This window comes from Narcine bancroftii, chromosome 7 (assembly GCF_036971445.1).
Source record: "Narcine bancroftii isolate sNarBan1 chromosome 7, sNarBan1.hap1, whole genome shotgun sequence".
NCBI lineage: Eukaryota > Metazoa > Chordata > Chondrichthyes > Torpediniformes > Narcinidae > Narcine > Narcine bancroftii.
The window spans coordinates 15,331,359-15,453,254 of NC_091475.1; the positions used below are offsets into that span (position 1 = coordinate 15,331,359).

The 121,896-nt window shown below is 42.1% G+C and overlaps 1 protein-coding gene across 3 annotated transcripts; it reads right to left on the reverse strand.

The window, feature by feature from the left end:
* Positions 1-60,871: 60,871 nt before the first annotated feature.
* On the reverse strand, positions 60,872-121,139 carry chaf1b (chromatin assembly factor 1, subunit B). Of its 3 annotated transcripts, none has more exons than XM_069888956.1 (18): positions 120,874-121,139; positions 116,777-116,911; positions 112,894-113,026; positions 111,101-111,221; positions 103,411-103,514; positions 100,396-100,492; positions 96,679-96,754; positions 94,843-94,936; positions 83,427-83,496; positions 83,249-83,340; positions 81,936-82,092; positions 74,680-75,117; positions 69,402-69,478; positions 67,638-67,773; positions 65,338-65,414; positions 64,122-64,232; positions 63,774-63,924; positions 60,872-62,356 (listed from the first exon to the last, which is right to left on the reverse strand). In XM_069888956.1, exons 2-18 carry the CDS (start codon positions 116,900-116,902, stop codon positions 62,302-62,304), a joined length of 2,115 nt encoding a protein of 704 aa, XP_069745057.1. In that variant the 5' UTR covers positions 116,903-116,911; positions 120,874-121,139; the 3' UTR covers positions 60,872-62,301. The 3 variants fall into 3 exon arrangements, with proteins under 3 accessions (XP_069745057.1, XP_069745056.1, XP_069745055.1); XM_069888955.1 differs by having other exon boundaries at positions 60,872-62,504; XM_069888954.1 differs by having other exon boundaries at positions 60,872-62,513.
* Positions 121,140-121,896: the final 757 nt, after the last annotated feature.

A 121,896-nucleotide genomic window follows, 5' to 3' on the forward strand; every position in this document is an offset into this window, starting at 1 on the left:
TAAGTTTGAAGAGGATCTCAACAACACTGACTCTTTTTGCATCACTTGAGCTTTCTGTCCATTGGAATGTTTAATGTCAATGCTTTTTTCTAAGTTTTCTTAGGAATTTTACCACAACCAAGCAGACACTGGCATGACAATTTCTTCACCGGGCAACCTTGGAATTAATTACCAATAAGTCGCTTTAGGCTGAAAGGGGAAAGGTTTAGGGGGAACATTTGGGGGAACTTCTTCACTCAGAGAGTGGTGGGAGTGGGGAACGAGCTGCCATCTGATGTATTGAATCTGGGCTCACTCTTCAGTTATAAGAATAAATTGGATAGGTACATGGATGGGAGAGGTCTGGAGGGTTATGGACTGGGTGTAGGGCAATAGGACTATGTTTCAGCATAGACTAGAAGGGCTGAATGATATGTTTTGTGTGCTGCAGTGTCCTATGGTTCTATTTGCTCTGGTAACCTGGCCGACATTAATTGGGAAATCCGCTGTATTAAAGACGGAAGTAACATTAGAAGTCGTAAGGACAGAGAACATACAATATAGTATAGGAAATGTCCATCATTAAGAATGCCTTGGTTCCACCAGTAAAGGCCGAGCTGACCAAATCACGGTACATAACTTTCCAGACTGAATCTGCGGGTGACAGTGAATGAACTAAAATGGCATAAATCCACTTAGTTCCTTCTTCATCTATCGATATGTGACAGTGGCATTGCTAGGGGGTGCAGGGGAGCACAATTTTCAAAAGTGGCGCCTCCCCCTCCCCCCCCCACCCCCACCACCATGGTCCGCAGCTGCCACCATGCCCCACGCACCTCCTGCACTGAGGACACCAAACCCCCGCTCCAACACCACTGCCCCCCCCACTCCAATGCTGTCGCTCCCCCCCTCCCCCATTGCTGAAAAACCATTGCGGCCCATCATTCTACCCCTGCTCACCATCTGGTATGTGTCACAGTGCCTTTTTTATGTGCTCACTCCCCCTAACTTTAGAACCTGGACGTGCCCCTGGTGAATGTGTCCATCATGGCATTGGTGGATAGCACCATCATGTAATCTTTTGGGAGGTAAAGTCATGCCTTCATGATGAAGACATCCTCTACTTCTCTTGTATTCTTTAACCCATGCCTTAATTTGTAAGTTACAACCAAAATATAATACACATCGAGTATCTCGGCGTACAAGATGGAATTTAACCTTAAAATTGTCACCTCAAAACCAAGTATAAAATCTAAACCTAATATCCTGTGGTTTATAGTTGTCCCCATGGCGACGGAGAACAGCTTAACTCCTACAGTCCGAACACTTTTTTTTTACTGAAAACTTGCATTTGGGAATCTGGATTCATAATAATGTTTTTATGTTTTCATTTAAAATGTTTTTCACCAAGTGAAAAATTCCACCCTCAGGTTCCCCCCAATGCCTTTGACTGCAGGCTGTAAGGCCATGCTTCTGGCTTTAGACTCCTCAAGCACAGAGAAAGATTTCACGCTCTCCCGCCTATCTATGTCCTTCATAATTCTGGATACTTTGAAAAAGGCAGCTAAGTTGAGTTTATCTTTTCTGTTTTAGGTCAATAATAAAAAGAAAGAAAATCAAGTTTCAAAAAGCTTCTTATTCACTGTTATACTACTTTGTTTTTCATCTTACCTTTTGCTGATTGGTAAAGTTAAATATTTAGCCAGTCAAATTTTGATGGCCAATCACACGTATACAAGTTGCATTATTACGTGGAACTACAAGTATGCCTCGTGAGATGGAACAGGTTTGGCTCGCAGTGGCCCACATAAACGTAGCATATCCTATAGTCATGCAATCCTATCCAGGGTAAATGTTCCATGAAAAATTTTGCAGAATAATCTGTTTCCAATTTTAGACGAGAAATGTATATATTCTTTTCTTTTTCTTCTTTGGCTTGGCTTCGCGGACGAAGATTTATGGAGGGGTATGTCCACATCTGCTGCAGGCTCGTTGATGACTGACAAGTCCGATGCGGGACAGGCAGGCCCGGTTGCAGCGGTTGCAAGGGAAAATTGGTGGGTTGGGGTTGGGTGTTGGGTTTTTCCTCCTTTGTCTTTTATCAGTGAGGTGGGCTCTGCGGTCTTCTTCAAAGGAGGTTGCAGCCCGCCGAACTGTGAGGCGCCAAGATGCACGGTTGGAGGCAAGATCAGCCCACTGGCGGTCAATGTGGCAGGCACCAAGAGATTTCTTTAAGCAGTCCTTGTACCTCTTCTTTGGTGCACCTCTGTCACAGTGGTCAGAAGAGAGCTCGCCATATAACACGATCTTGGGAAGGCGAAGGTCCTCCATTCTGGAGACGTGACCCACCCAGCGCAGTTGGGTCTTCAGCAGCGTGGATTCGATGCTTATGGATTCTGCCAGCTCGAGTACTTCGATGTTGGTCATGAAGTCATTCCAATGAATGTTGAGGATGGAGCAGAGACAGCGCTGATGGAAGTGTTCTAGGAGCTGTAGGTGATGCCGGTAGAGGACCCATGATTCATAGCTGAACAGGAGCGTGGGTATGACAACGGCTCTGTACACACTGATCTTTGTGTGTTTCTTCAGGCGATTGTTTTTCCAGACTTTTGTGTAGTCTTCCAAAGGCACTATTTGCCTTGGCAAGTCTGTTGTCTATCTCCTTGTCGATCCTTGCATCAGATGAAATGGTGCAGAGAACAAAACAAAGGACTCTACATCACCTTTGTTGACCTCACCAAAGCCTTTGGCACTGTGAGCAGGAAAGGGCTTTGGCAAATACTAGAGCACCTCGGATGCCCCCCCAAGTTCTTCAACATGGTTATCCAACTGCACAAAAACCAACAAGGTCGGGTCAGATACAGAAATGAACTCTCCGAACCCTTCTTCATTGACAATGGCTTGAAGCAAGGCTGCGTCCTCGCACCAACCCTCTTTACTATCTTCTTCAGCATGATGCTGAAACAAGCCATGAAAGAACTCAACAATGAAGACGCTGTTTACATCCGGTACCACACGGATGGCAGTCTCTTCAATCTGAGGCACCTGCAAGCTCACACCAAGACACAAGAGCAACTTGTCCGTGAACTACCCTTTGCAGATGATGCCGCTTTAGTTGCCCATTCAGAGCCAGCTCTCCAGCGCATGACGTCCTGTTTTGCGGAAACTGCCAAAATGTTTGGCCTGGAAGTCAGCCTGAAGAAAACTGAGGTCCTCCATCAGCCAGCTCCCCACCATGACTACCAACTACCAGCCCCCCCACATCTCCATCGGGCACACAGAACTCAAAACAGTCAACCAGTATATACATTTATTTATTTATTTATTTATTTATTTTTTTAAATTTTTAAAATTTAGACATACAGTATGATAACAGGCCATTTCGGCCCACGAGTCTGTGCCACCCAATTAACCTGCACCCCCGGTACATTTCGAATGGTGGGAGAAAAGCGGAGTCCACAGGGAAACCCATGCAGACATGGGGAGAATGTACAATCTTCATACAGACTGCGCGGTACTCAAACCCCAGACCCAATCACTGGTGTTGTAACAGCATTGCACTAACCAATATGCTAACCGTGCTACACTCATGTGACTTACATTATAAACCAGAGCCTTTTGAGTCTTGACTGAAGTGAAGAACAACAAACAGTAAGAAGACAGAAAATGCACACTTCTGAATCAGTCTGAATGTATCTTGTGTGGAGGTCTGATAGAATCCGTGACTGAGTGCTGAACGCCAAGCTGATTATATTGAGAGATGGCCTCACTGATCTTGGTGGCAGATTGCTCACCACCCCACCAAGGTCACCCAGGAGGATCAAGACTTGACTTCAGACCTACCCTGACCTCAGCAGGTTGAGAAGTCTCTGTGGCCCACTTGGAAAAACGCTGGCCCACTGGTTGGAAACCATTGGTCAATGAGAAAACACTTTGGTGGTTGGGGTCGTATCTCACACAAACGAAAATGTGTGTGGAGGTTGGAGGTCAGTCATTTCTGCCTCATGACATCACTGCAGGGGTTCCTCAGGGTAACATCTGGGACCAGCCATCATCAGCTGTCCCATTGATAGCCTGCTGCCAATCAAGCTTGAGGTGGAGGTGCTAGCTGATAAGTGCACACTGCTCAGTTCCAATTCACAACTCCTTAGATAATGAAGCAGCCACTTTATACATGCAACAAGGCCTCGATGCCTTTCAGGTATAGTGATACTGGCACCACAGAAATATCTATCAATGGTCATTTCCAACAATAGTGAGTGCAATAACTTACCCTTGACATTCAATGGCATCAAGTTCCTCAATAACCTGAAGGTCACAATTGACCATCAATTCAAATGGACCAGCACTGTAACTGCCTTAGGTGAAAGAACAGGTCAGAGGCTGGGCATCCTCTACTGAGTGTCTCACTTCCTGATGCCCCAAGGAAAATTTCACCGTCTCAAGCCAGAAGTCAGGATTATGATTCCACCTCCCTGGATGAGTGAAATGTCAACAACATGAGAGCACTCAGAGCAAAGCCTCCCTCTTGATTAGCCTGCTGTGTCCTCATCAAGCACCCGAAACTTTCATTGCCCTAGCACTGGACTGCAGTATGTTCCACCCACAAAATCTGTTGCACTTACTCATTCTGTCATTTCAAGTGTTGAAAGACATGGACAGTGTAAATTAATAAAGAGGGAACAATAGAAGTGAAAACAAATAAAAGCACAATGCTGGAGAAACTCAGCAGGTCAAACAGTGTTCTTTATATAGCAAAGATAAAGACACATAATCAACATTTTGGGTTTGAGTTCTTCATCAAGGTATGACAAACTGTGCAGGTCCAAACTAGAGGCCTGAATCCCGAGTTGGAAACCACAAGGCACAAGATGGCAGTGGCAACAAGTTGCGAGGAAGGCAACGTGGCTGTGGAAGGAAGTATGGATTACGGTGTCTACCTTACTACCAATAATACAAGTGAGTTCACACCAGAGGGAAAAGATTCATGTAATGCATTTATCTCGAGTTTTTTCAGGCAATCTGAGATCAAGCACATGGGATGCTTTTGGAATTTGACAATAACATTACAAATAACATTACTGCTTGACTCTTAATAACTCCCATGCACTGTAAATACTCAGTGGGAAGATCAATAACTGAGTAGCAAGGTTGGCATAGCGGTTAGCACCACGCCTTTACAGAACTAGCGATCAGGACAGGGGTTCAAATCGCACACTGTCTGTAAGGAGTTTGTACGTTCTCCTCATGCCTGCATGGGTTTTCCCCAGGGGCTCCACTTTCCTCCCACTGTTTAAAACATACCAGGGGGGGTTGTAGTTTAGTTGGGTGTAATAAAGCGACACGGACTTGTGGGCTAAAATGGCCTGTTACTGTGCTGTATGTCTAAATTTAACATTTTTAAAAAATTTTTAATTAAAATTTTAAAATTTAACATTTAAAATTTTGAACACCCACTGTTTGGGTGTAGGTTAAATGGGTGTAAATTGGGTGGCATGGACTTGGGGCCAAATTAGCCTGTTATCATGTTGTATGTCTAAATTTTTTAAATTATTTTTTATTTATTTAGAGAATCAAGGGATTAAGGCTTAATTCAGGTGCCAAGGCAGAAAGTCAGCCATGGAGGGAATGAAGTACCAACTGGAGGGGCTGAATGGCCTACACCTACTTCTATTTCTTGGGCTTTTACATATAGAAAAAGAGCACCATGACAGGAAAGGGCTCCATCATATGCATCAAGTTCAACAACCTAAAAATTTAGAGACAACAGATCTTGCTGTATTTGTTCTTGGATCCTATCTGGGACTTCAGCAATCAGTGGAAACCTGACAGAAAAATAAACCTTTATTGACATTTTGGATGATACAATGCAGATCATCTCCATGGCAGCCTCTGCATATGTGCATGGCATAGGAAGAATTAGAGCAACTTGTTTTACAGCCACATCAGTAGCACCTCTACCTTCCTCCCCTCAGCTCGCCACATGCCCTGCCAGCTACTCCATCCAGGCATTGATGGAAGACCCATGCATGTAAGAGCAATTATTGATGAAAGAGATCAAGGAAAACTGTCGCTGTTTCACACTGATTCTGTTTGTAATTTAATGAGCAACACAGTGAAGCAATGCACAAGTAATTTCAGACTTGTTGTCAGAGTGCAGATGTGGCATCACATTCAACCCTGAGAATCCTTTCTCCTGCAGGAGTGGCAGAATTACCACTAATTGGTAGTGCAAAAAATGAACTGCACACAGTGTAGACAAACAAAGAACTGTAAACAGATAACGAATATAAACAAGCTGACTTGTGTGAGTCTCGTGACATTTATACCTCTTTCCTGATAGCAGCAGCGAGAACAGAGCGTGTGCTGGCTGGTGAAGGTTTTTGATGATAGCTGCTGCTCTGAGATATGCTGGGATGTCCTGGGCTGTGTCCACTACATTTTGGAGGGTTTTATGCTCAGGGGTGTTGGTGTTTCCATTTGAGATCTTGATGCAGCTGGTCAGCACACTTTCTATCACATCTCTGTAGAAATTTGCCAGGGTTTCTGATGTCATATCAAACCTTTGCAAACTCCTGAGGAAGTAGAGGCACTGACATGCTTTCTTCACGATGCCATTGGCGTTGGGTCCAGGAAAGATCCTCCGAGATAGTGAATCTCAAAAACCTAAATTTGCTTACTCTCTCCATCTCTGATCCCCCAATGATCACTGGATTGTGTACCTCTGGCTTTCCTTTCCTGAAGTCAACAATCAGCTCCTTAGTTTTGGGGACATTGAATGCAAGTTTGCTATTGGTGCACCATTCCGCCAAGTTTTCAATCTCCATCCTGTATGATGACTCATCCCCTTCCTTTATACAACCCACTGCCATGGTATTGCCCGCAAATTTATAGATGATGTTATTGTCATACTGACCCACACAGTCATAGGTGCAAAGTGAGGCGAAGAACACAGCCCTGTGGTGCTCTGGTACTGATGGCGATTGTGGAGAAGAAGGTCTTACCAATCTTCACTCATTGTGGTCTGGAGGTAAGGAAATCCATGATCCAATCACACAGTGGGCTGTTAACTCGCAGGAGTTTGCTGATCAGTTTTGAGAAGATGATGGTGTTGAATGCTGAACTGTAGTTGATAAAGAGCATCTGGATGTCCAGGTGTTCCAGGGCTTTGTGAAGGGCCAGTGAGATGGCATCCACTTTAGACCTGTTGCTACGTTAGGCGAACTGGAATGTATCCATGTCGCCACTCAGACAGGAGCTGATTTACTTCATCAACAGCCTTTCAAAACACTTCATCACTGTTGATGTAAGTCCTACTGGTCAATAGTCAATAAGGCAGGTTCCTACATTCTTCTTGGTTGAGGTCTGTTTCAAACAGGTGGGCATCATGCCTTGTTGGAGTGAGATATTGTAGATATCTGTGAATACCTTGTTAAGTTAGTCAGCACTGATTTTTAATTTTTACTCCATCTGAGCCGGATGCTTTCCTCAGATTCACTCTCCTGAAGGCAACACGCATGTCACCCTTAGATGGGATCATCAGGAGACATGGGGGTGCTGAAGTGTGGTTCTTCACCGGTGCCGAAGTGTGGTTCTTTACCGGTGCCGAAGTGTGGTTCTTCACCGGTGCCGAAGTGTGGTTCTTCACCGGTGCCGAAGTGTGGTTCTTCACCGGTGCCGAAGTGTGGTTCTTCACCGGTGCCGAAGAGTGGTTCTTCACCGGTGCCGAAGTGTAGTTCTTCACCGGTGCCGAAGTGTGGTTCTTCACCGGTGCCGAAGTGTGGTTCTTCACCGGTACTGTCATCAAATCGGGCATAGAAGATACTGACTTCCGCTGGGAACAAGTGACTAGGACCCAGGACAGGGGTCACAAGCAACCCCAGAGGTTAACAGCACACAAATATTCTGCTGCTATGTATTCAGTTGAGGAGCATCAGCCTGCAGCAGATGGCTAATGGCTTACACAGGGTTTTGCTCAGAGTTTGGAGGCTGTAATTGTTAACATGGGCATGGTGGGAAATCTCATGAACCAAGGTGGAACTGACTTCACTGCAACTCACAGATACATCAGGTATAATTTTTGGAACTAAAACAGCACATGCAATACCCAAACAAAATGCATCACAGAACTAATTCTTGATTCAGATAATCTTAGATACAACTCTGGATAAAACTGGTGAATGTGTCAATCAAAGTGGAGGCAAACATCATTCTTTTACTCCGAACAGCTGGAGACACCTTTTTAGGACTCCTCCTTCTCTGGGAATCCGGCATGGACTAGTAGGGCCAAACTGGCCTGTTCTGTGCTGTATATGGTTATATTCTTTACTCCATGCCTCATCGTAAATTTTAATGTATAGGTTACACCAGAATAGAATACTTTCTTCACACCTCCATCCCTACCAGTCCACACTTTGAGTTATAGAGTTATCCAGCGTAGAAGCAGGCCCATCAACCTCCTTCCGACTATCTTTACCATCTATACTTATCCCATTCACCAGCTCTTACTCTATTACCTTCCACGTACTAGTGAGTCATGTATTCTGTTAGATGCTTCTTCAATACTGTGAGAGTTCTTGCCCTCTCTATATATTCAGATAATGTGTTCCTGATTCCATTCCTTCCTCAGATCCCCCTATACCTCTTCCTGCACACCTTAAGGCCATGCCCACTAGGTTTAGAGCAGTGGTTCTAAACCTTTTCCTTTCCTCTCACATACCACTTTAAGTATTCCCTATGACATAGGTGCTCTGTGATTAGTAAGGAATTGCCTAAGGTGGTATGTGGGTGGAAAGAAAACGTTTGAAAACCAGTTTTAATCATACGTAATTGACTTGTCATGTGAATAGTTTCATAACTCAAAGAAAATGGGCCAATGACAATTTTTCTCAAGCAAAATAATTTCAGTAACAATTGGGTCCAGAGCAGTGATTCTCAAACTTCCCTTCCCACTCACATCCCACCTTAAGCAACCTCTTACTAATCACAGAGCTCCGATGGCATAGAGATTACTTAAAGTGGTATGTGAATGAAAAGAAAAAGGTTGAGAACTATTACTTTAGACTCTTCTAGTATGAAGGAAAATTATCAATAAAATTGAAAAAGTGCAGAGAAGATTTACCAGGATGTTGCTGGGACAAGAACTGATTTACAGGGAAATTTTAAACAGGTTAGGGCTTTATTCCCTGGAGTGTAGAAAATTGAGAGAAGATTTGATAGAGGTATACAAAATTATGAGAGCTGTAGACAGAGTAAATGTAAATAGACCTTTTCCATTGAGATTAGGTGAGATACAAATCAGAGGACATGGGTTAAGGAAGAAAGGGGAGAAGTTTAGTGGGAACATTAGGGGGAAACACAGTGAGTGATGGGAGTATGGAATGAGCTGCCAGCTGAAGAGGTGAATGTGGGCTCAATTTTAACGTTTAGGAAAAATTTGGACAAGTACTTGGATGAAAGAGGTATGGAGGGACTTGGACTGGATGCAGGTCAGTGGGTCTAAGCAGAATTAAAGTTTGGCACATACTAGAAGAGCCGAGGGGCCCATTTTCTGTGCTGTAATATTCTATGGTTCTATTTCTCACCCACATCTATCTTTGCCCTTCCCATTTCTGGATAATTTATCTTGAAGAAATCAGCTAAGTTGGGTTTATAATGCACTTAAGCCAATAATAAAGAGAAGGAAAATCAGCACCAAGTTGCAAAACCCTTCTTTTTCACTGTTTTACAAGTATGTTTGCATTTGACCCTTTATTGATTGGTAAAGTAAAATATTTAGCCAGTCTAATTTTAATAGTTGATCACACATATATACAAGTTGCATTGGTATAGCAGTCCCTCTCACACCCCACCCCACTTTTGGCCTCTCTGTAAGTACACAGGAAGTCTACTTGTTCACTGGTTTTTATGGCAAACTGCCTATTGATTAGACAAATATCTCACAACATCTAAGTACCACTCATGAGTAAGATGTACAAGCAGCATTTAACCTTACTTCATTAATGCACAATATGATTAAATAGGCTCATTTATGCCATTCATCACTAGCTGTGTTCAAGATGCATCACTGCATGTGATTTATTAACTGGGAATTAATTACAGCAATCCTGAATTAACAATGAATTAACCATACCATCATGAACACGGAGAATAATTAATTACACTGGGCAACAAAGATATTCCTTCCTATCACTTTTGAGTGTATTTTATGAATTTTGGTCTGCTGATCATGAAATTCACCTTTAAAATTTCCTATCATGTACTGTTGTTTAGATAGTATCAGTTTTTAGGATTTCCTGTCATATATTACGTCCTCTTTAAGCGACAAAACCTCGAAATGCAACATGTTATTGAAAATTCATTTTCTGCATTTGCACTTGGCCCCGACCACCTCCTCGCCCATCCAAGTTCCCGATGCCCCAGACATGGACTTACCACCTGATTCCCAACCATCTGCTCGCCCATCCGAGCTCCCAGTGCCTCGAATGATGCAGGTATTTATTACAGTCAAAGATAATATGTAATGAAGAGGTAATAGTCGACCCCCAAAATTTTACCCTAAAAATTGTTCCACAGAGTTCAAATATTGCACATGTATATACAGTATTTATAATAAGATTTGTTATTTTATGCATTCTGCAAATGTTTTGCACTGTGTTGGACAAACAAGTCAATCGTCCAATATCTCGTGATTTACTTATTTGCATCTTCAAGGCACTATAACAGGAAGGAGCAAAGACATAGAGAAACGAGTGTCACATAAATCTGTCCACGGAGCTGACTGAAAGCAGCCACTGTATGGAAAGGATCATTAGCCATAAAGGATGTGGGGAAGATCCTAACTTCTCATGCTTCCCATTGCCAGTGGGTTTGTGGTGGCAGTAAATTACAGAAATTCTGGCACTTCCGAGTGTCAGATGCCGTCACAGGTTATCGCTCAGTTGTGCTGCTGGACATCCCCACTTTCTCCAGTCTATCCACACAACCTGAGTTCCTCATCTCAACGTTGGCTGTGTATCTTTACCTTCTTTGGACCCTGCGAGACCTGCTTATCTCCTCCAGCGTTTACTACAATCACAGCATCTGCAGACTTTCCTGTTTCACTTCTTGCTTTTTTAGTCTATGTATAAAGCCCAAGGTCCCCTATGTTTTGATTTAACCATTTTATTAACCTGCCCTACATACAACCCCCAAATCTCTCAATTCCTTTAGGTTTGTTATCTCTATTTATGAAGCTGCTTTCCATTTAAAATGTGACACTTCACATTACTCTGCATTACATCTACCACCAATCCTTCGCCCTACCTATATTTTCCTGAAGCTTATTACTGTCCTCGTTGCAGTTTTGTGAAACTTGCAAATTTAGGAATTGAGTACTGTGTATAAGCCATCAATATATGTTATGAAAAACATTGGTTCTCGCACCCACAATCAAAGAGGAACTCCACTGTGAGACAGAGTATTTAGATAACTGGGAAAGGTCATATACAAACACTTTAAATCAGATCTTATTTGAAGTACTGGAGCTCTGCCCCATCCTAGACATATCAGGGCCTCAGACCTTTTGCAAGAGCTTTGAAGAGTACTTAAGAGGCTTCAATAAAGTATTGTTCTTTACAAAAGGCAACAAATGAAAGAGCATTTCGGAGCCGCTACTGTCTGGAAGAGAGCTTGCTGTTGTAAGAGGGCCATGTGGTTTTGTAAGCAGAGAGAGTCAAACAGGCTTTCTCTCAGAGTGAGAGAGTGAGAGAGATCCCTTGTATAGTGTTACAGCCAGCAGAAGCAGCTGGGACTAGAACAGGACAAGCTCGCAAGCTTGTAGAATGCCCCATTTTGGAAGACAGCCTTCTCAAAGCCCCTGTGGTTCATGCAAGAGGAGAGGACTGGCTGTCTAATGTTTCACTTGGAATAAGAGAAACAAAAACAAACTCTGTAGTGACCTGAAAGAAAGAGGTTATCATCTGAAGAACCCTGAGGGGAAAAGTTTTGTCAGCAAGACACTGGAGTGGCTGATGGAAGTAAATCAGTTGTGGATGTCCTGGAATAACAAATCTCTCTCTGAAAACTTACAAGAACCTTCTTGAACAGTAACCATTTACCTTTCAAGTACCAAAGCCTGGTGAACTTTATAAATGTTAAATTCTCTGCACAGTCTAAAGATTGCCTGCAGCCAGTGAACTTAGAGGAATGAGAAGTGAGATTAGACTGTGAACCAAAGAACTTTTCTGAACTTACACACACATTACATATATATGCGCTCAGAATTAGAAGGGGGTTAAGTTAGGTTAAGAAAGTCAATAAACATGTTAAAGTTTGAATCTGTTTTCATCTTTAAAGATAATAAAAGCAACTTTTGTTTAAGTAACCATTTGTCTTGGTAAATATCTATTGCTGCTGGGTTTTGGGGTCCTCTGGGCTTGTAACACCATTCAGCAGGAAAAATATGGCGGTACTGCTGGAACTGCTGTAACAGCACACTGCCACTGATGCGGAGCTGAGGAGGGGGGGAGCAGAGACACAGAGCACCTGCAGGGTCCAACCGCCCAGTATGACTGCCATCAGTTCTGAACAGGATTTAATGGCCCGTTGAAGGTAGTTTTATTTAAAATCCGTGGGGTCTGGACCCAAGATGGTGGCATCTATGATTGGCAGCAGCCACGAGGGGCTGCAGACTCCAGGGAAGTAGAGGGCTGGTGCAGGGCACCAGAAAACAGGGAGGCCAACCCCATGTCTGAGAAGGAAAAGCAAAGGAGATGACCCCAGGGGATGGTGACCACAGCGGCGGACCCAGTGAGGGGTACTGCACCTGAAGGAACCACACAAGCGACGGGGGCTGCTGGTGACTCGAGGTGTGGAACCCTGTGGGCTGCCAGAGACTGCAGTCGAGGGACTTGCACTGAGCTATGAACTGCTGGAGACTGGCTCAAAAATTGGCTGAAGGGGTACCAGGTACCAGAGCCATGATGCGAGAGGGTGCCCATGGCACTGACGGATTCTGAATCGTATCGGAAGTTCAGATCTGGAGCTCGGGCCACCAATGGTTTGGACTGGACTTTGTGTGGCTCTGGAGGCTGTGGGAGCGCTGGGGTGAAATCACAGCCACTCGACGACTCTGGGGGGACTCTCTTACGCTTCTCTTTCTCATTCTACAAGAGGCGCTTCGTGCAATTTCTGCCGATGGCTAATCTGACTGCTTTACAGCAGTCAAAAGCAATTTTGTGTAATATGGCCCTGTTTTTATGACATGACAATAAATTTAATCTTGAATATTGAATCTTGAAAGCTTTCACCATATTTTTTCAATTTCTTGTTGCTTGGCCAATATTGTATCCATCATGTCCTTGACGTTTTATTTAATGGTGTTTAAATCTGATGACAATCATATTATTTGGTGTCATATGAAATGTCTCATCAATTACATCTCCCTCATGAACCCTGGTCTTACCAGGTCCCCACAATATTAAGTGGTCATTTATCATTATTTTTTTAAAAAAAGCAGACTGTGTGGTCTCATCGAGAATCCCTGCTAGATCTTGGAAAGGTGTCCAAAGTATAATAGGAGTGCCCTTATTTCAGGAGATCATCTGGCCCCATTACCAAAACATTATCAAAAATCTATCAAGTTAGTTGGACATGATTTGCTTTGAAAAAAATCATTGCGGGAAGTCTTTGATCGATTCACACTTGCCCAGGGGACTGCTAAATCTGCCCATCACTGTTGTTCCTCAAACTCTGGGCACTCCAAACTTAAAGTGGCTCATCTAGGTTTCTTCCTCCACCACTTTTTGAACTAGAATGTTACGTATGCAGCGTTCCAGTCTCCAGACACTATCGCCGAATCTACGAGGTTTATAAGATTAAGGCCAGGGCCACCGCAAATTCCTCCCCACTTCACCCTCCGATTAATGCATCCTATCTGAACAATGGGTGATTTTTCAGCCAGCCTTTCTAATCTCCTGCTCCAGATCAGTTTTTAGCTCATCTCAAATCTTAACCACCATTTGCTGAAACTCTTGCACCTTCTTCCTTGGTGATGCACTATGCTTATGCTCTCCGCTTCCATGAGCCCATTTCCCTTTTGATCTCAGCTTAGCCCTACCTTTCCTTTACAATCCTCTTTTGGTCACACTGCTGTAAAATATTTTTGGATTTCCTTTTATTTTGCTGCTGGTCTTCCCTCATGCTCTTTGTGTCTCTCGTTCCCTTTATTTACCTCCCCTCTAAACTATCTGTCATTGACATCCTGACATGTGTCATATACATCTTTCTGATTTCTTTTCCTCAATATTTATGGACATACAAAGAGCTCCGGCTTTAATTTCCCCAGCCTTCCCTTTCCCTAGATGGTAGCTGAAACATGTCCAATTTAAAGGCCTCAATCACAGTTTTACCTGTCAAGTTTACCCGACCAGATCTGTTCTCTTGCCATTGAAACTGGCACTTCTCCAATTGACTATGTTTATCTTTCCCATAGCTATTCTAAACTTTTTGAAAGTCTTACTTCATTGCATCACTGCTATTGAACATCTTGAAAATTTCCAGCATTTTCTAACCTTTGTTTTGATATTAAACAGCATCCTAGTTTCAAAAGTACACATTCAGGGAAAGAAAGAAGTAAAACACAGAAGTCTGTGGACGCCGTGGTTGAAGGAAAAACTCAAAATGCTGGAGTAACTCGGCAGGTCAAACAGCGTCCTTTATATAAAGATACATAACCAAAGTTTTGGGTTTCATCGGGGTTTTTTTTCTCCATTCAGGGTAAGTGCATGCTGAAGGTCTCCACACACACAGTAGAAATAACAAGGGGAAGTGGCAACAAAGAAGCAGGAAGCTGTGGTTCAAAGGACACCTTTGCCTTTTCTCCCAACATATGCGTGCTGACCAAGTTTGCATTCTGGGCTAACCCCACTTGCCTGTATTTGGTCCATAACTTTTCAAAGTCAATTCTATCCTTAGATCCATCTAAATATCCTTTGAACCCCTCAGGTCCCTTTTAAATCTCTCCCCTCCCATCTATCCCTCTAGTTCTAGAATTGTCTGTTCTGTAAAAAAAGACTGTGACGTCTATTTGGCCTCCCTTCAGCCTCCTACTCTCTAGAGAATAAAGACCCAGCCTATCTATCCTCTCCCTATAACTCAAGCCCTATAAGTTATTGAAGAGTTTAAATATCCCCATCACACATGCCCTCCCACACATTTTCATTTCCTTGGGTAGGTCCCATAACAGATTGTACTAAGAATCAATCCTCATCCACAGTTTGGGGCCATAGGACAACACAGTTAGCATAGCGGTTAGCACATTGCAGTTACAGCGTCCGGAACTGTCCGCAAGGAGTTTATACGTTCTCTCCGTGTCCGGGTGGGTTTCCTCTGGGCACTCCAATTTTCTCCCACGCTTCAAAACATGCAGGGGTTGGAGGTTAATTGCATCTCATTGGGCGGCTCAGACTTGTGGGCCTGCAGAATTGTCTAAATTATAAACTTAAACTAAGGTCAATCAGGAAAGGGAATCAACCATCCTGGTCTGTTTGAAGATCACCTGACTCCTACTCTTAACAATATTATTGTTTAATTAATTGAGCTATGCACTAACATTGTTTCAGCGTAAAAGCAGTGTTATTACAGTGATCAGGGAATAACCATACAAGTAGGAGATACAAAGATGAAAGCTGATACTGTCTATAAAGATTTGAGAAACAATCTATGACAGAACTTTTGACTTCATTACACCGAAGGGAAAGAAATAGGGTTACATCAATGACATCACCCTCCTCTTGTTTCTGTGTATAGAAGGTGTGAGCATGCTAAACCAATCCCCAGCCACAAATTTACACTTGATGCATTGTATATTTGAATGCATTTCTCATATGTGCATCTTTACAATGGGAACACTACTGGACCTAGCCAGAAATTAAAGCACAAATCACTATCACGTGTAAGAAAAAAACTGTGATTAACAAAGGTGATTTTAGTCTGCATATTGATTGGACATATCAAGCTGGCATGAATACCAGAGGAAAAGAACCTATGGAGGGTGGTAAACCACTGTTGCATATAATAGTCTGGTCAATGCCATCATTCGTAAATGAATAAAAGCCTATTGGTTTTTCAACAACAGTCTTTCGAGTAATGGTGTATCATGGTGGACATGAGGATTGATTCTTAGAACAGCATGTTATGGGACTTATCCAAGAAGATGAAAATATGTGGGAGGGCATTGCAATGGAGACTTATAGGGCTCGAGATATAGGGAGAGGTTAGATAGGCTGGGTCTTCGCCACAAGACTTTCATAGCAGTGTATAACAAAGCATTTACTATATAAAGATACAATGATATATAGAGATACAAAAGCTTAAGGAGATACAAAAAGTATATAAAGATACAAAATTTAAAGAGAGAGAAAAAAATCCTTCACATCTTGTAGAAAAAAGAGGCAATTGGTTAGCCTGGGCGGATATTACAACATATTGCATTATAGTCCCTATGGTAACACTACAAACAATAGTTCTCTTAAAGAGACAGGCAAAAATTAACTAAGAATCAAAACACAAGGTTTTAACCTTTACAGGACCTGAAGGGTACCTTTTCATTCAGAGGGTGATCCCTATGTAGAACGAACTGCCAGAGGAAGCTGTAGAAGCGAGAATATCTTCCATGTTCAAAAGACATTTAGATAGATCTAAGGATAGGATCGACTTTGAAGGTTATGGACCAAATGCAGGCAAATAGGGTTAGCCCAGAATACAAACTTAGTCAGCATGCATATGTTGGACAAAAGGGCCTGTTCCATGCTATATGACTCTGTGACTCCATCAATCTATATAGGTAGGATGAGTGAGTGGACGAATCGTGGCAAATGCAATTTATGTGGAAAAGTGTGAGGTCTTGCATTTCTGTAAAAGGAAGCTAAAGGGCAAATGAGTGAAGTATTGAAGGGATCCAGGTGTTCTTGTGTGGTTAAGAAGGCAAATGGTGTATTGGACTTTATTGCAAGAGGGTTTCAGTTTCAAAAGAAGGAAGTACTGTTACAATTGCATAGGACAGCAGAGGCTGTGATTGTAGTCAAAGTACAGAAATGCTGGAGGAACTCATCCGGTCTCGCAGCATCCATAGGAGGTAAAGATGTATGACTGACATTTCGGGAGTGAGCCTGTCTTGACTTCACAATAACATTGTAAAATGGCCCAATCAACTTCAGGTTCAAGTTTATTATCATCTGAATGTTCAAGCACATCCTGATGAAACAGCGTTCACCATTCCCTAGTACAAAGTCATACAAACATGCATTCAGATATAGGACACGATACAGATATAAAAATACATAAATATTGTTAAATAAATAATAGAATTTTGGAGAGTTTGTATGAGCAAAGTCCTGCTAGAAAAAACAAATGGTACTGAGCCACACAAAGAACTAAAGATGTTCCCAACTTACGACATAATTCGGACTGAAGGATCAGTCATATCTCGGAATGGAAATAAGTCAGAATTGCTTACATTTGTTTAAAAAAAGGAAAAATATAAAATTTACGTGGTTTATGTTGTATTTGACAAATTATAACAGGGATACAGGCCATGTAAGAGCCAAAATGTTTGTACTTACCTTGTTAGTCACCGTTCCTGGGTCTTTAGGCTGAGTGCGGCCATCTTGATTCCTGTGCTCATACGCGAGTCTTCGGTTGGCACATGCATGGTGGGTTCGCATATTGGCATTCAGTTGGAGCATGTGCAAGAGTTAAGTGCCCTAACAATATTGAACACCTTAACTCTGTCCGCCACAATAGCGTTGATCTCCCAGTGGCCACCCATTTCAATCCCCTGTCCCATTCCCTTGCTGGCATTTCTGTCCATGGTCTCATGCACTGCCAGACTGAGACCACCCACAAATTGGAAGAACAACATCCCATCTTCTGTCTGGGCACTCTCCAACCGAATGGCATTAACATCAATGTCCTGAGCATCTGTTAAACTCCCTGATGCGGTATCAATAACTCGATAGACTGGAGTTACAAAATAATAGGCTTTTATTTACAATAAACTTGAAGGTCATCTGGTGCTGTGAGCCAGGCTTTCTGGGGAGGGATTATGATGTTGGAGCCTTTATACTGGTACATAAATTGGAGGAGTACAGTCACAGAACAAGGCAGAGCCAGATAAATGAGTTCACCACATTGCCACCCCCTTCTTTTTCCCCAATGCCTTTCCCCCAGCTCTCTCCTTCTCTTCCCTTTTCCCTCTGTCAGAGCCAAAGTCATTTCTCACCTCTGAACGCAAGGCTGAGTTCCTCCAGCGTCTCTGTGTATTTTTACTACAATCACAGCATCTGCAAACTTCTGTGTTTCACTCCATTATAGGTGGCATCTGTAACTTTTTACTTCAATACGCAAAAGGGCTGGAGAAACTCAGCAGGTCACACAGCATCCATAGGAGGTAAAGGGAAACTAACGTTTCAGCCCACTACACCCAATCATTTTCCTTGGCTCATGTGCAAGGTCTTCTTTCATTCGTTCTTGGATTTGGATATTGCTGGCAAGGGTGACAAGCACCTATCATCCTGGTGAGGTCACGATGAGCACTCTTGAACTCTTGCAATCACTGTGGCAGGACAATATCAATTATTATTTCAGTAAACCAATTTGCTTCCTGAGTGTAGCTGTATTTATGGCAAATGATACTGGAGCAACAAATTCCCTTTCACTGAAGGTCAAGAGCGAAGTATTTGATTTTTCTAGCAATCAGACCATTTTATTTTTGATTCAGTTCCACAGACATTGAGAGTGAAACACAGATGCCTGCTGACTCAGTGATTAAAGTAAAAACCCAATGCTGGAGGAACTGAGCAGTCACACATTGTACTTTATATAGCACAGATAAAGGTACATTAACAACATTTCGGGCTTGAGCTCTTCAAGATATGAGCATAATGTAAAAAGGTGCCTGAATAAAATTTTATGGGGAGGAGGGAGGATCTAATAGGTGGATAAGGGAGCAGGGGCACAAGAGAAAACAGGGGGTGGGGGGGAGAAAGGGGGATGGCTCTATGAATGGAGAGGGAAGGGGATGGAGAGCTGGAGGAAAGGAGACAAGAGAGAAGGGGACGAGCAGGAGAACAGGGAGTGGTCTAGCAGAAAACAGAGAAGTCAATGTTAATGCCATCCAGTTGGAGAGCACTCAGACGGAATATTAGATGTTACTCCTCCAATTTATGGGTGGCAACACACGAGGCCATGGACAAATGTGTCAGGGCGGGAGTGGGCTGCAGAATTGAAATGGCAGATCCCCATGTCTTAATCTCTTTACTGAAAATGGTTGAAAGAAGTTTAATTGACTGATACCTGGGACAGTTAGACAGGCCAAGACTGATGAAGCATGTGATCCGAAGGGTTCTTGACCAGGTGGATGGAGAGAGGCCATTTCCCTCTCTACATAGATAATATAGAATGCGGGGTGACTCTTTAAGGGATTGCCCTTTTAAGTCAAAAGCGTGGCAGGATTTTTTCCACCTGAATTTTGGAAATCTCCTCCTTAAAGTACAGTGGAAGCAGAGTCTTTGAACAAATTTAAGACTGAGGTTGGTTGTTTCTCCATGACCAAGTGGAGATTGGAATGCAGATTTGAGGTTACAATCACATCAATTATCTTATTGAATGAGGAAGCAAGTCTGAGCAATGAAGATGGTCCATTCCTGCTCCTATGGTCAAAGTCAGCAATTTCTGAATTCATTGAAAGCTGAATCTAATTTCCCTTAGAGGGATTTAAATCTCTGGATTACTGATCAGGTAATATCATAATAATACCTCCTTTAATGCAAATCACAACACCAGGATATATAAAGTTGAAAGGCTCTTATGTAGGGGAAGTCCAATAGAAATTAAGCAGTTGGTGAGAAGTATCAGTGGACCTAGATCAGTGGTTCTCAACTCTTTTTTCCCCCCACTCACATACCACCTTAAGTATTCTCTTACTAACCACAGGTGCTCTGTGCCTAGTAAAGGATTACTTAAAGTAGTATGTGAGTGGGAAAAAAAGTCGAGAACCACAGACCTAGATGTTCAGAAAATTAAGATCATGTTGCCATTCACAAACTACTACAAAAGAGCTGTCATTATATTTAATATGGAAGCTAAGTGGAGAAGTCATTGGGCTGGCAAACACCACAAATGTAATGTCTCTCATTTGTAGAAGCCTGACTATGCCAGAAATGGTCTGATCTCAGAAGCTAAGCAGGTTCAGGCCTGACCAGTACTTCAAGAGGAGACTGCCGAGGAACACTGCATTTCTATGAGGGGCGCTGGACAAAGTGTCAATTCTCTGACTGCCTTAAGGTAGACAAAAGTTAAAGAATTTCATGCACGTTACATTCCAAATGTAGTATTATGTGACAATAATGAAACCTTTACCTTTCAGAAGATTTTGTCTATTGTACATTGTGTTTACCATAAAGTACAGCTCAATCTTGAGATTAGTGAACAATATCTCAGAGCCAAAAGGTATAGTTTAGGACTTACATAAGAGGAAAAAAAAATTTAATTAATTCTTGCTTATATGAAAAATAAAGTTAGTGATAAAATTAAAAATTAATTGTAAGATTTACCTGACATCTTTGGCTGGAATAAGAGAGGCAAAATGCAATGAATGCCAATGGCTAAATTAAACAATTGATGTCCAAGTTTTATAAATGTGAAAACAAAATAAATATTTCCTGAGAACAAACTAAACACATTTGGCCACTAACTGAAACAGACTGTAGAGGATAAAGCAGCATAAGGCACCATTAATATTGTGGTGCTACCACGACTGTGTATAGATGAGCTGGGCTGGCCCGCCCCTGAACCTGTGACTCCTCCCTCCTAGATATCCCCATAAAGGCTGTCATGCCCAAACCCCTCCCTCAGTACCTGCCTTGGAACCGGGCCAGCAACATGCAAACTGTGCTGATACTTTAATGTGATTAAAGCCTATTAATCACAACTCTCTATCTCATTGTGGTTGATTGGTCATACAAATACACTGGACTATAATCAGACACCTGCATTATGAAGGAGGAATATGTTCACAGCAATATATGAAATAAAAGTAAGCGTAGGCCATTTGCACTCTTGTTTGGTGCTATCTGTCTGAATTATTCCTCAATTCCCTGAATAACCAAAAATCAATTGATTTCTGCCTTTAACATACTGACCAAAGAATTCCAAAGATTCTCTTCCTTCTCAGTGAAGAAATTTCTCTCTATCCAAATTCCACCCAGGCAACCCTTTAATGTGCTCCCTGGTTCTAGACACTATAAAGGTTTTACATGTTTTAATGAAGTCATTCTTCTAAACTACAGGTATTCCTGTTGAATTCTGAATTAAGCTTTGAACCGTCTTATCCCACAAAGGCAGCTATGGAAATTAAGTTCAAGTGATTTAAAGTAATCTGCAATAAAATGAGAATCCTTTGTCATAAATTGTGACTGTGGTGTCGTTAAAGACCCATTGGGCCACGTATGAACTTCAGAGAACAATACAGTAAAACCAGAATTCAAGCAACCAGCAGCTCAAACAGCTGGCAAAAAAATTGGGATGTCTTTCTTAAAGTGTCTCCTTCTCCCCCTTTAGTAAGAGTCACCCCAGTCAGAGGCTTTTTGAGGAGGGTGGTCAATTATCTATAATGTAATTGTTCGTCCTTTGTGCAGCTCTTTGGACAGTGAGGAACCTGTACTTGAAGCAATGGTTAAATGTTTTCAAAGAATGTGACTGAAAATAAAGTAAATAAAGTAAGGCTTTTATATTCATGCAAATGAAATTTATTCAGTGTAAGTACAGTACAGTATTTTCATATTTTAAACTGTTTATTCTTATTGCGGGTGTATTAGGCATTGTAAATCTCAAGCAACCGGAAAATAGACTTATCCAGAATCTACCAATCCCCATAGGTACTGGATACTAGGGATTTTACTGTATTTGCTGCTCTCAGTTTCTGGGCTCACTTGTTTTGCAACTTTATTGTGTTCTTCAGCCCACTGTTCACACTGACTATTAACCACACATTTGCACTTTTCCTACATTAATCCCATTCTTTATCGTAGAGTCGTATAGCATAGAACAGACCCTTCGATCCAACTTGTCGACACTGACCAGGTTAGCATTTTGGGCTACTCCCATTTGGCTCATATCCTTCTAAATCCTTCCAATTCAACATGGAGTGTCTCATCACCAGTCGGATGATAAATAAGTCGAAGGCCACTTTTATGAAGCAGCGACCCATGTTTGATCACAGCACTGTCTGTAAGGAGTTTCTACCTTCTCTTTGTGTCTGTGTGGGTTTCCACGGGGTGCCCCGGTTTCCTCCCACCCTCCAAAATCGTTCGGTGATTAATTGGGTGTTACTAGGTGGTACACTTTTCAATGGCCAAAATTGGAGCAAAATAGAAATAGCGCCCAGAATTGATGTTCGAATCAATGGCTGCTTTATTAAAAGTGATACACATCAGTTGACCAGTCTAAGCTGATCTCCTGAGTATGATTTTGGTGCAGATTTTATGCTCTCAATGGACACAATTACAGAAATTTGATTAACTTAGTTTTACTGTTTTGAATACAGATGGGAATAACTAAGACCTAGTAACTGGCAAGATAAAGGTTGATTACAGAATAAGATGCTTATTTATCTATAAGTTTAACTTAATTAAGAAGTTTCTGTTTGCAATGTTGCATGTCATGATTGTAACTTACTTAATTAACAATAAATCCAATTTCCTATTAACAGCAATAGGTGCATCTAATTAATTGTGTTCCTGAAACTTGGATGCCCCATCAGTACTGTATTCCACGGATCTATTCTTGGGCATGGCTTCAGTTTCCTGTTACTACATATAGTGATATGTATATATGTATATACTGCTGCTGCTCTGTACATAAGTGGCCGGCCCGCCCACTGATAACTCGACCCCATGTAACCCCTTCCCCTGTGACCTGGCCGTAAAGGTCGACCTCCCTGCCCTCTTCCATTCATTCGAGTGTATGGAGTTGGGCCAGCCGAAATCTAATGTGTATTAAAGCCTATCATTCCTCACTCAGTGTTTGGAGTCATCGATAGATCTCATCAATGACTACATTAGCACAATCCGCATCCCTCTTTACTAGGTATACCTCTTACAATTCTTTCCCCTTCCACAGGCTTTTACCGTGTAAATACATTTAAATTTAAATTTCCCCTGCATCCATGAATATCAGATCTGCTCACAACTTCTAATTGGTGATTCTCCCCACCTGAAGTCACGTGATACGATACCTGGGCTGGCCTCGAGCTCCCAGGAGTATTAAAAAAGAGCCCATGTCCTTTTATTGAGGATACTCTGAGCCAACTCCTGGCTATGATTCAGACAGTACTGGAGGGCCAGTTGAGAGGTGTGTGCCATAACAGGGGTTGGGTCTCAGTCTGGCCACGCACCCGGGTGAATCATTGTGGTTCACCCAATTTGACATGCGTATGTCAGCTGGATAGCTTCTTTAATCGGTGAGCCGTGCCTGTACATCAGAGGAGGGGTGGCAAGTATTGTTTGTCTCACCCCTCAATGGTTGTGGATACTTCCGTAGGTATCTGCAGCTCAGCTAACCTGCACACCAGCGAGATCAATTTGCACATTGATGCAGTCTCATTTGTCTCCAGTCTACAAATAAATTCCATATTTTTACTACCAGGAGTGTCCAGGGTTGTCACTCCTCAACCCCTTTGAATCTGTTACCAAGTATCTGTCCAAAGAAAAACAGTGGAATTTCGATTCTGCAGGCAGGTCTTTTTGTGGTGTTGAAGTAGTTTATGTTTAGTTGAAGAAGGTTTAGGAGCCTGGGAGCATTTGGAACATAAAATTTCTATCTACGTATCTCATCAATTAAAGTTATTTCTTGCCATTTACCTCTGTTTTAACAGCAGATTGGAGTGTGAAAGAGTACATTTTTAATTTACCCCTCTTCAGAATGATGTGTTTTTAATTAATTGATCTTGGCCAAGGTGGAAGATGATTTGCTTTTTTAAGTAGTTTTTTAAAAAATGGGCTGCAGTTGCAAATGAAATTCCTCTGATTGATTGACATCCGGCTGGAAGCTGATCAGAGTTTCACTTTCACTTTTGATTTTCATAGATGCTCCAGATTTGTGTTCTCTGCCAGCTTCCATTTTAAAGTATTTAGGAGCAAAATAGCTGACAGCCATTTTGTGGAAAGCTACAACTATTTTGAGATTGCAACCATAGTAGTTCTGATTGCCTGTTTCATTCAGATCAAGTTGATAACCTTGTTACTGGATTATAAACTGCAAGTTACTTATGATATTGTTGAGCAGATATTTTTCTTGTGCTGAATTAATGAGTGCTTTATTTTTGTGGTGCGCTGTTAGCCAGAATCAGGCACACACAAGGTAAATACTGAACAGCAGGCTTTAATCCACAAAGACCTCCACGGAGCCAGGGTGGCTGTGGCTGCAGCAACTCTGAGTGAGGCCTCGGGCGGCCGGCGCAGGCTTATATCCCGGAGGGTGATTGACACCCGACCGGGTGGTGCTTGATCCATTCAGGCCGACTGATTGATAGCCGGCCAGGTGTTGTCCTGTCCCCTTACACTCCTGCAGGTACAGAGGTTGCCCCCTGCAGTAGGCCGGTGGTGGACCACCACAAATTTCTTAATGAATACTTTCACAGTGCTAGATGTTTAAATTTTGCTTTATTGTAAGCCTCTCCTTCAGGTGTGGCACATTCCACTGTATGATGCATTCTTTTTATCTGAGATGAATCAGGAAAGAGAATCAATTTTATTGAATAGGATTGAAGAACCAGAAGGATTGCTTTTTTTTCTTTTTTTTTTGCCTGCTCAAAGAATGCTCAATAGTTGCCCAAGGAGATATTGAATCCCTTGACCAACTTCACAAAACAGGTTAACTGATCATTTTCAGTTTCCTTTTTGTGGAAGTTTGCTCTGCACCCAGTGGTTGGAGAGCTTCCTACATGAGAGAAGTGGCAATTCTCCAAAACCACGACATTTTGTTTGTGCACCTGCCTACATTTTGCTCAAACCTTGAGGTGCCATTGAGGTTAGAAACAGGAGGATAATGCAGCTTTACACGTGGCTAAAAATGTGTTGCAGAAGTGAGGGCTTCAGGTGTCTGGATCATTGGCATTATGTCTCTGAGTTACTTGGGAGCCTTCCTAAATAACTTAGAGATGCAAGGTTCAAATAACAAAACAGACTTTACTTACTGATGCCTTCCACCATCTCACGAAACTGCTCTCGCTCTCTCACACACACACACATATATATATATATATATATATATATATGCCCTACAGTGGTGCACTACAGTACTACAGTGAGAAGGATGTATTCTTATGCGGTTACAAAATAGTTCACATTATCCTGACTATATAACATCCCTCCTTCCCAAGATAAAGAAAAATTTTGTGTTCTTTATCACTTTCTTTCCAGTGCACCTTAAGTAACTGAACTTGTACACTAATTTATTTACACAATATTTTTAAAATAGTTCTTATCGATATTGCACTGGCGGCAATATATTTCTTCGCCATTTGGTGGATTTGCTGGGACCATTGGGCTCTGTGTTGCTGGTCCACGCGGAGGTGATGTAACTTGTGCTTCACCTGACAACATATTAGTGGTTGTGGTCTCTTCACTTGATATCACTTAATATTGGTGTTGCAGGCTATGCTGGTATTAAAGCTTTCTGCTTCATCACATCTTGTGTCGGCCGGATGTGATTTCTGTTCCTCCATAGCTGATTGCCAGAGTCTGTCTTGAGAATGTATGATCTTGGGGTCTCAGCTTCTCTGACGACCTTTGCTGGGGTTCATGTTTTCAACATTGGCTCGTGAATATGCACATTCTGCCCTCTGAAGGGTTCTGGCAATGTTTGTTAAAAATGCTGGCGCCCTTCTTCTTGCGTGACAGCCAGTCTTCTTCTGGTTTCCGCCTGGTCTTCTGGAGGGGGTATTTTGCTTGGCAGAGTTGTAATCCTTCCCTATAAGAGACTTTTGTACTTCAGGATGGGCACTCCCCCATATTAGTTGATATTACTGAGAGATCCCCATCATTGCTGTAAGCAGAGCGAAGGTGTTCAGTGAAGTGATTTCCTAGTCTGCATCCAATCTCTTCAATGTTGAGAAGGCCACAACGGGAGCACCAGATGTCCTGCATAGATTCACAAGCAAAGTGTTGCTTCACTTGGAAGGATGTTTGGGGCCCAGAATGGTGGTGAGGGAGAAGATGTGGATGCATGTATTGCACTTCCTGTAGTCTCAGGAGGTGATTAGTGGGAAGGGATGAGTTGACAACGGAGTCACGGAAGAAGTGGTCCCTGTTGAAGGTGGAGAGGGGAGGAGTGGGGAAGATGTGTCTGGTGGTGGGATCATGATGTAGGTGATGGAAATTGTGGAGGATAATATATTGGATGCGGAGGCTGGCAGGATGGTGGGTGAAGACAAAGGGAATCCTGCTTTTGTGGCATCTAAGGGAGAGAGGGCCAAGGTGGATGTGTGTGAAATGGAGGAGATGCAGGTGAAGACTGAGTTGATAGTGGTAGAGGGGATGCCTCATTTTTTGAAGGAGGAGGACATCTTGGATGATCCGACATGGATAACCTTGTCCTGGGAGCAGATGCAAGTAGAGATAGAAGAATTGAGAGAAAGGAATAGAATCCTTACAGAGAACAGGGTGTGAAAAAGTGTAGTGAATGTAATTGTAGGAGTTGGTGGGTTTGCAGAAAATGTCCAGAGACACAGATTGAGAAAGGGGAGAGTGTTGTCAGAGATATACTAAGTTAATTTAGGTCAGTTTGGAGGTCGGGAGTCAAGTGGATAAAGCTGTCAAGCTCATCATGAGTGCATGAGGTAGCACTAATGTAGTTGTCAATGTAGCAGAGGAAGAGTTGAGGAGCTTTGCCTGTGTAGGCTTGCAGCATGGATTGATCCACAAAGCCCACAAAAAGGCAGGCATAGCTGGGACGCATGGGGTTAATTCTCCATCCTGTGTTGTTTCCCAACTCTATTTCTGTAAGGCCTGACTAGCTGTGACCCATAATTCCAGATTCCTCAACATTTTCTCCCCACTTAATGTGTCATTTCCCCTTATTATCATGAACACCATGAAACAATCACATTCTAACTGTGTAGTTTCTCTACTCTATTTAATACTATTTAACAAAGATAACTTTCAGGATGTCTCCTGACACCCACCAAGATGCCCTTGCTAAGGTGGCGAACGAACGAAAGGTTGATTTTCATGTACATAAGTATAATGCATAAATACCATGAATGTCTTATTGGCTGCAGCTTCCCAGATACATAGCATAGGAACAATTTAAGTGTAATTAACACATAAGAAGAGAAAATAGATAATTGATATAAAAGGAACAGAAAAAAAATCCAGAACTGTTCACAGTATTCCATGATATGTCTTTATCAGTGTCTTTACAAATGCAATTCCATCTCCTTGTCAACAACTCTAAACCCTTACTTCTCCACCCCCCCCCCCCCCCGCCCCATCCTATCAACTGCTCCTCCTTGTCAGGGCTACCCAAAAATGCCATGTCCCCTAGTTCTAGTCTCCCCCACCAATGGGAACAACGTACCTACCTTTCATAATTTTATACGTAACGCCACCCATGAGATTCATTCCCCTTGAAGTGGCATGCTGTCCTCATTGGCATCCCTTCACTCTTGCTGGGTTGAAGTACTGGAAAACCCCGACACATTAATGGTGTCAGAACATTTTCACCAGAAGGACTCTGCAAAGGTTCGAGAAAACAGCTCACTCCCATGTCCAAGAAACTATTAGAGGCAAGTATTAATTGTTGTCCCATTCAGCCAAATTGACATTCTGTAAATTAATTTAAAAACTCCCACATTTCATCTGAAGGCCAGCTTTTCACTGGCAGGCCTGTTATTTTATATGTGTCAATAGCATTTAAAGACTTTTAATACATCTTGCTTATTTATTCATGGATGCTGTATGTATTGATGACCTTTTGTTCTATGTTTATCCCTCACTCTCCAACTGAATTGTTCAAGTGCTCATTCAACAGAGCACGTGTTACACATTCGCCAGCACTGCGTTTGTATGCCTTCTTCCTCTGTCGTTCCTTGTGTCAACTGTGGGGCAGTGGCTAATACATGAAAGAGTAATCTGTTCTTTTCAGATAAATAGCATTGAGTGGCACAGCAAAAATGAACCCCACCCACAGCCACAAAGAATTAGAGGGGAAGTGAAAACTAAAATAAGAGAAGCAAAGATTATATGAGATAAGGTTAGTAGGAAATCCAATGCTGCTCTAAAAAATAGTGAAAGGATAGTACACGAAGGAGTGGAGACTATTACAGGAACTTGCTCATGGATGCTGAAGGCAATGTTAATGTATGAAATGAGTATTTTGTATCTGTCTCCACCAGGAAAATGAAAATGGTTTTGATATGCTCTGTTCTGACTGAGCTCTCTCTGCACCTCCTGCATTCTTGCTGGACGAGTTGAATGGATGGAACGCACACAAAATGAACTTCTTACTTTAGAATAGTGGTTTCAACCTATGGTATTGGTGCTCTGTGGTTAGTAGGGGAATACTTAAGGCAGTGTATGAGTGCAGAAAAAAGTTTGAGAACCATTGCTTTTAGAACATAGGACAGAAATCTTCAGCACATTACAGGCCCTTCTGCCCACAGTGTCATACTGACCCAATAGCCTACTATAAAACTGCCTAGGATTTCCCTATTGCATAACCATCCATTTTTCTCAGTTCCATCTAGCTAATAGTCTCTTCAAAAGTACCATTGCTACCAGTGCATTCCATGCACCCACCACCTCTGTGTGAAGAACTTGCCTCTTACATCCTCCCTGAAATTACTCCCAGGCACCTTAAAACGATGCCCCCTCATATTACCCATTTCAGGTCTGGAAAAAAGCCTCTGGTCATCCACACAATCAATGCCTCTTATTCACTTCTATCAGCCCACCCCTCATCCTCCATCACTGCAAGGAGAAAAGACCAAGTTCACTCAAACTATCCTTGTAAACTGCCTCTGTACCCTTTCTATCACATTGACATCCTTCCAGAACTGAAAAGAATATTCCAAATGGGGTCTTAGGTCTTCCGTGGCAGTGGCATTACCTCACAGCTCTTGAACTCAGTCCCACGGATAATGAAGGACAACACTCCATACCTCTTTTTATCAACACTATCAACCTGTGCAGCAGCTTTGAATGTCCTACAAACACAAATCCCCAAATTTCTCAGTTCCTCCACACTACTGTGTCCTATATTAACATTATATTCTGCATTCAAATTTGACTGACTGAAATGAACTGTTTCACACTCCCCTGGGTTAAACCTCAGCCGCCACTTCTCAGCCCAGCTCTGCATCCCAACAATGTCCCTTTGTAACCTCTTGCAACCCTCTAGGCTATCTAGAATACCACCAACTTTCATGTTATCTGCAGACTTACTACCTTACCCTTCCACTTCCTCATCCAGGTCATTTATAAAAATCACAAAGAGGAGGGGTCCCGAAACATATCCTTGTGGAACACCATTGGTTACCAGCCTCCATGAAGAATATGAACCATTTACAACCACCCTCTGCATTCTATGGACAAGCCAATTCTGCATCCACAATGCATGCCTCCTTAGTTTCTAAATGAGCCTTGCACGGGGAACCTTACAAAATGTCTCATATATACACTACATCCACAGGTCTACCTTTATTAATGTACTTTGTCACATCCTCAAAATAAGTTAATCAAGCATGTGAGATACAATCTTCCTCCTGACGAAGCTATGCTGACTATTCCAAATCAGATTATGCCTCTCTAAATGCTTGTTTCTATGGTCTCTCAGGATCTTCTCCAACAGGTTTCCCACCACTCACTGGTCCATAATTTCCTGGGTTATCTCTACTCCTTGAACAGGAGAGCCACATTTGTAACCCTCCAAATCCTTCGGTACTTCTCCTGTCCCTGGTAATAATGCCAATATGGAGCAGCGCAGTTAGGATAGCAGGCGGCACGGTTAATGTAGTGGTTAGTCCAACGCTATTACAATGCCAATGACCCAGGTCTGGATCCAGCGCTCTCTGTAAGGAGTTCTCCCTATGACTGCTTGCCTGCATGGGCTTTCTCCAGGTGGTCCAGTTTCCTCCCACCCTTCAGTACATATGGGGGTTTTAGGTCAATTGGGTGGTACTGGCTCACGGGCCAGAAGAGCCTGTTAACATGCTACTTGTGTAAATGTTTTTAATGCACACGCAAACACACACAGTATAAATATATACACATATACACATATATTTATAAATACACACTCACTGGTCCATAATTTCCTGGGTTATCTCTACTCCTAAACAAATAATATACATTTTATTTACTGGTGTATATTCTTTGGCTTGGCTTCGCGGACGAAGATTTATGGAGGGGGTAAAAAGTCCACGTCAGCTGCAGGCTCGTTTGTGGCTGACAAGTCCGATGCGGGACAGGCAGACACGGTTGCAGCGGTTGCAGGGGAAAATTGGTGGGTTGGGGTTGGGTGTTGGGTTTTTCCTCCTTTGCCTTTTGTCAGTGAGGTGGGCTCTGCGGTCTTCTTCAAAGGAGGTTGCTGCCCGCTAAACTGTGAGGCGCCAAGATGCATATATATATATATACACACACACACATATTACAGGTGAATACACACACATATATAGATAGCTAGCTATAGATATATATTATATATTACAGGTATATAATATACATACACACACACGCATATATATGTATACATACATATACTGTATGTATACATATATATGTATGTATACATATATATGTATACATACATATATATGTATACATACATATACTGTACACACACATACATATATATTGGTAGTACTAAAAACTCTACTCAAGAAGATATGTATACATGTAAACAAATAAAGAAATGTAAACAATATGCAATACAGAGGGAGAAAAATCAATAAGGTGCAAAAGTAAGAATTCTTACATGAGTCTCTAATAATGTTTGATACTCAAACCAAAAAAGATCCAATGCATTCTTTTTATTGCTGTTAATATGCTGAAGCATTTCAGTCCGCTTTAAGTTATTATCATAATTTCCAAGGTCCTTCTATTCATTAAGGACCTCAACCACTTCCTCCAACTCGATGAACACTTTTCCACTATTATCCCTACATTGACTCATTCTCTTGCTCTTCACATTATCTCAGTACATGTCATGAAACAAACTTGAATGTGAAGGGTGCTCTCAAGGTAATAATGAAATAATAGCCTTCATTGGACGTGCCAGTCAGTTAAGGCATGCATCTGGAGTCAATCGACTGTCAAACTTGTCAATCAATTGAACCTCTGTGAGCAATCATGGCTTTTGTTAATATTCAAAAGTAAAGTAAAACATAATGACACAATTAAAAAATAAATATTGTTGAATAAATAGTAGAGTCTTGGATGGTCAGTGTGAGCAATTCATTCAGTCATTTAACAGTCTCACTGCTCATGGGAAGAAGCTGTTCCTCAGCCTGGTGGCGCTGGCTCTGATCCTCCCTGACGGGAGCAGCTGAAAGATGCTGTGTGTAGGGTAGTAGGGATCCTCAACAATTATGTATGCCCTCCTCAAACAATGATCCCGGAAGATCATGCCGATGTTGGGGGGGGGAAGGGAGACCACTGTGACCCTCTCCGCCACTCTATGGGTCTGTGGATTGACCTCTGATCTAATTCTCTTCAGCAACTGCACCACACTGTGATGCAGCTGCCAGGGCACTCTCAATGGAGCTCCGAAAGAAGGATGACGTGATGGTGGCTGGTAGTCCTGCCCACCTCAGCCTTCTCAGGAATGCAATTGCTGTTATGCCTTCCTGACAAGTGGGGAGATCTGAGGAACAAGTTGGCAGCATGTAATCTGGCGCAGTAGCTACAGGTGACCTGAAGGAGTCACATCCCACTGTGACCTATACTAAGAGCTGCCAAATGTTTCAATGGTAATGACTCGCAAAGATTTCTTACGCTCAAGAACTCTGAGATCTATTAACCTTCCTAACAGGAAGGAAGCTTTGAGGAAGCCAAAAGTAGTATGTCTGGAAGTAATGGCTGAACGCCACCATAAATTTAAATTTAGACATACAGCACGGTAACAGGCCCTTTTGGCCCATGAGCCCATTCCGCCCAATTGCGCCCAATTAAGCTACAACCCCAGAATGTTTTGAACAGTGGGAAGAAACCGGAGCACCCGGAGGAAACGCACGAGGAGAACTACGAACCCCAGTCTTAATCGCTGGCACTGCAACAGCATTGCACTAACCGTGTGTTCCTATTCTATCAATGAAGTTCTTCTCTTAATGATTTTGTTCAACTTAGAACAATTGCTACTTTGCACCTCCTGCATTGAGAGACTCAAAGTCAATGAAACATTGTCACTCCTCTTATAGAAGCCTTTGACCAGTACATACAGTTCTCCACAGTCCACGTCTTCTAAGGTACTGCTGGAAACTTCATCCTGATTCAAGATTCTTTTATTGTCATGTATTAAAACAAAAAAAATTACACAAAATGACCTTCGGTCTACTGTGAGGCAGACAAAGATTTATCAGCACAAATTTCTCGTCGCCTTAGAAAGGGAAGCAAAAGAGAATCGTCCCCCCCCCACCCGCCGCCGCCCCCATAAACACTGAGGGTCCATGGATATGCCTCCAGCGCTCCCACAGCCACACAGCCTTCATTCCAAACCGTCAGCAACCCAAGCTCCAGATCCAAACCTCTGACACAATCAGAAGCCCTCAGCCTCAAAAACATATTTTCTTTTCACTCACTCCTTCAAGCCATTTTGTCAGGGGGATTGCTTTTCAATCTTGTGACATGACAGTCCATTGGACGTAGCTAGTGTTTACTATACCATTGCATTTACACACTCATATCCAAACTAGGTGTGGATATGAGTGTGTAAGAGCACACTAGCACAATAGTCAGTTGATTAGTGAAACAGATGACCTACATATATTCCACGCAGCCTTAGCAGTTGAGCTCAGAGCTGATAAACATGTCATATTTATAAGTATTTACTAGTCTTATCAACAGGATTATTTAAATATAAATGTTTTTTTTTGGCAAGCTGTCATGATCTGACCCTTGGCCAAGCTTTTTCCACCTTTATGCCCATACGACATATGTTTCCCACTTACTTGGTTGATACCAAGGGTTCCTCAAGGCACAACTTCCCACAGTTGAGAGCTCTGGTCTTAAAGTGGCCCAGAAATTCCTCTACACTTTGAACTTTTATGCTAAGCTGAAGCTTCACTAGAGATGCACGCTAGTTTTGTGTGAAACTCTGGGAGATTGATTTGCGAATTTGCCCAGCATGCAACATGTGCCAAGTATAGTACACAAATGTCTTCACTGTTATCTGATCACTCACCCCTGTTATTAGCAATAGAACTGGAGGACATCCCACCTAGAACATATAGATGGAGATTAAACTCCATGCTACTTAAAAGACAGGAATTTAGAGAATTTATTGAACGCCAAATTAAAATGTACTTTGAAATAAATACGGAATCAGTGAAAGACAAATTTATATTATGGGACGCAATGAAAGCCTCATTAAAGGGCAGATAATAAGTTATGTAACTAAGATGAAAAGACTACGATCGGGAAATAAAACAGTTGGAAAGGGAGATAGTAAATACAGAAAAAGAATTAGCAACCAGGGATGATATAACAAAAAGAAGAGAATTGGCAGACAAAAAAATAAAATAAGAAACATTACAAACGTATAAGGTGGAGAAGAACATAATGAAAATAAAGCAAAAGTATTATGAGCTAGGAGAAAAAACACACAAAATATTGGCCTGGCAACTTGAAACAGAACAAGCTAAAAGAATTGTATTGGCATCAAGGAAAAACGACAAAAAAATTACATATAACCCAACACAGATCAATGAAAACTTTAAGGAATTCTATGAACAATTATACCGAACTGAGAACGAAGGGAAAGAGGACAAAATAGATGAGTTTTTAGCTAAAATTGAACTACTGAAATTGCAAGAAGAGGAGCAAAACAAACTGATAAAACCATTTGAAATAGAGGAAATACAGGATATATTAAAAAAGCTGCTGAACAATAGAACGCCTGGAGAGGATGGATTCCCAATAGAATTCTATAAAACATTTAAAGAGTTATTAATTCCTCCTCTCCTGGAAGTAATGAACCAGATAGAAGAAACACAAAATTTGCCAGATTCATGTAAGACAGCAATAATTACAGTAATACTAAAGACGGTGATGGATCCACTAACACCAGCATCATATAGACCAATATCTCTACTTAATTCAGATTATAAGATAATAGCAAAATTATTAGCAAACAGATTGGCCGACTGCGTACCAAAAATAGTAAAACAAGATCAAACTGGATTTATTAAGAAAAGATGAACAGCGAATAATGTCTGTAAATTTATTAATTTAATTCATGCAGTTCAAGGATATAAGATGCCAACAGTGGCTGTTGCTTTAGACGCAAAAAAAAGCCTTTGACAGGGTAGAATAGAATTATTTATTCAAAGTATTACAGAGGTTCAATCTACCAGAAAAATATATTAATTGGATTAAAGCATTATATAATGGAACATTGGTGAAGGTGACAGTAAATGGATATATATCAAACCAATTTAAATTAAGTAGGTCAACTAGGCAGAGATGTCCACTATCTCCCTCACTGTTCGCTTTACAATAGAACCATTGGCAGAACTGATAAGAACAGAAACTAAAATAAAAGGGATAAAAATAAAGGAGAAGGAGTATAAAATCAGTTTATTTGCAGATGACATCATAGTATACCTAATAGAACCAGAAATATCAATAAAAGAACTACATAAGAAATTAAAGGAATATGGAGAAATATTGGGGTACAAGATCAACGCAAATAAAAATGAAGCGATGCCAATGAGTAATGCAGATTATACAGAATTTTAAAAATTATCATTTAAATGGCAAACACAAGCAATCTGATACCTAGGTATTAGATTAGATAATAATTTAAGTCACCTGTACAAATTAAATTATCAGCCATTAATGAAGAAATTACAGGAAGACTTAAAACATTGGAAAGAATTACCACTAACGTTGATAGGGAGGGTAAATTGCATTAAAATGAATGTCTTCCCAAGGATACAATACTTATTTCAATTGTTACCAATTCCCTTAACAGATAAATTCTTTAATGAACTAAAGAGAATAATAAGGAAATTTTTATGGAAAGGGGGAAACCGAGAATAGCATTAGATAAATTAACAGAGAGGTACAACCAAGGTGGTTTGCAGTTATCAAACTTTAGAAATTATTATAGAGCAGCACAATTAAGGTATTTATCAGATTTTTATCAGACAAGGGAAAAACCAGATTGGACTAAGATAGAGCTAGATAAAATAGGGGAGAAGGTACCGGAACATATACTTTATAAGTGGGATGAAAAGCTGGTGCAATATAAAAGCTCACCAGTATTGCATCATTTACTCAATATATGGAAGAAGATTCATTTAGAAAGGAAAAAAAAACAAATTACCAACTACCAAAATTATTATTGACGCAAAATCAGCTAATCCCTTTCACAATAGATAACCTTTCCTTTAGAGAATGGGAGAGAAAAGGAATTAAAATAATAGAAAATTGTTTTTTTGGGAAATAATTTATTAACATTTGAACAAATGAAGTACAAATATGGAATAACTCATGGTACAATGTTTGCATACCACCAGCTGAAAACCTACTTAAAGGACAAATTGGGAAGCAGACTGAGATTACCAGAAGGAAGCAGCTTTGAATATGTGATTACAGACACAATGATAATTAAAAGATTTAAAACGAACATGTACATCAAGCTGCAAGAGAAGGAAAATGATGAAATAAGCTATAAACCCAAACAAAAGTGGAAAAAGGATTTAAACATAAAGATAAAAAATTAAACATGGGAAAAGTTATGCTCTGGAACTATGAAGAATATAACACAAGGTTACGCATGATACAGTATAATTGGTTACACAGGTTATATATCACGCCCCAAAAGTTAAATAAATGAGATCCAACAGTATCAGATAGATGTTTTCACTGTCAGAAGGAAATGGGAACAACAGTACATGCAATTTGGGCATGTGAGAAAGTGAAAAAGTTTTGGGAAGATCTAAATCAGATATTAAATAAAATCACAAAAAGCAACATACCAAAAAATCCAGAGATCTTTCTTCTAAGTAATATAAGAAGTAAAGAATTAGGCCTCAAAGTGGATGAAGCGTAAAAAAGATTTATTATGATAGCCTTAGCTGTAGCAAAAAAATGTATAATGTATAATGTCAACTTGGAGCCTGAGAGTACAGCAATGGTACATGGAAATGAATAAATGTATTCCACTGGAAAAAATAACATATAATTTAAAAAATAAAGTCACATTATTTGAACAAATTTGGGAACATACATGGAACATAACAGAGAGGGCTCTACCGTGGACCTCCACCTCCTAAAATTATAAAATGATAAGAAGACTAAATGACTTGATCCAGTGTGTAAAAGTAGATGACACATTTTTCTTGTTTATTTTCATTGTGTGATGACATTGTTTAATGGGTTTATTGTATTGTATATGTTGAACATTTAATGGGTTTGGAGGAGGGAGGGAAGGTAGGGGGGAAAAAAGGGGAGAAAATGCCACTGTGTATATTTAAGAGGGAAATGTTTGTATGTATTTTGATTGATATGTGAAAAATAAAAAAAAATTTTTTAAAAACATTGGGAGTCAGAATGTGGATGGGTTGGAGCTGGGACTAAGAACTGTCTATTTCAGTTTGTTTTGATAAGTGGAAACTTACATGAAAGTTATTATGTCCATGGTGGGGTCATCCATGCTGTGGGCACAATGTTTTCTTGCCTTTGGACGAGGCACTGGGATAAATGATCAATACTAAACTCTAGGAACAGAAGACGGCACCCTGCCAGGTGGAAGACACTGGGGCCATTCAAGACCTTGTTCCACTGGTGCCTCCCTCCATAGATAGAATTAACCTGTTCTTCAAATAAAGTCCATTCACTCATTCCACAGGGCTAAGGCCCGAATCGTCAGAATATATCTTTACCTTCTACGAATGCTGCAAGACTGGCTGAATTTCTCAAGCAACTCTATTTTGACGACAATCACAATATCTGCAGACTTTTGTGGTTCTTTGCACACCCATGCATCCTGCATGCCTATTGACCTCACGGTCACATGTCCTTGTGTTTCCTAGAAGAGCATTACACAACACAGGTTGATGACTTGAAATATTTTGTGTCATGTTCTGCTCTGGGACACTGACATGTCCCACAGCAGGATATGTAAACAAAGTGTTGCTGGTTGCGTTGACATATTTTCTGAAAATCTACGCAAAGAAAATTGGGATTGCTTATGCATGAATCATAAGATTTTGTTTGCAGGTGCAACAGGTAAGCAAGAAGGCAAATGGAATTGTGGCCTTCATTGTCATAGAGTTTGAATTTAAAAGCAGGGAAATCCTGCTGCAATTATATGGGGTACTAGTTTGGCTGGATTTGGAGTACTGTGTACAGTTCTGGTCTCCTTTCTTGGAGGTGGTGCAGAGGAGGTTCACCAGGTTGATTCCAGAGATGAGTGGGTTAGGTTATGAGGAGAGATTGAATTGTCAGGGATTGTACTTGCTGGAATTTACAAGAATGAAAGGGCACCACCCCGTCTACACCTAGCGAGGTTAAAGGGTTGCTTTGACTGGGAAGCATACCCACATTTATTCCAAGAATGTACTCTGTACTCCAAGGTGAAAGCCCCAAGCAGGGACTACACAGATCAAGAGAGAGATGGGTGGACCTATTTTGGCAGGATTTGGGCGATATACTAACGAGGATAATGAAAGTTACCTTTCCGCTGGATCTCCTGGGGAACCTCATGGATGTAAGCTACAAATTAACCAAATTCCAAATTCAATTTGTATTAATTGCTTCGTCCATAGCAAAAAAATGCATTGCGGTTACCTGGAAGTCTGACTCCCCTCTTCTTATTAGTAGGTGGACTTCATAGCTGTATTCTCATGGGAAAAAAAATCACGTGCAACCTTAGAAACCGACATGGCATGCTTGTTAAATTACGGAAGCCCAGCTAGAGCCACACCCTGACAAAAATGACCAATTGGGGGATTAATAAAAGAAATAACATAAGGAGCTTCCCCCTTATGTTATTTCTTTTATTAATCCCCCAATTGGTCATTTTTGTCTGGGTGTGGCTCCAGCTGGCCTCCTGGATATTCACCGGAAACCTCACGGTGCACCCAGAGTTCTCTTTCTTTCTTTTCTCTCTTCCTTTATTCCTTTTTTTAAGAGGGTGAGAGAGGGAGGGGGAGAAACATCACATGTACGTAGATTGTTGGGGGGTATCTGTACATTTTGAAGCAGTTTCCTTGTTCACTGATGAAAAACGAAAAAAAAATTCAAAAAAAATGAGAAGGATCTTATAAAAACATATAAAATGATGAAATAAGATAGAAGCAGGAAAGTTGTTTCCACTGGTAGGCAAGACAAGAACATGGGGACATGGCCTTGATTCAGATTATTAAATATAAGGCAGAAAAAAGAGGGAAGCTGCATCTCTCAGAGACTAGCGAATCTGTGGAATTCTTGGCCAAAGGAAGCAGTAGAGTCTGCCTCATTACATAAATGGATTTTGGATGGTAGAGGAAATAAATGGTTATGGGGAAAAACCAGGAAAGTGGAACAGACTCGACAGACCAGATGGCCGACTCCTGTCCCTATTTTCTTCATTGAAATATTTAAAGATATGGTAAGTTGTGATAGATTTTTCATTCCATTGAAGCTTCAGCAGAGCCAACAAACAAAAATTCAAAGTAAAGGGGCTCCTTTTTAGAGAAGAATAACAAATAAACAAGCAAAATGTGCCAACGGAAAAAGGAAACGGTTTAAATTAAAAAATAATATTGCTTCTACTGCATGTTATTTTACCACATTCTCTACTCCCTGACATTAACAGCAGAAGCTGTTAAAAGATTGTGTACACTGTACATAGAGTGCCCGTACAATCTCTTCTCCAGGATGATATACAATTTTTTTAATGAATTAATTGAAAACTTTTGACCATACATGCAGTCAATTACAAAATTAAAAATTCAAGTACAAAAGGATGATTATACGTTCATTTGCAGTTCTCAGCACAATGGCAGAACTAGTCACGGCGCTGGTGACTTGGGTTCAGTCCTGGCCTTGGGTCCTGGATTTGCACGTTTTTCCTGTAACCATATATTGTTTCTTTGAGTGCCCCTTTTCTCTCCCATATGCCAGGCGGCAGATTAATTTGTCACCCAAGTGTGGAGGTGAGCTCTAGAATTTTTGATGGGCAGTAATGGGTTTAAAGATTCCTTTAATGTCATACAGAAAATATAATTTTATACAAAATTTCCTTCTGCTAGTATTGCCAGGTGCCCTTTACATTCGGAGAGAAAGAAAAGTAAAAGAGAGCCCCTTCAGAGTAATTGAGTGTCCCTAGATTCACCTCCAGTGCTCCCACAGCCTCTGCAACTGCACAGATCCCTGTTCGATCCATTGGCAGCCCGAGCTCCAGATCCAAACTACCGGCTCAATCAGGAAGCCTTCAGCGCCCAAGGCCCTTCAGGAACCCTTCTTGCCTTCATGTGAGTCCTTCAACCAAAAGGTGGCGACAGCCCACAGCCTGTGGCGGTTCTTCAGCCACTGACCTCCAAACTGATCTGCTGCCATGATCATGATCCTGTAGGGTCCTTCAGCCACTGATGCCCTTGATGGTCTGCCATCGTGGTCACCATCCTTGTGGGTTGTCTGCTCTGCCTCTCTTTCTTAATGCCTGCACGGTGCCACCAGTATTAGGACTGGGCAGTTGGATACTTCAGAGCAGCACTGGGACTCCGCTTCCCACTCTCCCGAGTACACCCCAGCAGCAGTGCTGCTGTTACTGCAGCTCTGGTAGCACCACCATTTTATTTCGAGGAGGATAAATGTACGGTGAGTGCAAATGGGTATTTCTTGGTCAGCAGGAACTCAACAGGCCAGGGGGGACTGTTTCCATGCAGTCAAACGATATGACTCTATCTAATGAATCTCCACTTTAGTCAACACAAAACCAAGGAATGTCACTGGACAATCCGATTGTGTTTCCCGGAAACTGGCTCAGGTCAATGGTCTCTCTCCTCAGAGTTCCACAAGAAGTCTGCAGATGCAAGAAGTGCTGGAAGAGCTCAGCAGATCATGTGCATAGGAAATCAATAAAGCGGACGGCGTTTCAGGCCCTTCCTCAGATGTGCCAAAAAATCAGGCAAACACTCAAATAAGAAGGTGGGTTAGGTGAAGGGGGAGGACGGGCTAGCAGGCGATCGATCGGTGTTTATAGGTGGGGGGGGAAGAAGTGAAAGGAGCAGAGAGGTGGTGGGGTGGGGAGAGGGGGGCGGAATCACAGTTATTGAGCTGAAATGTTACCTTGGTTTCTCTCTCCACAGATTCTGAGTGTTCAAAATCAGATCTGCCAGGCTGGGAAAGTGCTTCTTCCCACAGGCTGTGAAATTGATGTATCCTATAACCAAGTAAGTCATTCTAAAACATTTATTTTAAATTATATTTACTTTAAATTATACCTTTATACATATATGTGATTATTCTGTGTGTATACACCAAACCCCAACCAACCAATTTTCCCCTGCAACCGCTGCAACCATGACTGCCTGTCCCGCATCGGACTTGTCAGCCACAAACGAGCCTGCAGCTGACGTGGACATTTACCCCTCCATAAATCTTCGTCCACGAAGCCAAGCCAAAGAAGAAGAAAAAAAAAGAAAAGAAGATATGTGTGCACTGAGAAATTGTTTTATCTGGTTGTATATGTCCAGATGATAATAAACTTGAATTTGAGAATACCAGGGCACAAGATTTTTAATGCTCTGTAGGATCATTACCAGAAAAAGGTAAGATTTTTCTGAGATTAAAAAAAACATCGTGTACTGAGGCAAGGACCTCACATATGATAGGAAATGTTACCCAGGAAAACCCTGGAGTACATGGCAGGGTAAAGAAAGGGAAACCGACTAGTGGAATTCTTGGGAGCTCCCAGTATGGCTCAGCTCATCCCTTGGACTTTTCATGGTGGAAGTGTGGAGCCAGCTGGAAATCCAGATGTTTCCCGTGATGGGAGAGTCGAGGAAAAGAGGACACAACTTCAGGATTGAAGAGCGTCCGTTTCAAACAAGGATGAAGAGGAATTTCTTCAGCCGGAGGGTGATAATTCTGTGGAACTTGTCACAGACAACAGGTCATTGGGTGCATTTAAGACACAGATTGATAGGTTCTCGATTAACTTGGGCTTCAAAGGTTATGGGGAGTAGGCCAGGCAGTGGGGCTAAGTGGGAAAATGGATCAGCTCATGATTAAATGGCAGGACAGACATGATGGGCTGAATGGCCTGTTTCTGCTCCTATATCTTAAGGTCTGATCGCAGCACAGCCGATCTCCTAAAGTGCATCAAGTAACAGAGGAGTGACTTTCAGGGATAAAAGACACCAGATACAAACAAGAGGATTTTTTTAACAATTTCTAATTGTTTGATATGATCTCAACTATTTGGCAAGCTTTTAAGTGTCTCCACCAAAACCAATTTTAAAGAAGATTGTTGAAGTTGTGAAAGGCTCGGTGGGAATACCTGCAGAACTGCACCAACAGTGGGGGCTCTTGGGAAAGGGAGTTGACGTCAGTTCATTCCACTCGGAAGAGCAGGTGTATAGATGCTGCAGCACTGAGTTGAGGGCAACTAGCTCATTAACATGGCTTGACGGGTAGGGTAGGAGAGTGACATCCAAATGTGTGCTTAAGGTACATGGACAGAAAAAGTAACCAAATGGCTGTCAACAGCCCTGGTAACAGGGCTTCAAGCTGAGAAAAAAAAACTCAATAAAAGGAAACCCCCTTCTCTTTGAAAATCAAAACACTGCAGATGCTGGAAATGTGAAATGAAAACAGCAGATGCTGAAAATACTCCTGGGATATGCAACGGAAACCCTAGCAAATTTCTACAGATGTGTGGTGGGATGTGCGTTGACTGGCTGCATTGCAGTCTGGTATGGAGGCATCAATACTCCTAAGCGTACAGCCCTACAAAAGGTAGTGGACACAACCCAGGACATCACAGGCAAAACCCTCTCCACCATCGAGAACATCTTCAGGAAACGCTGCCGTTGGAGAGCAGCAGGATCCACACCACTCAGCACACACGCTATTCTTGCTGCTGCCATCAGGTATAGGTGCCACAGGACTCACACTACCAGGTTCAGGAACAGCTGCTTCCCCTCCTCCATCAGAGTCCTCAACAACAAACTCAATCATGGACTCATTTAAGGACTCTTACTTCTGCACATTATTGTGGAATTGTAGCAAGGAGACTTGAACTATTGGTGAAGATACAAATGGTCCTAGTGAACACACTAACAGCCCACAATAAAAGGGAAGAAAAGACAATTGGGAAGGATACACAATAGTATATCTTGTGTCAAAACTGTTACTAAGAAGGACTTTAAAATACAGTGCTCTCCATAATGTTTGGGACAAAGTCACTTTTTTCCTTTATTTCCCCCTGTGCTCCATAGTTTTACATTTACAATCAAACAATTCACATGTGATAAAAGAGCACATTCCAGATTTTTTTTTCAAGGTTATTTGTATACATTTTGGGTTAACCATGTAGAAATTACAGCACTTTTTATATATAGTCTCCTCAATTTGGGACATTTGGCTTCACAGGTATTTATGAGTACTCAGGTATGTTTAATTGCTTCATTGGGGCAGAGATAAAAGAGCTTGGCTTGCTTCTCAACTTTTCATCACCTCTGGAGTCTGAAGTTGATTAAGCTGGATGGATAAGATGATCGAGCAAGGTCTTCATTTTTATACATGTCGTCCAGAGTTGTGCCCAATGAAAATAAAATAAGCCATTAAGAGGCTGTAAAACAAGAATATATCAGTAAGAGACATCACCCAAAACTGAGGATTACCAAAATCAACAGTTTGGAACATCGTTAAAAAGAAAGAGCGTACTGGTGAGCTCAGTAATCGCAAAGGGACTGGCGTTCCAAGAAAGACCTCCACTAATGATGACAGAAGAATTCTCATCATAATGAAGAAAAATCCCCAAACACCTGTCACGCAGATCAGAAACAGTCTTCAGGACGAAGGTGTGGATGTGTCAATGACTACTGTCCACAGAAGTCTTCATGAACTGAAAGACAGAGGCTACACTGCAAGATGCTAACAAAGTTAGCCACAGAAGCAGGATGACCAGATTGCAGTTTGCCAAGAAGTATTTTTAAAGAGCCTGCTGAATGCTGGAAACAGGTCTTATGGACAGATGAGGCCAAGATTAATCTGTATTAGAGTGACAGAAAGAGCAAAGTGTGGAGGAATAAAGGAACTGCCCAAGATCCAAAACATATCACCTCATCGATGAAAGATGGAGGTGCAGATGTTATGGCCTGGGCATGTCTAGGGGCCACAGGTACTGGCGCACTTATCTTTACTGATGACATAACTGCTAATGGCAGTTGCAAAATGACATGTATGGATGCATCTTATCTAATGTTCAACCAAATACCTCCATACTCATTGGACAGCACTTCATCCTGAAGCAAGACAATGATCCCAAACATACAGCTAAAGCAAAAGAGGAGCTTTTTTGAAGTTAAAAATTGGAAAATTCTTGAATGGCTAAGTCAGTCACCTGATCTAAATTCAACTGATCTTGCTTTCCATACGCTGAAGAGAAAACCTTAGGGGACAAGCCCCAGAAACAAGCAAGAGCTGAAGATGGCTGTAGTAGAGGCCTGGCAAAGTATCATCACAGAAGATACTCAGCACCTGGTGATGTCTATGAATCACAGACTTCAAGCCGCCATTGCATGCAAGGGATATGCAAAGAACTAAACATGACAACTTTAATATATATACCATTGCTATGACCCAAAAATTATGGAGCCCTGAAATGGGGGAATTATATATAAAAAGTGCTGTAATTTCTACATGGTCAAACCATTATGTACACAAATACCCTTTAATAAAATCTGGAATGCACACTTTAATCACATGTCAATTGTTTGATTACAAATTTAAAACTGTGGAGCACAGGGGCAAATAAAGGAAAAAAGTGTCTTTGTCCCAAATACTATGTCGTGATTATTTTTTAAAAAGACCATTCTGGAGAGCATGGATGTTATGAGTTGCATTATCAAAATATTTGAACATAACATTTACAACCAGAGACCTGTGCATATATATAAACATTAATTCTCAGTGAACGGAGAGCGCGGACAGTACAAACAAGCTCGTAGTTCACTGGTGCCTATGTTGCAGCTACCAGTCCCAGACGCTTCACCCTGCTGTAGAAAAGCCTGAAGTTGATTAAGCTGGATGGATAAGATGATAGAGCAAGGTCTTCAGCAACTGTTCAGAGCTTAGAAGGAAAGAGAGCAGAGAGCTTTTCGAAGGGAATTGATATATGTAAAGTAGTTTTAAAAAATGTCGTGGAATGAGCACATTCACCTTATTTCTGCTTCTTCACGTTATCTGATAGGGCTATTGGGAGATAGGCTGGGGTGAGCTCAGACAGGTTTTGAAAGGGTTTGAATCTGGCACTGTCTGTAAGGTGTTTGTATGTTCTCCCTGTGTCTGTGTGGGTTTCTTCCAGGTGCTCCGGCTTCCCCCCACCGTTCAAAACATACTGGGTGTAATTGGGCAGCATGCGCTCGGGGGCTGAAAGAGCCTGTTATTGTGCTGTTTGTATAAATTTAAAATTTAAGATCATTAAGTGTGCAGGAGACTAAACTGCCTGCCAATCCCTTGAAGCCAAGGGGAGACTGTCATCCATGTAGCTTGGTATAAGCTGCACGATCATTTTATCCAGAGAGTACTCAGCATGGGGAAGGGAAACCCAATGCAACAATAACAACTAGCCAGGACCACTCCTACTCCACAACAAGTCAGCCTTGGCTATCATGCCTGCTTGAAGCAAACTCACCAAGGGGGAGATTAACTTTTATTATTCCTTCAAAACTTGTCAAGGGAATAGTAACAAATTTGTCAGAAAATGGGATGGTTGCAATCTCTCCTAAAGGTTGGAACGTGCTGGGCATAACTGGGGTATCAAAGCAGGGATGTTGGCCTGGGACAGAAAGATGTTGGGTTGATATACTAGATGAAGGGCTCAAGCTTGAAATATTGGTTATGTATCTTTATCTTTGCTATCTTTTGCAGGGAGATAGATCAGGTAGTTGAGTGGTGTCACACCAACAACCTTGAACTCAACATTAAAAAAACCAAGAAGATGATTATGTAAGTCAGGAGAACATGAACCAGTTCTCATCAAGGGCTCAGCAGTGGAGAGGGTAAAGAACTTCAAATTCCTGAGTGTCAACAATGCAGAGGATCTGTCCTGGAGCCTCCTTGTCGATGCAATCATGAAGAAGGCTCACCAGCGGCTATATTGAGGAGTTTGAGTAGAAAACTCTTTGAAACCTCTATAGGTGCACCATGTGGAGCATTCTGGCTGTTTGCATCACTGCCTGGTACAGAGATGCCAATGCTCAGGACAAGAAAAAACTTCAGAAGTTTGTTAACTCAGTCTGTGACATCACAGACACCAGTCTTCACTCCATCGAGAACATTTACAAGAGGTGGTTTCTTAAGAAAGCAGCCTCTATCCTCAAAGACCTCCACTACCCAGGCCATGCTACCATTGGGAAAAAGGTACAGGAAGACAAGCACTCTGCAGCACAAGGACATCTTCTTTCCCTCTGCCATCAGATTCCTGAATGAACTATGAACCACAGGCACTGCCTTACTCTAACTTTCTTTTATTGCATTACTTTTTAATTTATTTTGTAAAGTGGCTTATATAAATGTTTGCATTGTGATGCTACCAAAATGTTTTCTGTGACATGTTCATGACAATAAATTCTGATTCTGAATCTGTTTCTCAAGTCCACTGTTTGACCTATTGACCAGCATTCTGTGTTTACTTCAACCACGGTGTCTGCAGACTTTTGTGTTTTACCTCCTGTCGACTCGGACAATTTTGTGGACAATTTTCAGTGCCTCAAGATTGGAAGGCTGCGAGCATTTTGGAAGTTATAGACTTGGGGGAGATTACACTGATAGAGATGGTTGAAGACATCAAACGACTTAAAGCAAAGATGAGAAATGAGATCTTGCTGAACCAAGAATTGATGTAGGTCAGTGACCATAAAGCATGATGTGTGAACAGAATGTGATTCAGTTCAATTTAAGGGAAGTCCAACAGGGAGCCAGCTGGATGTGAAAAATGGATGAAGATATCCTGAAAAATTCCAGCATGTGTGTCTTTCCTCCTGCATATTGGGATAACACCCAGCAATATCAAATCAAAGAAGGAGAAAATGTGAAAGCTTCAGCACAAAGGCAGGAATAGCCATTTGTTATAGGATCCATCAGGAAAGAAGTACAAGAGCCTGAAGATAAACACCCAACAGGACAACGAAAGTTTCTTCCCTTCGCCATCAGATTTCTGAATGGACAATGAACCACAGACATGACCTTTTTCTCTTCTTTTGCACTTATTTTTTTTAAGTAATTTATTGCATTTTTGTAGCTATCGTGGTACCACAAAATGCTGCAGGAGAACTTGAAGAGTCAGGAACTTTACTCCCTGGAATTTACATGATAGGGGATTTTATAGAAAGGTATAAAATTATGAAAGGCAAAGATAAGATAGAGGTAGGTAAGTTATTTCCATTGGTGGGGGGGGGGGGGGGAACTAGAACTAGGGCACATAGCCTCAGATTTAAGACTAGTGGTGTGCCTCAGGGTTCAGTATGGGGTCCATTACTATTTGTCATATACATTAATGATCTGGATGATGGGGTGGTAAATTGGATTAGTATTGTAAGTATGTGGATGATACTAAGATAGGTCGAGGTGTGGATAATGAAGGATTTCATAGCTTGCAGAGGGATTTAGGCCAGTTCAAAGAGTGGGCTAAAAGATGGCAGTTGGAGCTTAATGTAGATAAATGTGAGGTGTTACATTTTGGTAAGGGTAATCAAAATAGGACATACATGGTGAATGGTAGGGCACTGAAGAGTGCAGTAGAACAGAGGGATCTAGGAATTATGGTTCATAGTTCCATGAAGGTGAAGTCACATGTGGATAGGGTGGTGAAAAAAAGCTTATGGTATGTTGGCCTTTGTAAATCAGAGCATTGAGTATAGGAGCTGGGATGTTATGTCAAAATTGTGCAAGGCATTGGTGAGGCCAAATTTGGAGTATTGTATACAGTTTTGGTCACCAAAGGATAGCAAAGATATGAACAAATTGGAAGAGGGCAGAGAAGATTGACTTGAATGTTGCCAGGGTTAGAGTCTAAGTTATAGGGAAAGATAAATAAGTTAGGTCTTTATTCTTTGGAGCATAGAAAGTTGAAAGGTATTTGATTGAGGTATTTAAAATTATTAGAGGTATAGATAGAGTTGACGTGGAGAGGCTTTTTCCTTTAAGAAAGGGGTAGATTCAAAAAAGAGGACATGAGTTGAGAGTTAGGGGGAAAAAGTTTAGAGGAAACATGAGGGGGGGGGGTCTTCTTTACTCAGAGAGTGGTGGGTGTGTGGAACAAGCTTCCAAAGTGGCGGAGGCAGGCTCGATACTAGCATTTAAGAGAAGTTGAATATGTATATGGATGGGAAAAGAATGGAGGGTTATGGATTGAGTGTAGGTTAGCGGGGTTAGATGGGAGAAAGTGTTTGGTATGGACTAGAAGGGCCAAGTTAGTGTTATATGGTTTTAGGACAGAAATGAGGAGGAAGTGCTTTTCCCAAACAACGGTGAATGTGTGGAATTCACTGCCCATTGAAGGAGTGAAGATTACCTCAGTAAATATATTTAAGACAACTATGGATAGATGTTTACATAGTAGGGGAATAAAGGGATATGGGAAAAAGGCAGGTCAGGTTCGGGTTAGGGTTATATCACCTGATCAGCCATAGTCTCATTGAATGGCGGAGCAGGCTCAACGGGCCGGATGGCTGACTGCTGCTCCTATTTCTTATGCTCTTATGTTCAAAACAAGGACTCTCGTAACACAAGTTCATGACAATAAATTTTGATTCTGTTTCAATCATCTCTCACTCCTGGGGATTGCAATTGAGTTCAAAAAGTGCCCAAGACCCTCAGCAGGCCATTTCAGGTCAAAGACCCTTCACCAGAACAGTTCTTCAACATGAAGCACTAACTCTGTTTCTCCTTCCACAGATGCTGCCTGGCCAGCTGGTTTTAAAGGCTATTTCTGTTCTTATTTCCAATCTGTGCATCTCCAGGTTTTTTGATTTTCATTCTGACTGACGAGGGCTGTAAGGTTTGAGTGTGGCTAAACCAGGCTGTTGCTGGATGGTCTGTTGGACAGCTCTCCCATTTAACACACACGTCACCAGATCCACTCAGGGAAGCAGTGAGCAGACTGGCAGCCCTAAACCATGCTAATGTTTTACTCTGGATTTATTCTCAGTTCAACAAAATGCAGTCACTTGACACAGACTTTGTCGGACACTTCTGAATAAAGCACTTTGATGTTAGTGTGATATCAGGCCAGGAAAGAGAGGAAGATATCATTTCATAATTCTTAAGGGAACAATCAACCTTTTTAATTTTACAGATTATTTATTTAGCTGAATTCTTCATATGCCCTCCATCTCTATATGTGTGGATTATTAGTCCAGACGTTAGATTCACATTCCTGTTAAGTCGCAGATGTGTGTAGTTGTCAGGTTGGCATATATGCTGTGATCATCATTATGTATCAGGAAATAGATGCAGATTCTTGGAACTCATTGACTAGGTTCCTGGCAATCACATTGGTGACTCAGGTCCTTACATCTTTCTCAATAAATGCAGCATTTGGCTGTTGCTAAGAGACTTTACCTAGTGACTGGACTTTGTTTGCAAAGAATATTCCTCCTACTAAAGCACTCAGGGTTGGAATATTTGAAGGAACGAATCTCCAGAATGTTCTTTTCTCGATGTTGGAGTGGATTAGATATCAATAAGTTAAATATGGCAGCATATTGCAGTAAGCAGCTGTGAGGTTAATTGTGAAGTTGAACAAGTTTCAACGGAAAGGTTGCATGTCTGGAGATTCACTGATTGTGGAATTCAGGAGGGAGTCAGGGGAACACGACCCATCAAGGGCTCAGTAGTGGAGAGGGTCAAGAACCTCAAATTCCTGGGTGTCAACATCTCTGAGGATCTGTCCTGGAGCCTCCATGTTGATGCAATCACAGAAAAGACTCGCCACTGGCTCTACTTTGTAAGGTGTCTGAGGAGGTTCAGTAGGTCACTGAAGACCCTTGTAAATTTCTACAGGTGTACTACGGAAAGCATTCTGGATAGTTGGATTATTGCCTGCCAACTCTCAGAACAAGAATAAACTCCAAAGGGTTGTTCACTCATCCTGCAACATCACAGGCACCAGAATTCACTCCATCGAGAACATCTACACGAGACAGTGCATTTAAAAAGCAACCTCTATGCTCAAAGATCCCCACCACCATGCCCTCCCTCTTCACTCTGCTACCATCGGGGAAAAGGTATAGGAACCTAAAGCTGAACACTCAGCGGCACATGGACAGCTTCTTCCCCACTGCCATCAGATTCCTGAATGATCAATGAGCCAGACACTGTTCATGCCCTGTTATTGTTGCTATTTTATTTTTTTATAGTCATGTCGTAAGATGGTTCTAATATGAATGTTTCCACTCTGACGCTGCTGCAAAAGCACCGAGTTTCATGACTCGTTCACGACAATAAATCCCGATTCTGATGTTACGCTGGTGTTCCTCAGGAGGACCACAGGGTGGCTGGGAGACACAGAAGCTGATCCCAGGTGACATTGAGTAGCAGATTAGGGACCACACATGTTGGAGACTGTGAGGCCCTCTTTAGCTCCCTGTTGCACTGGTGGGAGGCCACCAAGGAGATCAACAAGGTGTTCAGAAAGCAAGACAGGGTCAGAGGGAATTGTGCTAACTGCAGACAGAACTTGTGACAGCTTCCCTTTCTGAACTGGAAGAGGCAGCAACTTTCAAAAGATGAAGAGTTGACAAGCCTCACTCTTCACCTCAGACTCCTCCAAGGCCACCTTCTGATCCAGAGTTGTTCTGTGGAGCAGGATGAGACGTCCATATTTCTTCTTTCAAAAGATTCACAGGGTTACTCTGTGTTCCACCACCTTGGAGGATGGCTCAGTAACATCTTCACAGATGCAGATGGGCACATGTAGACTCTCCGTATTGGATTTTATGACCGAAAATCCACAGAGAGCATAGCCCCCCAGAACTTATGACTCTATTATGGAGGTCTCAGACAAGAGTGAGTGGGAGGATCTGGACCAGCCACTGACAAGTCTGCATCTGTTCCTTTGACTCAAATAAGACTTCTGGGAGGATATCACACATGTATGTGATGGAAACATTCTCCAAAGGTATGGGGAGGGAAACAAGAATTGAATACAACTGCTCTCCACGGACATCCATGGCGCAGTTCAAATCAGTAGGTGCAAAATAGATAGCTTCTCCATCAAATCTGGAGTCAGGCATGGTTGCCCACTCTCCCCTGCCTTGTTTGATGCACATTGAAATCTTTGACGTATCCATCAGGAAGGGCGAGAGCATACGAGGGATGACATTGACAGACATTGGGGTCTCTCAGATCAAGGCCTTTCTGCATGTGGACAATGTCACCATCTTCTGCTCAGATCCATAGCTGGTCTCATTCCATCACCGTATCTGGCATTAAACTTGCCCTGCACATCTCCTTTAAACCCACCCCCCCACCCCACCCCACACTATCAAACGTATCCTTTCTCCTGCATTTCTTAGCTCATGAAAAAGGACTCACCTTCCAATCTACAACCCTTTCACACTATCCCATCCTTTATTATCAAGGTTACCTCTTCTTGCAAAAACTGCTGGAAGAAAACAGCAAATCAGACAGCATCGGTGGAGACAAAAGGATAATCCACATATTTGCATCGGGAATGAAAGAGTAGAGAAGTAGTCCTACATCGTGCGCGCGTGTGTATGTATGTGGAGGGGGTGTGTGTGTGTGTGTGTGTGTGTGTGTGTGTAGGGTGTTTGTGTTGGGTATGTGGGGGTATGTATGCGGGGTGGGTGTGGGGTGTGTGGGTTTTGGTGGGGTGTGTGGGGGGAGTGGAAGGGTATGTGGGGATGGGGTGATTGTGTTGTGTGTGGGGAGGTGTAGGGAGGTGGAGTTGGAGGGTGTGTAGAGGTGTGTGGATGTGGATGGGGGTGTGGGGGTGTTATGGACCATGGACTGAACTTTTGGACTGTGGACTGTCATCATAAAGGATGGAATTCTGCTGGGAATTCTGTGTAATTTGTGGTGCAACTGAGTCGAGCTGTGCAGACAGAGAATGGAATGTGTGAAAGGCACAATTTGAGAGCTGAGGGAAGTCATCGAAGGAAGCCTTCAAAAAGGATTTGTAAGCTTATGGCAATGTAAAATCAGTCATTTATCTCTCCAACATTCAAAACGTTGTCCTTTTGTAATTCAGTTAATTGAGCTTTGAGATTGAATTCTGTGGACTGTGTTTTTTGGACTGATTGACTTGACTGAGTGACCTGGGGTTTGGGGATTTTCCTTTTGGAATATTGGGCACAGACTGTAATGGTTTGGGGTTTTTCACATACACACTGTTTATAAAGATATGACATCTGTATATTTTCTATAGATACTTAAAGTGGGGTTAATTGTTAAGACATTATGTTGTTAATAGTCATTAATAAATATAGTTAAAATTTAACCATTTTGAATTGCATCTACCGTTGTTGCTGGTTTTAGGGATAACAGGGTGTGGGGTGTGTAGTGGATGGGGGGGGGGAGGTATGTGGTGTGTGTGGGTATGTGATTGGGGTGTGTGGGGAGGTTTGGGGAGTGTGTGTGGGGGATGGGAGATGTGTGTGGGGGGGCTAAGTGTGAGGGATGGGGGGTGTGGGAGATGTGTATTTATTTGAATCATTAATTATTTTGTCTTGTTGCAAATACTCATAACATCTTTGCTCTTATATTCTATCCCTGTTGAAGTGAACATATAGATATGCAACGCTGCAGTTACCCACAGCCAGACTAGAAATGTTGGGTAGAAGTAAATGAGGTGAAGCCGGAGATAAAAAGTGGGAAAAGCGGATGTGACTTCAATGTTTAGATTTTATATTTTCAGATTTATTGTCAAAGTACATACATTACATCACATATAACCCTGAGATTCTTTTTTTCCTCCAGGTGAGGCAGAATTACCACTAATTGGCAGTGCAAAAAAAAACTGACTCAACCTACACGTATAAACAAATAAAGAAATGTAAACAAACTGACTGTGCAACAGAGAGAAAAGAAAAATCAATAATGTACAAAAGTAAGAGTCCTTACATAAGTCCCTATTGAGCTTGTCGTTGAGAAGTCTGATGGTAGAGGGGCAAAACCTGGAGGTGTGAGTCCTGTGGCACCCATACCCCTTTCCTGATGGCAACAGTGAGAACAGATCGTGTGCTGAATGATGTGGATTTTTGATGATTGCTGCTGCTCTCCGATGGCACCTTTCCCTGTAAATGTTCTTGACAGTGGGGAGGGTTTTACCTGTGAAGTTCTGGGCTGCATCCACTACCTTTTCTAGGGCTGTATGCTCAGGGGTATTGGTGTCCCCATACCAGACCGGGATACAGCCATCAGCACACTTTCCACCACACAACTGTAGAAATTTACCAAGGTTTCCGATGTTGAATGTATTGTGAACATTACAGCTAGAGAAATAGTAGTCTTAAATGCGTTCACCAAGGACCTGTGACTTAGACAGACATGGCCAAGAGAGTTTGAGGAACTAGGTTTTAAAGTGCGGCTACATGGGAAATCCTCTCTAGCCTGCTCCAATTTGAATTGTGTACAATCCTAGAGAATTTATTGGACTACACCCACAGCACCAGTACAACTCACTCATTGACATTAAAAGACTCTGCACCTGAGCTGTTCTTATCTTAATGAAACACAAGTCATTCCAGCAGTGATCACCAGAAAGTAACCAAGAAAAGGAGAGACAAAAAATGTGCGTTCATCTCAGCCAGTGCAGACAGAGGCTACGGTGGCATGATCAGAATCACCTGAAACGTCCTCGATTTCTCAAGCAAGAGGATGAAATGCCGAAAATTTGGATGTTGTAGTTCCTATTCCTGATTAAACATTCACATTGCTACTCAGTAAAATTGCAACATAGCTTTTTCATCACAGTCTCACCTCAGATGCTATAGGTGTTCCAACCAATATAGTCTTCTCAAGTAAAGTGCAAATTACAAAACAACACCACTCTACTCACATCATTGCCCAGATCTCCAGGTTCTGCTTCCTTTCCCCATGACAAAAGCAGTAATATGGGAGTTGCTGCAGAAGTTAAAATGGAGGAGCTGGAAAGTATGGTGCAGGTCAGGCAAGAAAACAGAGCTTAGCATTTTGCATCAATGACCTACTCTTAACTGCAAACTTGCAGATTATGTGCATCATCTAAATAGAAACAGACACGGGTAAAGAATGAACATATAGGAACAAAAAAAAAGGAAAAGGAGCCGGCATCTGGTCTGTCAAGCCTGCTCCACCATTCAATAAGATCATGGCTGATCTGGCCATGGACTCAGCTCCACCCACGTGACTTTTCCCCATAATTCCATACTATGCAAAAATCTATCTAACTGTGTCTTAAATATATTTACTGAGGCAGTCTCTACTGCTTCCCTGGGCAGAGAATTCCACAGAAACACTACTGTAGTTCCTCCTCTTCTCCATCCTAAATCTACCCCCTAGAATCTTGAGGCTGTGTCCCCTAGTTCTAGACTCACCTACCAATGGAAACAACTTTCCTTTGCTAGTTTTTATCTATCCTTTCATAATTTTATACGTTTCTATAAGATTCCCTCTCATTTTTCTAAATTCCACAAGTAGTCCCAGGCAACGCAATCTCTCCTCACAGCTAACTCTCTCATCTCTGAATCAACCTGGTGAACCTTCTCTGCACCGCTGGATATATTTTTGAGACCTTAAATTCAGCTCAAAATCCAATCCACATTGATCTGGCATACGTCAACCCTGGAAAAACCGATTCGACTGCAACAGATTTTTATTGGAAACAACACTGTTAGCACCCTTCAAATTAATTCTCGCTATTGTCGTCTGAAGCAAAGATGGTGGCAAGCACATCATACTCTCACTATTTAAACAGTCATCACATGGGTCCCGGGTCTGTATCTGATGTGGTTTCAGCTTTATCGTCAGTGTCCCACAATAAATCATCTTCCGTGCTATCAATTGCACAAGAGATACCGCACTTTTTAAACAATTTTATCACAGTCTCTCCTTTAACTTTGCCCATGCCTTGAGCACGAAGTTACCTCATGTCAAGTGATGCAGAATGTATTGCCCCGCCTTTTGTAAACGATTTTACTGCACTCGACATCCTTTTATTCCATTCCTCACACACATGGTCTTTAAATGGCTTGTTCAAGCAGACATCGAGAGGTTGCAATATAGACGTCAAACCACCCAGGATAATCACCATGTATTATGTAGTGCTAATCTACTTTTAGTCTTCTCAGTTAAGTGGCTACAAAACATATCCCAGACCAGCAAACTCCGTTGTTTGAGTAAACCACCTGTTCCACACATTGTCTATCCATAGGTTTATACCATTTTCATCCATCCATCCTTTTTCATTAAAATGTACAAAAATACCTGCAGGGAATTTCATTTTTGATTTAATTTTACGTTTGAAGATTACTATGGGTCTTAACTTTATCCCGTCGGCCATGCACGATACCACTGTAAACCTGGTCCTTTTGTGGCCTGTACTTCTGGGTTTGCACAGTTTTAACACCTTTCCATTCCACTATTTTATTGCCTATCATGTTGAAATTCATGGGGGTTTCATCCATGTTTCCATTATTTGCCAATGCAAACTGATGTTTCTGCCAGTTCAGTATAATAAACTGGTGAAAACTTGGAACTTTATGATCAAGATCATTTAGCAATTTCTGTGCAATATTTGTTTTTTTGGGTGTAATACTAGATTTTTCCTGTTCATGAAATGATTGCACCATCCAACTGCAGCCTCAAATTCACTGAGGTCTGGGTGCGACTTAGCCCACAGCAGTGCAAATGTTCCTATTTTATTTCGGTGACTATGTAGAATTCTTGCCTCTGTTCACGTTCCCATTCTCCAATGTGATTTTCCAACTCTGGTCAATGAGTGATTCCTTTTTTCCCAAGGTCCGTACGGTGGCTGCGCTTGTTGGCCATTTTTTGGTATTTTTCTTGAAGTTTCTTCTTTCTTCCTCCAATCCCTTTCCAACTTCTCTTGCACATCAAATTTTCTTGCAGCAACCCAGTTGTTGGTTTTCTTGGCCTCTTCTATCACTTTCAACTTAAAATTCACTTCATACTTTAATTATGTGCTACATTGTGAGGATGGACCCTCCTTGTTAGCAATCACCTCCAGCCAATGCCCAGCAGATCAATCCACGCGATCTATGGGAGTTGTCGTATATAGCAGTCAATGGCCTATTTCGGGCAACGTGAGCTTTGGGGGTTGACTTAAATGCTGGTCAACAGGGAACATCAGGTAGCCAGAAAACTGGGGACGACTTATGCACTGGATATACCATAAAACCTTTAAAATGAGGCTGAAAGGAGGTGTCAACTGGTCGACTTGTACACCGAGATATACAGTAACTGAACCTATCAATAATTACAACCATCATCTCATTCAATACCTTCACTGGAACTGTCTTCTGACTTTCTTTTTAGCTTTGATTCAATTTGGGTTAAAAAAAATTAGTAATGAATTTAAAATTAAGACAGGGTGCATGGTCATAAAGTTCCATTTTAATATGATAAGCAATTGAAGAATGAGCAAATATGATATCTTAAACAAACATAATAAACATCCAATTAAAGATGTTTTCCAGGCATTGAGAAGCTGCTTCCTCTGTCCTCTCGGACTTTATTCAGTTAGACCTTACTTTTAAACCTTGCCGAATCTGTTAAATAGGAGTATTTGGATCACCCAGAAATTAGTTTTTTTCACTGACTGTAACAATTAAAACCTGCATTTAAATATTTGGGATATTCTAGATCACCTTACATGGAGTCACTGTTTGAAATATACGAGCCATGTTACACACTCACATCCATAAACACACGTCACAAATACACTTCCCTATACATGCACAGAACCACAAATTACACAAACAAAATGCAAATACGAGCACACATATGCAGTCTCGTATCCTGACACACACTTACATGTAGACCCACACTCTGCAAATGTGATCATGCCTGAATAATCTTTTAATGAAATGGGTTAAGGAAGAACATTGTCTGGGATGTAGTTGACAATTGTTTGTTTTACATCATTAACAAAAGATTAAAAGAATTAAAAGGTTGTATTGAGTCACCAGAGTAAAATGAAATTCTCCTCAAAGAGAATGGGGGAAACATTGCCTCATATAGGAACCCAATGTAGCGTCGCACTACGCGGACATGGAGAAGAACAACCTGCACACAAAGCCTTGAAGTCAAGACTGGTTTATTGCACTGGCCGTCGCATTTATATGGGCCCTAGGCGATGACATCAGGCCCCGCGTCATCAGAGTGCTGGTCTGGGATTGGTTGGCATTCTAACCAGTTCCCACCTTCCGGAGGTCACCTGAGACGACGGCTGGTGTCACCCCCCCCCCCCCCCCCCAAGGTCCGTACGTTGACTGCGCTTGTTGGCCATTTTGTGGGCCAGTCCATGTTTCTGTGAGCGGGCTGCTACATGACAACACACACCCCCACCCCCCCGAACCAGCCATTGGGCCATTGTCTTTTGACTTGGGCAGTCTGCCCTTGAGTTACAGGGGAGGAGTGGAGACCAGCTGGTCATAGTCAAGATATGCCAGTCTCAGCTGGTCGACTGTAAAGGTCTCCTCCTTACCACCTATGTCAAGAACCAAAGTGGAGCCGTTGATCCTGATGATCATGTATGTTCCCTCGTAGGGTCATTGTAGACATACTGATAAGTCTTTAAGTCCCTGAAGATGTTATGTTGGGGCTGGCCGTGTGGTGGGGTTATTGTGGGACCAGGGACACCAGTTTCTGTCGCAAGTTCTCAAGGGTAGCCGCAGGGTCTTCTGGGCTTTTGTTGGGGACCAGGAACTCCCCTGGAATAATTAAGAGTGTGCCGTAGACCATCTCTGCCGCCGAGGCATTGAAGTTTTCCTTCAACACAGTGTGAATCCCCAGAAGGACCCTTGGCAGTTAATCCACCTAGTTGGATCTCGAGCTGGGCCATCAAGGCTGCCTTCAGGTGTCTATGAAACTGCTCCACCAACCCATTAACCTGAGGGTGGTACGCCGTGGTGTGGTGGAGCTGTGTACCCAGTAAGTTAGCCAGCGCTGCCAAGACTGCAGAGATAAATTATGCCCGGCTGTCTGAGGTTAGGTGCTCTGGGACCCCAAATCTGGACACCCATGTGTTAATGAGTATCTTGGCACAGGTTTCTGTGGTGCCTCAGGCCACCTCAAGGAGCAGTTGACCATGATGAAGAGGTATCTCACCCCACTGGAAACTGGTATCAATGTGTATGTGGTTGAACCTTCACTGCGCTGGTTCAGAAGTCTGCATGGGTGCTTTTGTGAGTCTGCACTTTTGAGGACTGGCAGTTCTTGCAGGTCTTGGCTCACAGGCTGACCTGCTTATGGAGGCTGTGTCAGATAAACCTGTTAGCCCCCATTTTAACCATAGCCCAGATTGTGAGATGCATCAGGTTGTGTATGGCGTAGAAAACCTGGCACCTTCATGCAGCCAGGGTGATGGAGCAAGGGCTGCCCGTGGAGAAATCGCACAGCAGTGTCAGGTTACCTGGGCCAAAGGGGACGTCTTCTACCCTGAGGCCAGAGACGGCTGACCTATATACAGGTATCTCAGGATCCTGCTGCTGCGCTTTGGCGAGGGCTGCATTACACCCTGGAACAGCATGTACCGACTCATGCATTGGGCGTGACAGAGCATCAGATACTGTTGCTAGATGTCCATGGTAAATTCAGACACTTAGGATAACTGCCTCTGTTGTCAGGCTAACTAACCATGGGTCCGATACCTTATGGAAGGCGAAAGTCTGCGGCTTGTGATCAGAGAAAACCTTGAATTGCCGACCCTCCAAAACGTAACAGTAATGTCTTACTGCCAGGTACAGCGCCAATAGCTTTTGGTCGAAAGCACTGTATTTGAGCTCTAGGGGAAAGGCGAATGGCAGAGGTGCCTGCTGAAAAAGGCCAGAGGTTGCCACTGGCCTTCAATAAGCTGTTCCAGTACACCTCCTACCGCTGTGCTGGAGATATTGACTGTCAGAGCAAAGAGGGCTTCTGGTCTGGGGTGTACCAGGAGGGTGGCATTGGTCAGCACATCTTTGGCACTCTGGAACGCTCTCGAAGTCTCAACGTCCCAGGTAATGTCCTTTGACTTGCCCGCCATTAGCACAAAGAGGAGTGCATGATGCGGGCCACTGCCAGTATGAATCTGTGGTAAACGTTTATCGTACTGGCAAATTCCTGTGGCCCTTTTACAGTCCATCTTTTGGCAAAGTGCTCTACCTTTTAGGGGAGGAGTGTTGCCCCGTGTTTATTTATTCTGCACCCCAGGAAGCCGATAGTGTCCAGGCCAAATTGGCACCTCGCAAGGTTAACTGTCAGCCCGAACTCACTCAAACGGGTCCACAGTTGTCTCAGGTGGGCGGCGTGGTCTTTGCAGCTGGGGCTAGTAATGAGGTTATCATCCAAATAGATAAATGCAAAATGGGAGGTCATGGACCATTGCATCCATCAGCCACTTGAAAGTATGTACCACGTTTTTCAGAGAAAAGGGCATGGGAACAAACCAAAAGGGGTTATAATTGCGGTCTTGGGGATGACCAGGGTCTGAACTGGGATTTGGTGGTAAGCCTGGATGTGGTCCACCTTGAAAAACACCCATGCCCCATGCAGTTTGGTAACGAAGTCTTGGATGTGAGCATGGGATATCTGTCAGGCATGGTGGTCTATGGAGGGGGGAGGCCCAGGGACTGTCGGAGGACCACACAATCCCCAGCTCCTCCATTTTCTTGAACTCCTCCTTCACTAGGCTGAGCTTTTCGGGAAGGAGCTGGCATGCCCTAGTGTAGAGGTGGACCCTTGATCAGAATGTGGTACCTTACCCCGTGCTTTGGCTCAGCCACAGAGAATTGTGGCACCACTATTGAGGGGATCTTCGCCAGGATGCGGGCGAATTTGTTATCTGAAAGTGTTATAGAATTAAGGTGGGGGGGGTTTGGCTTCCCCCAGAGGTAGAGTCTGAAAAGTTCTGGCGTGACCTTGAGGTCTACAAGCAAGCAGTGGGCACAATGGAAGTCGGCCCCCAAGGAGTGGTTATGCTACTGCTGTGAGGGTAAAGGTCCATGTAAGCCGGCTGTTGCCGAATCGAAGGGAGTTGGTGCGAGTCCCAAAAGTCCAAATGAAAGAACTGTTGGCTGCCCTCAGTGCTGGGTGCTGCTTGCCATTGTGGATTTTGAGGGCTGTGGAGTGCAGGATGCTTATCTTGGCGCTTGTGTCGACAAGGAAATGCCTGCCCGACAACGAGACCCAAACATAGAGGAGGCTATCACCTGGGCCAATGACGGTTGGCCAGGGCATTTCCCAGAAACCCACAGGGTGGGCGGCATCAACGGGTCTCCGCACCCTTTCACTGATGATAGTAGCAGAATTGTTCCAGGGTATTAACTTACCTCTCTGCTGGTCTTGGTCTCACAGTCGGCTGTTTGTGGGGATTGCTATGAGGTCTACGACAGCGCTGGTGTCCTTCTTCGCTCTCCAGAGCGTGTCCACCTGGCCTGCAACCTTCCAAGGGTCGCTGAAGTCCTCATCTGTGAGCAAGAATCAGATATCCTCAGGCAGCTGCTCCAGAGAGATCTGTTCAAAGAGCAGGCAAGGTTTGTGGCCCTCAGTCAAAGCAAACATTTTGCTCTTTAGGGCAGATGGGGCCCTGTCCTCCAATCAGTCCATCCATATACAGCAAGCAGGCGACATGCTCGCGCCAGAAGAGTCCGAAAGTGTGGGTTCTCAGCTCTTTGAGGGCCGCGTATTTGCCTTGTTCCAGAGGCTGGTGTAGGAAGTCTACGACTATTGCTGCTGCGTCTTGATCGAGGGCCCACACGATGTACAAGTAGCGGGTTTTGGCAGTGGCTATGTGCCAAAGCTGAAACTGAGCCTCAGCCTGCTTGAACCATTCGTGTGGCTGCAATACCCAAAACGTTGGGAGCCTGAGAGAGACAGCGTAGATGGTCACTGAACCCACCTGGTCCGTCATCTTCAGGTCCAACTGCTGGTTTTGAAGTGTGGTAAGGAGTGGCACAAGTTCCATTTTTATCTTCCAGTAACACACTGCACAGAGGCAATGATGTGGTTTGTCATTAATTAGCAACATCAACTGGTAATGGTGGTGGTGATGGTACTTGAGTTTGCATTCCATGGGTAACAAACAGGCAAGTTTTGCCAAAATTTTGTTGGCTTGACAGCATTAACAATGTTCCAGCATAGACTGATTATGTGGTATTCTGATCCCAATAAATCCTGGACCTTCCCCCTCTTGGCACAGCAATGTTTGATGGACAATTTGGACAGAATGAAGCATGCAATCTTCCACCATCCCATTACAAATCAAAGTTCAAATTTATTGTCAAAGTAAATACATGAATGACATCACATGCAACACTGAGATCCTTTTTCTTGCAGGTGCAGCACAATTTCTACTTATTGGTAGTGCAAAACACTGTACTCAAGATACATATACAAAAGAGGGAAATGTAAACAAACTGACTGCAATACAGAAAATATTGTCATGCAGTATCTGTTGTATGGAGTCACACAATATTAGATGTAAAGTGAGTAGAACAGGGGGCTAAGCATGCAACCGAGTGATGCTCCCGTGTTGATGGAGATTATGGAGGAGGCGTTGTGACCAATCCTCACTGATTGTGGTCTGGAGGTGAGGAAAACTAGGATCCACTTACACAGTGGGACTTTGAGGCCAAGGTTTTGGGAGTTTTCTGATCAGTTTTGAGGGGATGATGGTGTTGAATGGCAAACTGTAGTCAATAAAGAGCATCCTGATGTATGTGCCTTTGCTGTCCAGGTGTTCCAGCGCTTTGTGCAGACCCAGTGAGAGGGCATCTGTTGTGGACCTGGTGCTGAGATAGGCAAATTGAAATGGATCCATGCCACCACTCAGACAGGAGCTGATATGCCTCAACACCAGCGTCTCAAAACACTTCATCACTGTGGATGTGAGTGCCGCTGGTTGGTAGTCATTTCAGCAGGTTACCACACTCTTCTTAGGTACAAGTACGATGGAGGCCTGTTTGAAACAGGTGGGTACCACGCCCTGCCGGAGTGAAATGTTGAAGATATCCGTGAATACACTGGCAAGTTGGTCAGCAGAGGTTTTCATTACTCAGCCAGTACTCCGTCCAGACCGGATGCTTTCCTTGGATTCCCTCTCCTGAAGGCAACCTGCATGTCATCCTCAGATACTGATGCTAGAGGATCATCAGGGCACACGGGGTGCATAGTGGTTCTTCCTTGTTCTGATGGTCAAATTGTGTGCAGAAGGCATTGAGTTCATCTGGGAGTGAAGCTTTGCTGCCTTCTATCGCACTGGATTTGGTTTTGCAACAGATCATAATGGAATGGCAGAACAGACTCAATGGGCCAATTGGCCTATTTCAGCTTCTATACCTTATGGTCTTATAGTTATGTCATTTAGCCAAATGTTGCTGATTTTCAATCCATTTTGCACTTGTTGATCAAAAGTATGTACAATGGGTGATGGCGATCATCAAAGCCAAAACTACCTGCTGTGGATACTTGAAGCCAGTGCAGGAAGTAAATCTGACATATCCATTCAGTCTTATTGAAAGTGAATCTACAATCTGCACTGAGAACGATCACTTTTTTTTTTGCTTGGACATGGCAGAAAAGGTGCATGTTTGGTTTATGTTCTGTGTGTTCTCAGCATCGATTCCATATTCCAAGTTCCTTCATCTGTTTACATTCAAGCTCGCATCTTCCTCATTTCAAATATTCAATTATCCTCTGTCGCTGTGTCCGGATTTCCCCTTCCCCACAACTCTTTCTCCCTTCAAATTTCAGAGCATGTACAATAATTAATGAGATATCCTCGCTGATATCTTCAACCACTGCCTTTATTTGCCAAATTTCAACCAATGGGATTCCTTCCTGGCTTTCTCCTCTTCTGTCCCTGGACAAATGTTTGGTAATTCCCTCCTAAATAATCTTGCAAAACAGTTTAGATTATTTTACATGAAAGACACTAAAGGAATTTATACTGTTGAATCAAATCATATCAGAATGTTGCATTACAAAAAAAATAAAAAATAAAAAAATAATTAAAAAAAAATAAATAAAAAAATTTAAAAAAAAAGAATGTTGCATCAGCAGTCAAGTTGTCTCCTGGTAGAGGGATCCAATTTTAGCCTCATCGCCAACCCCCCCCCCCCGCCCTTTTATCATGATGGGATGAAGTGAACTGATAATCGTGCGTAGCAAACAATTAAGAGTTTAATCGGAGTCAGAATAGGCCAAAGAGCCTCGACGTCCATTCACGAAGAGTATGGCTCATCTAATTTTCATCAACATATCCAAATATGAGGTTGCATCATAGGCTGGGGGAAGAATACAGGGAAGATAATATGATGAGGTCAACTAATTGGGTGAGGGGATCAGACACAGAACATAATGTGGGGAAAAAATACAAAGTCCACCACGGGTAGAATTTTCTAAAAAAAAGAGATCGAAGCACTGGTGCTTGGAGGTACAATGACTCACTGAAAGTAAACAAAGACCACATCTGGAACAATGAGTCCAGGTTGCAAGAAAGGACAAGCTCAACAAAAAAATGATTGCTAGGATGGCCACCTTGCCATATGAGGAAATATTAAGCAGACTGGATTTATAGTTTAAAAGAATGAGGCTCAACCTCCCTGATTTCTAAAAGGGAGTGACAGACCAGACGTGAGGATGTTTTCTCTGGCTGAGGGGTCTACAACCAGAATCAATTCAAAATTTGGCACCAGCTAATCAAGAACAGATGAGAATCAGTTGCGGAGTGCAACTGAAGATGAGGGTTGATGGATATTTTAGATATTGTGGGGATCAAGGGAAAGATCAGCTGTGATCTTCCTAACTGGAAGAAACTCGGGTCCATTCCTATCCTTGAACCAGTGAAACCTTTTCTTTTATAAAATGAGAATTTCAAATTAATATTGCTATTAGCATATTAACAGCAAAAGATTTTATTTTTTTCTAGAATAATTAATTCTTTTACAATGATTAAAAGTGGACTGTTCACTTTCAGAGCCAGACTATTACCAGTCACACTGAAAGGACAATTAGATATATTTAAACCTACAAGTAGCAGAAAATTAATATGCAATTTCCTGTTTGTTATGTACATTGAAATGCCACACAAAAGCAGATCACATTACAAAGTTTTATAAAAATACATTTAAAAAAAATTATAAGAGCAATATTCACTTTTTATCTGATTGTGCACTGTTCTTGGCGCAGATGTCATCCACTTTCAAGTCATCAAAAATGATGGGACCTTGATCCAAATTGTCCTCTGTTCTGGGGTCTTCTGCATCTGGAGACTTGCATGAAGGAATGCTTGATAGAGAGGGTCTCTCTGAAGCATTTAAAAACATTCTTTGATGTTTTAATTGTCAAGTGCAAGTTTGACCAACTGGCCATAGGCAGGTGTCAGATTAAGGCCAGAACACAATTTGGTTACAATGCCTCTGTAGTAATTAACTCAACCCCATATAAAAATGCAACTGAACCATTTTAGGAAACAAATGGAAATTAGTACTAATGAAGCCTTACCTGGAGAGAGAAAGGCTTCAGTGCCAGATAAGTTGCAAGGTTGAAGTTTATTGTCACCAAGATGCAGTGGGGATGTTTGTTTTGCAAGAAGTCCAGTTGGACATCCCATATCTAGCACAGCAAGTAAGACAATTTAGAAGTGCAGAGTTATTGATTGATCAGTTGGTAGGGAGCACAGGTGACATCATTTTAATAGCATGTGGTTAATTCAGGATATTTTTACTTGAATCCACACAGAGATTCTTGACTCACATATTTTATTAACTTTTTTTGGATGTTTATCCAATCCTTCTGGACAACTATATTGCAACAGAAGCCTTGCCTGTGTCACATCATTTTATAATTTTATTTAAGAATTAAAGTAGCAAATCTTTTAAATAAACATGTGCTTTAACTTTTAATTCTTTGAGTCATTCTTCTTAATGTTTCTGAATGTTAAAAGCGTTGTTTTGCGATGATTAATAGATTAGCTGGCAATTGTTTTCCTTAATTTCTGTGAAGGGGATTAGCCTGATTCTACCACATGACTGGATTCTTCAATATGGAGGCCAGTACCAGAGGAATCCACACAAGTGCACCATCAAGAGCCCAGAAACACAAAAGGTTGCAGAAAGTGGCAAACATAACCAAGTCCATTACACTGCATGACCTCCCATACAGTGATGACATTCACATAAGGCATTGACTTAAGGCGGCAACCAACATCCTAAAGGACCCCCATCACCCTGGTCACAACCACTTCTCGCTGTTACCTTCGGGTAAAAGGTACAGAAACCTGATCTCCAGCCCTTCTAGATTCGAGAAGATTTTTTTCTCCAAGTTACCTGGCTCTTGAACCTCCTCATACCTGGATCACCATGAGATCTGTCTGTACTATTAAAACAAAATCTCTTTTTTCTTGTAACTGCACCTGCCAATATTTACCTAATCTACCCTTTTATATTTATTGTCCCTTTTTCTTTCTTGGATATTGTGGCAATTTAATTCATAAATTAAATATCTGTTTGGTTGCAGAAAGCAAAAATTTTGGAGGATCTACCCTGTACAATAACTTCTCATATCATCTCAGCCTTGATAAGTAGTTGAGTGCTGAGAACAGGTGCCTCTCCATTGCCAGGAATTCCTGGAGCAGTCACCCCTAACTTTATTTAGGAACACTTGTCAAACTTCAACTGATGAACACTCAAGTTCAATCTGATGCAAATCAAATACTCACTGTGTTCTGCCTGGGTTACTCCTGGAATTGAGGTCTCTTGGGAACAGCTGGGGTTCACAGGGGTGAGTGAGATTCGCCTAGAAAAACAGGAAAGGGTTTACACTAGGCATCTCCAGAATGACAGATCAGGATATACACAGAAAACACACAACTTCTAGAGCAATATTTGCTGTTGCTCACTGCAGAGATGAGTGTGCACAAAGAAGGTGGCGTAAATACTCAGCAATACAGGCTGCGTCTGTGGAAAGAGAATCAGAGACAATGTGTCAGGTCAAATGAGCTTTTTCATCAGAATCTGGAATGTGAGAAAACAAATTGGTTTTAAGTTGCAGAGGGGGTTGGAAAAGGATGGACAAGCTAGAAAGTGAGGTCAGTATTTACAACCACTCTCATTTTCATAGTCCTGATGAAAGGACTACAACATGGAATGGTAACTCTCTACATTTCCATAGATGCTGCTTGAACTGCCGAGTATTTCTGGTTTTCATTTCAGATTTCTGGCATCTGCAGATTTTATATTTTCATTCTCATAGACAGGACAGAGATGAAATTCACAAAATAGTGCCCCAGTGACTTCATTTCCCACCAGCTAAGAGGACCAGAAAACATGGGGCAAGTTGTCACTGCACTGTGGCCTGCTCTGTACTGTCAAAGGTGTTTCTCCCCATCACACAGTTAGCATGGTGCTTAACGCAACACAATTACAGTGCCAGCGAACCAGGTTTGAATTTGCTGCTGAGGGTAAGGAGCTTTAAGGTTCTCGTTTGCATGGGTTTACTCCCTCATTCCAAATACACATGGGTGTATTTGGGAGGCGTGGGTTCATGAGATAGAAGGGCCTGTTGCTAAGCTGAATCTCTAAATTAAAAAGCAAAACTTAAAAATTTAATTGACTGTCTAGTACAATCAATTTTGTGGATGGATTTTCATACATAAATCTCATCAAGTAATCAATTATGATCTCTGATATCACTATAACTTCAAAAACAAGTAAGCCAATGTAAATTAGGGTGACTTTTTAATATCCTGTTTTTAAATTAAATCACAAAAACTAATAATTCTTTGAATATAAAGTTGCAAATAATGTGAATATGAAGTTAAACAAAAATATCTGCATAAATGCAATGCACAAAAGTACTGGAGTAACTCAGGTCACTCAGCATCCATAGGAAGTAAAAGGTAACCAATTTTTTTTTAATTTTAAATTTCGACATACAGCACAGTAACAGGAGCTCTCAAGTTCGTGCCGCCCGATTTACACCCAATTAACCTGCAACTCCCAATATGTTTTGAACGGTGGTAAGAAACAGAAATCTCCAGGTAAGACACAGGGAGAACGTATAAACTCCTTAAAGACAGCACAGGATTCGAGCCCCAGTCCGAATTGCTGGCGCTGTAAAGGTGTTGTGCTAACTGCTTCGTCAACCATGCCACCCTTTTTGGGTCTGAATCCTTCATCAGGAATCAGGCCTAAAATGGTTGCCTTTTACTTCCTATGGATGCTACGTGACCTATTGATTTTCTTCAGCCTATTTGTGCATTGCATTACTGTATTGTTTAAGATTTTAAAGGTAATAACTATCCGATAACACCTCCACTGACTTTTTTTACGATTGGCAAAAGTTATTCAGTAGCTTGTGCAGAATCTGACAGGATGGTAAGTGGACAAGTGGAGCCAGGATTCGAGAGGGCACTGAGACAAGAATGGCTCCCAAAGGGCCTCGGGCATTGAGGCTTCCTGGTTGAATTAGAGGTTTGGATCTGGAACTCGGGTTGCCAATGGATTGAACAGGAAACTGCGGCTACAAAGGCTGCAGGAGCGCTAGAAGCGAATCCACGGGCATTTAGTATCTCTGAAGGGACTCTTCTGCCTCCCTTTCTCTTATTGTTCGGGGCGATGGCCAATTCTTTGTCTGATGGCAGACAAAAGTTGAAGTATGTCATGTATATTACATTTCTAACGTGACTATAAAAGGAATCTTGAAAGTCACTTTTTCTTTTTGAGAATGGGAATTTCAAGTAGGTCTTTCTATCTGCATATTAACAGCACAAGATTTTAATTCTCTCCAGCATAATTTAATACTTTGCATAGTGAGTAAAATTGGTCTGTTCACTCTTCAAAGCCAGCCCATTACCACTTACACTAAAAGGACAGTTAGACATATTCAAACCCATAACTACCAGAAAATTAATATGCACTTTCCTATTTGTTATGTATATTAAAAGCCACAGCAAAATGGATCACATTGCAAAGTTTTATAAAAATACAGGTTTGAAAAAATTATCAGAGCAACGTTCACTTTTTATCTGATTGTGCACTGTTCATTTTGCAGACATCATCCACAGTGGTGGGACTTTGATCCAGATTGTCCTCAATTCTGGGACGTTTTGCATCTGGTGTCTTGCATGAAGGATCGCTTGATGGAGAGGGTCTCTCTGAAGCACATAAAAACATTATCTGGTGTTTAATTTTCAAGTGCAGGTTTGACCAACTAACCAACAACTTGGTTACAATGCCTCCATAGCAAATTAACTCAACTCCAGACAAAAATGCAATTGCACCATCTTAGGAAACAAATCTAGAGAACTCAGCACTAATGAAGCCTTATCTGCAGATACAAAGTTTTCAGTGCCTGAGAAGTTGAAAGGTTCAAGTTTATTGTCAGTGGGGATATTTGTTTTGCAAGCAGTCCAGCTGGACGTCCCATACCTAGTACACCAAGTATCAGTATAAAAGTCCAGAGTTATAGATAGATCAGTTGGTAGGGAGCAGAGATGACATCATTTTACTAGTATATGGTTCATTCAGAATATTTTTACTTGAATCCATTCAGAGATTCTTGACTCACATGTTTTATTGACATTTTTGGTGGAAACATCCAATCCTTCAGGACAGGTATATTGCAATAGACAGAAGCCTTGCCTGTGTCAGGTCATTTCTATAATTGTATTTAAGAATTAATTAAATGAGCAAATATTTTTAATTAAACATGATTCTTTATTCATAATTTTCTGAATTGTTTTGTGATGGTTTCAAAAGGCACTAGGTATAGTTTAGCTGGCAATGTTTTTCCTGCATTTATGTGAAGGGACATCCTGGCTCTACCACATGACTGGATTCTTCGATATGGAGGCTGGTGCCAGAGAAATCCACAGGATCAAGACCCCAGGAATGCAAAAGGCTGAAGAAAGTGGCAAATGTAACCGAGTCCAGTATACTGTACGACCTGACATCCATATGAGGTGACAGCCAACATCATAACGGACCTCCGTCACCCTGGTCACAACCACTTCTCAATGCTATCTTCAGGTAAAAGGTACAGAAACCTGATGTCCAACACTTCTAGATTCAAGGTTTTTTTTCTGCAATTTATTTGGCTCATGGTACCCTTACCATGATATAAACTACTCTGGGACCACAATGAGATCTGTTTGTACTACTAAAAAAAACTTTTTCTCTTGTAATAACTGCATATGCAAATGTTTAGTTATCTATTTTTTAATATATAGGGTGGCGCAGTTAGAATAGCGGTTAGCGAAACGCTGTTACAGCACCAGCGACTGGCACCAGGGTTAAAATCCTGCACTATCTGTAAGGAATTTGTACATTGTCCCCTTGTCTGCATGGGTTTCCTCCAAGTGCTCCAGTTTCCTGCCACTGTTCAAAAACGTACTGGGGGTGTAAGACAAGTGGGTGTAAAAGGGTGGCATGGCGCATGGGCTGAAAGGGCCTGTTACCGTGCTGTGTTTCTAAATTTAAATTTTATATTTATTGTCCCTTTCTCTTTCTTGGATATTGTGGCAATTTAATTTATACTATAGTTGCATATTTTAAATAAATGTTTGGGTGCAGCACATTTTGGTAGATCTATACACTGTACTTGTGTACTGTACTGTAAATTCTCCTATCTTCTCAGCCTTGATGAGTAGTTGAATGCTGAGAACAGGTGCCTCTCCACTGCCAGGAAATCCTGGAGCAGTCACCCTTAACTTTATTTAGGAACACTTGTCAAACTTCAACTGATGAACACTCAAGTTCAATCTGATGCAAATCAAATACTCACTGTGTTCTGCCTGGGTTACTGCTGGAATTGAGGTCTCTTGGGAACAGCTGGGGTTCACAGGGGTGAGTGAGATTCGCCTAGAAAAACATAAAAGACTTTACACTGAGCAGACACACAACTTCTGGTGTATTATTGCTGATACTCACAGCTTACTCGTAGAGTTGAGTGTGCACAAAGAAGGTGGCATAAATATTCAGCAATTCAGGCAGCATTTGTGGAAGGAGAATCAGGTCAAATAACCTTTTTCATCAGAATCGGGAACATGAGAAAACAAAATGTCTTGAAGTGGCATTGAGGGTGGGAAAAGGATGAACAGGATAGAAGGTGAGGGCAGGATTTACACCACTTTCTCATTTTCATAGTCCTGATGAAAGGACCACAACATGGAATGGTAACTCTCTACATTTCCATAGATGCTGCTTGAACTCCCGAGCATTTCTGGTCTTCATTTCTGCAGTTTTTATATTTTCATTCTCACATACAGGAGAGATGAAATTCACAAAATGGTGCACCAGTGGCTTCATTTCCCACCAGCTAAGAGGACCAGAATGTGGGGCAAGTTGTCACTGCACTGCGGCCTGCTCTGCACTGTCCAAGGTGTTTCTCCCCACCACACAGTTAGCATGCAATTACAAGGCTGGTGACCCAGGTTTGAATCTGTCGCTGTCAGTAGGGAGCTTCAACATTCTCCCCTTATCTGTGTGGGTTTACTCCCACATTCCAAAGATATAAGGTTAATTTGTCACATGGGTGTATTTGGGAGGCAAAGGATCATGAGATGGAATGCCCATTGCTGTACTGTATCTCCAAATTAAAATGCAAAACTTAAAATAAAATTTTAATTGACTGTCCAGTATGATCAATTCTGTGGATGGATAAAGTTTTTTCATACACAAATCTCATCAACTAATTAATAGTTCTGATCTCACTGTAACATTAAAAGCATAAACTGATAGTAAATTAAGGTAACATTTTAATATCCTTTTTTAAAATTAATCCACCAGAACTACCAATTCTTTGAACACTAAAACTGAAAATAATGTTTATGTGGTTAAATGTAAAAAAAAAACTGCAGATGTTGGAATCAAGTGCCACACACAAAAGTGCTGGAGAAACCCAGCGGGTCATGCAGCATCCAGAGGAAGCAAAGTTTTGGGTCTGAACCTTTCATCAGGAATCAGGCCCAAAATGGTCATCTTTTACTTCCTCTGGATGCTGCGTGACCTGCTGATATCCCCCAGAATATTTGTGCATTGTTTAAGATTTTAAAGTTAATAACTATCTGATAACATTTCCACTGACTTTTTTTGATGATTGGCAAAAGTTATTCAGTAGCTTAGGATGGCAAGTGGAGTCAAGATTCGAGAGGGTGCTGAGGGCAAGGAGGGCTCCCGAAGGGCCTCGGTCACTTAAGGCTTCCAGATCATATCGGAGATTTGGATCTGGAGCTCAGGGTGCCAATGGATCAAACAGGAGTCTGTGCGGCTGCAGAGGATGCGGCAGTGCTGGAGGCGAATTCACAGGCACTCAGTGACTCCGAAGGGACTCTCTTTTGATTCTCTTTCTCTCTTACTGCAAGGTGTGCCATTGACTCTAATGGTGAGTCTTTGCTTTACCACAGGAAGAAGGAGATTTTGTTTAATATTGCATGACAATAAAGCAATCTTGAATCACTGGTTACATGAAAAAACTTACTTTACTGCAAGACAGTTGGTTAAAGAGATAATGGTATCAGGTTGCAGAGAAGGAACCCAGATGTTTCTGTGACATAAGGTATATATAATGAAGGCTTAGCACTTTTCCAACCAACTAAAAAGCACAAGATACCCCGGAGTCGATCATTAAATGCACATAATAACCCTGAACTTGAAACAGTTGTTCTTTACAGCTGTCACCCTTCAATCTATTATTTGTGAAACACATTCATGATAATAAGATTTCACAGTGCCTTTGCTACATCCTATTTATGCCAATATACAGTGCCCTCCATAATGTTCAGGACAAAGACACTTTTTTCCTTTATTTGCCCCTGTGCTCCACAGTTTTAAATTTGTAATCAAGCAATTCACATGTCATTAAAGTGCACATTCCGGATTTTATTTAGTTAGTTGTAAACATTTTGGTTTGACCATGTAGAAATTACAGCACTTTTTATACATCGTCCCCTCATTTCAGGGCGCCATGTTTGAGACATTTGGCTTCACAGGTGTTTGCGATTACTCAGGTATGTTTAATTGCCTCATTGGTGCAGGTCCAAGAGAACTTTTGATTACCTTTGGAGTCTGCAGTTGCCATTTTTCAACATGAGGACCAGAGTTTGTGCCAGTGAAAGTCATGGAAGCCATTAAGAAGTTGATAAACAAGAATAAAACAGTAAGAGACATTGCCCATTCCTTAGAATTACCAAAATAATATTTGGAACCTCATTAAGAAGAAAGATTAAAACAAGAGGACATGAGTTAAGAATTAAGGGGCAGAGGCTTAGAGGTAACATGAGGGGGAACTTCTTTACTCAGAGAGTGGTAGCCGGGTGGAATGAGCTTCCGGGAGAAATAGTGGCGGCGGAGTCAATTGTATTATTTAAGAAAAGGTTGGACGGGTATATGGATGAGAAGAAGATGGAGGGTTATGGGCATTGTGCAGGGAGGTGGGACTAGAAAGGGGTGTTTGGTTCGGTGCGGACTGGAAGGGCCTAATGGCCTGTTTCCGTGCTGTAATTGTTATGTTATGTTATGTTATGATGAGCACAGTAATGACAAAGGGTCTGGTATTCCAAGGAAGACCTCCACTAATGATAGAATTCTCATCATAATGAAGAAAAATCCTCAAACGCATGTCCAACAGATCAGAAACACTCTTCAGGAGACAGGTGCGGCTATGTTAATGACTACTGTCCGTGGATAACTTCATTGAAAGAAATACTGAGGCTACACTGCAAGATGCAAACTATGGCTTTGGATCTTGGGCAGTTCCTTTAAGCCTCCACACTTGGCTCTTGCCATCACTCTGATACAGGTTAATCTTGGTTTCATCTGCCCACAAGACTTTTTTTTTACAGAAGTCTGCTGCTCTGCAAAATAGTTCTTAGCCAAATATAATCTGGCCATCCATTCTGTGGCTAACAAGTGGTTTGCATCTTGCAATGCAGCCTCTGTATGTCTTTCCATGAAGTCTTTTGCAGAGAGTAGTCATTCACATATCCACACTGGTCTCCTGAAGAGTGTTTCTGACTTGTAGGATAGTTTGGGGATTTTTCTTCATCAGCAGTGAAGATCTTCTTTGGCATTCCAGTCTCTTTGAGATTACTGAGCTCACCAGTACGCTCTTTCTTCCTAATGATGTTCCAACTGTTGATTTTGGTAATCCTAAGGTTTGGGCAACTTCTCACAGTTTAATTCTTCTTTTTCAGCCTCATAATGGCTTCTTTGACTTTCTTTGGTATAATTCTGGTCCTTGTATTGAAAAATGGCAACTACAGACTCCAAAGGTAATCAAAAGCTGTAAAGCAAGCTGAGCTCTCTTAGACCTGCACCAATAAGGCAATTAAACATACCGGAGTAATCACAAACACCTGTGAAGCCAAATGTCCCAAATATTATGGTGCCCTCAAATGAGGGCTGCAATTTCTACATGGTCAAACCAAAATGTGTACAAATAACCTGGAATAAAATCTGGAATGTGCACTTTAACGACATGTGAATTGCTTGATTATAAATTTAAAACTGTGGAGCACAGGGGCAAATAAAGGAAAAAAAGTGTCTGTCTCAAACATTATGGAGGGCACTGTTGAGCCAACACACAGGCTGCTGCCTGTGGCATGGAATCCTGCAATCCTCTTCCCAAGGAACAGCAAGGGGCAGTCTCTGCATCATTTGCTCTGCATGTGTGGGTGGCACAGAGTTGATCAAGAGCCAGTGACCATCTCAAAGGTCAATGGTGGATGGTAGCACACTCTTGATCTCTGGTAGATTCCGATTTATTGTTTTTTTGGCATGTGTACCATTGCGGAGCAAATCTTAAGTTTTGCGTGCTATCCAAGTAGTTGCCGCTCATGGCACCATTTTGGATTTGTGCTCTTACTGAAAACTTCACGGTCGTCACCTCCTTCCAGCAGCCTCAACGTTTAGCGTGAACATAACTAGCAGTAGTAAGCAACTCCGCCCTCTGTCTGATCCACTGTTCCATACACTTACGGCTGATCTTCAACTTCAGTGAACTTCCCTGCATGTATATATATTCCTTCAATACCAACACAAGTGGTCAGCAGGAACAAAACCAGCCCACTGGGGTCACAGCACGGAACAGGCACTTTGGATAAACTTGCCCATGCTGACCACATTGGGTTTCTTACATTTGCCTCCATTTGGCCCTTGTCCTTCCAAAGCCTTCCCATCAATGATCTGTTCAAATATTCTTTTGAATGTTGTAACTGTACCTGCTTCTCATTCCAAATGAGGACCACTTTCTGGGAAAAAGTTATACACCTCTTAAATCTCTCCCCTTCCAACTTAAACCAATGCCCTTCCCCTGGCAGAATCTACTCCCCTTAATAACTTCTTTTTTGGCCCCTCCCACTTTCTCCAAGTCAAAGACATAGTCATGGGACTCACAGATATGTCTGTCCTTTTGTCGAAAGTCTTACCTGAAAGCCTGTTCTCTTCCCTCTCCCTCCCACATTTCCTCTCCTCACCTTTGTATTGAGACTTGCACCAGTTTTACCAGATGCCTGATGAAGGGCTGGGCTCGAAACATTGGTTCCCTTTTACTTCCTATGGGTAATGTGTGACCTGCTGAGTTTCTCTCGCTTTTTGTGCTTTGCACTTGATCCCAGCATTTACAGACTTTCCCCTCTAGTTCTAGAACTGTCTAACCTGGTGAATAAGACACAAAACCATGGAATTAAATCTGCCTATTAGACCAGCCATGAAAAAAAAATGGAATTTTCAAATCTCATTCCACCTGTAGAGTTGGGAGTACCTCCACATTACAAGCCTTGGCTTCCCTTGTTCCTACCATTAGGAAATGGGAATTGAACACAGTACGCTGAAAGCTAATGAATCCAAAATGTAAACTGTTTCTCGCTCTCTACAAGGATTACAGTCCTACAGAGGACTGCCAGCATTTCTATTATTATTTCACCTTTCCAGCACCTTTTTTTTTTGCATATGTACATGTTACCTTTCATCTGCTGGAAATCTATGAGTGAGCATTTGAAAATAGAGGCAAGGGAACTACATGAGCAATGTAAAATGTCAGCACAGGCAGGGTTCAGCTTTACCTGGGCCCCAGGCTGTTCCTGGGTTTACTCCAAGCTTCTAATGTGTTCAATGTGATCCTCCTGGATTGCGAGCTCTTGCTACCCTGTGTGGCAGACTGTGGAGATTTTGTATCCACTGAGGTTGGGGAAGTTTTGGCAGCAAGAGAAGCACTGGGAGATACTTTTGCAGCTGCATTGGGCGTCTTCAGCTGAGCAGGGGTTCTTCCGTCACTTTGCTCCGCATTCCTATTGGTCGTACTGCACTCTGTCTGCTTTGGAGTTTGAGGAGTCATCCTGCTTGCTTGTCCCTTCTTCGTTTTCCTCTCCACATTGCCAGGAGTTTGCACAGACAGCACTGGCTTTTCTTTCAGAGGTATGCCCAGCTCACTTTTCCCAAATGTGATGAAGGAGCAGTACCCGTCTGTGGATGATATGGTGAGGTAGGTCCCATCTCTTGACCTAGTTAAATGAATTTGAAAGTTATGTTAGCAGGCTGTCCCTTCTGAAGAAGTACAAGGAGGGTGGAAGAGGGAACAGATGGGAAACTTATGTTAACAATATTAACTTGATAGAAATTCACAAAATAAACATACACCCAGACACATGACCCCAGGGTTGACATGTTACAACAGTACAAGATGTTGGTGAGATGACACTTGGGAGTAGTGGGCACTGTATTCATCACCCAACTGTTGAAAAGATAACATTAAGATGGAGAAGGTACTCACTGTAAATGTGTGGAAAAGAAAAAGTGTATATCATGGCTATTGTGATTTATGGTGTGAAAAATAAAAAATTTAAAAAAAAAAAAAAGTTAAACCTGCCAGCTCCTCGGATCGGTGGCAAATCCATAGTGATGTCACCACCCTGTCCTGTGGAGCCCGGGATGAGATGAATATAAAGCTCAAATAAATAGTTTTGTGTTGACTGAAAAAAACAAAAAAGATGGAGAAGGTACTGAAAAGATTTGCAGGAACATTACTAAGACTGGAAGGCTTGAATTATAAGGAGAGGCTAGATAAGTTAGGACAATTTTCCCTGGAGCAAAGGAGGCTAAAGAGGGGGACTATATAGATGAGTTATACAATCATGAGGTACACAGGTAAGGCCAAAAGCCTTTGTTCCAGGGTAGGAGAGTCAAAAACTAGAGAGCAAAGATTTAAAGTGAGAGGGAAAAGATTTACTTTTTAAATTTAATTTTAGAAGTACAGCACTGTAACAGGCCCTTCTGCCCCATGAGCCTATGCTGCCCAATTATTCTCGATTGACCTACAACCCCAGTATTTATTGAAGGGGCATTTTCTTCACCCTGAGGCTGGTAGGTGTGTTGAATAAACTGCCAGGGGCAGAACAATTGTTACATTTAAATATTTAGACAGGAACATGGATAGGAAATGTTTAGAGGGATACAGGCTGAACACAGGCAAATGGGGACCAGCTTGGTCAGCATGGACTAGTTGGGCTGAAGGGTCTGTTTCTGTACTGTAGAACTCTATGATCCAAATTAGTCTTTAGAGTAGTTTTATTCTGAAATTCTCCATTAAATTTCCAAATTCACTTGCCTCAAGAGAGTGGGGAGCACATAGTGTAACAGCACATGGTTTTGGGAGCTGAAACATTAGTGATGAGGCACAGGATTCACTCTCCACCTTCTAGCAATTTTCACCACTGGGGTGGCACTGGATTTTCTCCAAGAGCTCAGTTTCTTCCCACCGTTCAAAACGCACTGGGGGTTTGAAGTTAATTGAGTGGCATGTGCTCATGGGCCTGTTACTATGGTGTCTATCTGAATTTAAAATATAATAGATGTAGGGGTGGACTTACACAGTGACTAAAACCCTGCAGCACGTCACCCAAGGGTAACGAGTTTCTTGAAGGAGACGGCCTGCACTTCCAACACGGCATATGGTGCACTGTCTAATGTGGGTTAGAATATTTACTACTGAGGCTGGTTACAATATTCAAATATGAACACAAATTCGAGAAACACTGAAACTATAGATGCTGGGATCTTGACCAAAGAGAAGCTAGAGGGACTCAATAGTTCAAGCAGTATCTATGAAGAGAAACGGTCAGTCAACATTTCATCAAGACTAATGCAAGTTTATTGGGAAGCATACAATTTTAGGCAAACTAAATAGTTGGAGGAACTCAGCAGGTCAGACAGCATCCATGGCCAGAAATGGTCGTCAACATTTCCAAACTGTACCCTATATTAAGAGTCTTAAGAAAAGGTGCAATCCTGAAACACTGAGCGACCATTTCTATCCATGGATACTGTCTGACTTGTTGAGTTCCTCCAGCTATTCTTTGTTTGCTCAAGATTCCAGCATCTGCAGCTTTTGTGTTTTTCTACAAGTTCAAGCTATGTCTATAAAGAAATGTGTAGCGGTGCTATAGACGACAACTCCCAGAAGTCCAGAGAATCAGCATGGGACATCATGACATGCAGCGTGTGATTCATTGTTTTAAAAGAATATGCACGTGACTTGAGTAAACGAGTTCTGATTTACCTGCATTTGTGTGTGTCATTATTTCACGTTCATCAGCCACCACTACATTTTCAGTGGCTACAAATGATGACCCCCAACAGGTTCTAAAACGAGCTTTTGGTCCATATGGATACTGCATCTGTTGCTGTTAAGCAACATCCCTTCTGGTTGGTGGAACCAAAGCTATGGTTCAACAGGCTGAGGCAAAATTTCACTTCAGGAAGATTGAGGTGGACGTGACTTGCTATTATCACTTCGTCAGTGCCTTGGACCAACTGCCAAGCAAGTTGGTAATGACCTGTGCAATTTAGCGGAGCTACCCTAAAAGTGCTCCTGCTATGAATTTACGGCATGTCCCACAGAGAGAGGGCCGCCAGACTGTTACATATGGAGGATTTGGGTGACTGCACCCCGTCCGAACTAATGGATGACATGCTTGTTGGCATCTGGCCAACAGCTAGAGATTATTCGAACAGTCTTCCTGGAGAGGATGCCAGAAGACATTATTATCACAGAGTTCTTTTGAAGTCCCCAGGGCAGTAGCTACAGAGGCAGATGTCCTGTGGCTGGCAAAAAAAACCACACACACCAAAAGGTCTTCAGACAGTCACTGCATCACAGCTGTAGCACCCAGCACCTCCGTTGTTGACACTACTTCCAAAGCCAATGCTCTCAACACACCAGCTCCTATAACGAGGCAATGTCTCAAGTCAAGCAGACAGCCTGTCGACACTTCCACCTGGTGTTTTTACCAACAACATTGGGGAGTCAATGCACATAGGCGCCTGCCACCCTGTGTGTTCTGGGAAAAGTTAATGGCTGCGACAGTTCGCTGAAAATCTACGAGCCTTCTCTATGTATGGGATCAGCTATCCCAACATAAATTTTTGGTGGACACAGGATTGGAGGTTAGTGTTTTTCCAGTAACCAGTTTTGATACACATTATCAGTTCGAACGGAACATTTACACATGGCCTTTTATTATAGCGGCAGTGTCACGACTGCTACTCAGGGCCGATTTCCTTAGAGCTCATTCGTTTATGATTGATTTATAAGGGTGTCAGCTGGTGGATAGTTCTACCTTTCAAACTATTCGCCTGGCAGAATTGTATGTTCCTACACTATGCCTTCAAGCCCTGTGCAAGACTGTTGATAAGTTCTCCAGACTTGTAGAAATTTCCTGAAAATACAACTCTGCAGTTTTCGACCGCCACCATGAAACATGAAGTATTTCTACCAAAGGCCCTCCCATTCATGCTAAGGCACGTCACTTGCCTCTGGAGTAACTGGAATTAGCTAAACAAAAATTCCACAAAATGTAAGAGCTGGGAATTTTTCACAGGTTCGACAGCCCATGGGCATCTCCATTACATTTAGTCCAAAAACGCACTGGAGAGTGGAGATTATAGATGCATTAACAATACCACTATACCAGATCGCTACCCTATTCCCCACATTCAAGATTTTTCAGTGTATCTGCACGGGGCAAAAATCTTTTCAAAAGTAGACTTTGTGTACGGATATCACCAGGTGCCAGTGGAACCAAACAATATCCCAAAAATGGCAATAATTACCCCTTTCAGATTCAAATTTTTACGTATGCCTTTTGGGTTAAAAAATACAGCTCAGACCTTTCAGCGAGTTATGGACACAATAGGGCATGGCATGGACAACATCTTAATTTACCTAGATGACATATTAGACACCAGCAAAACTAAAGAAGAACACATGGATCATCTGCATACACTCTTTAGACGTCTGCGAGAATTTGGATTGACCACCAATCCAGATAAATGTGTTTTCGGACAACAGTCCATACAATCACCGACAAGGGCGAGGTTCCACTATCTTCCAAGATCGACGTCATTACTGAATATTCCAGACAACCACTGGTAAAGGTCTGCAAGAGTTCTTGGGCAGGTTCATTTTTATCATCGATTCCTTCCAGCAGCGGCCCACGTTATGAAGCCTCTGTTCTATCTGCTGTCTGGTGATGCCAAATCTATTCAGTGGACAGATGAAAGTCAAATCCTTTCATAAAGACAAAGGAAATATTAGCTCAAACAACTGTGCTCAGTTATCCAGTCCTAAACACAGCCACCACCCTTTCAACAGACATGTCTGATGTGGCCATAGGAGGCGGTCTCCACAAGTATGTCGATCGACAATGGAAGCATTTGGCATTCTTTAGCTGTCACCTCCGTGAAGCTGAGAAAAAAAATACAGCACCTTTGATAAAGAGCTCCTAGCCATATATTTGTCCATTCATCACTTCTGTTACTTTCTGGAAGGCAGACACAACACCACGTTCGCATTTTCAAAGGTGTCAAAGCCCTCGTCAGCTCGACAACAGCGGCAGTTATCCTTAATTTTGGAATTCTCTACCAGAATAATGCACGTTTCGGGAAAAGACATGCACTTTCCCGTTCAGTTGCGTTCGAGGTATCAGCTGTGGACCACGGTATTGACTACACGGCTCTCGTCGCTGCCCTAGCACAAGACAGTGAGAAGGTGTCATATCGCACCTCGATAACCAACCTACAATGGGAGGATGTGCAAATCAATGCTGACGGCAAGAGGCTCTTTTGCGGCATGTCATCAGGACATCCACGGCCAGTGGTTCCAGCTTCGTGGAGATTTTGCATTTTGATCCTGTACATGGTCTTTCTCATCTATCCATCAGATCAACCATGCGTATGATTTCAGACAGATTTGTTTGGCATTGTCTGAAGAAAGACATCACGCAAATGGCCAGATCTTGTGTGGCTTGTCAAAAAGTCAAAATCCATCAGCATGTGAAAACACCGCTAAAACCTTTCCCACTGGTAACTGGCCTCTTCGATCATGTCCATGTGGACATTGTGGGACCAATTCCAGTTTAATGAGGCTGCTGCTATATCTTCACAGTGATCGATAGGTTTAAGAGATGGCCTGAGGCAATCCCCGTGGCCGATGCTTCTATGAAGTCTTGTGCATGAGCTTTTCTTAATTCCTGGGTGGGTCGCTTCGGCCTACCTGGCACACATCACTTCACATCAATTTACATCTTCGTTATGGACGGCCTTATCTCGAATGTTTGGCTCTAGGCTTCATCATACAAGCGCCTATCACCCGCAGTCCAACAGGATATTTGAACAATTGCATCGTCACCTTAAATCAGTCTTAATGGCCCATTTGGCGGTCCCAACTGGACAGATGGGTGTTGCTTGGCATTTGGACAACTCCAAAAGAGTTTGTATACAGTGAGCCTTTGGTGGTCCCATGGGAATTCGTTCCACATGGATCAGTAAAGATGAAGAGCTGCTGAGCAGACTAAGGGATACCCGTAAGGCAAATTATCTCCTGTATCGCAATCATCATATGGCAAATATGTTTCTTTTGTACACAAACTGAATATGTGTCCATACGTAGAGGAACACATGGACAGCCCTTGCAGGTGCCATACGAGGGACCATACAGGGTCAAACTGCATCTTGGACACTACCGGGCAGCCTCTGTCATTCATAATTGGCAGGCTCAAACCTGCCCATGTTGACAAAACTGCCCTTATTCAACAGCCAGCAGTCCGATACGGGTTGACCTCCCAAAAAACTACCAGATGATAGTGCCAGTTCTGGGGCGGGCGGGGGGGAGGTGGGGGGGGCCAGGTAGCAGCACTATAGGTAGACTACAAAACTCCCAAAAGTGTCATAACTTAATAACATGGTGTGCGTGGTTCAGTGATTTAAAAAAATGTGCTCGTCACTCGAGTAAACAAGTTCTGATTTACCTGAAACTGTGCGTGTGTTGTTATTTCACATTCGTCAGCTACCACTGCGTTTTCAGTGGCTACAAGTGAACATATTCAGCACAGTAACAGGCCACTTCAGCCCAAGAGTCCATACCACCCAATTTATACCCAATTAACCTTCACCACCAGTGCATTTTGAACTGTGGGAGGAAACCAGAGACTCCATGGAAAACTCACACAGACACGGGGAGAAGGTACAAACTCCTTATAACAGCGCGGGATTCGAATCCCGGTCCCAATTGCTGGTGCTGTAATGGTGTTGCGCCAAATGTTATGCCAACCATGCCGACCTTACAAAGCATATTCTAAGTTTACCATTAAAATGCCTGAGATTTATTTTCTGAACAAAATTATAATTTCCTTTGAAATTATATTAATTACCATCAATTGCACAAAACAATCAAGAACATAGAATCCTCAACAAAAGTTGAGCACAACAGAAAATTCAAAAGCAGCTGTGTATTTTTTTCATGATCTAATGACTTCCTTATTTTCTTACAACACAGTTTTTAAAGAGATTTTATAAAGTACCAGTAGGTTTACCGAAATCAAGCCAAGCTTGAACGACAGTAACAGAGCCAGAGCACGAGGGATAAAAATTCAGAGCTATAAAGCCCAAGTTAATCACGAGTTGCAAAGATGATTTGGGGTTTATAACCAAATAAGCAGTCGGTCTTTAAACATTGTGGAAATGCTGATAGAACATCTGCAAGCTTTAAGTGGCACCAAATGAATATGCAGTCATTATTAAATAGTCAAAAATGTTTAGAACTGCAGAAGCTCATAGGAAATAACATGCAACAAATCTTCATCAAGGTTGATCAAGTTAGACAGGTGAAGGCCAGGTATTTGTTCCTACTTGTGAAAATAGGAGAAAGGGATTAAATAATCTGATAATCCTTACATATACAAATCACACCTTGTGATCACATGATGTGCATTAGGACACGACAAAAAAATCAAATATGTCAGTACTGCAGTAAACATTTCTTTACCACGTTATATCACTCAGGGTGTGATAATGGATGTTTGCAATATAGCCAAAGGGTAGCGACTGTTGGGTGTCATACAAAAGAACAGAATCTTCTGAAGCCACAGCGAATACCAGTCGATATGGTAGATTCAACATGTTCATTTTCTTGGTCGACTCATCTGAATATGAAAAATATGATTTTAAAAATTTTGTTGAGGAAAGAGAACATAAATTATTCCAGTTTTAAAGTAAGGAAAGATTTGTGAGGGGGGGGGGGTAAAAACTGCAAATAAAAATCCATTATCCATCTCAAAAAAATACAGATAAACACAGAAACTGCTGAAAACTCTTAGCCAATGTGGTACAAGAAAAAGACCCACTTTTTTCCACACCTAATACCTGGTTCTGATAATAGGGCCTTTAAAATGAATAAACAAAAAATTGTATTAGTTCTTGACTTTATTGCCTGGCTTTTTGCATAGTTTGCAGGGGTATACAACTTTGGTCTCATTGAAAAGGATGTAATTGCATTGGAGGCAGGTCAGAGGATCACATGACTAATACCTAGATTGGGAGATGACCTTGCCAGGAAATATTGGTCTCGATAGGTTTGGGCTTTGTTTGACTGAAACACACAAGAACCAAAGTTTTGTCAGGGTGGATGTGGAGATGTCCATAGGAGAATCACTTTTTTTTTACTGATGAGATAAAGGCTTTTGTTCTCAGAGGGCTATAAATTTTTGGAATTTTCTTCCTCAGGGTGGTGGAAGCAAAGTCCTTGAATATTTTTAAGACAGAGGTAGAGAGATTCTTGATAAGGAGTGAGAGCTTACTACAGATAGAGTAATGCAGAGAAGGTTACAATCATCTTAGCCATTATCTTATCAGACAGTCAAGCAGTTTCAAGGGGGCAAGTGACCTTTTCCTGCTCTCAATTCATATGTATATTCGATATTGCTTGGAGTAGCTGGTACAGATTATATTGGGAAATCTAGTACTAATGCAAAGAAGTTAGTAAGCCAAACAAGGGGCAGGAGATATCAGATAGACTCATGCTGAAAAATTAGGAGAGCTGAATAATTTGTGATGTGCTTTTGTTAATTAGTTTTTAATCCTCGTGATGCTATAAGTAAAATAACTTGGTAATACCCCATGTACATGCATTATAAGTCAATGAAAATTATCAGATTACATTCCGTAAAATAAAATATGCATTGGACTGCATAAGGAGGAAAATTACCCAGTGAGATAACTAAAAAATAAACAATTATAACAAGACTGTATTATCCAGAATGAGATCTTGTCTGTTCATGTTTTGTGCTCGAGAAAACTCACCTTCTGAATTAAGTTGCCTTAGCTCAAAGAACGTCGGGCAGCATCGAACAGCCAACGTTGCCTTGGCAGGGCAAGGCAGGTGAGCAATGGGCCTTTAAATAAGACAGAAGTATTTATAGGGTTGCGTCACAGGTTTCAGGTGAACATCCATCATTTCAATGATAGGCAAGCCCCCTACCGTTTCAGATTTTTCCTGGAAAAGACGTACGTCGTATTGGTAACATTCTCTCCTGCTTCAACACAGCCAGCTGAAAGAGAAAGCAGAGAACAGTGAGCTGACAAATTAAAATCCAAAGAAGGAAAATATTGAAAAGCATGGACATGTGCGAGAGAAATTGACTTTGCACGCCGATCTATTCGGCAGAATCAGATCCCATATGCTTCATCCTGTCTTTTCTTACTGCAGTCTTTTTTCCTGCTTCTGCAGGTAGTTTAGTCCAAAGTGTAAATACAAAGGAAGAAGGGTACCCTGAACTGATCTGCTCCAAAATCATTCAATAGGACAGGAAGAAAAATTGCCTGAAATGACCAAGTAAATGAGAAAACGTTAGACCACGTTTAGCTGGAAAAAAATAGACAGCAAAACAAAACGGAATATAATCATAAAGGCCATCTACACAACGGTAAATTTAGTGAGGAATGAAGCATACTGCAGGTTTCATTTTGCATTCCTTTCTCCAAATCTTTGATCACATTAAACTCATTATTTTCATTGTAATAGCATTACTCAAACATGCTGTTGATTAAACTGACTGCATTCCAACTATTTATTCTGTAACAGGAGACTTTTGGAGCTCCAACAAGGTAGCCAAATGGTGTTTTTTTTCCAAAATACTTAGAGCTCAACCTTTATGGAGAGTTCTCCCTCAGATGAAAGGTCACCCCCACTGATGCTACCAGACCTGCTGAGCAATACCAACACTTGTTTTCCAGCATTGCAGCATTTTGCTTATCATGCATCATCTACTTACATGGAGGACATCGCCTCCACAATCCACGATGCTCGGGCAAGGGAGGAAGTCGCACGTTTTGTGACAAGTCTTCAATGCATTTACTTTGATCACTCTTCAATGCTGGACAGCGGCCAAGAGCTGGGCTCCAACTTTTTAAGAGTTTCCTAGTAGATACACTGTAAATTCCGGTCCTAAACCTATAATGGTGTGGACCTGACAGAATTTCCACAGCCCCATTTACTTAATGGAGAGGAATGGTTCTGACGGAGATTGGCAAATTCAAAATCATTTTTTAAATATTAAGATCACTACGATTATTGGTTTTCTTTCCCAGAGTTTCTGCTTTTATAGTATCGTTAGTTCTTTTCATTTTTTTTTTGTTTTAGCAGTATGATTATTCTTTTCTAATGAGTGAGATTTTCAGCACCTTTGGGGACAGCTTTAACCTGGATGCAGCTTTAACCTGGACAGCTTTAACCTGGACAGCTTTAACCTGGACAGCTTTAACCTGGACAGCTTTAACCTGGGAGCAGTTTGCAATTTTCAGAGCAAAAACCTTGTTCTCCACTGGATCTCATTGATCAGCAACCAGCACTGAGACCAAGTTTCCAGCACATGCAAGGGGGGGATGGGAGAGCAGAGGCATGCAGGATTTTCACCACTCTTTTAGGAACACTAGACCCAAATGTTGTGCACCACTGCTGCAGGAAGATGCTGTTTATAAAGGACCACAGACGTGTAATACCAAACCGTATCATAAAGAGTATGAGGAAGAAATTCAGAAGTATGCAAGAACCAACATTAATACATTAAACAAACAAATCACAAGGCAGTAGAAAATGCTAAAATATAAACCTATAAATTTTATCCCATCAACAAGAACCAAACATAGATCATTAAATATAATGGAACAATGTCTCAGTGCAATAATAAATGAGCACTCTTTTTTATTATGTTATCACATGATGATATCACAGTAGTGGGTTAAATAAAGAAAGGGCATGAGTCAGCACACAGGATGGAGATTGATTGAAAACTTGGCTGAATGCTGCACCAACAAGAGCCTTGCATTCAATGTTACCAAAACTAAAGAGCTGATTGTTGACTTCAGGAAAGGAAAGCCGGAGGTTTACAATCCAGTGGTCATTGGGGGATCAGGGGTGGAGAAGGTGAGCAAATTTAAGTTCTTGGGAGTCACTATCTTGAAGGATCTTTCCTGGACCCAACACACTAATGGCATCGTGAAGAAAGAATGTTAATGCTTCTACTTCCTCTGGAGTTTGCAGAAGTTTAGTATGACATGAGAAAACCTGGCAAATTTCTACAGAGGTGTGGTGTAAAGTGTGCTGACCGTCTGCATCACGGTCTGGTATGGAAACACCAATACCCCTGAGCATGAAGCCCTCCAAAAGGTAGTGGACACAGTCCAAGACATCACAAGCAAACCCTCCCCACTATGAACACATCTACTGGGAGTACTGCAGTCGCAGAGCAGCAGAAATCATCAAAGACCTTCACCACTCAGCACATGTTCTATTCTCACTGCTGCCATCAGGAAAGAGGTCTAGGCGCCACAAAACTCAGAACACCATGTTCAGGAACAGCTGCTACCCCTCCACCATCAGACTCCTCAATGAGAAACTCAATCAGAGACTCATCTAAGGACTCCAACTTGTACACTTTATTGATTTTCTTTTAGTTCTCTCTGTATTGCAGTTTGTTTACATTTGTTTGTTTACATGTTTAATGCTACGTACAGTTTACTTTTCCACTACCAATTAATAGTGGTCTGCCACGCCCACAGGAAAAAGGAATCTCAGGATTGTATGTGATGTTATGTTATGTACGTACTCTGACAATAAATCTGAAATGCTTTTGGAAAAGAAGAGCTGGTTCAGAAAGAGCCAAATCACTCCACTAAACTGCACTCTGTGAGAAAATAGTTCTGAGAACTACATAACAGAACAGAGCATTTATTGACCATAACTCTAGCAAGCACAAGCTGGGAACTAGCTCAAAGAAGCAAATTCAGTTAGCTCACAAAATAGTCTGCTAAAGTGTGGAGGAAATGGAAACAGCTGATTAAGGAAATTAGTCCAGGAAGTTGCTGGAAGAACAGCTACAAAGAAAATGATTTGCAAGAAAATCAATTCCAAGCAGCTTACAGTAATGTGGTCATCAGGTTTGAGTCTCATCTCCATTCTGAGAGTAAACCTCTTCATTGGAAGAGGTAAGGATTGGGTGCAGGTCAGTGGGATTAGGCAGAAAAATTGTTTGGCATAGACTAGAACTGCCAAAGGGGCCTGTTTCTCTACTGTAATGTTCTATGGTTCAGAAATGTACAGGAATGCTTTCCACACCTGATTCTTCAGTATCTCATCTAAGCCAGATTCGCAGGTACTCATTATCATTCCACAACCCACAATGCAGCTCAACATCAGTCACTGGAACTTGATAACACGGCCTTGAGAAAGAGTGGGGGAGTTAGTGAAGGGGAGTCAGATGCCAGCACCTGCAAAGTCCTCTGACCTGCTCATTGCTGAGGCTCCTCAGCAGACTTCATCTCCAGTTTCCAGGACCATTGGGCATTTGGTGAGAACACCTACAAAATTCAGCTCCAGGAATTCAGAAGGGGCAATGGTTGCCAAAGCAGAAGGTGGTTGACAGTGTAGTTTTGAAAACAAACATTCAGTGAGTCAGGCAGGATATGTGAAGAGATTTGAATGAACCTTAACCAGACCTCCTCCTGATCTCCCACACATTTCTATATTTATTTTTTATTTTGAAAGTGTTAAGCACAGATGAAACCGGTGCAAGGCTTTGCTTTTATCATTTCATACACATTCCTATCCTGATAAACAGACCACAATCAGTGAGGATGGGGAACATCCCCTCCACCACCACAATCAACACCGACACTCCTCTGAAGTGTACGCAATTCCCCACTATATTCCCTCTACATCTACGACTATACAGCTAACTACTGATCCAACTCCAAGACAGCCGACTTTACCATCGTAATGGTTCTGGCATCAAATAACAATGAGATGAAATACAAGAAAAAACTAGTGGCCTGGTGACAAGCGAGCAACCTCTCTCCCAACATCAATAAGGAGATAATCACTGACATCAGGAGAGGGAGCAGAGACCAGATCCACGTCCACATTAATGGCACTAAATTGAAAGAGTAGATAGCTTCAAGTTCTTCAGAATAAATGTCCAATGAGATACATTGACGTGACCTGGGACAAGTATGTTGACAGGACGGTAAAGAAAGCGCGTCAACTCCTTGACTTTCTCAGAAGTCTAAGTACGTTCGTTGTTCCCCCATCCCTTAACAACCTGGATGGCATGGTCAACATAGCAGTTAGCACATCTTTATTACCGCGCCAGCGACCCAGGTTCAAATCCAGTGATGTCGGTCTGCTCTCCCTGTGTCTATGTGGTTTTCCTCTGGGTGCTCCAGAGGTGGGTGGTCACCTGGGTTATTTGGGGCAGCACAGGCTCGTGGGCTGGAAGAGCCTGTTCCAGTGCCGAATCTGTAAAATTAGATGGAATTACTGCTAAAACATCTCTCCGCATCTCTACTATTTATTAAGAATATTTATTTTAATATATGTCCATACGTACTGCGTACATGTATAGTTTATATGTGTATTAAGTATGTACGCATGTTTTGCACTATTCTGCATCATGGACTGGATGACACTGTTTCGTCAGGTTGCACTGGTACAATCAGATGCATCACAGCATGGTATGGGATCTGCTCAGCTCAAGATCGGAAGAAGCTACAAAAGGGTACTGAATGCAGCTCAGAACATAAAGCAAACTTTCCACTCCTCCAAGGACTCCATTTACATCTCCAGCTGCCCAAGAAAGGCAGTGAATATACCGAAAAACCCATCACAGTTCAGACACTCCCTCCCTCCCTTCTCCCATCAGGGAAAAGGTTTAAGAGTGTGTAAGCATCAACCTTCAGGCTTAAAAACTGTTTCTTCCCTGCAAGCATTAGGCTAAGGAATAAAGCTATGACAGTGCTATCATACTGCCCTCGGTGTGAGTCAATTATTTCAGAAGGTAATTGATTCATAAGGAACACTCAGGAGGTCATGCAGCATCCATGGGTAGAAATGATCATTCAGCATCCATCCATGGGTAGAAATGATCATTCAGCATCCATGGGTAGAAATGATCATTCAGGGTTTTGGGTCAGGATCCTTTTGAGATGAAAGCAGAAAGGGAAATAGCAAGGGCTGGAGGGAGACTAAGAGGTGCTGGGGTACTGGACAGAAGGTGGGAGAGGCAGGAAAGGGAGAAGACCATTGGTGGGTGGGGGGGTACAAGGAAGGTTTGAGTGAAAAGTGAGAATAGGAGCAGCTAAAAGACAGGTTGAAACAGGATCTGAGCAGGGATTTACCTGAAAATGGATAATTAAATTTTCACACTGCTGGGCTTTAGGCTCCCCACATAGAACTTGATACATTGCCACTCATCTTATCCTCTAGCCTCACCTTGCAATAGACGAGACCAAGGACAGACATGCCGAGGGGAATTGAAATGGATGGCACCCAGAAGCTCCATCTTACATCCAAGGACAGAGCATGTGACAGAACATAGCATCTTCTGCCTGCTCTGGCCTCAAGGGCAGCCTGTGCATGGTTCATGATGTCGGCTCACTGTGCACATTGTCAGTCGATGCAATCATTCAGACTTTGGTCAATGGACACAAGAAAATGATCAATTCTCTCCAAATTTTCATTTGCAATTAAGCCGAAGCCTGGCATTGTGATTCTAATGGTTAACAGGATACAGTGATTTGCTGGCATATTTTTAATCCATGCCCATTATATATGATGCGCATTTATAAATATATAGTCAGGCTCCAGTATTGAATGACATGTGTTGTTTTGCTGACTGTGACATTCTTATTTGTCCTCAGTTACAAGCCAAGATGAGAATGCTGCCATCTGCTGGCTCTGAAAGTTCTGCTGCAGACTTCCATCAAGGAACTGAATGAGTCACTACTAACTCATGACCATCAGACAGGAAGAGTCGGGCACAGAAGCCAGAACAGCACGAGGCAGCAGCTTCCGGGAAGGTTGAATCAGACATCTTCCTTTTCAGAGTTTGCCTTAAGTAAATAAAACTACTTCCAATTTAAAAGTCTGATTTTTTTGAATATTTGATTTAAAAATTTTCTGTACATGTAATTAGTAAATCATTATACAAAACAATGAATGTTTAAATTGAGGAGAATTTCATTCATGATGGTTATAACCCCTCCCCTTCACTCCCTCTCCCAACCCCTCACCCCCAAAAAAAATATATATATATGTAAAAATAAAATAAAAATAAAATAAAAAAAAGAAAAAGATGGATTGCTCAGAGTATCGCTCCCCAAAACACTGGACTTCAACAAAGTTCACATGATCAATTTAAGGAAGAAGGTAGACACAGGTCTTAAGAGGCTAGAAGAAAATTTCTACATATTTATACCTAGAATTTGCATATTGGGGCTCCAAGTTTGAAAAAAATATATCATACTTATTTTTCAAATTATATGTCATTTTCTTGAAAGGACTCAGCTTTGAATTTATGTATTCGTCTTCCCATACCCAAATGTGAATCTGATTTCCAAAGTCACTGCAATATGTTTCCTTGCTACTGCTAATGCTATTTTAACAAATTTCATTTAATATATTGATAACTTCAACTTGTCTTGTTCCTTCTATATTCCCCAAATAGGAATAAATCTGGGTTTAATGGAAATGCAGTGCTTGTAACATGTTCTAAAAAGTTTCCTAAATTCACCCAAAAAGGTGTTTCCTTGGAGCATGACCAAGTTGAATGCAAAAAAGTGCCTATCTCTTCACCACATCTAAAACATTGATCTGACAAACCTAATTTCATTCTATTTCATTTTTGTGGCATCAAATATAACTGATGTATAAAATTATACTGAATTAATCTATATCTTACGTTAATAGTATTTGTCATACAATCTTCACAAGGATCCAACCAACTTCACTCATTATTCAAATCTAACTCCCATTTCCATCTAGATTTATGCACTCCTCGTTTAATACAGGTAATCATCAACTTCCAACCTACGCAAGTTACATCTATCCACACATAAGAGTAATTTTTTTTAAAAATCTTTATTAAAACTATACAAATACATATTTTGTATTGAAAGTACTGTATACAGTAGTCCCCGCTCCCTGTGGCAACCCGAAGTCCCTGCTCCCCATGGCAGCCCGAAGTTCCTGTTCCCCATTGGCAGCCCAAGATCCCCGTTCCCCGACTTACTACCAAATCAGAGTTACAACTAATCGTTTAGTCCCCATTACAGTCGTAAGTCGGGGACTACCTGTAGTTCCTGCTTACAATAAAAGATTAATTGCAGAAATAAATTTCTTAGTATTTTTCCTCTCTCCTAATAAGTTTCCACCTCACTACAAATGGGTAGCCGCATCTCTAGACCTAAATTTTCCCTTAAATATGCTCTCAATTGAAAATAACAAAAAAAGAGTATTACGAGGTATTCCATATTTATTCCTCAATTTTTCAAATGGCATTAGTTGGTCTTGTACATTTTTAATACCGTTACTTAACCAAGTAATTAAAAAACAATTGTCCTTTGAAAAACGTACAAGATAATTTTGAATCAAAGGCATCTTAGGCGACATACTATAGCGTGCACACTACCACAAAGTGTGGAAACACACACACAAAAGTAGAAAGTTGATTGCACTGGCAGCTTTGCTTATATTTACTCCTCACTGCTGACTTTGGGAGTGACGTCATGGCATCGCCGATCTTTGACTGGGCTGTGTTCCCGCTGTTTCGCACCATGCGGATAGTCACCTGGGATGAAGGTCATTGGCGACCGCAGAGTCTGAGCTGTCGTCATGTTCGTTAGCCATTTTGATCTCTTAAATATGCTTTCAAAGCACTCCATATTACAAATTTATCATTCACGGAATTCGTTTACTTCACAGAATCACTATTTCTTCTCAAAATCCTGAAATTCTTTTTAATAATAATGAATTCAATCTCTATCTATAAACTAATTTCTCTTTGTCAGGCATTACAATCGTCATTAATAGAGGTGAATGATCAGGTAAAATTATCGCTTTATATTCTGCATATAATATCCTACTTTGTAATTGTGTTGAAATTAAAAATAAATCCATTCTGGAATAAGAATCATGTCTATTTGAATAAAAAGAGTAATCCCTTTCTCTGGGGAGAATTCTTCTCCACGCATCGATGAAATTCAAGTCCATCATTAATACCAATGTAGCTTTTGCTGTTTTAGCTCTTGTCATTTCTCTAGAAGTTCTATCTACAATTGGATCCAAACAAAAATTAAAATCTCCTCCTATTAAAATATTTTATTGTGCCTCTGCTAAATTCAAAAACGATTCCTGTAGAAATTTTTCATCCCCACATTTGGTGCATAGAGATTTAAAAGAGTCCACAGTTCCGAAAAAATTTGACAATGTTCTATCACGTTTCTCCCTACAGGATTAATTACCGCATTTTGTATTTTAATTGTAAGATTTTTTCGCACCAAAATTGCCAATCCCTTTGCCTTGAAGTTGAATGAAGAAGCTACTACATATCCAATCCAGTCTCTCTTTAACCTCAAATGTTATTTCTCAATTAAACGTGTTTATTGCAAAAAAGCTAGGTCTACTCCCATTTTCTTAATATGTGCTAATATTCTTTCTTTTCACCTATTCATTTAACCCATTAACATTAAAATTTAAAAATTTCATTATGTTACTCATCTTAATAAACCACTCCTTCCTCCGCCTGTGACTCCTCCTCCCTCAACTCTTACAATACCCAATGTATTGGCATGCACTTTCTCGAGCAATCCAGATAGAAAAAAGAAAACAGATTTACTTCTAGAGCATACATGTTACTTCATTTATAACTATATATAAACAAAATAAAATCCCCCCCAGTAAGTGTTGGTTAAATAATAATACCCAACACTAACTCCTTTTATTTTACGGGTTGTGACCAAGGTCACAATAACCCACATGATACAGTAGGAGTCAGAAACCCACCTCCTCCCCAATCCTCCTGGTATATTAATCTTTGATCATTTAATACAGACATAGAAAAATTCAAAAATCAACAAGAAAAAAACAAGTAAGGAGTATTCTAGATTATTCAGTTCTGTTTGAAACTGCCAGGTTTCAAGACATATTGATAAAAACTGTTCTTCTGATTCCTCATTCCACCTGAGTTCTTCGAAGATTTAGCACAAATTCTTCTGCTTGGACAAAGCTCGAAAAGAACTTATGTTCACATCCAGGCAAGAAAAATGTTGCAGGGTGACACAATACAAATTGATATCCTTGTACCCCAAAGAATCTTCTTAAAAGGGTTAAATATGCTTCTTGTTTTGTATATATAAAATAAATTAGCGCTTTACACCCAATAGACTCAAGTGGGCCTTCTTGCCTCTAGAGTCAAAATCTTCTCTCTGTCTGGATATCGAAGAAATTTAATTAGCACAGAGTGTGGATTCTGATTTGAAGTGGTTTTGGTCTGATAGCTATGTGCTCTTTCAATCTCTATAGGGTGATCAAAATTAATTTGGCCCAGTACTTCAGGTATCCATTTCATTAAAAAGCCAATTGGATCTTGTTCCTCCACACCTTCTTTAAGACCTACTATGTTATTCTTTTGCTAAAATTCTCCAATATAGCCACTTTTTGCTGAAGCTTCCGATTTTCCATAGTTAAGAGCAGTGGTGGAATCTTCTACTCCAGTAACTCTATCATTCATATGCTGCATTTCTCCCTGCACTTTATTCATTATCCCATCTAATTTATCAATTTTTCTCTTCAACATAACAACATCCAGAACTTTATTTATTTCTCCTTTCACTTCTCATCTCATGAAATTATTTTATTAATAAATCAATGCTGGTTGTATCTTTTACTTCATGTTTACTTTTTGAAGTTTTAGTTTCTTTCAGTGCCTCCTCTTCTAGTTGCTGATCTTCCTCTTCACTGCTGCTCGGTTGCGAGTCTGATTCTTCTTCCTCCAACGGCTTTTCTGAAATCCCCGGCTTTTCACACATATGCAATGCACTTCCAGGTTCTTCTTCAATGCCATCTCTTCCTCATCGTGGGAAAGCGATGTCAGCAGAAATTCCCTCACCAGGATCACTCACCCAGGGAGTACCTTGGACGCTAACTCCCTGCTTCCGACTTGTAGTAGGCCTCAAATCTCTTTTGATCTTCTCTTCACGTCAGGATCCAGGTAAGGTTGCAGTTGCTTTATCTTTGTTTGGAGGCATTTTTAAAATATTGCTGAGGTGTTTAAATGTACTTTAAAAGTTTCTAATAGTTTAAAACATTTTTTATTCACCACTCTTTTACTAATTCACCAGGAGAGTCCTAACCCTAAGGCACCACGTAACCACCTCCCACACATTTGATTCTTTACGAAATGGTGCTAACTGATGATTTAAGCATCTTAGGGTCTCACAAATCCAGTTTGTTTGCAAAAATAAACCTTGAGAAAAAGGAGCATATTCAACCCTTCCATTCAACTTTACAATTCAATATACCGATGGTCAATCTTGTTCTATATTGTTGACTCTTTAAACCGACAGCAGTTTGCATACAAATATGATTGGAGAGACAATGGCCAAAAGAAAAGATCAGAGACCACACCAGGATGTTCTTCTTTTCCGTTGGCTGTGGTTCCACTGCTCCTAACAGCTGTACCATTGTGTGCCCGAAAGCACTTCCTCCACATACATCTCTCAGGAGTGAATGTCTCCAAGCCATCTGAAGGTGCTGGTGTGAAGGTGCATCTTTGGTGTATCTCCATTCACCAAAGATGGTCAATTGTCATACAGAACAGTGAGGAGAAAACTGACAATCTTTATATCATAGAAAAGTAATGCTTAGTACAGGCCCTTCAGCCCATGAGGTGCCAACCTATGTAAATCTACTCCATAATAATCTAAACCTTCCTTACCTCACACCCATAACCTTCTATTTTATTTACATTCATATGCCTATCCATGTCCTTTGAATATCCTATTGTACCAACCCTCATCACCACCCACAGTGATATATTCTCTGCATTTTAAAAAAAATCGTAATTCTGGTATCAACCCCTAAGCTTTCTTCCATGCATCTCAAACATATGTCCTCTTATAATTGCACTTGAAATCCCAGGGTAATGATGCTGGCTGTCCAGCCTAGCTAATCCCCTCATAATCTTGTGCACTTCTATAAAGTCACCTCTTGTCCTTCATTGTTCCAAAAAGGAAAGCCCTAGCTGTATCATCCCTGTTTCACATAACAATGCAATCCTTGAATGCTGCTGGCCTAGATGGAGATCAGAAGCTTCAGCAATTACCAGGGAGAGATGAAGATTGGCTCCTTCTTAGTCTGCATTGCTCCATACCGCAGCAACTGTTGCATTGTTCCATTGATTCTTTGCAGAAAATTCTTCAAGGTGAACCAGGAGTGATAGTTACATTGGATAGAAAAGCCATTGGAACCACCATTGGTTCAGATTCGAGAATTGCATGCTTGTTGCAGATTCCAGAAGCAACTGCTCTATTGCTAGCTCTAGTACAAGCAGGTAACCACTTACCAGGAGTGAGGAGCAAGGAACCATCTGGTGTGAAGGTGAGTCGACGGAAGAATGACTTCATGCTGTCATCGTGAAACATCCGATAGCTCTTGGTCTGCCATTGTTTTAAAAAACAGAACAAGCTCTTAATTCTCCAAAGAACAATAGAACATGACAGCACAGAAATTCACTTTCTCAGGTTCTCTACAATCAATACATTGCACTGAAAACACACTAGATAAAACAGACAGGACACAAAGGATAATTCTCCTGTTCGTCATGAAGAACAACAAAGCCAAAACCGTGGCTTCAGTTTAAAGTCTCATCCAATAAGCAATCCCTCAAACAATGTGGAGCCCCGTGATCAAAGTATCAGTAACAATTATTAAAGGCCCAGACACATTTGAACATCAAATCAAAAATGTTCATTAAAGCCTTGTTTTCTGACAGAAGGGATCTGCAGAGAGGCAACATACACAAAGATTTTAAAAAGTAGTTTGTGAATCATTCCAATCTTCCCAAAATGAACAGGTCTCTCAGCTCCACTGCATGTTAATCATAATCTCAACACGTCTTCTTTCATATCTTCCAACTCCTCAGTTATCCAATCTGCTGGGAAAAATAACCAAAGGGATTTCAGAGGAAGGTCTAAACACCTCCTTCTGCAATTGGATTCTCGACTTCCTGCCAGGGAGACCTCAGGCAGTCTGGATCGGTAACAGCACCTCCAAGACCATCACACTAAGCACAGGGGCCCCCCCCAGGACTGCGTGCTTAGCCTACTGTTGTTCACTCTGCTGACCCACGACTGTGCAGCTAAACCCAGCTCGAACCACATCAAATTCGCTGACGACACAACCATGGTGGGCCTGATCAGTAAGAATGATGAGTCAGCTTACAGGGATGAGGTGCAGTTGCTTAAAGATTGGTCAGAGCCAACAACTTGTATTTAAACATTAATAAAACAAAAGAGATGGATGTTGACTTCATGCGGACTTGGGGGTGGAAACCACAATCCACTGACCATTGACGACTCCATAATTGAGGTCGTCAAGAGTATCAAGTTCCTTGGAGTGCGCTTGGTGGAGAATAAAGCCCAGCAGCGCCTCTCCTTACTGCGAAGGCTGAGGAAAGTTCATCTCCCACCCTCCATCCTCTCTACATTCTACAGAGGATGTAATGAGAACATCCAGTGCAACTGCATCACTGCCTGGTTTAGAAGCTATACCTCCTCAGACCACAAAACCCTGCAGAGCATAGTGAAGTCAGTGGAAAAGATCATTGGGGGATCTCTTCCTACCATGAAGGGCATTTACAACACTTGATGCAGGCAAAAGGCAATAAACATTGTGAAGGACTCCACACACCCCTCATGTAAACTGTTTTCCCTTCTGTCATCTGGTAGAAGGTACTGCAGCACTTGGGCCCTTATGTCCAGATTGGGCAACAGCTTTTTTCCCCCAAACCATCAGACTCCTAAATTCCCAGAACATTTCTGGATAAGGTACTGTGGATTGTTACTGTAAATGACTAAATACTTTAATATTTTAAATGTGTTTAACTTCTATTCTAACATATATTTATGAAAATATGATCCGTGGCCCCAGAGAAACACCATCTTATCTTTACCATAAGAGCGTGGTAAGAACAATAAATAAAGGTGACTTGACTTAATTATTCCACCTAACTTTGACAGAAATTCTTGAAAAACCAGATGCTAACAACAAATCATCTGAGATTTCCAGGAGTTAAGGCAGACAACTGGTTAAAACAGTTTATACTATTATACAATAGGCATTATACTCCCAGCAAACTCTCAAGATCTCTTTTAAGGCCCCTCCATCAGGTACCACTCACCTCTCCATCACAACCAGCTGACATCTTGCTCACATTAAAGAACCGCTTAGTCTGTGTGCTATACACTCGCATTACTCTGGAGAAATAAAAAAGGAGCCTTAATAGCTTGCATTGGTTGAATTAATTTAATTTAATTGATTTAATTGATTTAATTTTCTATCAAAAAAGTATGCAAACAAAATATTTGAGAAAATATCAGAGAAAATCTGAGACCATGTGAGCCACAACATGGACAAAACAAAGGAGATGATCGTGGACTTCAGGAGGATAAAGAATGACCACCCTCCACTACACATCAATAACTCTGTGATGGAGAGCACCAAGTTCCTTGGAGTTCACTTAACTAATGACCTATCATGGACACACATCTCCTTACTTTTCAGGAAGGCACGATATTCTTGCTGTACAATATTCTTGCGTGATGCTGTCATTGCCTAGCATCACGAGAGAGTAGCACACCGCATATTGCAAGCATGGGAACAGATCAAAATTCAAAATTGAAAGTACGGATTTGAACCATTGTAACTTTGAAAAATTGTAAGGCGGATCACTGTAAGTAAAGGGGCATTTGTATGTAATTATTATGCGGTGTGTAGACAAAGGAGGAAAAACCCAACACCCAATCCCAACCCACCAATTTTCCCTTGCAACTGCGTCTGCCTGTCCCGCATCGGACTTGTCAGCCACAAACGAGCCTGCAGCTGACGTGGACATTACCCCTCCATAAATCTTCGTCCGCGAAGCCAAGCCAAAGAAGAGAAGTAGTGTGTATACCATGCACAAGAGAAACGTTATTTCATTTGGTTGAGTATGCAATCAGGTGATAATAAATGAACTTAAACATGAAGACAAAGCAAGGTCTTTTCTGGGGATACAAATAGTTTCACTCTTCTCATTCATAGCTACAAGAGACTTGAGTTGGATTACCACACAAATGGTAAAAGAGGGGGAAAAAATTCAGGGAAGAGAACTCCAGCACAAACTATGGGATAGTTGCAATCTTTGCTGCTAGGTAACCAAGGCTGAATGTTTCCGAGATTAACATTTTGGAGAGGTAGGAATGAAAGAAGACAATTAAGTCAATTCGTAAAGATTGGATGGAAAATAAATTATGGGTTGGAGTTGTCTAAATGACCCCTCCAAAATAACTGCTTTGTAAATTACAGAACAATTCAAAAACTAATGTGGCCTTAAAAGAAAGGAACTGCTCATAAACATGAGCAATTAAATCTTCATCCTGATTAGGCAACTCGAATTGTCAAAGATAGCCTCGGCACACAGCAAGGTTACAGACCATTTTGGCCCATGAGCTCGCGCCATCCAATTAACCTACAACCACCGGAATGTTTTGAATAGTGGGAGGAAACCAGAGTCCTTGGAGGAAACCCACACAGACACTGGGAGAACATACAAACTCCTTACAAGCATTGGAGGGGATATGAACCCCAGTCCCAATCACTGGTGCTGTAACAATGTTATGATAACTACTACACTAACCATCGCCACAGTCTGTCTTCACAGGTATCAATAACTTCCCAGAAATGTTGGGGAACACAGGCTCTAGTGAGAAGCAGGATCAGTGGGGAATGGCGCTCAAGAAACTGAAAAGATTAAAGACTGATAGATCTCTAGGGCTCAATATTCTGCATGGTACTGGGGGCATTTTCCAACATTCCTTATTTCTGGAATAGTTCTCAAGGTACCCAGTGCAATGCAAGTGTTTAAAAACTGGGAATGACAGACTTATTAGCTGGATTTCATGGTGGGGAAAATCCTGCAGTTTCAACAATTAAATTATATTTCCTTTGTTTCTCCCTATCCACGTCAACTACAAAAAATTAACTCGCTTTCTCTTTATTCCAGTTCTGACAGAGTGTCTCAAGCGGAAACATTTAGTGTTTCTCTTTTCCAGATGCTGCCTGAATTTAAGGAGAATAGTCTCTCCTTGGTCACAGGTTAACAAGAACAGAGAGAGAGAGAAAAAACATCACAGTACAGGCCCCCCCAGCCCTCGGTGTTGTGCCAACCTATGCATTCCTACTAAAAATCTACTAAATCTTTCCCTCCTCCAGCCTTCTATTTTTTTTTCCAATTTTTCTTTTGTTTATATGCCAGTCTAGAGAAGGACAAACAACAATCCCAAAGCTATCATCGTCAACTCCAGCTTCTATGCTACCTGTGGATAGAAATCCTTAGTCACCCGTGAACCCATTAAAAGCATAACACCCAAAGAAGACCGCAACCCTAACCCCAAGAGATTACCAAATATGACATTGTGACGCCAACCAGGGTGTAGATCTGGTCATATGCAATAGGACAGGAATAATAATCTTAGTAAAAACACAGAGAAATGCTGGAGGAACCAGCCAGTCTCATATCCATAGGAAGCCCGAAACGCTGGTAATATATCTTTACCTCCTATGGATGCTGCAAAACCAACTGAGATCCTCCAACATTTCTGTGTGTTTTTACTGCAATCACAGCATCTGCAGACTTTCATGTTTCACTCAGGCTAAATAATCTAATTACCAGGGAAAGAGAGGTCAAAACGTGATAGAATTTCATTTAGTTTTGGAGTGAGAATTTAGTCAGACTTAAATATCAAATTAAGTTACTGTATATGCCATCATATAGGACAACTCTGTATATGGACGACCCTGGAATTTCCACCTAAAATTTTGGTTTTAAGCAATATATTTTGTATAAGATGATCCCCCATCAATAATCTGGTACTTGCCACTGACCAGTGGATCCTCTTAAAGGCAAATCTCACAATGTTTTAATCACAAGTTAACATTTAAAGTTTTCAATTTTATTTGGATATTTTAAAATAAACCACTGTCAGCTCCTGTAACGGGCAGTTTAAAGCCTATACAGAGCCAACAGCGATCGAACTGGGCAGATGAAGCCCACGGAGGAGCGCTGAATCTTCACAAATACCATATTTGATGACCTAAGACCCCACTTTTTTACCCCTCAAAAAAAGGCTCAAAAATATCCCCAGGTCTTATATCCAAACTTGTAATTAGTGATATGGTGAGTAATGTCGACAGTGATCATTGTCACAGCACGGCTCACAAGGATCACTGTTGGGGGTTGGTGGCGGGAACGGGGTGGTGGGAAACTCTCCTGGTCGCCTATTGTTAGTCCCCGCACCCCACTCCCCCTCCCCCCACCAGGAGAGAGTAGGGCAGTGGGGACCACTGGGAGAGAGCAGGACAGCGGGCTACCAGGAGAGAGGACAGCAGGACCAGCGCAGGGACCGAGAGTGGCAGTTGTTTTTAGAAAATGTTTTCTACTGTAACTAAAACTGCTTTTGCTTTCTCGTATAAATTACAGCAGAATTATTAAAAAGATTTTTCCTGTTCTCCTAGTTGCATGTTTTGTCCAAGTTTTAAATGCTTACCTGCAAATATACTAAAAAAGATTTCTTAATATTCCCTGCTGAAATGAGGGGGGCGGTGGAGTCTTACATGCCGTCAAATGTGGTAACATGTGCGAGATTATGTCAGAGCCGGCAAAAAGATGATAACAGCGTTGAGACTGGCCGTCAAGATACGGATTTTAGACCTGACGTATAGGACGACCCGATTTTAAGGTGAAATTTTGAAGTTTCAAGGATCGTCCTATATACAGTAGATGCAATTATAAAGGTACGAGGTGAAATTGATAAGGTAGTCTGAAAAATGGACTTGAAAGGGAGCCAACAAGCCTTACCGATCACAGCTAAGAGTGGCAATGTATTGTCCCAGAGGATCCCACGTGACACCTTGTACATAGCTCTTGTGTTCATTAAAGATTGACAGCTTTACCCCTGAGAGAAATTGATACACACAGTTAATAATTCTGGGAAACTGTAGCACAAAGATGTTTCCCAGTCATTTCAAATCATCTTTTAGATGTAATAAATAGTGGTCAGGTTATGCTTTCCTAATGAGAGATGTGCTCATTGGAGAACTGGGGAGCCTAGTACATGTACATCCAAGGCACCATATACAATTCTCCACACTGCTGGCCAACCACAGTCGACACTCTGATTTGGCACAGAGAGGAAGGAAGTAGGAAACTGTCTTGATGGGAATGGATATACTTACAATCCATCAAATTAAACCCAGCAAAGCAAACTCACTCCTCTTTGAAACTGGAAAGTGCCTGTCAACATTAAGTGGCCTAGATTTTCCAAACACAGTGAATGGCAACATCAATGACTAAAATAAATTAGATACAGTCGTTTCATGATGTGGATTAGGAATTTGTGAGGAGGAAGATATCACAAGATTATGAATTGGATGAAACAAGCCAAGTCAATGTTGACCAACAGAAGAAACATCCAATAGATGTATCCCTATCAAAATTTTAGTGCAATGGCAACCAGTGTAACTTTAACATGATTCAGGTGCTAAAAAAGGAAACATGGGAGAAATTATGTTCTGGAACGATGAGAAATACAATAAATACGAGGCTGCGTATGATACAATATAATTGGTTACACAGACTATACATTACACCGCAAAAGTTAAATAAATGGGACCCAACAGTATCTGATAGATGTTTTCGATGTAAAAAAGAAAGGGGAACAACAATTCATGCAATCTGGACATGTGAGAGAGTAGAAAAATTTTGGGATGATCTCAATCAGGTATTAAATAAAATAACAGAAAACAATATACCAAAGAATCCAGAGATCTTTCTCCTAAGTAACATAAAAAATAAAGAATTTGGAATTGACTTGGAAGATGCACAAAAAAGATTTGTTAAGATAGCCCTAGCCGTAGCAAAAAAATGTATTATGTCAACCTGGAAATTGGAAGATAATTTGAAAATACAACAATGGTATATAGAAATGAATAAATGTATTCCATTAGAAAAAATAACATATAGTTTAAGAAATAATATTGAAATATTCGAACAAGTATGGGAGCCTTACATTAAATACAATAGCGAAAACCTACCGGGAACAAACATTACCTAAGTTGATGGAAGGAGAAGAAAAGAAAAGAATGGACTCAGTAGAATTTCTGGTGTATTTTTGTTGAATGACAACATTGTCTGACTGGCTTAATGCAACCTAGATTGTATACCTAAAATGGATGAGGGGTGGGTGGGGGGGTGGCTTGGGAGGAGGGGGGGGGGGGGGAAGAAAAAGTCACTGTATATGTGTGAAAAAGAAAAAGTGTATATCATGGCTAACGTGATTTATGGTGTGAAAAATAAAAAATTTAAAAAAAAACATGACTGAGGTGCAACATGGAGTGTTCACCTGACGAAGGTTACTAATTGCAAGGCAATGCAGTTAAACGCAGAGGAGATTACCCTGCAGGATGGTGACCAGGGCAATAGACCAGTGATGGGCCCTGTGGCTCAAAAAAACCACAGGCAGCAGGCTGTCGGTGATTTGCAGTCCAAGGACTCACACTAGGCTGCGGACTTCTAGAAATTGGCTGAAGGGGTATCAGATATCAAACAGGACTGGGGTTCAAGAGTGTGCCAAGGGTGGGAGGAACTCCCAAAGGGCCTCGAGAGTTGAAGGGTTCCTGATCAGGTCAGAGGTTTGGGTCTGGAGCTTGATCACCAATGATTTGGATTGAAGTCTGTGTGTCTGAGGAGCCTGTGAGAACGCTGAAGGTGAATCCATGGATACTCAGTGATTCTGAAGGACTGTTTTGTTTCTTTTTCTCTAGCTTTAAGGAACGCTGGGCAATTCCTGCCTTTATCTTTATCTGTCTTACAACGGACTAGATGCGGTTGTGTGTAATATTACATGTTTTAATACCTCACTGACAAAAGACAAAGGAGGAAAAACCCAACACCCAACCAATTTTCCCCTGCAACCGTGTATGCCTGTCCCGCATCGGACTTGTCAGCCACAATCGAGCCTGCAGCTGACGTGGACTTTTACCCCCTCCATAAATCTTCGTCCGCCAAGCCAAGCCAAAGAAGAAAGAATACATGACAATAAAACAATTTTGAACCTTACAACAGTGTGCTACTGTGAAATCTATAGAGTGAACTTCATTGTAGTGCAGAACAGTAGATGAGATTGATCATGAACACACGCACACACACAAACACAGTTTAAAAAGATATGGACCACATGCAGGCAGATAGGACAAGCCCAGAAGCCAACTTGGTCTGTATGGATAAACTAGGCCATAGGGCTGTGTGTCTTCATCTCAGCTTCTAGGCAAACAATTTAGCCTCATCACTCACAAATATGCATCTGAGGAAAATAACAGCACAAAAAGGTGCAGGAAGACAGATGGAGATGGCCAAAAGATAAGCACCAAAGGTCATCCACTACTAAGGACTGTCAATATGAAGAGGATAAAGCTCACACCAGGTCTACACAAATTCCAGCAGAGACTCAACACATGCTTTCATATTGTAAGCTATGATGGGTGGGGTGGGGTGGGGGGCGGGGAGGAGAACATCTCAAGGGAACAAACAAATGCAAGGTCCTGGAACAGCAGTGCCTGCAGTAGAGTGCACAGAGATCAGAGGTTGGAAGGAAAGCAACCTAAATAATACTAGTTAGTATCAAGAACTGTAACTCGTGACTGTGTATGGAAGAATCCCACAGCAATGTAACAAAGCAATCTGAATCAGCGATGATGTCCAAGGGAGATACAGAGGTTGGCACGACCACAATAGCAAGTGGGGAATTTAAAACATTCAATCAATTTCAATGCTTTTTTTTTAAAAGAAAGCATGATTTAATTGCTTCATTCCCACCTTTATTAACATCCCATGTAATGGCTGTATTATCAACAGACCCAGACACCATGTGATTTCCATCAGCTGTCCAGCAGATATCGTACACATCTTCTATGTGTCCTCTACAAGGAAGACACAAATATACAAACTTAGGAAAATGTCATCAGCAAAAACAAAACCCATCAATGATGGCTATTCTTTCGGAGAATTTCTCACAATTAGAATGTCCAAGTAAAAACTTAGGCAACCCACGGCAAGACTTTTCCAAATATAAAATGTCATTTTCAAAGACAGATGGGAAAGATATGGGAACATTACAGTCTTTGTCTGGCTTTTAATTAATTCACATAACTGGGTTGGTTATGGGACCAATGTCCTCATTCAGTTCAATCGGGCTCTCAGCCTCGAGAAATTGTTTTTTTTAATTATCATAATTTAAAGTATTTACTGGGTTACCGCTTTAATTTTTATTTCAAATATTTCATTACTTTTAACAGTTTTTAATTGACTGTGAACCTTACATCTAAAAAGGAAAATAAAACTTCTCTGCTTTGACAAGGCTTTGTTCCAAGTTGACATGTCAAAGGGAATTAAGGCCTTCTAAGGATAATATCTCAGGACCACATCACCTAAGGATTTAAACAATAAAATGTGCAGAGGCCGGGGTCAAGTGCAATACACAAATGTGCTGGAGAAATTCTGCAGGACAGGCAGCATCCATCTGTATTCCAGACAAAGGGCTCAAAACGTTGGCTACTTCCTCTGGATGCTGTGTGATCTGCTGAGTTTCTACAGCACATCTATGCATTGTAGCCCCCCCGCCCCCCGAGACTTCGCTCGGCCAATTCCCACGTGCAGGGTCAGCAAGATTACCTCTCCGCATTCAGTCCAATTAAGTGTGAATGGAAAGGGATGAGATCGGCAATTGCATGGCCAATTAAAACAACCAATGAGCAGAAACAAATTAGGATACAAGGCTAAAGAGAAACATCAATTGTCATTTTCAATGCTCACTCAATGTGACAAAACCTTTTATTTAAATGAATTGATTGTGGGAAAGGCAAGATGGCTGAAGTTAAGCCTAGAATATTAGCACACACCATTTAACCACATTTGGAAAATTACGTTTAGTTTTATTCAGAGTGCCTTAAAATCTAGTTCCTGGAATGTAATACAGCAAGCAGAAACAAGACCAACTGAAAGTGAAAGTCGACAAGATCAGAAGAGGCAAAAAGGACTTGGAAATGAGCAAATGGTGGGACCATAATGAGCCACACAAAATTATCAACGGCATATTTCCCACACAAGAGCAAGTATGTGGCACCCAGGCAATGACAGGATCACATTGCTGTTACCATGGGCAACCAGGCAAGGAAATCTGTCAAATTTCCACACTCTAGTCCACTTATAACTCAAGTATATATTACAATAAAGGTTGACTCTTAATGGTCTCTTAAGATCAGGGGTAGTTAGGGGTGGATAATAAATGGTGCCATTGTAGCAAGCACTATAGCAAGAGCAGAAGAATGGCACACACTCGATGTGACTGTAGTCAAGACTGCTTTTATTGCTCTCCCTGCCCTTGCTTATATAAGCCCAGCTTCCCGCCACTGGGCCTGGTTTTCCCATCATTGTCAGTGGAACTGACATCACTGCAATTAGCCCGCGCGGGCTTTGTGAGATCACCATGTTCTTCTGCCTTTTTGTGTACTGGGTCACATCCCAGGTAACGGGCTGCTACACGACCCCCCAATCCCCATGAACCGGCGATCCTTTCACTTTGGAGGCCTGCCTCTGCATCGAGGGGGCTGCATGGTGACCGGTTACCTAATGTCCAGGTGTATTGGTTTGAGGCATTCGATAATGAATGTCTCCTCCTTACTGCCAATGTCCAGCATGCATGTGGATCGTTGTGCCTGATCACTAGGTAAGGCCCCTCGTTCAGTCACCGCAGAGGCATGTAGTGTGCTCCCCATTGCACAAAGACATATTTGCATGAATTTAGATCTTTGGGGACGAATGTTTTGGGTTGGCCATCTAGCGAAGGCTGCGTCTGGGCTAGAGTGCCTTGTCTTTTCCATCGTCACCGCTAGTGGTTTTTCTGGGTAATTGGCAGTGGTCAAGAACTCCCCCGGGATGACTAAGGGCACATCATATACCATTTCCGCTGCCGAGGCATCAAGGTCCTTTTTTTGGTGCTATGTGGATCCCCAGGAGGACTCGCGATAGTTCGTCCGTCCAACGTGGTCCCTTGAGCCTTGCCATCAGAGCCGCCTTCAAGTGTCTGTGCACCGCCTAGGGTTGATATGCTGTGGTCTAGTAGAGTTTGGTTCCCAGGTTGGCCAGTGTTATCCAAAGTCCCAAGGTGAATTGCGCACCCCTATCCAAAGTCATGTGTTCTGGGACTCCAAACCTTGCCACTCAGGTATTGATCAAAGCTCTAGTGCAGGCCTCAGTCGTCTCTGCCAGTGGAACCACTTCTGGCCATCTTGTGAAGCAATCGACCATCGTCAAAAGGTATCTTGCTTCCCGGGAGACCGACAGCAGTCCTACAGTGTTTATATGGACATAGCTGAATCTTCATCATGCTGGCTCAAAGGTTTGGGGGATGCCTTGATGAGCGTCTATACCTTCGATGCCTGGCAGAGTGAGCAGGTCTTGACCCATTGACTGATCTGCTTTCAGAGGCTATGCCAGATGAGCCTGCTGGCTACCATCTTGACGGTGGTCCTGATGGCTGGGTGCGCCAGGTTATGCACTGCATCAAAAACCTGCCCAGGACTTGCCAGTGGATATGTCGTGAAGAAGCGTCTGGGTACCTGGTGACGTCCTCTAGCCTGAGCCCTGAAACCGCCATCCTGTATGCAGGAATCTTAGGGTCTACCTGCTGTGCCTTGGCAAGGGCCGTGTAATGTATCCCCTGGGACAGGGTCTGGATGGATTGGTCAACCCTCATAAGGCTGCGGGACGAGATAACATCACTGACAGGGTGCTCAGAGGACATCCTCACAGTCATCTACGATATCTCCCGAGCACTGCCGTCATACCAACGTGCTTCCAGGTGGCCACTATCAACCCTGTGCAGAAGAAGCCCTCAGTGTCCTGTCACAACGACTACCATCCTGTTGCACTAATGTCTACCATCTTGAAGTGCTTTGAGAGGCTAGTCATAGAGCACCTCAAGACTCAGCCGCCCCCCTCATTAGACCCCTTGCAATTTGCGTACCGTCCCAACCAATCTACAGACAATGCCATTGCCACCACGCTCCATCTAGCCCTCACCCACCTGGAAAATAAAGACTCATATGTTTGAATGCTGTTCATGGTCTTCAGCTCAGCATTCAACACAATCAGACCGCAGTACCTGATTAGGAAGCTGAACCTGCTGGGCCTAAACACCTTCCTCTGTAACTGGATCCTCAACTTCCTGACTGGAATATCTCAGTTGGTCTGAATCAGAAGCAGCGTTATCACACTGAGCACGGGGGCTCCCCAGGGCTGCGTGTTCACCCCACTGCCGTTTACCCTGCTGACCCATGACTGTGTAGCGAGATACAGTTCTAATCACATCATCAAGTTTGCTGACGTCACAACCATGGTGGGGCTCATCAGCAAGAACGATGAGTCAGCTGACAGAGAGGAGGTGCAAACACTAATGGACTGGTGCAGAGACAACAAACTAAACCTGAACATCAACAAAACAAAGGAGATGGTGGTGGACTTCTGGAGAGCCCAGGGGATCACTCCCTGCTCACCATCGACAGCTCCACCTTCAAGGTAGCCAAGAGCACCAAATTTCTTGGCGTACACCTGATGGAGAATCCCCTAACATCAGATTCATTGTTAAGAAGGCCCAACAAACCTTTACTTCCTGCGGAGGTTGAGGAAAGTCTAGCTTCCACCCCCCAGACTCACTACATTCTACACGGATGCATTGAGAGCATCCTATGTAACTGCAACACTGCCTGCTTCGGCAACTAATCCATCCCAGAACACAAGTCCCTTCAGTGGATAGTAAAGACTGCTGAGGGGATTATTGAGGTCTCTCTCCCTGCCACGAGAAACATTTATAACAGATGTTGTTTGCAGAAGGCCATAAACATCGTTAAGGACTCCACACACCCCTCTTGCAATCTATTCTCCTTCCTGCCATCTGCAAAGAGGAACTGAAGCGTGTAGGCCCACACGACCAGATTACGAGACAGTTTTTTTTCCCCCCGAGCCGTGAGACTTCTGAACTCCAGGGACACAACTTGACTTAATTGGATCGCCAGCCGTGACAGTGCGTTAGCCACCAGGTTGGCTTTGCCAGCGATATGTCCAATGTCCGTGGTGAACTCAGACATGGAGCACAGATGCCTCTGCTGCCTGGCCAACCACGGGTCCAACATTTTATTGAAGGCCAAGGTTAATGGCTTGTGGCCTGCGAAAACCTTAAATTGCCTCCCCTCTAAAGAGTACCTAAGTATCGGATCGCAAGGTACAGTGCCAGGTGTTCACAATCAAAGAAGCTGTACTTAAGTTTAGGTGGCTGGAGGTGTTTGCTAAAGAAAGCCAGAGGCTGCAACTGTCCCTCGATCAACTGTTCGAGTACGTCCCTGACTGCTGTGTTGGAAGCGTCTACTGTGAGGGCGGTCGGGGCATCCGTCTTATGCCTTCTGCAACACCTTATATGCTTCCCTGTCCCAGGTGAGCTCTTTTTTTCTTCCCCGCTATTAGTGTGAACAGGGGACGCATGATGCAGACTGCCACCAGTATGAAGTGGTGATAGAAATTGATCAAACTGGCAAATTCCTGGAGGCCTTTCACTGTGTGGAGTTTGGTGAAGGGCAGGGGTGTCGGCCCATGTTTCTTAATTCTATGGCCCAGGAAGTCTGTTGTCTCTAGCCTGATCTGACCTTTGCACAGATTGATTGTTCGGCCAAAGTCACTCAGACGAGTGTACAATTGTCTTCGATAGGCCGTGTGTTCCTTGAGATTGTGGCTGGCATCATGATGTTATCCAGGTAAATGAATGCAAACCTGAGGTCCCGACCCACTGCGTCCATCAGCCTCTGGAATATCTGAGCTGCATTTTTGAGCCCAAAACTCAAACAGCCCAAAGTGGGTGATGATAGTAGTTTTAGGGATGTCATCAGGGTGGACTGGGATGTGATGATAGCATTGGATGAGGTTGACCTTCAAGAATATTCGCGCCCCCTGTAGGCTTGTAGTGAAATCCTGTATATGTGGCACAGGATACCTGTCCAGTGTGGTGGTCTCATTGAGGTGGCAGTAGTCTCCACATGGCCTCTATACCCCTGGTACCATGTGGGAGGGGTGGGGGGGAAGCCCAGGGACTGTTGGAACGCCACACCAAGCTCCTCCATATTTTTAAACTCCTCCTTCGCAAGGTTGAATTTCTTGGGAGGAAGGAGGTGCGCCCTTTCGTGGAGTAGGGGGCCCTCTGTCAGGATGCAGTACCGTACCCCATGCTTGGGCTCGGCAGAAGTAAGCTGTGGTGCCACGATGGAAGGGAACTTCACCAGGATGCGTGTGAATTCGTTATTAGACACCATGACGGAGTCGAGGTTGGGGGGCAGTAACTTAGCTTCACGCAGGGAAATAGTCTGGAAGGTCCTGGCAAACACCAACTGCCACCCTTTGAGGTCAACTAGCAGATAGTAGGCCCAGAGGATGTCTGCTCCCAGAAGCCATCGCCACCACTCTGAAGGTCTGCGTGAAGTGGCTGTTGCGAAAGTGGATGGGATGGTGCAGGTGCCGAAGGTCCTTATTCTGCTTCTGTTTGCTGCCCTCAGGGCCAGGCCCAGCTTCCCATTCTGGGTATCGTAGAGGGGGTTGGGGGGAGGGGGGGTGGGGGGGAAGGACGCTGATCTCAGCACCCGCATCGACCAGGAAATGCTGACCTGTGAGGGAGTCCCAGACATGGAGGAGATTGTCTCAATGGCCAACCATTATAGCTATCCACGACGGCTAGCCACGGCGTTTCCCTGAAATGCATAGGGGGTACGGAATTGGGAGGCCTAGGTACCCCATTGCCGATGACAAAAGCAGTACTGGTCGATGGGGAGTCCACTTGCCTTTCCGTCAATTGTTGCGGCCTTGTCATTCTCTACCTGCGGGGCTTAGCGACCTGCGGGGCTTAGCAACCTGCTCCACCATGGTGCTGCTGTCCCTTTTCGCTCTCCAAAGCGCATCCACCCAGGCTGCAACTCTCCTGGGTTGCTGAAATCATCATCAGTTTAGCAGTCAGGCAACGAGGTCGCACCGTGAGAGTCCAAAAGTGCAGGTTAAAAACTCTTGGAGGGCATCATATTTGCCCTATTCTGAAGGCTGCTGCAAGAAATCAACAACCCCTGCTGCTGTGTTCTGGTCGAGCAAGGTCACCACATAGTAGCACTGGGTGGCATTGGCAGAAATTTGACAGAGCTGGAACTGGGCTTCGGCCTGTTCGAATCACACCAGTGGTTGTGATGTCCAGAACGTTGGCAGCTTCAAGGAAAATGCATGGATCATTCACTGATTGGTTTTCTTCAGGTCCGAATGACATTTGAACCAGTCAGGGTCACCAACGTAGCGAGTACTACAGCAAAGAGCCGAAGAAAACGCACTCAATGTGACTGGTCAAGACCGTGTTTATTGCTCTCCCTGCTCTTGCTTACATAGGCCCAGCTTCCCGCCACTGGGTCCAGTTTTCCCGAGGTTGTCAGCTGAAGTGACGTCACTGGCGAGCCAGCCACTGATTGGTCAGTGTTCCTGCCAATGTTCGCTGTTTCCAGCCACGCAGACAGTCAGCCAGAAATAAAGGCCATTAGCTGGAAAGAAAGCCATTAGCCCACACGAGCTTTGTGAGATCGGCGTATTCGTCTTCCATTTTGTATACTGGGTTGCCGCCCAGGTAGCGGGCCACTACACCATTGGTAATTAATTCGACATCCTTTGAAAAAATCCTTGTTAAGTGCTATTGGGCTCGATTCAAGAATAAATACACCCCAAAGCAGTACAGAGTCAATGATGTGTCTTTTATTTTAAAGATACATCATGGCTAGACCAAGTATACAACCAATTTGTTCTACTGCAAGATATCAGACACTGTAACACAGTTAATGATCAGATCTTGGCATCTATTAATAAATATTGGCCAGTGCACATTATTTACCTACAACGTAGTGCCATGGGAATACTGAGATCCGGCTAACTTCTCCAAAACTTGCTGGCACAATGCTCAAATCATTAATACTATCCATTTTACACAAGTCATGCAGCATTCTTTATGTAGCAAAGAAAACGATACATTAACCCACATTTTGGGCCTGAAACTTTCATCAAGGTATGAGTAAAAAGGCCGGTGCTTGAATATAAATTTATATTAAAATACAAAGAACACTGCATGATTTGCTGAGTTTCTCCAGCATTTTTGTGTAAACTAAATCACCAAGTCTGCAGACTTTCTTGTTTAACTCCATTAAAGGTATCCAGACATTTCTTTCAAGTGGAATGGGTTTCTAATTCTCAGAAATGTTTTAATACAATTTGATTTTCATTCAGAATGTTGCTATATGTAGCCGTCACAACAGTATTCCTCAAAGGCATAAATATCTTGCAAACTGACTACTGCTCCTTGTAATTAGGACATTTACCAGTACTTTAAACCCAGTGAAGGGAAGAGGCCGAGAGTGTGGGGCATAGAGAGAAAAGACGTCCCTACCTTAACGTTTTGTGCACTGTCCAATTCTCCTTGTTTAATTGAGCATCCTCTTCAAACAAGTTTTGTTCTGGCTCTTTGATGTCCTTGTTGTCATTCAGTTTCCACAAAAATATTAGAGCATCTGTGCCACAAGGATAAAATTTTAAATACAAGACGACGTTATGATCATTTTATTCATCCTCAATGAACACATCAAGCACAAAATTGTATAACTAATTGGTACACTGTTTATTTAAATGATGACAAATCATTCCTGAATTGGTTGAGGCATGTGAGTAAATCCACTATTATGGCAGGGTTTCAATCCTTGATTTTTTCACCAAAAAAAGTCCCAAATAACTCACCCAGGGCAATAATGAGAACATCCATTAACATAGCCTCAAATTCTCCAAACAACAAGGGTATGCAATAATATTCTTCCCAAAATATCCTAATTGGATCATGTTATTCATGACTGGGTGACTAACGGGAGCAAAAAAAAACTTCTCTAAATGCTGGAGATCTGAAACCACAGACAATGCAAGTCAGGCAAGAAACTGAATCAGGGTTCTGAGCTGAAACTCTGCCGTTTCTTCCTCCATGAGGATGCCCTACTTGCTGAGTATTTATGCATGTTCTGCTTTTGTTTCCAAATGACTTCTTGCTTGGTATCCATTGGAGAGACCAAAAAGATTGATCCAGACGTCAGGCTCTTGAGAACCCAGGGTACCACAACACAAGAAACTCAGGCTACATATAGATCATCTCTGTACAATCAAAAAGCCACCGACACTTTGTCCACTGGGCAAGATGCCATTTATGCAAGCATAGCAAAACCTTTTGTGAAGTTAATTTGCGCGGTTTTGTGAATTTGCATAGATCCCTCCTGAGATGACTTCTTGAGAATTAACAGAGCAATGCAGTGCATGAAATAAACAGAAAACAGTTGACTATTCCCTCCTATTCCTTTTCCCAGCCAGACTAAATAAATGTTATTTAAAAGCAGAAAATAAACTTTCTCAGTATCCACAGCGACTGGTATTATAAAAGCTAGATTTACAGGCACTTCAGTAAAGCTTCAGTAACTAGCACTTCAGAGGGAGCACTTGAAAAAATGTTGGGGCAGTGCTATGTTTAAATTCAGGACAGCAACGAGAGAACCCCCAGGCATTCCCTAGTCATGGCTCTTTTCTTTTACATGTTTCTTTGCCTGCTAGGCATCGCCAGTTCATTGATAAATACTGCAGAATACTGCAATTAATTTCCAAACTGCAACAATGATTGTGTATAAAAAATGCTTAATTCCCGAGAAACCACTGTACCTGATTAAACAGCAACCCCTCATTCCACATTAATAGAAGCCAAAACAGCTTTAACCTTTTCTGTTTATAAACTGTAGCTGGTGGCTACCTCTGAAGCAGCAACCACAATGTTATAGCACAATATAGGGCTTCATTTATATTATCAGTACTGTACATATCAAGGCGAGTTCATTAATGTTGTCCCATTATTACTTTACACATATTGAATTGTTTATCGTGAAATACACCCATACAGCGAAAAGCTTGGTTTTGCATACTATCCAGACAGGTCATCTTGTGCTTAAATAAGCCATACATTTAAAAAAAAACATTCATACTTATATAAAAATAGAGATGGCTTTTGGAACAAACCCCTGCAAAAGCCATGGATTTATTCCACCTTCCATCACCTTTAATGGAATGTGCTCAGAATGGAAATACTGATTTAGTGATTTTGACCAATTTCAGATACAAATATTTAAATGTTTATGAGAATTTTTAAATTGAACTTACCATCACCTCCTGATGCAAGAATTTCACCATTTGGAGAGAAACGTACAACATTCACTGCTTTTGTGTGACGTACAAGGTTTGATAAAAAATCTATAACTGCTTTGCCATCCGGGTCTCTGTCAGCCTTCCATATCTGCAAGAAAATGAATGGGTTAGAAGCAACTGAATCCCAGCAAACTACTCGACAAGTTTCTCCAGGATCTTGCTTGCAATATGCAGGACGATTCAATTTAGGCCAAAAGTGCTGAGTCAATGACCCATTTCACACTTCCCAAGATCCAGCACCATTCCTAATGCCAGATTCACAGTTAGAACATAAGAAATAGGAGCGGGAGTCGATCATCCAGCCCATCGAGCTTGCTCCGCCATTCAATAAGATCATGGCTGATCTGATAATTGACTCAACTCCACCTACCTGCCTTTTCCCCATATCCCTTAATTCCTTTTTTATGTAAAAATCTATCTAACTGAACCTTAAATATGTTTAATGAAGTAGCCTCAACCGTTTCCCTGGGTACAGAATTCCACAGATTCACTACTCTCTGGGAAAAAACAGCTTTTCCTCATCTTATTAAATCTATTCCCCTGAATCTTAAGGCTGTGTCCTCAAGTTCTGGTCTCACCTGCCAGTGAAAACAGTTTTCCTGCCTCAATCTTATATATCTCCTTCATAATTTTATATGTCTGTATAGGACCTCCTCTCATTCTTCTGAATTCAAGTAAGTATAATCCCAGACGATTTAGTCTCTCCTGGTAGGTCAACCCCCTCATTCCCAGGATTAATCTGGTGAACCTCCTCTGGTCTGCCTCCAAGGCCAGTATATCCTTCCTCAAGTATAGAGACTAGAACTGCACACAGAACTCCAGGTGCTGCCTCACCAGTACCTTGTACAGTTGCAGCATGACCTCCCTTCTCTTAAATTCAATTCCTCTAGCGATGAAGGCCAACATTCCATTTGCCTTCTTAATAACCTGTTGCACCTGCAACCCAACTTTTTGTGATTAATGCACAAGCACTCCCAAGTCTTTCTGCACAACCGCAGGCTTCAATTTTTCACCATTTAAATAATAATCTGGTTTTCTATTTTTCCTGCCAAAGTGGATGACCTCGCATTTACTAACATTGTACTCCATCTGCCAGGCCTTTGCCCATTCACCTAACTTAACTATTATATCCTTCTGCAGCCTCTCCACATCCTCTGTACAATTTGCTTTTCCACTCAATTTAGTATCATCTGCAAACTTGGCTACACTACACTCTGTCCCCTCTTCTAAAACATCGATGTAAATGGTGAACAGCTCTGGGCCCAGCACCAACCCCTGCAGCACCTCACTTACCACAGTCTGCCAATCAAAAAAACGTCCATTTATCCCAACTCTCTGACTTCTGTCAGTTAACCAATAATCCATGCCAATATACTTGCCACAACTCCATTCATCAGTATCTTATTGATAAGTCTCTTGTGTGGCACCTTTTCAAATGTCTTCTGGAAATCCAATTATACTTGTTCCCCTCTATCTTCTGCACCCATTATATCCTCAAAGAACTCCAGCAAATTTGTCAAAAAATTGCCATTTCTAAATTCTTGCTGCATCTGCTTGATGGAACCCCTTCCCTCTAAATGTCTTGCTATTTCATCCTTAATGACAGCTTCAAGCATTTTCCCGACTACAGATGTTAAACTAATTGGCTGGTAGTTACCCACCTTCTGCCTAAATCCCTTTTTAAAATGTGGCATGTCATTTCCTGTCTTCCAAACTGCCGGGACCTGCCCAGAATCCAAATAATTTTGGTAAATGACTACCAATACATCGACTATAACTCCTGCCATTTCTCTCAGTACCCTGGGATGCATCCCATTAGGACCAAGGGATTTGCCCACTTTCAATCCCATTAGTTCGCTCTTCACTATCTCTTTTGTAACAATTATTTTATTGAGGCCCTCACCTCCCTATCACAGTTCCCATGTAATGTTCAGAAACAATTAAATTAAAAGAGCACAACGTAAGTTCATGGGAGACATTATCTGAGGATCTTTCCTGGACCCAACACCAATGGTATTGTGAAGAAAGTACATCAGTGCCTCTACTTCCTCAAACCCTGGCAAATTTCTGCAAATATACGGTGGGAAGTGTGCTGACCAGCTGCATCATGGTCTAGTATGGGGACACCAATAAACCTGAGCTTAAAGCCCTGAAAAAGATAGTGGACATAGCCCAGGACATCAAAGGCAAAACCCTCCCCAATAATGAGAACATCTACCTGGAAGGCTGCCATCAGAGCAGCAGCATTCATCAACGATCCACACCACCCAGCATATGCTCTGTTCTTGCTGCTACCATCAGGAAAGAGGAATAGATGCCACAAGGCTCGCACCTCCAGGTCTAGGAATGGCTGCTACCATCAGACTCCTCTACAACAACTCAATCAGGGACTCATTTAAGGACTTTTATTTGTGCACTTTATTGATTTTTCTTCTTCTCTCTGTATTGCACAATTTGTTTACATTCATTATCTGTTTAAGGTTCTTTATTTGTTTACATGTGTGCATTATGTAGGGTTTTTTTGTACTACCAATTAGTGATAATTCTGCCTTACCTGCAGGAAAAAGAATCTCAGGGTTGTATGTGATGTCATGTAGGTACTCTGTCAATAAATCTGAAATAAGTTATAAATCCTAACATCACAGCTGTAGTAGAGAATCCTTCTCATACTTCCAGTCCGATGCTCCACTGGCACCTCACTGACAAATATTGAATGCAACATCTCTGCTTTCAAATTCTATGTTTTTATGAAGCCCATAAAGCCATCGACTCTGAGCACAAACAGTAACAGGGCCATTCAGCCCTTCAAGCCTGCCCCAGCACTCAATCAGATCATGGTTCATCTACCTCAGCTTAATTCCTCTTCTTTGCCAGATATTTGAAAAATGCATCTGCAGATACTTTCCAAATACTTCGAATGATCTCGCCTCACCAACTCTCAAGGCTACAATATTTCTGAAATTCACTATGCAAGAAGTATTTTCTAGGTACCTCAATTTTAATCTCAGTCCTTCACCTGAAATCTATGTCCCCTTATTTGAGATCCTCCCACTAGTGAAAAAAATTTTGAGTGGTCATTAAAAAAAATTAATGTGTGGGTGTGTGCGCGCATTTGTGTGCATACTTGTGTGTGTGCACACATGCGTGTTTGTGTATATGTGCACACGCACATGTTTATGCATGCGATTGTATGTGCACAAGATCTTGTACGCTTTTAGAAGCTCACATTTCATTCTCTACAGTAAATTCCAAACAATACAGATTCCATTGTTTAGCCTTTCTTGACAACACAATTCTCTCATCCCAGTGTCAATTTTGTTTAAAAATTTAATTCTTTCCCTTTCCTTGGCTTTAACTGGGGTGCAAGGTGAAAGGATAATGGATTGTTAAGTTTTCACTTACAGTCCATATCCCAACGAGAGTTGAACTACACCTTTGTTGAACCTTTGTAAAACATACTTGGGGCACTGGGTACAAATCTGGTCACAACATGAGATAAAGGCCTTTCAATGGTTCAGGATCACAGAAGAAATATGAGAACATAGTTATCTGAAAAAGACATACAGACCTGGCCACTCAATCAGCTGAGGAATGGCCAAACAGAGTTTTACCATGACTGTTCTGAGAGAGTGAAAAATACAGTGGAAGCATTTAAGGGGAGACAGGTCAAATGTATGGAAGAATGGAATGATGGGTTATTCTGGTGGATTTAGATGGAGAAAACAGAAGACAAAGCCAACATGGGTTTATATCTGAGATCTCGACAAATGTGTTTCTTTTCTCAACGCACACACAAATTTAAATGCCAAGCTGCTTCTCCTTCGCTCCCCACACATACCCGAACTGCAGTGTCCACTCCTGCAGAGGCTAATCGATCAATTCTGCCATCAGATCCGTGCTGGAAGTCAACACTGTACACAGGCTCTTTGTTATGCCACGCTATTTCACAGGTGACAAACTTCATGGCCACTACCTGAGAAAGATGTGGGAGACGGAGAGATGTTAGTACTGCAGATATAATATGAAGCTCCTTTGGGATTGCACGAGCTTTTAGATTCAGGCAAAGTCATTTGGAAGTACCAGGCCCAGTGGCTGTGATACCCCTCCAGCAGCCTGCACCTCTGCACAGCCAAGGAGCATTAGCCTTAGGAAAAGAAGAGAGCATTCCCTATCACTGCTTCCAGGATTACCAGATCAATGGTTGACTCTAGAATAAATATATTGGAGATTTCCAAGTGTTTGCAAATGCACTCAAAGTTTTACACAAGTTTCAGATTTCTGGCAATGTCAAGAATTGGGTGACAGATAGTAAAATTGAACGAACGATCTGGATGGGGAATACACCCAAATTTATAACAAAAATGTACTATGCTCTCCAGAGCAAAAGTGCAAAACCAGGGTTGTGGAGGTCAAGGGACAGATGGGAGTTGGACTTGGGGGTGGTGATTTCAGAAGGAAGCTGGTCACATTGGTACAAGGACGGCATGACATCAATTATAAATGCAAGATATGGATTGGTTCAGTACAATTTTTTTTTTACACCAATTATATCTTACCCCACAAAAGTTACACAGATCAAAAGCCAAAATTTCAGAGATGTGTTTCAGGTGTGGATCTGAGACAGGAACTTTCCTACATGTCATGTGGTCGTGCGTGAAGATGAGGCCATTTTGGCAAGGAAAGCACAGAAAAATCAATCAGGATTACAGGAGTGGCCTTCATGGGCAACCCGGAGCTATATCTATTCGGTAATTTTATGGAAATAAGCTGCATATTGACCAAATATCAAATCTCATTCATAAAAATAGCACTGATAGTAGCAAAAAAAATATCATGATCACTTGGAAGTATGACTCCCCTCTACTTATAGCACAATGGATTGTAGAAATTAACAGTTGTATACCTATGAAAAAAAATTATACATAACTTAAAGAACAAATATGACACTTTTGTAAAGGTCTGGCAGCCATACCTGGACCACAAAGGAGCCCAGATATAGTAATAAAAGGAAAAAAAAATTATAAAAACGTAGTTTCCCCAATTTACTCTATATACTTAAAATGTATGTAAGCTCTGATGGTGAACGGATCTGTATGTATAGAGGGGGAGGGAGGGAGGGACTGTTTTGTTTTTGTTTGTTGTGTTTGTAAGAAAAAGTTTAATATATTCTATATTTTAAAAATTACTATGTATAGTTTTGAAAAAAAAATCAAAAATCAAATAGAGCTCCACTAAACAGTTAGTGTAGCAGGTAGCGCAATGACATTACAGTGCCAGCAACAAAGGTTCAAGTCCAGTGCTCCCTCGGAGTTTGTATGTTCTCCCCACATCTGTGTGGGTTTCCACTGGTTCCCTCCCACCCTTCAAAAACATACAGTGATTGTAGGATAATTGATGTATTTAGGACGGAAAGGCCTGTAACTGTGCTGTATCACTAAATTTAATTTAAAATTTAAGCCCCACACAGAGAACATTTAAACTGCAAGGGAAAAAAAATACCAATGTTGGTCCAAAGCTGGTTTCAGTGCCAAGAGATGAATCAGACATAAGCACTGCTTCTTCTTAAATTGATGCCCTGTTCATTGAAAATAGAGCCTCACAATTCCCCAATCCAAACTACATCTGTGTACGTATTTTCAGAGCATTGAAACAGCTCGCAATGTACTTGAAAATTCACAGAACAACTTTGATTGTCAACAAAAGGAAATGCTGGAGGAACTCAGCGAGTTAGGCAGCATCGATGGATGAAAGTGGATAATTAACATTTTGGTTCAAAACCCTGCTTCAGGACAGAATCCCTCAAAGCAGGACTTCAACCCAAAACATTAGCCGCTTTCAGGTGCTCGGATGCAGATAATGCACCGGCAGATGCGGCTGGGGGAGTGCAGCTGGGACGTTCAGGTGGCTGCAGAGAAGATGCCTTTCTGTCACCTGAAGGAGAGCCGTGTCCGAGCGAATGCGGCTCCTGTGGACTGTGGCTGTAGCCATGGCTTGTTTATGGAGCATCTTGTAGCAGCATTACATGAAAATAATGGAAAAGAAATGAAGTTTAAGTGTCGTCCACAAAACAGTTGTTGGTTTGTTTTCACGAGGACAGTATCTCTGCGCGTTGGTCCCTATTGATGTATCCTTTGCTCTTGATCAATGATAATTTACAACAGAATTTCTGCGGGTTTCCGTTTATCAGGTTTAAGGACATAAAGGTTGAGAGATGCTAGTGTAGAACTCTCTCCAGAATGCAAATATCAATATGAAAGATTAACTGCAACAAGCTTTCCTCATTCTCTATAAACCGACATCAAATTGTGGCCAGCGCAGGACTACAGGGCTGGAGCAGTTGGTCTGACACAAAGGTCTGAAGAAATCTCAAAAGAAATATAGGGCTTGGAGAGGGGAATGGAACCCAGCAGGGTCTACGGCCACAGTCCATATGAGGTGGTGTTTGCGAGGACGCGGCTCTCCTTCAGTTGGCATGTTCAGGTGACAGAAAGGAGTCTTCTCTGCGGCCACCTGAATGTCCCATCTGCACTCCCCCAGCCGTGTCTGTCGGCACATTATCTGCGTCCAAGCACCTTAAAGCGGCTTATGATAGCTCCGGTATAGATTGTCAAAAGACTGCATTCCCAGTAACAATTTGTTCACTCTTGGCTGGACTGACAATAATGTCCTCATCCCAACAAATGACATGAGTGGTGTTGCACAATTTCCCAGCAACATTTTGTAATAAGACAATTACATTTTTCATAAATTATGTAACACCAACATGTGTGTCAATACATGTGTATGTATGTAAATGTGTGTGTGAATACATGTGTAAATGTATGTAAATGCATGTGTGTGTCAATAGATGTGTATATGTATGTAAATGCGTGTCAATACATGTGTATACTTATGTAAATGCATGTGAGTGTCAATACATGTGCAAATGCATGTAAATGCATGTGTGTCAAAACATGTGTAAGCATATGTAAATGCATGAGTGTCAATACATGTGTATATGTATGTATGTGTTAATACGTGTATATGTATGTAAATGCATGTGTGTCAATACATGTATATATGTATACATGCATGTGTGAGTGTCAATACATGTGTATACACATGTAAATGCATGTGTGTGTCAATATGTGTATACATATGTAAATGTGTGTGTGTCAATACATGTGTAAATGTATGTAAATGCATGTGTATATGTATGTGTGTCAATACATGTGTATATGTATGTAAATACATGTGAGTGTTAATATGTGTGTATACGTATGTAAATGCATGTGTGTCAATACATGCATACATATGTATGTGTCAATGTGTGTATACGTATGTATGTGTGTCAACATGTGTGTGTCAATATGTGTATATGTATGTATGTGTGTCAATACGTGTGTATATATGTATGCCAATACATGTGTATACGTATGTATGTGTTAATACTTGTATATACGTATGTATGTACCAATACGTATGTATACATGTGTGTGTCAATACATGTACACATATGATTGTATACACGTATGATTGTATAGATGTGTATACATATGTGTGTATCAATACGTGTGTATACATGTGTCAATACATGTACACGTATGATTGTGTGTGTCAATACGTGTGTAGACGTACGTAAATGCATGTATGTGTGTGATATATATTTGTATACACACACAAGTGGTTATATGTGTGTGAGGGTGCTATCTATGTCTGTGTGCGTGTGTGTGTAAACATATTTCTAGATACACATTATATAGTGCATGCATTGTACAATAGATCTGAACGACATACAGAGAATGTCTTATCTATGAGACACACACATAGATATGAAGAAGGCCCTTTGACAGACGGACAGAGGATTCTCCAAAGTGACCAGGCCCGCGCCTTCCTATCTGAGCAGGATGGTCCCCCGAATAAAGCACCGAGAATTAAGAAGCCGATCTGAACTACCTCCAACTGTGGGCGAACTGGCTGTCCGGCAACTCTCCGGCCCGGCCGGTCGGTGCGATGAATGACAGGGCGATGCCGCAGACGTGAAGCGCGGCTGGTCGCTCTGTCCCCGGCTGACGTCGCAGCACCAGCCCTGGGTGCAGGCGGCGCGTGGCTGGGCTCGAGCCGGGACTCGTCGCATCGGCGCCCGGTGGACAAAACCCTCCCCGGGACGACGTCAGCAGGCGCTCACTTTCCCGCGCGCGCTCCTTTCCGACTCCTCCCCGCGCTCATCACTGCCAACAAGGAGAAAAGGATAGGGGCGGGCAAGATGGGCCTCAGGCCGCCTCCGGCAGCTCGCATTCCCCCCATAGCGCCACCCACGCGCTGGGCTGCGGAGTGAAGCTGCCGCCCCGCGTGCACGCGTGGTCATTGGAAGGGTGATTGCGCCGGGATCATTTCGCTGAGCATCTTGTCCATTTAATTTGCCGTTTGATTGACATGAACGCGACGGCCCAGTAGGTGTGTCCCCAAACGGGCTGAACCGACATTTTTGGTTGCGGGTCTCCCTGAACGGCAGAATGTGATACTTTGACGTGAATGAATACGAAGGGCAGCGCACTGGTCCGGAGTCAGGAACCAAGATGGCCGGCGGCTCCCGCTGGCTCAGTCACATGCGTCGCCGCGCCACCCTGTGTCCGGGACCCGCAAGCTGCGCGCAAGCGCAGTCTGCACAGGTGGCAGTGGTTCATGGTCCATTTCCACCCAAGGATGATCCTTGACCCTCCAACCATTTACACCCCAGAAACAGGCCAGCTTGGGGCCACTAATCTGTGTCCCACTGATCCGCATTTGGTCCATAACCCTCCACCCCTCTCCTGTCCATATACCTACCCAAACTTTCCTTGAATATTAACATCGATCTCGCTTCTACTACCACTGCCGGAAATTCATTCCATTCCCCCACCACCCTCTGCCTGAAGAAATTTCCACTCATGTTCCCCCTAAACTTTTCCCCTTTTACTCTCAATCAGTGCCCTTTTG

What these genes read in the sequence shown, in the direction of transcription:
- chaf1b (XM_069888954.1), bottom strand. Translation starts at nt 116,902, where the DNA reads ATGAAGTTTGTCACCTGTGAAATAGCGTGGCATAACAAAGAGCCTGTG. An exon ending in GCCACTCTTAGCTGTGATCG is followed by an intron (nt 96,755 to 100,395) that starts GTAAGGCTTGTT and finishes TTATTTCTCCAG; the next exon opens with AGTAATGCGAGTGTATAGCA. An exon ending in ACCCTGAGTGATATAACGTG is followed by an intron (nt 75,118 to 81,935) that starts GTAAAGAAATGT and finishes TCATTTAACTAG; the next exon opens with GTCAAGAGATGGGACCTACC.